The sequence below is a fragment of the Vanellus vanellus genome (genome assembly GCF_965231255.1).
Source record: "Vanellus vanellus genome assembly, chromosome: 17".
Lineage (NCBI taxonomy): Eukaryota > Metazoa > Chordata > Aves > Charadriiformes > Charadriidae > Vanellus > Vanellus vanellus.
The window spans coordinates 5,362,093-5,504,862 of NC_138922.1; the positions used below are offsets into that span (position 1 = coordinate 5,362,093).

General features: G+C 43.7%; 5 protein-coding genes across 8 annotated transcripts in view; 2 read left to right on the plus strand and 3 right to left on the minus strand.

Annotated features, from left to right (window-relative positions):
* NARF (nuclear prelamin A recognition factor) overlaps positions 1-9,987 on the minus strand; it is a 21,060-nt gene extending 11,073 nt beyond the window's left edge. Inside the window, exons 1-5 of the mRNA XM_082492364.1 lie at positions 9,419-9,987; positions 8,834-8,914; positions 7,674-7,817; positions 5,849-5,981; positions 4,436-4,570 (exon numbers count right to left, since the gene is read on the minus strand). Of these exons, the coding sequence (XP_082348490.1) occupies positions 4,436-4,570; positions 5,849-5,981; positions 7,674-7,817; positions 8,834-8,914; positions 9,419-9,445 (520 nt within the window). The 5' untranslated portion in view covers positions 9,446-9,987. The remainder of the gene's footprint in view (positions 1-4,435; positions 4,571-5,848; positions 5,982-7,673; positions 7,818-8,833; positions 8,915-9,418) is intronic.
* An 8,698-nt stretch (positions 9,988-18,685) lies between these two features.
* On the plus strand, positions 18,686-25,142 carry CYBC1 (cytochrome b-245 chaperone 1; the record flags this gene model as incomplete). Its single annotated transcript, XM_082492399.1, has 6 exons — positions 18,686-18,770; positions 19,963-20,004; positions 21,297-21,370; positions 22,418-22,514; positions 23,783-23,927; positions 24,497-25,142. 6 exons carry the CDS (start codon positions 18,686-18,688, stop codon positions 24,627-24,629), a joined length of 576 nt encoding a protein of 191 aa, XP_082348525.1. The 3' UTR covers positions 24,630-25,142.
* A 3,962-nt stretch (positions 25,143-29,104) lies between these two features.
* Positions 29,105-38,906, minus strand: HEXD (hexosaminidase D; the record flags this gene model as incomplete). The annotated part of the gene is given in 14 exon segments (XM_082492040.1): positions 29,105-30,746; positions 31,552-31,641; positions 32,182-32,283; positions 32,361-32,439; positions 33,064-33,146; positions 33,773-33,968; positions 34,756-34,827; positions 36,231-36,414; positions 37,528-37,692; positions 38,104-38,191; positions 38,265-38,374; positions 38,485-38,682; positions 38,686-38,825; positions 38,828-38,906. Coding segments are annotated over 14 exon segments (1,755 nt in total). The 3' UTR covers positions 29,105-30,577.
* Positions 38,907-38,927: 21 nt separating this feature from the next.
* OGFOD3 (2-oxoglutarate and iron dependent oxygenase domain containing 3) lies at positions 38,928-83,198 on the plus strand (the record flags this gene model as incomplete). The annotated part of the gene is made up of 9 exons (XM_082492048.1): positions 38,928-39,016; positions 39,355-39,572; positions 46,965-47,040; positions 48,006-48,048; positions 54,432-54,496; positions 55,067-55,123; positions 63,450-63,603; positions 70,802-70,925; positions 82,881-83,198. The coding sequence occupies 9 exons, from the start codon at positions 38,928-38,930 to the stop codon at positions 83,015-83,017; spliced, it is 963 nt and encodes a 320-aa protein (XP_082348174.1). The 3' UTR covers positions 83,018-83,198.
* On the minus strand, positions 83,021-107,686 carry LOC309678867 (urotensin-2 receptor-like; the record flags this gene model as incomplete). 4 transcript variants are annotated; one of them, XM_082492044.1, is made up of 3 exons in its annotated part: positions 105,539-105,832; positions 105,959-105,991; positions 106,520-107,686. In XM_082492044.1, one exon carries the CDS (start codon positions 107,684-107,686, stop codon positions 106,571-106,573), a length of 1,116 nt encoding a protein of 371 aa, XP_082348170.1. In that variant the 3' UTR covers positions 105,539-105,832; positions 105,959-105,991; positions 106,520-106,570. The 4 variants fall into 4 exon arrangements, with proteins under 4 accessions (XP_082348173.1, XP_082348170.1, XP_082348171.1 ...); XM_082492045.1 differs by having other exon boundaries at positions 105,959-105,994; XM_082492047.1 differs by lacking the exons at positions 105,539-105,832; positions 105,959-105,991 and adding an exon at positions 83,021-83,062.
* Between the last annotated feature and the right edge of the window lie 35,084 nt (positions 107,687-142,770).

Below are 142,770 nucleotides of genomic sequence, written 5' to 3' on the forward strand. Positions count from 1 at the left end.
TATTCCCTATTCATGTTAAAGTACAGACTTCAAGATTAACAGATTCTGGTCTCCATGGAAAATCTCAAAGGCACACATAATCTTCAACAAGCATTCATTTCTGTTGTAGAACAAGCTAGGGACTACAGATTTACACGTCAGGACTGTGCTGAATTGCTAGATGCTTAATAGGAAGTTTGTTTAATGTCCACCTTCAACTGGGACTTTAAGTCCAAGGCATTACCTGCAACCAAGGACTTAATTTATCGGTGCTTGGTACAAAGGCCGTATTAACATATTCTGCATGATATGTATATCCTATTTCTTAAATGGCTTTAGTCTCAAGTGCTGTCAAAATAGAACAAAAATAATTTCAAACAAAGTAAGGGCAGTTTTTAAAATCATTCTGCCTTGTACTTCAGCAGCATTTCTGGAAGGTCCTTCCCTTATACTGAAATTGTGATTACCATTATACACCACAGCACTCCTGCTATGAGGATAGTTTCCAGAATTGGAATGGTTTAGGTACTGTAATCATGAACTGTAAGGAAACTTCACTAAACCCCAAGAGACTTCTGGCAGGTATTGCCCAAAGCAATTGCTTTAATTGTTTCTTTCTTTGCAGTAGACGGAACAAGTGTCTAGGAGTTCCAGCACCACAATGACCATATCACAGAATCACAGAATCACAGAATTATCAGAGTTGGAAGGGACCTCTAGAGATCATCTAGTCCAACTCTCCTGCTAAAGCAGGATTGCCTAGAGCACATTTCTCAGGACTGCATCCAGGCGGGTCTTGAAAATCTCCAGGGAAGGGGACTCCACAACCTCCCTGGGCAGCCTGTTCCAGTGCTCTGTCACCCGAACCGTAAAGAACTGTTTCCGTGTATTTGAACGGAACTTCCTGTGTTCTAACTTGTGCCCATTGCCCCTCGTCCTGTCACTTGGAACCAATGAAAAGAGCCTGGCTCCATCCTTCTTCAACCCACCCTTTAGATACTTGTATGCCATAATCAGGTCTCCCCTCAGCCTTCTCTTCTCCAGGCTAAAGAGTCCCAGCTCTCTCAGCCTTTCCTCATAAGGGAGGTGCTCCAAGCCCTTAATCATCTTAGTTGCCCTTCGCTGGACTCGCTCCAGCAGTTCCCTGTCCCTCTTGAACTGGGGAGCCCAAAACTGGACACAGTATTCCAGTTGTGGCCTCACCAGTGCCGAGTAGAGGGGGAGAATGACCTCCCTCGACCTACTGGCCACACTCTTCCCTATGCAGCCCAGGATTCCATTGGCCTTTTTGGCGACAAGGGCACATTGCTGGGCCATGGATAATTTACTGTCTACCACAACCCCCAGATCCTTCTCCTCCAAGCTATCTCCCAGCAGGTAAGCCCCTAACCTGTACAGGTGCCTAGCATTCTTCCTCCCCAGGTGCAGGACCCTTGCACTTGGTTTTGTTGAACCTCATTAGGTTCTTCTCTGCCCAGCTCTCCAGCCTGTCCAGGTCACGCTGGATGGCAGCACAGCCCTCTGGGGTGTCAGCCACCCCACCCATTAGTCACTGTTTAATTATATAAGCAGCCTTGGTGAATGAGCAACGCGAGGCATTTATCTGCCCTTCACATACGCACTAGCTGTTTCTGCCCACTCATCGACAGGGCTGATTTCCAGCACAGCAGTTACAGGAAGCCTAAGATACCCAGCTCTTATATCAATGTACATCTGTACCCATACAGACCTACAGCCTTCATAAATTCATTCAGATTCTCAGCCGTTTGTTGGCTTGCGTTGGCATCAAAGAACAACAAGAAACCCCTACAAATCACTCTATAAATTCTTACAGATGTACTTCAGAACATGTTATTTTTAGTGGTTTATTGCGAGTAGATCAAAGATGCATGCTATAAATAGCTATGCATCTGTACAAAGTGCAGAAAAACTAAGAAAACTTCCACTACTGTGAAACCCCACTCCTGTAAATTACTTTAGTTGACCAGGACAAAAGTATTTGAATCCTCAATAGTTATGCTCTTCCTACTAATGGTGTAAGCCTGCCCTGTTGACCTGTTCCAGGAGTTCACAGAGGCCGGCAATGCATTAAAAATGCTGGCTGTTTCCCAGAGCAAGTGCTTCATGTTCCTTACCAGTTTGGTAAATTAAGGAAGAGAACTTATTACTTCTGAAGTATTACATATACAATCAGCAGTTACACTGTTGTACTTTCGACAGGAAACAAACCCCCCCAAATTAGCTCACTTTCTTTTAAGAGAGCAGCAGGAAGAGGCAAGAAGAATCAAGACACAGACAATAAAATGCCCTTTTATCAGGTTCTGGGCCTATAGGGGCTCTACTCCTTCACTCATGGCAGATTTTACACCACAGACTACTGCAGAGGGTGGTATTTCTGTGGAAAGTTCACTCAAAGATAAGTAAAAGTGAAGCAGTTATACTTGAGTTCACATTGACCTTGTATCTATGGAGCTATATAAAAAACATACCCAGTAAACATTTCTGGGACAAATTTATGTAATCTAGGGGTAGAGAGAGGAAGGAGAATGAGGAACAGAAAATGCACCCAGACAATTAAAGTCAGGAAACACAGCAAACAACCTTACTTTAAAAACAACTGATCATGATTTTTTTTTTTCTGTAATTGCTGTGAATGGGAATGAAATACCACATGCTTTCAGAATGGGTTCAGAGTGATATTTCAGTTCAGTTTTCTGGAAGTGGAAAGCACCCGTGCTGCTGCTAACATCTATACCACAGCAGATAGCCAACACCATAACTAGCACCGAAAACAGAAACAATCTTTTGTAGAACAGACAAAGACAAGAAAAGCGCTCCATTAACTATTTAAAAATATTTCCAATGACAGCAGCAAATAATCTGAGCTCTGATTCAAGATGAAGAAAATTAAAATTATTTCAGAAGTTCTAAAAGAAATCCTCAGGTTTCAAATTTTAAATAACCTACATACAAGAAGACAAAGCAAAGTAACTTGGGGTTGTTTCAACTCCACAGGTTTAAAAAAAAAAAAAAAAGCAACACATAATATGTCTGCTCATGAAGATAGGGGCAACACCAAGATAACAGCAACAGGAAAGGAGAAAAAAAAAAGAAAAAGAGGACTTTTAATACATATGCATAGTTCCTAAAGCGTAACTCAAATACTTCCACTACAGAATATGCAGAACAAAAGTACAATTCAAATAGCAGTATTTAAACTTTAAACCAATGACAACAGCATATTCTGGGGATCACCAAATGCAACTCTTGTCACTGTAACATTTCTTGAAAGAATGCAGTCTACTTAAGTTATTTCAAAGCTAGAAAGAAATATTTTAATATTTTTATTAGCTATTTGGAAAGGAATACCATGAGCTTTAAGGTGAAGCTGCGTGGGATGTTAGGCAAAGAAGTTACTTCTACCTCCTTTTTGATACTTTTTTAGGAATGTGATTTATCATACTTAAACTGAAATGACAGTGTACTAACAAATGGGAAAAGTAAACAATGAGCAAATGTTCTACATCTTTCCAGTTGCGATAAGTGCAGGTTCTGTTCATAAAAGAGCAAGTTCTCCAGTGCAAAATCCTCAGAAGTGAGACATTTAGTGAGTCAAGTCTGCGACATTTCAAGTGAGAATTATTTTGTAAGCGTTAGACATAACCATCTCACAGCCATTAAGAGTAATGTCACTTGCTACTTTCCCCTAGGCTTAAGTGGCAAGTTCAAAACTTTGCTTAAGATAACAGAGGTTGTAGTTTAATTATATCAGCGAGCAAAGTTCCTTAAAGATTATTTTCAACAAGGAAACACCATGTTAAACTTTGTGGTCTGGACACACAAGCAGCAGCCACCAGCTCCTCAATTCCAGTTCTGATTAATTTCTCAGACTAATAAATACCGCATATAAACACTAGCACAGGAAATCAGTAGTTCAGCTTCTTTGTGTTATCAGCAGCTGTGGACTACAGCAAGGTTATTTTTGTTTGTTGTTGAGCAACAACAAAATTTATACTCCTCACCTTCTACAGATCTCCAACAGAAGACAACTGTAAGATGCAGATAGGGAATTTACTGCAACCTTTCTATCTGACTGTGGAAAGCCCTATGCTGAATTAGCACATGCCTTATCCTGCATGATCACACCCATTCTTTGTCTGCATGGTTCACATTTATGGTTGTAGCACTTCACATATGGGAAAGCTGATGATGCTTCTTGGAAATAAACTCTGCTCTCCCTACAGCACATGAAAAACAGGCCCATCTAGCAAAGCACTGAAATGCACTAAGGACAATCAACGCTACTGGTAGCAAGTACCATGTGTGATATTTGGTATCTCTCAAAAGCAAAGCCAAAATGCCGTAAGTTATGCAAGGCTCCCACATGAAACCATCCTTTCCATAGTTCCAACGAAACTAGGCTGAAGTGCAGGAGCTTGGAGAAATGAGTTCTCACCAGGGCAAGCAGAGGCAAACATTGGTAAGGCATGCTCCTCCTGGTTCCTCCGTTGATACCGCTGCACAAATTCCCTCTGGCTCTCCAGGATACTGAAATCAGCAGCTATAGTGGTGTCAAATACATAATGCACCCCTATAAAGAGAAAGCAGTAAGGAAAAGTGAATTACTAGAATGTTTTCCATCTCGCTGGCTTCTTTCCAAGTTCCAGGTCTACAGAAAGTCTTGGAGGATCAGCAGGCATTTCTTTCCCCTCTACAAATTTTCACAATTTTCACAAACAGCACAGCCATACTAAGCCATATATTGGAAAGCCATCTTCTATGTCCTGACTTTAAAAGGGCCACCAACGTGCTGATGCTGACTAGCAACACTTCAAATAGTGTCTGTTTCCTTATGAGAAGCTTGTCATTCATTTGCTTTTTGTTTAATTGAATGGGATCTCACGACTCCAGGGCTATATGGAGCAACTCCTGAAAAGGAGCATTACTTTACAGGACACGCTGAAGTTGCATATCATTATCCACAGAAAATATATCCAGCTAAGAGGCATATCTTCCATTGCTGGAGTTGTCTGCAAAGGTACACAAGCATATCACCAACACAGCAGAGACCTTCTGTCTGCCTATTTAGCAACATACTCCCTGTACGCCTACGTAATATTGAGCACGTCCCTGCAGCAAGTGAGGCATAGATAATTAACGCATTCTAAGAAAACTAGGGCCGACTAGAACTTGGCACTCCTTTTAGATGAAGAAAATATACTGGGTACTGAGATGCATAAAAACTATGAAAAATGAAAAAAATGTATAAGGGAGGAGACAGTTTATAGGTTTATTACTGTCCTTTTCCATCCTCTCCAAATGTATAGGCAAAATGCGTTTTTTTTTAAAAAACTTTGTATACATATCATATAAAGAACAAAGGAAATATAGCTTGAACATAAAATAGGCAGATACAACAGTTCTTGCATGCAATTTCAAGTTACAGAAAAAAAAACAGAACTAAATCTTCTAGAGATATGTGTCAAAAGGACTGGAAGGCATTTAGGATAAGAATCTCCTCCTCCCTCAAGTTACAAAACAAGGGGAAATCTTGTTGAAGCTCATGACCAAACCCTCCTCGATTTCTGGGTAGTGAAGGTTTTGAAGACAGCTCTACAATGTCCTTCTATTCTGTGACATTTACTATCAACAGGGTAATGCCTCCAATCCATTTCTGAAACTGGTATACGTCATACTGGTTCACTGCCACCAATATCACAGAGCGCATATTTCAAACTCTAAACTAGATTGTGCAATGGCTGCACAATGATGTGCTTTATGACTGCATAACAAAGAATTCTGCTGCGGAAGCAAAGCCCTAAAATAATCTCCCCTTTCTGCTCCACCACCATAAAAAACCCAAACTTACCGAGACTTTTGAGGAAACCACAGAGTCTCTTGGCTGCATCATTCACAGAGAGATTGAACTTAGCAGCAAAATAAGGCAATGACTGAGGGCATATAGACACTGCCAACACTTTGTGTTTTGAGGTATCGCATTTCTGGTAAACAAAACAAAAACAAAGGAAACAAGGTATGTAATTACAACAGGGTAAGGCTCCCTACTTTCCCTCCCTTTTCCACTCCTGCAGTTATTCCTCAGCGTCCCATGCTTCAGTGGGCCATATCATTAAAACCCCTATCAAACAACTAGCGAGTTTCCTGAGGGCAGGACAGGATGTTCCTCTGATCCTGTCATTGTTGGTCTCTAGTCATCTGTAGATGTTTCTTTATATAACTTGGGGAAATCCATCCCTCCTAAGACAATTCTGTAGTTGGTCTCCTAATGGCATAAGGAAAGTTAAGAGACCTTCAGCACCTATGATGTTCTAACAATACAAAAAATTCAAGTAAATATAAAAGCTGTATGTTTAAACATTAATAAATAGAAACTAATGTTTACAGAAGCATGGGCATCTGAAGTTACAAATCCAATCCAACAAATTACAGATCTGATCCTTTGTTAAGACTCCAGTGTCTCTGTCACTAAAGCTGTCGAGGGAAGCTGGTAGGATAGGACCCTCAAAAAAAACAGTGGTTGTGGGCACTGAAGAACTCTTTGGAAATAGCTAAGATGGTGTGCAACTGTAAAGCTCTGATGACTGTCACATTTACTTGAAGATGAATCTTGTGTTTTAGTTGGGACGGTTTCCACACCAGTGGAACCCTTGGAAGAAAAGCCAGGACTATGCCACAGACAAGTCTCACCCTAAAAATGTTAGGGACCATAGTTTGTACTTACACACCCTAAATGTTGTATAATGACCCTTCAAGTAGAGCTTGTGGCCACCTGGAAAGCATCTGCCTTGCTCACAGTCCTCTTTTGGACCCCGACATTCTGATCAAGGCACCCACCTACCTCCCCATTGTAGGTCAGGCTCTCTCTTATTAGGACCCATGTGATCCAAAAGACTTTTTTTTTTAATGTTTTTTTTTTAATTTCTCATTTTCTTCTCTTTATGTATGACAACCTCATACTGTATGGAAAGGTAAAGCAGTTCTACAAAAACTGAATCACTATGTAATGAATCCTTTTGTTTCTGACAGTTATGTACAGATTAAGAAAAAAGCATCAGTTCTAGTAGCTTTGGCATACCAAGTAAGAACACAGAAGAGCAGAACTAAAATAATTAAATCAGTATCAAGATCTAATGATCCAGGCACCATACATAGCAACTAGCTTCCAGGCAATCCAGATCTCAGCAGAAAATAAATGAGCAATAGAACACTGCTGGCTAAGAATTAGGACAAATTCTGTTCCAAGTGTAGTCAGCTATATAATAAAAACTATTCTACTTTCAAAAACTTGCCTAGATAACTTTGTATTATGTGGATACATTGCCACAAGAAACACCCAGAACAGTCCTAGTAACAAAGGTGTGAGTATTTATAAACACTAAACCACAGAGTAATTTGTTATTACAGTAATGAGATAGAATTTCTGGAAAACATAACTACTTCTGCAGGTGCAGCAACTTTCCTCTAGGATTTAGGTTACGTGCCATGATCTTGCATCTCTAGTGTGAAATTATTTTAAGTACTTTAATGTTCATCTTGCCTGAAGTTTTCACTTCCTCTTTGGACAAAGTATATCCCAACAAATCTTCACAGTATCTGCCTTGGGAAACTGAGCTGCTTAGTCATTCTGTAATTTCCTCGTCCTCACAGAAAACAGTGTGTTATTGTCACTTTACCTTATTAAGGTTAAGAATACGAAAGAGCTCCTTCTGATTCTGTTGGAAAACTCTGGCTCCTTCTTCTGATGTCATACAATTGTCACAAGCTAGGCAGTCGCTAAGGAGTATTTTAGCATTAGCCAATGTATGAAACTCATTTTTCTGGGGGAGGAAAAAAAAAAAAAAAAAAACAAAAACACACAAGTATTTAGTAACAACTGACCAATTTTCAAGAACTCTGCAATTAACCCAGCTGAAGAGCAAACATGCTGTCAGTGTTTTGTTTAAAACAAGACAATCCATGACACTTGCATAGCATCCAAGATTATTTAGAAGTAATCAAAACAATTTGTTCCATCCTTCTTCATGGCTCTGAAACTGCAAAAACATAGGTCTTCATTTAGCCCTCCAATCCATGTTGGAGTAACTTGATTTGCATTGCATTTCAGAGCTGACAGTTCCCATCAATTTACCAAGCAACTGAGAAAAGTTTTACTTCCACTATTAAACCTCTTTAATAGCCAAATGCCTCTGTAACAGCAGATGGCTTTGGCTTTTTACCAGGAGGTAAACCAAACAAAATGTAGTGCCACAATTACACTGAATGTATACTGTAAGATCAAAAGTTTCATGCTTCTGGCTACAATACCATTGGCAGCTCATCTGTGGGAAGAAGGAATACTTGGATAGAAGTGCAATATAACCAGACTACTTGCAAAAGAACTAAACAAAAATCAGTTAAGAACCCATTCCCAGGGATACACACTTATCTGTTGAAGAACAGTAGGTGATCTGTAAGTTTGCCTAATATAAAAAATAAGAAGACATTTTGTGCACTTGTACTGTTAACCTCCCTCTTTTCTCCTCACAAGCCCTGTCTCTCTTTTGAATATCTGATGTAAGATTCTTGACACTAAAAAAAAAAAATTTTTTTTTTTTAGAACTTCAATTTCTGTTTTGTGTTTGCATAGCAAGGTTTTTTTTATTTCATCTTTTTAAAAGAATCTTGATTCTCAGGTTATGAGATGCCTAGAAGTGCTCAGAACTGCTTACAACTTTGTTGATTAGTATTATATTTAGTACTTAAAAATTCTCAATTTAAAACCTCCTCTGGGGTTCACAACAACAAAAAAAAGACGACAAATAGAGTATATTACAACTTTTAGCAGGAATGTTACCTCTTCAAAACCATCATTCGAACTCAATGCATCAACAGATGTACTTTGCGTATCATCATTTTTCTGTTTTTTACTGCATTCCTGAAACAAAACATAAAATACATGTATTACACAAAACACGTTCAATGTTCAATAAAAACATCTTTGCAGCACTATTTGTATCATTCAAAGCTAACGTGGCTCTTTTACAGTCTTTGGCAGCGTTAAACCTACATCTTTACAGGCAATGCCTTGTTTTCAGAGTGCATTTGGTACGGTGAAAATAATTCCTCAGAAATTCACTTGGTTCGTCAATTTCACAGTTCTGAGGTGGTTTTGGTGGTTTGGTTTTGTTTTGGTTTTTTTTTTTTTTTTTTTTTTAATCCCAAAGGGAAGATTACACCGCGCGCAGCAGAAGCCCTGTGTGTAGGTCGCGACCGGGGCAATACGGTCCCGACGATACGGCCGCCCAGTGCCCCCCGGCGAGCCGCCGCCGGTGACCTTGGAGCCGGCTGCCGAGCGCCGCTCCGCCTCCCAGGGCAAACCGGGACAGGGGGGACGGGAACGACCTCCGCCGGCTGCCCCCCTACCCCCCGCCCCACTCACCTTTTTGGTGCAGTTCTCGCACTTCATTTGCGATCCCGCCGGCACGGCACGGCCCTGGCGCGGCTGCCGAGCGCTCCTCGCCGCCGGGGCTGCGGGACAGGAGCAGAGCTGGGCAGGCAGGTGAGCTCCCCCCCGCCGCACACAAGTACCGGCCGCTGCCGGCTCTCCTCCTTCCTTCCTTCCTTCCTTCCTTCTCTCCCTCCCGTCCCCGCTGCCCTTTGTTGCCGTATCCGCCTCCTGCCCCTCTTATCGCCCCCGCCGCCGAGGCCGCCCGCAGCCAATACGGCCCCCGGGGCGGGGGCGGCCCCGCCGCGCCCCTCACGTGCTCTGCAATTTACTACCCTGTAATTAACCAACGAACGCCGCCGTCCCTGCCCCGCGGGCCCCCATCGCCCCGGCCCGTTACGTGGAGCGAGCGGGGTGGGCACCGAGCGCTTCCCGCAGCGCTCCGGGGAGAAGAGGCGCGGGGTGAAAACCCGCTGGACGACAGAAACGTCCCCTTGCGGGAAAAGCACCCCCCCGGAGCGGCCCTGCTTCCGCGGGCACGGCGGGGCTCCCCCGCCTCGGCTCTCCACAGCCCCCCGACACCGAGCTGCAGCTCCGCGGGGTGGTGGTGGAACCCCAAAACAACCCAAAAAGAGGGGGGGGGGGGGGGAAGGAAGCGTAAGGACGCAGAACGAGGCACCGTACCTCGCCGCCGCGGTGAGTTGCGTCCCCGGCGGGCGGAGGCGGGCCGCCGCCGAGCTGGCCGCAGCGGCAGGCGGGGCAGGCCGCGCCTCACCCGCCGCCTCCCCGCCGGCAGGTTCCCGGCTGGGCCCGCCGCCTCCCCGCCCCCCCCCGCGCGGCGGCGGGGCTCATTGTGGACCTGAGCCTCGGCACGTAGCCGCCGCCGGCAGCGCGCCGCCGCGGGGCGGGGACGAGGGACACTCCCCCCCCCCCCCGGACCTTCCCGACCCTTAAGTCCCACCCGTGCGAGGCGGGGGCGGGCGGCCGCGGCCTGCCGAACACGGCCCTGCAGCCGATGGCGATGCTCGGCGGGCTGCGGCTGTGTCTCCCCTCGGAGGACAGCAAATAACGTGAGGGACGGCATTTACCAAAGGTCTGCGGCTTCCCGTGAGCTTCTTGGCAGACTTTTAAAAACATACTCTGCAGTTAGAGCATATAAAGATATTTTCCCCCGATTTTTGTTTTCTTTTAGTCCCTTTAAAATGAAATAAAACCCTGGAAGTTTCTAAGGACGTCATCATTTTATTTAACCAGTATGCTACGATCTCCCATTTCCATAACAAACACAGGTATCAGTGATGCTGTTCCCAGGCAGGTACCACAAATCCTTATTACAGCATTATTAAACATACATATCAGCTTTCCACAACCTCTCAGCCCCCAAAAGTATCAATTAAGATGCTTATGATCCATGTCAGAGCAGCTGTCCTTCTAAACCCCAGGTTGTAACATTTAAACAAAAGGTTCAATTTGCATTTTGCTCACTCATTTAACCCCCCCCGCCCATTTGGAGAGACATGTATAAGCATACACCTACAGCTGTGCTGAGAAGTTTTTCAAGTAGAAAATGACATTTTAGAAATTAAACCACAGAACTTCCAACAAAGATGCAATTTCCTGTCTAAACTGCAACCTTCCTTTATCAAGTGCCCCGGGTAAACCCCCGCCTGTTACAAGTAAGGCCTAACGCTTTAATCCACAGACCAGGGGTTGTTCAGTGCAAACAGCATCACTGTGCAGGAACCAGAGGCAGTCATAGCTGCAGAAGTTTGTCACACAAGGACATGACTCTAAATGCTTCTTCCACTGCAACTGTCTGTAAGAGACATCACAATTCAGAGAAGCAAATGTCTGTGGATTTGTCTGTTAAAGATTCCCCAATCAAATTAATTAGTGTTTCAAAGATAACCCCTGAGCAGAATGTAAAAATAACATTGGGTTTTCTTTTAATTTACAGACTAGAGGCGAGTTATCATTGAGGTCAAGGAAACCAAGAATTCCTTAGCTTTACCATATTGAAAGCACATAGAAACACTTTCTTACTGCCCATTTAAAAAAAATAAGCTGATACTGCTTTCCATATACCCAGGAAAAATACCACTAATCCTAGCTTGACATCAAAATTGTAATAGCTTTGGTAATAATTTTCTGTGCTTCCGCTATCTTTCTTTAAAATGCTTTCACAATTCACATTAGCACATTAGTGCAAGTCTTTTCTAAAAGCACTACAATCACTGTAGAGCAATTCCTGTGCAACTTCAGAATCTGGGTTGCCTACAGAATTGCAGGAATGCAGCATTAGCTGACATCGTTTCCTGTTCCTTTGGATGAATATTTTCATACTAAAAAGCTGTGCCAATCTCACAACATATTCCACAAAGATACAATAGCCATAGTTGCATTAACGAATACAGTGAGAGCACAGATGAGAGTTCTAAATTAGGAATGTGTCAAGATTTGCACTTAAAGGCATCACTAAAATCCTTCTGTTTCACACTTTGATGATTATGCTTTCATTTATTATCCAAACTTGATATAGTGATTCTTCAAAAGACACGACAGTTTTGGATATTTCTGTAACTCTGCACAGATCGTATTTAAAATATTTTTTATTTCCTCCCATATTTCTTTACATTTACAATGAAAAACAGATAACTACATGAAAATGGAAACATTTACAGAAACATTGGGGACATCTTAGGTACACAAATGTACCTACTTCATCCACTGGCTCAGGAATACCTGGACTGAATTAATTTCAATTTAAGAATACAAACAAAAAAAAAAAGGGGGGGCCAAAAACTTGTACAAACTGAAAAGCATGCAAGTAATCAATGTTTTGATGTATGGTATAAGATTATACTTGTGTAATCATTAGTTAATTAGATGTCCCATTTATCTTATTGCCAAGAGCAATTTCTGCTTTCCATTAGCTATTTATGCCACTTTCCCACAGAACATGAGATGAATTACCATCAGCACTGCGATGACTACAGGAGAGAAGGAAGCACCATCTTGTTTTAATCTGCCCCCGGGGAGGTAACAGTTAGTACCTTTGCAACACTGCAAAGGCTACTTCCAAAAAAACCCTCACAAAATAAAAGCCTTCCTATGTCAACAGTAGGTAGCACTTAAGAGCATTAATTGCTTTTATGGCCTCTCTTGATGTATTTGGCCTCTGTTGCTACATTTAACATTTATACCTGCACCTAAAGCAATTACACCAAGGATGAAACAGAAAACTAAGCATTTCTCTATGAAAACAGTATGCTGCAAACAACTTCAGCAAGCCTTAAAGGTTATGCATCAGTCCAGCATGACACTGCAAGCTGTAAATGCCTCCTCAAGTTAGTGACAGCATATGCCAGTCAGCAGCTGTCAGAATTAGGCAACAAATCTCAGTTACAGCTGGTAAACACGTATTCCATGAAATTTGTACTCCCCAGGCTTTATACACACTGTTTCCATAGAGGTCAGTGGGGCACCACACAGCTCCATGGGATGATCTCATTTATAACAGGGACACAGAGCTAATTTAGCCCAGCCCAAAACAACACTGGGTGATGGCTTCCAACCAACTGTTTAAAATCAAGCACACTGGGAATTTTATCCTGGCATGCTAATCAGATCACATGCTTATTGCACAGCTGAATCTTTAAGTTCAAGACCTCAGGGGAAAAGAAAAAAAGTAGCAGCAGCTAGATCAGAATATTTAGGAAAGTGGTCTGAAATTAGGAAAAAGGAGCAGAAATATTGGTAGTATCAAACTAATGCAAAATAAAGGCCAGTTCTGTTATATCTGCATGTTCTTATTTTTAGATCAATGACTGAAAAGTTACAGGTGTATTTCCTATACAATGCCTTACAAAAATCTATTTTTATATTATCAAGCAAGACATCTACAAATAATCAGTTACATATTTCTGAATGTTTCTTCTGGCAAATAGTTTTTGTTTCTGCAGCAACATGCTTTGGAATTTATGCTATTCATGAAGTCTAAGATCAGGCTTTTAAAGTGTGTTTCTTCTTTTATTTAATTGGTAGGCATAATGCCACTTACCTACTTCAAAGTGCGGGTGTTAAATCCCCAGATGATTGCAGGAAAAGTGTTGTAAGAATCATTAATCAATAGCAGAAGGTTACAAGGATCCTTGCCGTATTCCAGTTTGGACAAGTGCTTGATTGTCCGTGTGTATGGTATTTCCCATAGTTGAAATAATTTCTCTCTTATTTCATAATTAAGTCATATCAGGTTATCCTACTGTGGTCTTTGCAGAACTGGAGAACCATACAGTTGCTAATATTTTTGCAAATAGTAACATAAGAATAAAACAGTGATATGCTGTGTGGTTTATACCGAGTGGAGGGAACAGATGAGTTTCTTATTTCACTCTACTTTGGACACAAGAAGTCTTTTGTCTTGTATCACTCAAAATGGCTTAACATTTGGTTTCCAGAGAAACTGGTTGCTTATAAAAGCTGACAACTTCTTATACATAAATTTATTCCCAGAAGACTCAGTCAGGTGCTTGTTGGGGTTGAGAACACGTGATACTTATTACTTCCTATTTCTCATCCAAATCCAGCAGCTGGTACCTCATGACTCACAAGCATGCCAATTCATTCTTGCAGTTCCTCATAGCCCTTTCCCATTAAGACAGTTACACAGAAATTGCAGACCAGTTTATATTTTCTACTACTGAAGTCCATACTATGAAGTCTGAGGTCCCCCCCCATCTTCAAACAGTTCATTTTGGACTGTTATGAAAAACACTCTGTGACCAAAACCTCAGTTACTATTCACCAATAATGATGTTCAGGAGCAGCTGAAAAAGCTTGTACCATGTTATGGCCTTGAGCAAACACTCTGGAATATCTGGATTCATATTAGGAAAAAAGCCAAAAATTGCATATGTCATTCAGGAAGGACCACATTCCTGTGCAACTGAGAGAGGACCAAATATCATTTATAGATTAAGTTACACATTGGATTACATAAAGAGAATTTAAGCAGCTAAGCTAAACTACATTTTGGCCCAAAGATAACATGAACAGTTGCTCTAATGGATTGAACAGGAACAGTTTTCACATGTGAACAATGTTTACCTGAGCTAGAAACACAAAGGATTTTTCAAGTGTAATCTACTACCCACAACAGGAAAGTCGCTTGGTATTTAAAGTGAATTAAATCCTTTCTCCTCCAAACAACAGATTTTTCCAAACCCAAGCCTTCAGTTGACATACGATTCACTGAGAGTCACAAAATTAGTGTTAAACCCATAAGATTATCACCATTATTTTTGCTTTGCAATTCCCCCCCAGTTTTTGAACAATAGCATTAGGTTTTTTAGGATTCTGTTCACAGTAGTAACAGTTATAGTTGTAACAACATCAATTGGTAACACTGATCTTATTTACTACTGGCAAAAATAATAATAAAAAAAAACAACAAACAAACCACCCAGTAGCAAAGCTCTTCACAAGTATCAAATCATAATTGGAAGAATGGGAAACTTCAAAGGGAGGTCAGCTCTCGACTTGCATGTGTGTAGTTATTCACAGGGGCATGTACCCATAGAGATGCACGTACATGGTAACACACCCAGTACAAGGAGACGATGGCTTTTAGCTGCTGCAACAGGGAATCAAGGTCCCAGCAACAGGTCTTCTCTTGGCAGCCATTTTGAGACAACTTTGATGCTGAGAAGTCACATACAGAACTCCTCCTGCTGCAGTCCTCTGCCTGTACAACACAGATGCAAAATGCTTGTGAGTAATGGCTACCACACAGCATGAGCCAGTGACCCAAGTGTGAGGTATGCACCAGCTGCCACTGAGAGGCCAGAGGTGTAGTGGCCTCTACAGCAGCCATAGGGACCAGGGACAGCCAGGCAAGAGGGGCAGCCGGGAGAGGCTCCCCAGTACAGAGAGGGGCTCCTGTGCCTTCCTACCCCTCAGCCCAGAGCAGCAGCTGCCCCAAAACCTGAGAGGCTGAGCCCACCTCACTCAAAGCCAGTCTGGCAAACCACTACCACCAGTAAAGCTCTTCCAAACAGCCAACCTCATCCTACAGCATTTTATCTCCCTCCTCTGCCAACACGTAAGTTTTTCCTCATCTTTTACGATACAACTAAAATCATACAATCTAAGGAAATTTCGACTCTTACTTAGGCAGCATCCGCAGGCCTACCCACCATCTTGACTAGGGGCAGCACACCGCCATCTTGGCTGAGGCGCTTCCTTTCTAAAGCCCGCGGGGGCGGGGCTGGGGGGCGGGGCGGGTTATTTATCCGCTTCTCTGCCCTTACCCAAAATGGCTGCCGGCGCATCCTATCCTTCTCCAGCCGGGCGGTGCTCCGGCCCTCAGCGGCTGCTCTGGCCGCGCCCTATGGTGCGGGGCTGCGGGAAGCGGAGGTGCTGGGCCCTCCCGCCCCATTCACAGTGTCCGTACGGGTGTGCTGCTGCGCGCCCGGGCAGGTACTGCGGGGGGCGCTGGGGTGGGCTGAGGCGCAGCCCGCTGGCGGGGCGTGTGAGGGGGAAGGTGTGGCGGGGAGCCCACCGCGGGCGCAGCGAGCAGGAGCCGCTGTGGAGAGCCGCGCTCCTCCCTCAGGGAGCCGCTGGCGGCCCCTCCTCAGGCTTGAGGAGCTGGTGGCGGGCGGTGTGTCCGCCGAGGGTCGCTGCCCCGTCGGCCTGGCGGGGGCCGAGTCCCGGCTGAAGGACTGGTGTTATCCCCCGGGGTCGGGGGGGGGGGAGAAGCCCGAAGTTTATGGGGTGTTGGCAGTGCTGCAGCCCCGTTCCCCGTTGTGGGGGGACGCGCAGCAAGGGGAGAGCGGGGCGCGAAGCAAACGCATGCCGGTGCGCGGTCCCGCCTCGATAGGTGTCTGTGGTGAAGCTTTCAGGGTGGTGGTTTGGATGGCTTTTACTCACTCATCCTCAGTCGGGAGCTTGGAGGAAGTATATGGGCGTTTATTTCAGTGCTGGAGAGCAGTTTAATGTCAAACCCAACAAATTCAAGCAAAATTAACAGCCCAAAGGTGTCTCTCTGTGTAATTGTAAAACTGTCATAGTAAAACTTTGGTGTTCACATAAAGGAATGTTTATGACTTATTCTATTAAGTGTAACTTTTAAGAAGCTGCTTTGGTGCTTTTTATTCCCCGAGGAACTGATCTTGCAAGCAGCTGCCACTGATTTTGAGTGTCCATCGCTAAGCTGACACTGGCATTTGCATGATTGGACTTCACTGAATGAATATGGGGGGAGATATTGAAGTTCACATTAATGGATTTCACATTAATGGACATAACTGGTATATAAGTGAATTGTGTTTTAAGTAGGGTGTGTTTGTGAAATACAGTCGGGTTTCTGCAGTGGTCTTTATATATTTGATAACTTGTTGATATCTTTTTTAGGTTGCAGGCAGAAGAAGGCTTTGTATGTGTTGAAATATTTTCCAATATATTGAGAGCAACTCGCAGGAGTTGCTTGAAAATTAAAATTTCATGCTTGACATCCAGAGGAGATGGAGTGTGCCTTATGTATAAGTGGCTTTGTCTCTTCGTTTCAGATTCTCTCAGATATGTTGCTAAGAGATTAAAATCAAAGTCGTATGTGCTTTTTATTTCACTGAAAAGACTTGGCTAAATCTGCTTTATTAAATTAAAAAGAAATAAATCTCTGGAGCTTTGTGTCTAAACTAGCCAGTTGGTGCAGAATTGCAGGAGTGTTATGTAGCATCTAAGAACAGCAAGATGACTGAAGGAATTCTGTAATAACCTGGATGTGCTTGGGCCTGCTCCCTAAGTGTTTTTCATGGTTATTCAAAAACCTGTTGAATGTTGGCATTCTTCTGGAAGCCTGTTAATGTGGGCAGCTAACAACAGCTTAATGCCAGCCTCCTAGGAGCTGGCGCTGTGAGCAGAAGTGTTGGCTATTTAATGATTAAAGTACCGAGTCAGTAGAAGTTGATGTTCATTATATTTGACAGTAAACAAGCTGTTTAATGCTCCTGCAGTCCCTAAAATGCTTCACAGATATTGAGCTTCATTACACTGATTAGAAAAGTAGATGTCCTTTTTAGAAATCCCTTTTGAGGAAGTCTGTTTAAAACCCCCTACCTTAAGTGATACAAAGGTTGTAACACAGAAGAGCAAAATGGAAGATATCCTTGATTAAGGCCAAGGTATACCATGCTAACATTATGACACAATGCTTAGCCCATGCTTTCGTTTCCCATTTACTTTTACTGGATTGTGGTCTTCATAATAATGACTTGCATCTCTACCAATTAGTGCAAGAGAAGCGGTAAGCAGCCTGCCCTTTCTCTAGGGGCAATTCTGAAAGATCAGCTGGGTCCTTATTTTCCTCTTGCATCTCGTACAAGGCAGTATTTATGCTTCTGTTGAGAGTATTAGGATAGGATTGGTTTTTGCACTGGAGCTCACAGTCATGTCAGAAGTCAAACAATTTTATGCTGTAAATATTAAAAATGAAAATGCTGCCTAGGTTTGCTCAGCTCTTCCTGTTTTTAATTAGTACCTCTCTTTTTAATCTCTACCGTTATTTTCTGACTAGGTTGAAGGCACAGTCTTGTTGGCGAGAGACAAACATACTTATTGTTTGGAAGCTCCTGGTTTTATTCTTGAGTTGACTTGAAAGATTGGAATGCCATATACGGCATTATGTGACACTGGCACTGCTGGGCTGAGACTAACCCTTGCTGGTCTGTCGGGGATGAGAGACCTAAAGTCTGTGTTTCAGAAGGCTGCATTGTCCTGCTTCAGCTGCCAGGGTAGTACCTCATGGCAGTCTTGGCAGTTAGCAGGAAAAATGCTGTCAAAGAACTTTCTATTGCTCTTGCTGTTTTATTTGTTTGAAGTATGCATGAATTAGCAAAAACATTGTTCCAGGTTCTTGTTTTTCACATTTTCTTCTGGAATCTGGTTGTGATAAAGGAAGATACTTTTATCCCCAAACCAAGAAGTTTCTGGAAGAGTTCAGATTCCTGTTGTCGTTGTGCAAGTCTCCACATGACAGTTTTTCTTTGCAGTTTTTTTTACGTGTGTCTTCTGCTCTTCCTGTGGAAAAAAGCCTGTTCTTACCCTGAACATCTTTTAGAGTCTAGATGAAGACTTGATAACTCCTGACAAATGCTAGGAAGGGAGAGTGTTGGAGTCAGCAATGATTTTAAATATCTTCTTAATCATCTTTTTGTTGGTGAGGTTTCATGAGTCAGACTGGGCTGTTGGGAGTTTCTTCTGAAGATGTACATGTTGGTTGAAAACCGCTCAAGTTCCCATCTTCATCTGAAGAGGTCACCCGGCATCCGATCTTGGTCTCTCTTTGTTGGTAAGACCATAATATTCCTCAGTTTATTTCAGAGCTTGCTTTAAAGGAAGGGATTCACAGAATAAATTCCTGAAAGAGCCTCTAACAAGAAATGCCTGTCTTTTAGGCATTTTTCTTTGAAGAAGAAGAATCATCATGCTTTGAACTTCTCCTTTAGCATAGCCGCTAAATGAGTCTGAAGCCTCCTTCTCAGTGTGGTAGTTTCACTGTGAGACTGGTAATTTTTACAGTCTGTCATCTGCAGAACCTTAGAGGCTCGTGGACAGAATTTTGAGGGAGTCCTGAAAGATGAAGAAAAGAAAGTTTATTATACGTCATGTAGCAATGTAAATGTGAAGCTTCTGAAGGGAATGCATACTTACATTGGAAAACATCTAGGTTTTCAGAAATAGAAAAATGTGCAGTGGAGCGATGCTGGGGTTAGATTTTACACGTGGTTGGCAGTGAACTCTTAATGGCACTGTGCATATGAAATAGGAAGTGATAAAGGATGTTCTGAAAGGCATCTGGTTCTAAACACTACTCAATATGCAGAAAAAAAAAATATAGGGAGTAGTACTTCTCAGGACCACACTGAGAGAGCTACTGGGGAAAAATGTGGCATATTCTGCTTTCCAGCTGAGTTGATCCCTTTGCAGTAACACTATAACATTGTCATTGCTTTCAGTGATGTTGTGTTGTCAAACTCTCATTGAGACAAGATCTTTGCAGTTGCAGCAGCACTCTGGGGCAAGAGGCACTTTTCTACTGCTTCCTCCTCAAGGGGAGGACACAATTTTATTGCAGAAGTGTTCTTTTGGCTCCACAGAGCACTTAGAGGGGAAAAATAACCGTTGTAGTGTAATAACCGTTGTAGTGTTTAGCATGCTCAATGTTGTACTGTGCTTGAGAGGAAGTATGGTGTAATGGTTAGATTAAGAGTCCCTCTGAAGTTTTGTTCCCGATTCTGTCACGACCTTCTATTTCTGACTTCAGCCCCTGCGCTCTTTAGTATCTTTGCAGAACGAGAGGTTTTTTTACACTGAGTTCAGAGAAAAATAACTGACTGTTTCTTAAAGTGATCAATGTTGCAATCACACTTGTGCCTTTTTTGAAAATTGATGAACTTGTGAATACTCATATGTTTTTCATCAGGGAATTTTAGCTGGTTTGAGCTCCTGGTTTGTATTAATTCTCTTCCCTCTCATCCTAGGAATAGCCTCCATAGGTTTGGCTGCTGCTTATTATAGTGCAGGTAATGGTCTATAATTTTTTTTTTGTAAAATTATTTCCTGTTGATCTGTTCTTCATGCTGATGACTCCTCTCTGCAGCTTCTGTCTGGCCTTACAAAGGCAGTATAAGTACCTGTCACATTTTGTGGTGTGAATATTAAAATCCAATGATAATTGTTGCCTGTGTGTGACTTACTATGCTTTAATGCTCTATTTCTTACTCGGCCTCCCTTTCTGTTTGTAAGAGTATTTTTAATAATGATATTTAGTACTCTGTGGCATTTTGTACTTTCAGTGTGTTTTGTAAATGTGATTAGCTGGTCCTCAGACCTCCCCTGGGAAGACATATAATGATTGTTTGCCACCATAATGAAATGATTACCTTGCCTTTGATGGAAGTGCTCTGTTTCTCTGGAAACTGTTAAATCATCACTGGCAGAGATTACCCATAAAAGCACCTTTAGAGAACGGACAGCTACTGCTGCTTCCTGCCCCTCTGCAATAGAGTTGATGCACCAAGTGCCAGGTGTCCTTCCATCTATGGAATTGATCCTGCAGGCTGTCCTGTAAGTCTCTGGCTGCATCCTATTAACATCAAATTTTAAGACTTAATAGTGTGTAGGAATATACTACCAATATGCTCAATGTATTTTTATTTTAAGAGCAAAGTCCAGTGAAAGCTGCTTAAGACACCAGCTATATCAACCTTTTTTTCTTAAGACATTGCAACTAACTTTTCTGAAATGATACTGAGCACAGTTCTACTCTGGGTTTAGGAAAAGTCTGAGTAAGCAAATTGCTTAGGCAGCTACATGGAAACATTTCCAAGACATGAAATGCAAGTGTTTGTTTTTCAAGAGAGATGACTGCTTCCTTTTATGAAGAAACATGTTTGCTTCAGTGAATTTCTGTTGTCCCTTACCGTTACCCTCTGCAGCACAAATATTTCATGGTTGAGAGCAGGTTGAGAGTTTTGTTGATGCCTTTTAGGATGACTTTGCTTTTAGGGAAAAGAAAGATGTAGTGCTGTTACAACCTTGCCAGTAATACATATGCTTATAATTCTGCATAGTTTGGAGCCCAGTGTACATGGAGTCTTTGAAAAATATGCGAAGAGTTGCTGTATTTTTATCCTGGGAGAGAGCTGTAAAATAGCTTGCATTGCAATTAAAGGCAAAAATGTTGCATCAGAGAAACCTTTTTTCCTTTTGTTGCCTTTGAAGGGGGCATGTTGCTTTTAAAACCGTTTGAATACTAAAGAAGGGAAAAAACCCAAAACCAAACTAAATTTGTGCATTTTTTTGCATTGTTCAGACAGCTTGGCATGGAAACTCTTCTATATGGCCGGGTGTTTCTTTGTGGCAGCACAGAATCTGGACCAGTGGGAGGTAAGATGCTGAATTCAGGAAATGAGGTTGTGTGCGTTTAGAAACAGTTGGCAGATGCCGATTCCAGCAGCTGCATGCCCTTCAGCCCCATGCACTTGCTTAGTCCGAACAGACAAGTTATGTGTTTTGGTTTTGAGGAAACCCTTTGGGGTTGCTATACTAGGACTAGAATTAAGGCAATAATTCTTTCACTACACAAGCATGAAAATGTGAAGTTAAATATAAGAGTGTTTTTTAAGGGGAGTCTTGCCCCAAACTGTTTTGTGGCCTTTTGCTCTTTTATATGAGGGAAGAAGAATAGCACATTGAACTGCAACATGATTTTGTACTTACTGTGCCAGCTAATGACAGAACAACCATTAAATGGGGTATCTCTAACCTTCCAGGTTACTCGGCTGTTTTCCACTGGGAAAAGAGTGGTGTTTGTGAAGCTGGTTTATAATCTTGTGGATGTTGATTTGTTGGGAGTTGGACTGAGAGTAATAACCCGCTATATAGGCTTGTCACATTACTGACCTGTGTTATTAGAATAAGCAACCCACACATACGAGTCTCTTCATCAACTGTCAGGGATATTTTAAAGCTGGTGTAAGCCTGGCTCATATAGCACAACACTGGAATTTTGGTGGAGTTAGTGACTGTTAGTAAAAAATGTAACTAGAACTTATGTTCACTATATGATTATACTGCAGACCAAATGTATACACCAAAAGTGAAAATTAAAGAAGCTCCAAATTAGTGTTCAAATTTGATTTCAGGCAAAGTTTTTGTTACATAAGGAATGTGGCAAGAGGGGCAATGAAACCAGCTTTAACTTCCTTCTAGAAGTAACACAAGAGTTACAGTAAAATCTCTGTTAAAGCCAAGAGCAAGATTGTGATTTTCATGGTCTAATAATAATGTCTCTAAAATAGCTATATATTTTTCTGTGCTCCTAACATTATTTTCCCATATAACTTTTTTATTTTACTTTGATGCATAGCTACTGATGGTGTTTTTAAGAAAATGTTGATTTTTTTTTTTTTTTTTTATTTTTCAAATTTTCAGGAAGCTGTATTTGATAAGAGCAAGGGAACAATCTGCCTGAAAACATTCAATCTTTACAAAAAAATACTGACCTTCTCAAAAGGAGGCAATGAACAAGGTGAGAAAGTATTATCTGTGGTAGTAAATGTGGTAAGCAGACAGAAGTGCATACATGCCCATTTAATAGGTGTTTCTGGAGTTCTGTACTCAAGTTAGTCACATCTGTTTCCAGATCTCTCTTGTTCCCAAGCAGTGGATGTAATAATCTGCTTCTTGGGACCCAAATGCTTTTTCAGGTTAGGGTGCTGAATGCATCTTGTTAGTTATTTTAATTCAAGGTAACTAGGCTTACACATTGCTTTCTGTAATAGTCTTAGCCATTCCTTTGGGATGTTAACGTGCAGGTTTGTATTTCACTTGGCTAGCCTGCTTTGCAGGTGGGACAGGTGAAAACCTTAAGTTTTGGATACAGGAGTTGAGATTTCTATATTCTAGTCTGGTTTTGGTAGCAGGCAAATCTTTTGATATCATATGCTAGCAGGCATGTTATATCTTGCAGATATATAATATGCATTTAAACCAGCGTATTCAGTAGGCTCACCTTAATGCAGTATCTCATTTCTTTTGAGCTTCCTGTTGGAGTAACAGAAGTTGAGGTATAGTGTGTGACTTGGGTGAGTCACTGTGAGACAGGAGCTCCATTGTAAACTAAAGTAGGATCCTCTTCAATGTCAGGTTTTTTTATTCTGCTTGCTAGTCTAAATCAAACCAACTCTCAATATGCTTAGGAAACTGACAAAATTTGGAATTTCCTGAAGTTGAATTGTTTTTTAAACAGTTTGTTTTGGAGATGGAAGGTAAGAGATGTGGAGAAGAGTGTTTAATGCTTCTGAACTTTTCTTTAAGGTATGTTGATATGTTGGAGCTGAGCACATATCTTCCTGAGAGGTTATTTGGCAATATCTGTTTCAAGTACCGTTAACGTGGGGACCCAGAGATCTGCAGGTGCTCTGAACAGTTAAATCTTTCAGTATTTGTTCAATCACAGTAAACTTAACACCTATGTATTTACTCTGTACAGAAAAATATTTAAAACTGTCGTTAAAGTGGGAAACATAAGTAATAAACTAATGGTCCCCAGCTCCTGGGAGGCAGTGTATCTTGTTCATTAGGGCCTATACAGCTAGCGTGTGCCGTAGTCTCTCCTCGTTTGTTTTGCAGGAGTAGCTCAGCAAGTGTTTGCTATTGCAGGACTGCCCCAGTTGTATGGGGTCAGAGCAATAGTTCTCAGGAGCATAGAGCCCCAGTTGGGGAAGTCATTAATAGTAGTGCTGAGAGTTTACTGTAATGCTAACAGACTACTTTGTTTTCCACATCTGTTTACAGTAGTGGCTCTACTGAATGAGATCCGAGATGTGAACGTGGAAGAGGAGACTGTGCGATATTTTGGGAAGGGTTACTTGGTTGTGCTACGATTTGTCACTGGATTTTCACACCCACTGACTCAGAGTGCAGTGTTGGGCTGTAGAAGGTGCAGTGTGGACTTTTTTTAATTAGAATGTGTAAGGTGGGAAATACTAATCGTGGATCAGTAATTGTCAACTACTAAGACTCAGCTCCATTTTCATACTTGCTGATGTGACCTTGCGTTACTCATTTTAACTTTTTTAAACCCTTTAATGCTTTCAGTTGCAGACATTTGGATAACACCATCTCCCATCAGGAGGCGGATCATATTTAGATAATCTAAGCTCGATCCCTTTAGTGTTGCACGTCTGCTGTAGTTACCTTCACTAGCTCAGCTGTGCAATGGCAGAGGGGATTAATTCTATTTTGCAGTGTATTTATCACTTAACAGGATTTATTCTAAGAATTGATAGTAAGGAATCTTGCAGCAGGGACTGTGGGAGAAGGATTGATTTGTTCTGATGTGGGAGTAATGGCTTGGCGTGGTATGCCTTTGCAAGTGGGATGCTGTCAGTCATACTCTATGCCATATGTTGACTGGCCCTTCAAACAGTTATTCTCAAGAATTAGCGTGCCTGTCTTTGTCAACACCACGGTTCCACTAACTCTTACATTGTTTCTTCTTTTCCGCAGTGATGTGGAAGCAGTTGCCAAACTCATTACTAGTTTTCTGGAACTGGACAGAATAGAGAGCCAACAAGATCTCTCTCAGAGCAGTGAAACGGAGGCTAGTGATGCGGATGAACCACAGGATAAACATCAGTAGTCATTGTGAGCTGAAGAAAGCAGAGGCTTTCAAACATCTGGAAAAGATACTGATTGTTCTTCAGAAAAAGAAATCCCTTACAATCTTGACCTGGGCATTTTTCTACATGTGCATTTACAATGGGAGGAATGTGTCTTAGGGCACCTTTTTTAGTGCTAAACTGCTTCAAGGTCCACGCTCCCAGTATTGCCATTGTAGAGTCCAAAGCAAATTCTGGTTTATTTGCTCCTTTGCTTTAGCTCCTGCATGTGGACACTGCTGGTTTTTGAACTTTGTCAGCTCATCAAACTTGTCTAGGAATAGTTATTTATTAATGAATTGGTTTGAAATCACTTATTGCTTTCCCATTAATGAAGTGGAGATACAGATGTAAACTTCCACTTACTGCAAACATCTGCTGCAGGTACAGTGTATGAAACGCAGAAGACCTGAATTTGTAACTTATAACACAACGCTTTGAGGTTTTTCTTGAAATGTTATAAATGACTGAATATATTGCTAAATTGATTTTAAGTAGCTTAATGTATGCGATTAGGTGATGCAGGATAGTGGCACTTTTATGTTCTCTACTACTGACTTGCCATTAGATACCAGTGGAAATTAGTTGTAGTGACTGTCTTGGAATTGGAAAGACCAGGCTGATCAACTTGTTACACTGTCTGCTCTTGGACTTGCCAAGGAGCCATAAAGAGTAAACAAAAACTGATCACATTGATGATTCAACATCTTTGGGATGTTCTAGCTTAATCGTGTTCTGCTTAACTTGTGGGCATAGGCTACCCAGAGATAGAAGAACCTTTTTCTAGACCTCAACATTTACTATTTTAACTGTGCATTTAGAAAGGAAGAAAATCACATCTGTTGCTTTAGGTAGGGAGAAGACCGATGGCAGCTTAGATTTGTTTAGTATTTCCTTGCTTGAAATGACATTGAAGTGCTAAATAATAACTTTTTTTTAAGATAGCTGGGATAGATCCAATGTTTGGCTTGCACCCATGTTTTACTCCAGGTGTGTGTAGTGTCCTTTGTTCTGACCAACGGTTTCACAAATGGTTAAAATATGAATTTTCCAAGATATTTTTTGAAGTAAAAGCTACCTCTGTTAGCCAACATATTCTGTCTAGAACTAAAATGTCATCAGGCCTGTATCAACTTTTCAGTACAAGAAAAAACTGCTTGTATTAAAGTTCATGAGGTTTTATTTAGGAACTGTATGGTCTTAAGACCTGAATTAGAAAATATTTCCACAGTTACTTCTAGGAGATCTGAACAGGGTATGAGGTAACTGTGTGCTCTGCTTTCATATTTGGCCAGCAGCAAATGTCTTCTGGCAGCAGTTTCTTTAGGACTTAACCTGCATTCTTGTTTCAAAGCACTATACCTCTACAGAAGAGAACGCTAAGAAAATATTTCAGCAGAAGCTGTGTCCTGTTGTGTGTTCCAGCCATAACTGAAACTAAGCACGTACTTATCTGACCCAAGAACGGGTTGTACCAAGATTTCACTTCCAGCCATTTACACCCAGTGTGTGAGCTGTGAGACAAAAGTGCTCTTACTGTTGGTTTGAAAGGGCCATCAAACTGTAATAGGGAGGTAGCTGTTGATGCAGCAGCTCAGAAGTGGGTCTATTTCTGTTAAATAAGAAAAGAAACTTGTAATTACATCAGGTATCAAAGCAGACCTCTGCCAATAGACATGCTTGTGAAGTCCTCTCAGTTGGGGGGCTAATCATGTGGCTTTCAGTCTCCACCCCGCATCACTGGAATCGGGGAGCTGCTATGTGTGAATGTGGGAAAATTAGGTTGCAGGCAATTAGCTAAATTTGGCCTTCACTCTGAAGCACAGCTGTAAGCTAAGAAACCTGTTAAAAAAAAAAAAAGATATTGCAGGGTGTAACACTTTGGAGAGTTCTTTATTTAAATCCACTGTAATATATACCCTAGGTGGCACTCAGAGGAGAATGAGATTGGGAATTTGGAGAACTCTTTTTTTTTTTTTTTTTTTTTTTTTTTTTTTTTTTTTTTCTCTTCTTTTTTCTGCCCACTGTGTAAAATGAGAATGTCAGGTGTTCTAAGGACTTCCAGTAAGAAATACTGAAAGAGTGTTTAATAGGATAATGTAAGCAAAAGCTCAACCTGCAGATAGCTGCTGCTTTGTAGCAAGGCTGTTCAGTGGGAGTACGTGTATGGATGCGCGCTGTGCTTACATTCTGAGACCATGGATGAAACGGACAAAACTACCTGCATTCAGTCTTGGCTGTACTGGATTTCTTTTGTGTTTCCATGAGAGCTAAGGTTCTGTGGAAGATACCAACCATGCTGTGGTTTTCCAGTTGAAAATCTGCCTTAGAAAGTTATGACTATTGATCTAACCTTACACTGCATTGTGTGTCCTGCTTCTGTTGAGCTGTTCTGTGCCTTGAGCTTGCTGTACATTCATGATGTTGGTAATGTATATACTTATGGACTATGCAATATCATTATACAAAGACCAAAACAATGTAACGAAAATTCAGAATCCTTAGAAAGGGGAATGACCTGTAGTAAGATAGAACATGTCTTGAAGTACATTCTGTGGAATAAATTACATGTTGAGTTGATGTCCAATGATCACCCCTTTAAAGATGTTCTGTAGTGTCACCCTCACACCTCTGTAGCCCACTGTTGGTAGGCAGGAGAGGGGTGACTGCTGGCATGCATTGTGTGTCTAGGAGGAATATTTTGAATCCTCAGCCTTTCACTTGGAACAGCTGGTGTGCTCCTCTCTTGTGCCCTTTCCATTTTGCACTTGGCAGCTCTGTCGCCATACGAACTAGCACCGTTTCAAATGGGAGCCAGAGTTCTGTAGACTGAGCTAATGTGAAGATTGAGTGAGTAAATTCAAGTGCTGTGTTCTGCCTGTGGTCCATGTGTCGGGCACCGCTGGCCAATACATCAACTAGGAGCTGCTTGTGATACTGACCTTCAGTGCAGGCTAAGGGTGGCACAGCTGCGCACTTGGATGTCGTGCCTGAATGTGTATCATAGGTTGGTGTTCATTTCTCTTGATCCAGGTTTTGAGCTTCCCATCTTCAAAAACTGTTTGTGTTTTGTACTTGGCAGACGTAGCCAGATTTTCATGTTTTGCAGTAACTGTCTGCATGGAAAATTAAATTGCAAATCGCTGTTACCATGGATTTGGTTATGACAGTGTCTGCAGGCTCCTTAGGTGATGCAGCTTGAAGGGACTGTTTAGAACAGCAGGTTCCAACTCGGGACAGGTTCTGTTCTTCTTTCCACTAGTCCTTTCTCTGAACCTCTTTTGTTGTCACTTTTTACCATTTTGTGAAGGCTTTTTTGGATAGTTTTCCTCACTTCTCTTGGGCCTAACATATTGAAAGGCCCAGGAAGCATAGCCTTATTGTGCGCCTGATGTGCTTGTACTAAAAGGAATGATGTGACAGAGCAGTTTTGGTTAGCAAATTACACTCCTAGAAGAGTATTACAGATGTATTTGTTAAGGTTTTTGCATCGCAGCCTGTCTAGTAATTTGAGATGAAGCAGCTGTAGTTTGACTTACAAATGATTGGAAAACTTGTATAAAAGATCTTAAGTTAGATGTAACCCCCTGCTCCATAAAGCCAACACTTTTTATTAGGTCCTTTAATCTAATTGTATGATAAGTGCCATTTGGCAGCTGCTTCAGCTTAAACCTGAGTAGCACGGTTGAAGGTACTTGTGTGTATGTTGTTCGATGGGATGACGGCCTTGGCTGTCACACTGAACAAAAGCGGGGCTGCATGTTGTACAGAGGGAGAAAGTTGCATTATCTAAGCTTATAATCTAATATTCTCGTACTTCACAAAATGAGATATTCCAGTAACTAGAATCAATTGTACAAGTATCAAAGAAAATTGAAGTATTTATAGCTGAGATCTGACTCTTGTGCTGTATTTATGAAGTTACACAGATACCAAAACCTAAGCTGGCTTACACAGTAAAGAGTGGTAGTTCTGACGCTGTAGTGGGTTGCTGAGAGGCAAACATACTTCTGGAAAATGTTTAGAAATTGCTTTTCTACTTTTAAAATTGCAAGTAGAATTTCAGCAAGGGCTTGTATATCTCATCTTTTTTTTTTAAATGTCCATTGATAAAATCAACTTTGATAACTTGTTTTGTGTTACTGTAGTCTTTTATATTGCTTTTAATTAAAATTATTAAAATATGAATGGCTGTCTAATTTACTACTTGGGCACAGATGTATTGAAGGAGTTGTGGGGGGGACAATGGGATGGGACAGAGTAGAGGAAGCCCAAATACCTCGCTCATTACTGACCCTGCTTTTGCTCTTTTACAGCAGCTCAGCTTCCCGTTTCATGTAAGTGGATATATCCAACTCTCCACTGGTGAATATATTTGCATTTCCCCCCTCTAAACCAAACCAACATGCCACATGCAAAAAACCTCAACCAAACAACATTTCCACAAACATTTTGAGTATCAAAGGATTTATTAAAGTAAAATAAATTAAGATCTTGTTTAGTTCAAGGTATGTAACTTTTGTAATTAAAGTACCCACAGCAATTGGTTCTTCTTGGATAAAAATATGCATGTGGACCTAACTCCTGTAGCTCTCATTAAATAAGCTAAATATTTATCTTTTGCTGTACTTCTTGTACTTTCTGTATCTAGAGCTGTGCTTTTTATAAGAGATTGTTCTAATACCTGTGCTTCCAAAATAAGGCTTTCAAGAAAGCAATAAATGGAGCAAAGTAAGGAATATTTTTAATATTCATGGCAAAGTAGTTTACTTAACTACCAGACTTTTGAATTATTTTCCATTGTGATGATTATCTTAATGCTCCAGTGAAGTCCACAAAACATATTGCTACACATTATTAAAAGTTCAACATTAAAGCGGAATAAACCAGCATTTTTCCCTCACATTCAGTAGATTTTAGTCATGCTTCAAGTTTGGACAAACCTGCAGCCTCAGTCAGGTTTTACATAGTGCAGTAGATGCTGAGAAGTGACTGGGATGGTGCTTTTCTGTGGGGATGATACTAGGTTTAGCTTAGGTGCCGCTTTGATTAAAAAGTCAAGCAGCCCAATGTGTTAAGGTGGTTTTCCCTCCAAGTCCATGTATCACCTTCACTATGGGTAAGAAGCCCCTTTTCTGGACCTCCCTCTTGCTCTGTTCTGGCACGGTCCGTGTCCTCTTTCATGTACCTGCGGTAGCCCAGTGAGCATCCAGGCAGTGGGTCCTTGCTCAGGCTTCTCCAAAAAGCTGGATGTTAATTTCCCGATGTGAAACTAAGCAAAACTCGATTTCAGACGAATGGTTTTATCTATTTCTAAGACTGAAAAAGTCCAAAACAAAATTGAACAAGTCAAGTGCTGCGTGCTGCAGAAAGACTTGTCATGATGGAATAGTAGGACACATCTCTGAACGTACCTGAAAGAGGAAGGAGCCCCAGTACAGAACATGTTTAAGCAGAGCCTGTTTAATGTATCGTAAATCTATCTTTTTATGGAAATTGCAAAGGGAGGACACGTTGCCTACTGACCAGAGTAGAACTTGTGGAACTTTTCCAGGTCATTGTAATGTAAGAAATTCATTGTAATGAAGAAATCATTGTAATGTAAGAAATTTTATTGCTACAAATACTGAATTTGGAAGAAACTGGGTTTTTCTCCAGCATTGTAATACAGCTGAGTTGTGACTCACTCCTGCATCCTGTTATGCACGGGGAGCAAACCTGACTTACAGGGCAGGTGATTTAAGGCTCAGCAATGTGTTAAGACAGGAAAATTAAAACAGAGTTGAAGCCTATTACACTAATAAATTCCTTTATGCCTCCAGGTCACTTTTGTTTAATCATAGTTCTTGATTCAACTCTCAAGATGACAAACTGTTGCAGATTTCCAGTAGCTGTGTTTTCCCATGGAATAAGACTAATTGAAACGCCCCTAATTTTGTGCTTTTATTGCTTCATCTAAATCATCCACCACTTGCTGCAGCTTCTGAAGGCTGGGCTGGACATTCTCCTCCATCCACTCCTCTACAGTACAGTTGTGGAAAACTTGCTCCATGGCTGCTTGGAGGTCCTGCACCACGGCATTCCACTTGGAGAGAAGACTAAGCAGAAATCAGAAGGAAGAAACAGTCACATATGCAGCTGAGCTTTGTCTCAAGGGTGAGCTCTGTGATCATCTTACCGGGCCTTTTCAAGGGAGTACAGTCCTTAAAATGACTTTACAGGAAAAGCAGCGTCTATTCCAAAAGCTCAAAGGACCTGATTTTGTGCAGACAGCAAAAGGTTGATGCTGCTTGTGTTTAAGTACCATTAATCTCGGCACTTCTCTTAGGCAATGACTTTTACAGTATCGAAATGTGAGCTCAAAAAGCCACTATACACATTTTAAGCGTAACTGAAACCCCTTGTGAGACTTGCTGGGAATTTAATTCTGGTTTTTAATCAGGAAGAGTGGATGCAGTTGGATATTCACCTTGTCACAGAAAAAAAATGGATAAGTTAGCTATTTAGCCTGAATCAGCATGAATCTGAAAAGCACAGAGAGTGCCAGGGAGCAGGGGAAAGGGGACTGGTTTTATTCCAAGCCCTGCCTGGGACCTGGCCCACGGTGAGCTCCTGCGCTGAGGCCAACACCTGCTGCAAGAGGCAGCGGCTCCACGTACAAGGGAGAGCTTTTCAGAGACCAATTTTGTCCTTGTATTCTAAGAATTTGTTCAACAGGAGGCAGACTAAGATAAACATGTTCTTCTGTTTAAAACCATATTATAAATAGTTCATAATGTTTGATTTCCACTGATACTTCTGAAACAATTATAGAAAGAGGCAAGGACTCAAAACTATATCTACTTGAGTGTCCAAAATACGACCGACTTTCTTTCCCCTATAATGCAAAATAAGTGGCGGTACCTTACTGCATCTGGCTGAAAGTGATGCATTATTATCGGATGAATAATCTTCCTTTTTCTGTGGTAGGGGCTGAACCAGCCTGTGACATACCTGAAAACGGAGGTTAGTAAGAGCAGTTGGTGAAACAGCTGTGACGTGTTTGTAGGCTGACAGGGCGGTGATAGGGCTTTAGCTGAACTTCTGCACAGAGATAATGCTAAAGGAGTAAGTAAATTTAAGTCTATGTATCTTTGGAACTAGCTTGTAAAAAACTGTTCCTGGTGCATGAGAGTAACTGATCATCTGTTGCAATTAAAAGTTTCATTTCAAGCTCCTTTTTTTGTAACCACACCATTAAAAAATTTCATCTTAACTTTACATAACAGCAAGATTTAATTGAGGAAAGAACTTGATTCTTGAAATAAGGCAGCACATAGTGTTTAGGAAATCTGCTGAAATACTATAAATTTGCATCTACGTATTCCATTCTGCTGAGGTGTCAATCTATAGGGATGCGATGCCTGAAATGCAGAGCTTGATGTGTGAGTGACTAATCACCTTGCTAAAATTATTGAATGAATGCCCCATTTGGAGATGATACAGCCCCCACACCCCTGCAGACAGCCCCAGAATCAACGTATGCCTCCTCACCTGTTCCTTTCAAGAAGTTCATCCACTGATGACTTGAGGTAGAAACTAATTTGGGTCACAAGCGTAAGGATATTGCTCCCTGGAAAGGTCCCCACACTTGTGCTGTCCAAAGAGAATCCATTAGTTTCTGAACTTACCATGCAATGAGAAGCATCTGAGTCCCACTGCTGGAATTTTACCTCATGAAAGTTTCAGTTTCCAGGTTGGGCATTCCCAGGAGTTTTTCGACGTTTTCTTTAGCCTTTTCAGAATAGCCACCTGGCAGGAGACAGTGGAAATAAGTAAAAGGACCCTAAATAACCAACATGTTCAGAAAAGTGTTTTTTTTTCTAGAGTTCTCGGGATTGGCTTAGTAGTTTTCCTCGGATGAAGATTTTTTAAAAGGTAAAATGGAAATAGAACAAGGAGAAAAACTTGGAGTGGCGGAGTACATTGGCTTTCACACAATTGCCTTGTGCCAGGTAAAGCACTTCCTAGCGATGAGCTTTCCATTTTTAGTGCCTTAGTGCCCTACAACGAGTAGGTTGTGGGCTTTTTATTTTGAAAATAAGAAACACAGAAAAACAAAAATAAAAATTCTATTGGCAACTGCCTGTAAAGAAAGCAGAAACTACAGGAAGTATTTTACCAGACAGTGTACTACCTAGATCAGTTCTAAGAAAATTGATTAGTTAAAACTAATCGTTTACATGTAAATGAGATTAATCCCAATTCTGTATTGCCAACATGCAAGATGTATAATTTATTGCTCATAATTCAGACCATGATCAGATAGTCAAACCACCTCAAAATATAGGAGGCCTGTGCCAACCTTAGGGCAAGGTCACTTCACTCTTGTGCTAGTGCTAGGCATTAGCTGAAAGAATAAAGTTGTCACTATACCATTCTCTAGCGCCTGCAGACATACAGCCAGTGATGGAATTGCCACAGGGAGAAGCTCACACAAAACGGAGAAGTGATCATACCTAGATAAGAAAACATTCATTAGACATTTTACTGTTAGAACATATTAAACAAGTGGGAAGTTTTAATATTTCAATCACTAAAATTCAAAGAGCTTTAGAAGTATCAGTTTCTGTCTCTCTGAAACGCTAAGTATTCCTGTTTTACTAATAAGAAAAGATACAAACCAAATTACTTTCCCAAACCAAATTAGGGTCAGAAATTGGAATCCAGCTCTCTGGTATTCTCTTAGACCTCCTGACTGCTGCATAAAACCCTTTCACTCCTTCATTACATTAACAAGTTCTTCTGTCTTTCTATTTGAATTCACATTACACCATCCGTTACCTAGGCTGTCTATAAGCAGTTCAAGGCGGCACAAAGTACATTCAAGGCTTCAAACCCAACCTGCTACCATTGGCGTCTGCCAAAACAATTGTTCCTCCTGATCAGTGCCACAGCAGTTGACCCGAACTCTCAACTCCACCCTCCACAGTCAGCGGGTGAAGCCCAGCAGTGACCAGCAGGAAGGACTGCAGGGCTGCAAAGTTCACTTCCGAATCTCTGGCCTCCTTGTACCTCTTAAGGAGTTTTTGGCTGGAAGTTTGCTTCCATGATCCACGGAACCACTTAAAAAGATGTTCCTTACCTTTGCCAGCCAGTCAGGGCGATACCTTCAAGGACATCAGCGGGGCTATTGCTTGCCACTTTCAGCCACTGAAGATGGTTTTTTAAGTGGTGTCCAATAAGCGTTAGAGACTGATTCACTCCTGTAGCTCCTTTAAAAGCACTAGCAAACCACACCTTGGAGAAGCCACATCTACGATACTTCTCTATGAGATGCACTGCAATAAGACACAGAAGAACACTTACAGGACACGTTTTTCTCCATTTGCAGCCTTGACTGTAACACTCCAATCAACAGGAACCCAGGTCCAGTTACCACAGGCTGCTGAGCCTCGTCCCGTCAGGTTTTGAGCATCAGCAAGGACGGGAGATTTGACGTGCTCTCTGAGCAACCTGTTTCACTGGCTGCCCTCCTATTTCCATGTGCCCAGTTAGGACATTCCATTCCCTCGAATTGCTAAATTGTTTCAATGCTACAAACCATGGGCATGTAACGAGCATGCACAGCATCTGACAAACAATTCTTCTTTCAACAAAGAAATACTGGTATGCATGTTAGATGCCTGACTGGAACCCTTCAGAGTTTTTCCTTTGAATTCCATAGATGTCTGAAGCCTTAAAGCTTCTTTCGCAGAGCTGTTCAATATGGAGCTATCTGCTCCCACTGGTTTTAATACAAGGAGAGTTAATGTGACAGTGCTTCTGAAAAACCTCTCAATCTCCCATCAGTGATTCCATGGCCCACTTGAAAAGAATTAAGCAGCAGACAATGCAAGTCCTTCATAGGAGAAGCATAAATAGAAAAAGAAAATAAATAATAGCAACTATTATGTGCAATCAAACAAAGACTATGTTTATGCTACTAAAGCAATAAAAAGCAATTTAACAAAAATGTATTTTTTTGGTGTCCAACTAAGTTATGTTTTAATCATACTATTTTGGTTTGGCTATTTTGCTTAACAGGCTCTTTGCTTCTTATAAGCAGCTCAGCAGAGAAGTACAAACCTTTGCCCTCCACGTCAAGGTCTGCTGCATAGTCCCAGATCATTGGCTGCACGAGCTGTGGGACCCCAGACTCTGAAAGGAACAGAGTTCTTCTAAGTAATGGAAAACAGACGCTTAAAAGTGACAATTAAGTACATATTATTGGTGCAGTAGCACGTGACTAGAACTACAGCTTGCCACTTGAATTCTTCATTTACAGTCAAAGTGCCCCTGGGCATTTTCAGCCTGGCCAGGGCTTTGAACCCGCAGGTTCACATGCCAGTGGCCACTAAGTCCTTGGACATCTTGAAACCACTAATACAGATCAGCAGTGACACTTCATCGGAGAACCCATCCATCCCAAGCCCACCTCATTCTTAGTCCCCTAAAACTATTGGTATACCTGCTGGGTTGAACTGGTGGAGCTGGAAACTGTACACACAAAAATTTAGCTAAAATCAAAGGAAATATTCGCCCTTTAAGTTAGAGATTGTCTGAAGTGTGTTTGCACAGAACTTAGCTTTTCAAGATGTCTTTAAAGTACAAATGAAGATATAGGTTTAGCTTTAAATCCTTTTATAATCAACTCCCTGGCTAGTTTTAAACATGAGAAACTGACCCAGAAAGAAACTGAAGTTGTACAGAAACTCAGTATTTTAACAGCATCCCATTTTAATTTGTTTAGTCTGTTATTGCCTGGGGCAGTAGAGTGCACTTAGCTAGATGCTGTGCTGCTCTTGTGGAAACTGCGCGGGTCCCATTTGCTTTATTTTTTATGATTTCCCACTATTAAAGCCACGAATAGGGCAGTCGCTGCCGAAGGAGCTGGAAGAGCTACACAGCTCTTCATGGTATTGTCTAAATCTGTTTAGAGCAGACATGCAAGGTGGCTCTGAAAATGCTGGAACTCTGTCTATGCTATAACTACTCAAATTTTAGCAGTGGTTTCATATTTTTCAACAAACAAGATTTGTCACATTCAAGGCCTTGGAGCTACCCCTCAATTCAGTATCAGAGTTCCTCATGATGTGTGCTATGATCACATATACCGTCAAACATACTCACAGGGTCACAGCTTCTCTGTGGGAGTGTGCACCACTGGAACCAGATGCTGCACAGAGCAACAATGAACATTAGAAGGTGGTGAGAGGCATAGAAATTTAGACTGAGACCACAAATGCCAATAGCTGGGGTTTTTTTAAGGTGAAAAAAAAGTAGAATTGATGGCAACCACTGCATGATGACCGTTTTGGTTGTCATTGTGTATTACCAGATGGAAAACTCAAGTGTATGTGCTGAGACTTGCCCACAGAAAGTCTGTGACATAGCCAAGGACTAAATGTCTCTACTGTCTAGTCTAAAGGATCATGTCTCATATCATATTCTCAGATTTGTTGTTTTCATTATTTTCAGCTGCCAACAAATCTGTTTTAACTGGTCGTGTAAACTTTTTTGTACGCTACAAAATATGACTCACCCCATCACTGGTCACACACCTGCCAGTGTTTCCTCACTTATCCCTCTGAGCATATCATCCCACACGATGGGCGTCACAGTGGGGTAAGATGAGGCCAAACAACTTGCAACTGCTTTTATGTGGGATAAGCACAGCTTCTCTGGAGTGTTGCCTGGCTGCTGCAGCCACTGCTTTGACTCCTCTCCTTCGCCGAGGTAGTAGACCTGAAATATCAAGCAAATAATCCTGATTTCTTGTACAGGGAGAATAAGTTTGACACAGTGTCATAAAATTACATGATATTCAAAACCTATTGCATAGCTGTGACACACTGAGTGGATGTATTTAAAAGCACCTCTTGGTGTTGAAGACATTGCAAGCATTTCTACCAGTCTGTAGGAGACTGTGGCCGTGAATAAATGCCTCACGTAAAGGCATTCTCCTATAGAAACTGAAATATTTAAAGACTAATTAATGCACGCTGTATTTATCTTTGGAAGGTTTGTCCTTGGAAATAGCTCTCACCAGATTTACTCAGTTCAAATCTAGCAATCCATAAGGTCCTGAATTACATAAAATGAAGTTTCCATCTTGGGGAAGGAGATCATCTGTACGTGAATCTAGTAGTGACTTGGGGGCACATCCAAGAGTGGCCCCAGCATACTCGGTCCTATGCAGAGTGGATTTAGGCCTGTTAAGCTGGATATGCATTTAAAACTCTTTGCTCTTTTAGAGCAGGTTTTATCTAAACCACATTTATTCTACATAAAGAGTATATACATAAATAGCTTTATAAAACCTTGCCATTAGTTCCCACACAACAGGATACAAAATCCTAAACTAGTATCAGTACAGTTAGGGCGATCACAGAGAATTTCAGGGATCTGTGTGCCATAGGGATGGGTTTAAGAAACTCAAGGTTCTTCTCCTCAAGGAGACAAACTACCAAGAGAAAAAAAGACACCACTTCCCACCACAAAAGGGCTTACTTTGAATAAACTGGCCAAAACAACATCTTACATCCAAACTCACATGATTCTTAATGAATACCTCCAATTGATATCCCACTTCAAACACTCATTTGACCTAAACCCAAATGCGGAGTTAAGAAACTGCATTCAATACTTTTGATATTACACTCAGATCAATAGAAATGACATCCTGTGCTACTGGAATAATTTATTGTCAAAAAGACTTTTCTACACTGGTTTGAGTTGGTGTTTTCTGTCCCCCAAATCCTACCCAAACGTGGCCTGGGCACCAGTGAAATGCAGAAGCCTCGGCCCTTATCACCATTCCTCAAAAGAAAAAAATTCCTGACTCAAGAGGAGTCCCACCTCATCACATCCGATGTGAAACCATTTTATGTCTCCATGCAATGCCATGACTTGGTCAATCATGGCTTTGACCAGTGCCCGCGACTCCTCCTTGTGTGGATTGAGGGCGTTGGGAAACATCTTCACCTCCCGGAGATGAGCAAACTCTTTGTGCTTCAGCACAAACTGCAAGAGAAAGGAGAGCTCAGGAAACAGCTGCAAAATGAAGGGAACAGCGGTGTCCTCTTGTCACCAGGGCCCTGCTAACAGTTGTCCTGCTAAAACCTGGGTTTTGGCTGTGTGTGAGCACAGGGGATCACTCAAGGTCTCTTGCTGGGAGCTGTACGGGGGTGGTACAAGCAGGAGGGGCATGGCTGCTGCTCCATGGTGCCGTGGGGGCTCGGCAACAACGGAGCACCTCATGAGGTGAGGGAAACAGGGCGCTCAGTGCAGTGTCACCCTGCTGTCCGGAGCGTGGGGAGCTGGATAACGGCAGCACCGGCAATTACGATGGAGATTTCCCACCACAGCTATCCCCCACACCCCACCCAGCGCTCCCAGGCGTCGAAGGCGCGACGCCACCCGCCCGCTGCTCACCTCCATGTGCCCGAAGGTCTGCACCAGCGGCACCACCTCCAGCCCCTGCGCCCTGGCCTGGCTCAGCACCGCCCTCACCTCCCCGGGGCTGCGGGGGGAGAGCGAGACCTCAGGGCCCGGCCCGGCAGCGGGGACCCTCCCGGGCCCTCCCCGGGCGGTACCTGTAGGCGTGCGGAGCCCGCAGCGGCCCCAGCGGCCCCGCGTAGGGGAAGGTGTCCTCGTACTCCAGCAGCAGCCCGCCGGCGCCCAGGGCGCGGAGCAGCGGCAGCACCTGAGGGGCAGGAGGGGAGACGGGCGGTGGGGCCGGGCAACGGAGGGCTGGGGAGCCCCCGCCGCCCCCTCACACCCCCCTCACGCCCCCCTCACGCCCTCTCCCCTCACCTCCGCCATGTAGGCGGCGCGGGGCGGGGCTCCCTTCAGGTCCAGGTGCACCAGGCGCCGCCGCGGCCCGCCCGCCGCTGCCGCCGCCATGGCCGCCGCATGCCGCCGCTCCGGCCTCGATTGCTCAGGACTGCTCGCTCCAGGCTGGCCGCGGCACCGCCGGTCCGCCTCGATTGCTTTGGCCTGCCGCCGCGATACTTATGTGATATTTATGCCGCCGGCATAAAGCGCTCGACCGCGTCCCTCCGCACCGGCTTCGGCGTCTTGGCGCTGCCTGGTCGCTGTTCCCCTGCCCCGGTGCAGTCCCTCCGGTGCTCCCGCCTCGGCTCTGTGATGGATTGCCCCGCCTGTTTTTCTGAAGCGTCACGGCTCGGCGGTCGATTGCTTTCCCCTGGCAAGCGGGAGAGGCAGGCCGAGCGCATCGCTCTGTGTCGGCGGGCGGGATGGCTCCGCAGCGGCGGGCGGCTCTGCGTGGCCCCGAGAGCGGCGGAACGGTGGCCGGGCCGGGCCGCGGAGGCCGCCGTCACGGCAGGTACCCGGCGGGGTTGGGGGCAGTGGCTGGCACCTCTCGCTGGCAGCGGCGGCCGCTGTGCCCGGGGACTGGCGGTGCCCAGGCCCGGCGGGCTGAGGGCAGCGGCCTGCGGGAGCTCCTGTGGGAGGGCGGCCTGTAACCCCCGGGTGTGGAAGAGGGGTAAAAACGGTGTGTGTTTATAAATATGTACGTGTAGACTCAAAGCGAGGGGTCAGTCCGGGCACCGGCCCTGGGCCGTGACTGGTCTCCCCGGTGTCGGGCGGGGCGGAGGCCGAAGCGGCGCGGGAGCGGTGAAGGCCGTTCGCTTACGCGGGGCTGTGGCTGTGCTCCCTCCGCAGTGCCAAGAAGGGCAGAGGCCAGCAAGAGTCACGCTGGAAGTGGCTGAAGGCAGCGTTCCTCCTCTCCTCTGCCGCCGTCGGTGGTTTCCTGCTGTGGAGCTCCCTGAGCGCCGAGGAGGGGGTCACAGAGGTGCTGGCTCACCGCGGGGAGAGCCTGCAGGACAAGTTCGTTGAGGTCCCCTGCTCTGAGGACTACGACAGCCACAAAAGATTTGAAGGTATTTGGACAGGATTGTCTGAAGGGGGATGAAGCAGCCTTCAGGGGACTGCTAAGTCTGCTAAACCACACTTGTACTGCAAAACTTCTGTGTTTCTAGCAAACACCTGGGTGTATGGTTTAAATCCCCAAATGTTTGGGCCTCTTGGGCCAGCCCGGGAGTTGTTGCAGCAGAGAGGTTTTTCTGTCATTCCTGTATAATTCCCTTCTGAAACTGCTTTGCGCAGGCTATATGAAATAAACCTTTTGCTAAATCTGTTTCTAATGTTTTTTCATACTCTGATTCCTGTCATAGGCTTGTGGGTGAGTTTGTTACTGGTAAATACCATACAGGGTGTGAAACAGAACCAATTTAGGATATTGTCTACACTATTAGCATGTGGTAATTGCACACATGTCAGCTTTTGATACACTTGTTTTGAGATAGGCAGCTTTTGATGCAGCCTACAAAGTGTTTTTCTGACTTTGTCTTTCAGCTGAGCCTGTTTTCTGTCAAATTGGTATTTGTTTCCCCTGGCACTTATTTCTTTGGAGTGTTGATGCTGGATCTTCTAGAGAAATGGAAGACTCATTTTCTCTGATGAAGGGCAGCGACAGTCTAACTTGCAGTTTGTGTGGATGAACTATGCTGATGTTCTCTTTCAGATTTTGAGGTCCCTTACAACTTCTGGCTGTTCTAGAACTTTACGATTTCTAACTTTCTTCCAGTGCCAATGCTGGTAGAAAGTGCTCATCATACTGCAGCCTGTATGTGGCGCCCCAAAGATGTGGCGGTAACTTCCCCTGTCCTCTTCAGGTGGCTGGTCCTGGTGCTGTTGGTCAAAAGACTTGTAACATAAACCAAAAGCTTGAGTTGTCTGTGGTCAGATAGTTTTTCCTCAGTGCTGCTACTGGAGCATCTTTTTTGGAGGATGCATCCCAAATGTTATCGAGACCAAGAAAACTGCTGTCTGGAAGCTACCAGCAAGAAAACTTTCTCAGTAGGGAGACTTTTTGACCGAGCACATGAAAACGCATGTTCTATTTTAACTTTTCATAGTTATTACAAGGAGAAACTGCTTCTGGCTTTATTTGCGTGGTGCCAAGGCCAGAGAAAACTGTGCAGCCAGTGTTGCCACAGATTGGCAGTTATGACTGTACTCAGGCTAAAACTGCGTTCTGCTACTAGGGCTTTTGCTTATCAAAAGAACCCCCCGAAACCAACAAAACCTTATTTTTTCCCTTCCATTTGTGAGAGGAATTTTCTGAGCTATGGACTTGTTGTCTTGGCAACCCCATCAGTTATTCCTTCTATCATAAGGAAGGCAGGAACTTCAAGGATGTCTCTGCCGGGGAAGAGGAGTGAATGTGATGTCTGTTCTTGTGATGTCCTGGAGAGCAAACTGCAAATGCCAACTGCAGGGTGAAGTGTGACCTCTCTTGGCTTTGTATGAGAAAGATTGACATGGCTGGCATCAACCCAGGGGGAACAGAGGGGAGGCCTCGTCTGGGGGTGTGTATTCCTCTGTTCTGATTAAGTGTTTGCTTGCTGCTGTTTTCTTAACTCATGTGATTGATTTTGGGGTTTAGCAGGTGTTTTTACATGTGTTTCCCTGTACTACACTTTCTGAAAGAGATCAGTGGTATTAGAAATGTGTGAACATCTGTTTTGTTAAGTGGTTAATTGAAACCGTGCTGTGATAATGAACTTTGCTCTTGTTGTTTAACTCTTGTCTGCTGCTCGGTGCCCGCGAGAGGGTGGTGGTGAGCTGCTGAGCCTGGCTGTCCCGTCCAAGCTGAGCTCCTCGCTCCACGTGTGTGTTACTGATAGCTCAGCGAGGCAGTAAATGCGGATTATGATTCTCTGCCAAACTGGATTCAGCTCCGGAGCTTTAGTCACTTTGTTTGAAATAGCTTTCTATCACTCAATAGCTCTTCATTCTCTGTTTTTACTCTGGCTTGACACCCACAGCTGCTGGCTCTGTATCAGAAGGAGGCACATTCCTATCATCACTCGGTGTCTGATGCTCAGCTGTAAAGTTTCCACAGCTAAGATGAGCCTTTTATTTATGCACCTGTCCCTGCTTCAAACTGAGCTAGTGCAGCAGGGCTTCAAATGATAGGATGTCGCAGAGCAGTGGTCTTAATTTCCATAGCGCTGCTTGCCAGTAAACATGCTTCATACAGAAATAAAATGCATTATTTTTCAGAAGCCAAGAACTTAACTTACTATATTTGCAGAAGATAGGGTGTTCTGTGAGCACAGTCTCATCTGCATTCTGAACCTTGTGGCCAGATCTTGGCTATTTCTGCTGTCTTGAGACATGGTTAACTAATCATAACTACTGTGGCTACTAGTGTGTCTGATGAAACTCCTGCATAGTCTCTTGTGTGTGTTGACCTATTGTCTCAGTGTGCAAAGCATCCACGGTCACTGCCCAGGAGACAGCTTTAGGATGCTTTTCCAGAGATTAGATCAGTGGATATGGAAAGCAGAAAGGTCTGTGAGCAGTGGAGGCAAAGGTCGAGCACCTAGACTGCTGGTGGGAGAGTGGGGGTGGCATCCACTAAATATTTGCCTCCTCTTCTCCTGCTTTGAGATGGATTGTGTTAGGGGAGCATCGTGATGGGGCGCTTTTCTCACATGTATTGTCCCTGTCCGGGCAGTATATGGTTCTTGGCCAAGTGCCACTTTAAGTAGAAGACAAAGCTGCATTTTTTAGGCACTTGGACCTCTGTGTTACCATCTGTGTTCTGTGCACTGAATAGGAACAGGGGCCATAGGGGCCATAGTGTTTCTGCATGTTTTGGTATGCTCCTCCTTTACCCTGATTGAAAAAATACAGCTCTTGGATCCAAAGCCAAGTGCCTTATTAGAGAAGTGAATGGTTTTGTGTCTACTAGGCACAAATTTGTGGAAGCTACTGGGCACTTTGTAATACCAAACTGAATTTCTTTTGAGTGCAGATTTTCCAAGTATGCTTTTAACACTTCAGTGCTCCTGTGTACCGTGGTCTCTTAGGCAAAGATGACACATTGCTTAATGCTAAAATTGTTTTCAAACAAACACACTGTTCTGATTTTTCCTTAGCATTCATCCAGTGTTTGTGCCTTACTGTTGGTACCTGCCTGACTTTACACTGGACTATCTTCTTCTTGTTTTTCTCTTTAGTTTGAAAAGCTTCTGCTGTTGCCTTCAGAACCCCTCCTGCTTCCAGTGCTGTCTCTGCCAGTTCTTTGTGAGAGACCCTCGACATGTAACAATTGTCAGAGGCACTGCTCTAGTTTTGCCAAATCTGGACTCTGTAGGACCAACTTTTCCAAAAGGTTAAGATCTGTCCTGTTGTGTGTGCCTGGAAATAGCACAAATCTCTTCTGAAATCAGAAGTCTCTGCTCGTATCCTTTATCCAGAATCTTGTATGCAAAAACTATTTAGACAGGTTTGTCCTGTTGTATTGAAATTCTCCCTTGAATTTCTACTTTCCCACCTCTTCTCTCCTTGAACATCAGCTTTCCCTCATCTCTAAGACAATTTTCTTTTCCTTTCAAGCATTAAAGAGACCTTTTCAATGGCAGAAGGAAAGTCATTTCCCCTTTTCTTGTTTCTATTAGCCAAGACAGCTTCCTTGTTTTTCTGTATTCAGCTTTCTCCAGACTCCTTAAAACCTCATTTTTTTTTTTTTTCTATCAGCCTGTTACCTCAGTCTTTTTAATCCTGTATTTTTTTAACAGGACTATAAAAAAAAAAAAGTGCACTGCCGGTATCCAAATTTGTGCTTCATAACATAGTTGACATCTTTACACCCAAGGGAACATTGGGTACAGTGTGGAGTATATGTTATGTGATTTATTAGGGTTCAGCAAATCTTTGAGTGGATCTTATGGTTACTAACAAAATGTTTGGTACGCTTTTTTCAGTTCTGGGAACCCAAATTGGTTCCTTTTTGGCTGTTGGTTTCTTTTTTATATGTATCCGGGTTTAAAATTGGTTGCTGGAAGCTGTTATTGCCTCAGCCATCTGTCTCACTCTTTGGGTGAGTATTTGCTAGCCTGGAGGCAGAGATGTCTCATCCCTGTCAGTTGACTTCTGAGATGCTCTTCAGCCTGGCATTCAAAAGTGAATAACTGATTCTAATCTGCCGCTGCTGAATGCGTGATGGAGCCTTTAAGGCACAGCAGCATAAAATGGGTACGTTTGCAGTGGTTGATGGCTACTACTTGTTGCTTTTCAGAACCGCTGGGTCATAGGCTCCAAAGGAACACAGCATTCCCAATGCTTGCATTTTTATTGCAAGGTCTGCGGTGCTTCACTTGCAAATTGTTGGTTCCTGGAACTGAGATTGAAAAATGCAAGAATTTCCACAAAAAAATGTGCCTAGCTTTTTCTGGTTGCCGAGGGGATATTTACAGTGTGCCTGAAACACGGCACAGAAGCTCCCTCTCTCTTCACTCTTCTAAATTTGTAACTTAGGACAAGTTTCTGCCTGTAAAGCCCTCGTTGGTTTGAATTCTGTACCTTAGGGGCTGGTACTGTATTGCAAAGTGGTGTTTAATGTGCAAAGCACCCTTGGGTTGCTGCCAGAATTTGTAATTTTTATGGTTGTGTGTTTTTTTTTTTTTTATATCAAAGCACTATGGTTTCTGATGAATAGTATATTTTGATTCCGCTCGTTTCTTTAGGTCCCAGGATCAAGAGGAGAAAAGCGAGCTGCGGGAGCAGTGGTGCTGGGTTATTTGTGTCACGCTGCTGGGTTCTCCGCCGGCACTGATAAATGAATGCTGAAGAATGTAATCGCTAGCATTATTTTAGATTGCTAGTTTCCTAGGTCATGTTCAAATAACTTGGTGTGCGCTCCCTGGAATCTGAATCTTGAGCCAACTTCAGTGAATTGTTGCTGGGTAGTGAGAAAACGCAATGAATTATCTGGGTTGTAATCCAGTTGGTTTCCTGACCTTGATGTGTGTTTAAACATTCTGCTTGGTGTGGGTGTCTTTGATTTCAATTTAAACATATGTCAAACAAGGGATTTCTCTTTTCCCAAGCAAGTAAACAGTGCGTATAATTTGGTATGTTGTTGTCAGTACTCAGCCTATTCCCCCCCCACATCTTTCTCATTGCTTCTCGCTCTTCACTGGTGTAATAGGAGGACTGTATATATCCAGTAAGATGGAGTGGAAATTCCTACAAAGCGCTAATGCTGTGGCAAAATTTCTCTTCCTGTCAGTCTGTGGTCATTGTTAGCGTTAGTTGCTTTTGATCAGCCCAGACTGATGTTTTTGACTTACATGGGTGAACTGATTGATTTCTTTTCAGGAGTTTTTTCTCCCCCTCTCTTGTGTTCTGATGAGCAAATAATCCTTGAAGAGGAGCTCAGTTCAGCAACAGTGAGTGTATTGGCAGATGTCAGAAAATACACTCATCCCAACTTTTCTGTGGCTTTATATCTATATATGGATCTTCCCCAGTAAAGTGCCAAGTGTGACATCCCAAGGTCTCCGGTGGCTCTGAATTGATCTTCTTGCCTGAAGACTTTTGTGGACCAGACTTCTGATTTTATAAGAACTTTCATATATTCTTCACCTGGAACTCTTGCTGCTTCCTTTTTTCCATGAGCTTTTAAAATCTAATGTTAGATTTCTTAGCAGTGAATTTTAGGAGACTTTTTTTTTTTTATCACGTGTGTCCAAGCTGTGTGCTTCAAGACACTTTTGTGCAAAGTCTCATATAAATAGCTGCCCTTCAAGGTATATTTGTATAGACACCCCATACAGAATGTTATTTGCTTCCTTTGGACTGATGTGTTTGGGGGGAGAGAGGGGGGTGAGAAAATCTGAAATATGGCGTTCTTATTCTCCTGTCAGTACAGTTGGAATGTTGGAAATTCACTGCTTTTTTTTTTTTGTTACCATTGCTTTTCCCAGTGACTTCCAGTGGACAAATACAATGGTTCTTAGTGCTTGACTATAGGAATCTTTCTTAATAAACTACATGATTTAGGGTTGAATACCAAAATGTAAGTTAAATTCAGTTCTTTGTGTTGATACATGAACTAGCATGTATTGATGCTACATAAGGTTCCTATACCTATTCTGGAACCCTTGTTATTAGTAGTATCTTCTTCGTGGTTTGAACTGTGTTTGTGTTACAGCCAATTTCTTTTCAGTTTTTCTTTTACCAAGTAGTGATCTCACTCCTGTCTGAGTGGCATTCTCTCTTTTCTGTTATTAGCACGGTGGTGTTCTGGTGTTAGTCCACTGCGGTATGCATCTAAGTATGTCTTGGCTTCTGCATCTCATTTTTCTCCAGGATAATTGAGTTTCTTTGTCCTCTTGGGACTGTTTGGTTTTGGGACAGAACCCTTTCCTTGTTGCGTATTGTACTGGACCTTTGCCTGAGTTGAAGACTTACTTGGACTGTAATAGAAAACACTTTGTATATGGACCTGTGATATTAAGGGGGTTCAGTTGCTAGAGATCTTGGCTGATTTTGGAACTGTCAGGCTGAGATGGAAGGATCCATGTGGCACTGCTGAGCTTTCCAGTCCTTGCCCTGCCTGTGCAAAAGTTAGAATAGAGTATGTAAGATGAAATAATTTAAGATCATCCTCCTTTCAGAGTCCAGTTGTATAAACAGGAACTTTTGTTTTCACTACTGCACTTGGGAAGAAAGGAAAAAATCACTGGATCTGTGTGTCTTGCTGCATGTCCATTGAGATATCGGGTGCTTCAGATACCACTTGACTAAACAAAGGCCATCTTCTCTAGCCTGAAGTTGTAGATGTGCAAAGGAACATCAGTAACTCAATTATAATCCCAAAGTTTGTAACAAACTTAAGGTTTCTAAGAATTATTTTCAGATCAAGAGGAAAAGCATGTTTTGTTTGTGTGTGGTTTGTTGGTTTTTTTTTTTTTTTTTTTAAAGGCACAGTATTGCTGTGCATTTTGCTGATCCAAAGCACTGGAGGCTTTGGGTCGTGCATGACAGCCCCATCTCCAGTGGCTGTGCTGCTTTGGGTGTTGAGATTCATTCCTTTGAGATAATCTCCATTCTGTTGAATTGCATGATGGACGTAGCAGGAAATAATTTTCAGTTTAGCTGGTGTAATTCCCCTGGATTACAGCAACCAGCCATGGCAGGGAAAGCAATGTAGCTTAGATGAGTCCTGAGGACTTGAACCTGTGTGGAAGCAACAGTGACACAGGCTGGCTTGTCTTCTCTCTGATGAGGGCGGTGCAAAACACACCAAAATGGAGATGTAACTTTTGTGTAGTTGATCTAAAATATTCTGAGGTTGCCAATATCTCTTCTGAATGCTGTGAATCTGAAAGAGGAGTAGGAGAATATTAAGAGACTTTATTTGAACCTTGTTTGAAAGATGATATTTTTTTTTTTTTTCCTCCTTTGTGTTCCAGGCTGTACTCCTAGAAAGTGTGGAAGAGGTGTGACTGATGCAGTCATCACAAGGGAAGAAGCTGAAAGAATTCGCAGGTAATTTTTCTTTTAGCTCTTAAGTTCTACGAGCTTACTTTAATGACAGTGTGCTGGTGTTTAAGGTGTAGCACAAAGCTCACTAACTGAAGGAGGATGGGTTAAACTGCTTAAAACACTAAACTTTCTTTTTTTTAAAAGCCATTTTCCATTTTTGCTGTACTGGAGGCAGTTCTCTTTCATACAGAGTCTGCCTAGCTCTGTGGGGCATGGGTGTTGTAGAGAAAAAAAGGAAAACGAATGAAATAAGTTTTAAAGGATTTTCACTTGGCCTTCTACTCCATTCAGCCTTCAAAAACAGAACAAAACAACATCAGGCTCCTTTCAGCTGAGTATCTGGGTAATTATGAGCTAGTGCTGACCCTGTTGTCGTCTATGAACACCAAGTTGTGAGTTTTAATCAAGTAGTAGGGGACACTGTCAAATTCTGCAGTAAGAAAAGTTATCAGCCTCTTTGTGTGTGATTTGTACTTGATAATCATGTAAGTGGGGAATATCACTGTGATGCTGGAAGCGTTAAGCAGCTTGTATAAGTGCTTTTGTTCACTAGTGGGGTGGCCTCTCTGCAATTGCCAGTTCAGTTGGGCTCCTGATTTTGATAAACCGTTTCTGCATTGTACAGGTTTACTTGTACTGCCCCTAAGAATCAAGATCTGTTGGGTTTTTTTAATGTTCAATTTTATTTGGCCGGAATGTATTTGAAAGAAAATGTTTTTGGGGGTGTTTGGGGGGAGTTTATGGAAGGGCGCTACGAGCTCACAAGTGTTCTGCAACATAGGTACTTTATTTTCATGACAGGCTGCAAGATTCAGTTTCAAATAAATGGCAGCTTTCATTAACTCAATCAGGTTATATCTGATGCATCAAATACCACTTACTGAAGAGTTACGTGTTGTAAATAATGACATTAAAGGACAAAGTAATCAGACTTCAGTTCTCATCGGAGGTTATTGTTTTGCCTGCAGAATAGCAGAGAGGGGACTGTCCTTGGGAGGATCTGATGGAGGGGTGAGCAGTGTCCTGTTACTTTTTACATTCTTTTACAGCCAAGGCAAGGTTATAAATGCATTTTTGGGGCTTGAGGAGATGGAGAATTTTTCCTTCCAGTCAGGCTTGGAAAAAAATTTGTTTGGAAAGTTATTTTACCTCCCATTAATACTTCTGCTAGCAGTGTAATTCGTGACTTGTGCGATACAGTTGCCATTTCCTATTATGCAGTTTAGTTATTTCTAGCGCCTCTCTTGAACTGATTTCTGTCTTCTCCACCTGGAAACAGTTACTATAGCAGAACTGCACAAGTTTGACTTGTGAAACTAAATTACAGTGGTTCACAGCATCATATAAAGAATTTTTGGGTAGTGACAAAAAAAAAATGCCATGTAATGCCTTAAGCAGACCTTTGAATAATATTCTTTAAAAATGGAAACAAACCCACTTCTCTTCAACAAGCACGTTTATTTTAATTTCTTTCCCCCATCTTTGTTCTGAGAATGTTTTTGTGTGTGAACAGAAACTGTTTCTTGAGTATTTGTAAACACAGTCACTTCTTTAGGCCTCTGCTGAATTGGGAACTAGCAGAAAAGGAGAAAGGTTTCAATTAAAAAAAAGACTTTATTGTCCTTGTGCTCGCTGAGGAAGACCTGCAAAAAGTATAACCAGAGAAACTTAAGCAGTGCTGCCCATTTGAAACAATATATTTAAAAGACTTAACTTTCTTTGTTTGGTTCTGTCAGGTTCCCTTTTTTTTTTTTGGTTTTTTTTTTTTTTTTTTTTTTCCAGTTCTGTGGTTGCAGGGTTTGCCACTCTGCCTGCATTACTCTGCCTGTGGCGATCTCCGGCATAACTCCTGTCATTGGAGCTGTCAAGTGGGTCCCTATCCTGTTCTTTTGGGACCTATATGTGATTTTTCTTAGACTTCTCCAAGGAGGGATTAGAAGGGTGGTGTATAACACAGACAGCTGCATGGGTTTGGACCACAGAAAGCTGATGTCCAGTTGGGGGTCAGGGAACTGGGGAAACCGAGACAGAGAAGGTGTGGAAGAGACATGAGGGGAGGTAAACTTGCTGCTCAATGCACAGAGCTGGGATGAGGTCCTGAGCTGGCTTGATCGGACCACAAGCCGGAGTATCAGACAAATATAAATCCATCTACATAATTTTGGAAGCATCATTGTGATTTTTTTTTTTTTTTTTTAAGGGAAGGGAAATGGGGGAGGGCGGGGGGACATGATTCTATGGCTGCAATAAAGCAAGACTGTTAAGAAATCTGATGTCCATTGAGAGGTCTGGGCTCTGATCCAAGGTTTCTCACACTTCTTACAATCTGTAGACATGGGAAAGCTATTGCATGCTGTTACTCCTAAGGGAAAGGTGCAAGACAAAAGTTGTGTAGTACTGCATTGAGGCCTTACCCAAAATAGTGGGTAAACACTGAGAGACACTAAAAACAAGAGCTGACCAGTGTTTCTGGGAGATCACCTTTAGGAGAAGCCTTAAATGCAGTCTCTTTACCTGGCTTCTTTTATGCCTCGTTTCTTTTATGCCTTTCTTTTCCTCCTGTGTTCTCTGTTTTCCTCTTTCTTTTTCAATGTGCGTGCTTGTATTCCCCACGTCGTGGAGTGAATCTTTTCCCACTAGTGCTATCTTGGCTCCCAGATATCATTAAATGCTGATGATGTATAGATGAAACTGTCTTTCTTCATTTGAGCCTTTTATCTTTTCAAATCTCTTGCGTACATAGCATACAAAATGTTTCAAGTCTTCGTCTAGCTGCTTTGCCTGTATGCCTGTCGAGCTGCAACCCGTTGAATTAGGTCTGGCTTGTTGCTTCAAATTTCTTAGGCTTTAGAGTGTTTGGACAATTCTGTCCAATTATGTCTGTTGTTCTAAGACTAATTTTTTCCTTGGAAATTTCTTAAATAACTCCTTGTTTCTGTTTGATTCTTTTTAATTCTTTCTTTAGCCACTTTGATCTCTCTACTCTTCCAAGTAAAACTTCTTCAGATTTCAACTGGGGTGCAGACTGCATTTTCATTCGCTCTGATTTCCTCTTAACCCCTTTTTAAGCAGCATGTCTGGTTTGCTTTTTTTTTTTTTTTTTTTTGTCTGTCGTACTTATATTTTGAATTCACAAAGTGGATTTGTGTCTATGTGTCTGGATATAATTCACTAAAGACCTAAACTTGCAGTTTGTGACTCTGTCGATTCTCTCCTCCCTTTGTCTGCTGCCTTTTCTGCTTCCTGGAGAAGTGAAGAAGAGCACAAAAACTTGTTTCTCTTTCCATCCTTTTGTGTTGAGAAAGTCCTGGCAAACATCTGAATTATTGAAACCTCCCAGGAGCCATGCCCCAGTTGTCATGCTGAGCTTGCTTTCTTATCTTTCTTTGTAATTTTTCCTGGATTTATTTTTATTTATGCACACACACAGAGTGAGGCTAGAAGAGGCCATTGTAATCTTCTAGTTTGAGTTTGAACAGAACCCAAAGAGGAGTATCTTCTCCACCGGTACGCTGCCTTCCCTTGTGTGTCTCTGAAATAGTTTTATGCTCTGTTCCTCATTCAGAGAATGTGAATCGCATTAGTTCTCTTGATGTTTGCCTCAGCTTAACTTTTTTCATCTTCACAAAAATAATGACCTTTCCCTTTCTTCCCTACCTAATATTTTCTTTCACACTTCCCCTGCTTGTGTTACCACTTCAGTCATGACTCACTCATTCACGTCTCTGTAGGTGCTGCCGTCATAACGTCTCTTCAGAGCAAATGAGTCGTTTCATTTACTGTCAGATCTATTGGCATTTATTTAGAAGCCCCAGAAAAGAAATCCCTTGGTGCAGCCCGTCAGCTGCAGTCTGTCTCCTGGGTGGCAGCAGAACTGGCAGGAGCAGCCACCCGGACCTCCCTTTTGCAAGGGAAAATTACATTTCTTAATCAGGGGGAGAAGCAAACAACCTGTGTAAGCTGTGATGCCAAACGAGGGTTTCTGATGTGGGCGCGCTGACCTATGCATTGAACTGGGGTTCTGCAGAACACATCCCTTCTCCTTCTGCTTTCAGCCCTCCCAACCAAACTCTGAAGTCCTCAAAATGCTGTCAGCTCTGCGTTTTCCAGGGAGAAGATAAAGACTCTGCCTAATACTTGTCCTGTGTCATACCTCTACTACAGGCTGCATTGCTTTCTTCCTTCCTAATTAGCCTCCTGATAGCAATTAGGAAACACATACTCGTGAGGCACGTGTGGCAGTGTGCCTTTGGCTTTGCTTACAGCTGTGTGTCCGTGTGATTCACTGGAGGGAGCTGGAGGGGAACTGGTTGGGTCTAATCTGTATCTAGTGTAAACTTGCACTGGACTCCAGAGCCAAACGATGCATTTGATTTCCGCAGTAACAACCTGTGCCTCCAGCAATCTGAATGATGCATAAACTAGATAAGTTACACTTGTGTTCCGGAATTAATCGGTAACTTTTAAGAGGCATCACACTAAGAATGTAACCCTTGTCTGTCTGCTCAAGATTCGAGTTGGGAAGGGTATGCAAAGGTGGTATTGCTCCGAGAGTCTGTGTAGGACCGCGGGCAGTGACAGCCAGGTCGATGCTGCCCGGGGGTCGGTGGCCATGTGGAACCTCCGTTGCTCCTTCCTCTGCTCGGCTTGAGGGTGCGAGCACTGCTGTGGGAGGAGTGGGGATGGCTTTGAGTGCCACCAGCTCCTCTCTAGCCAAGTAGAAGTAAGTTTTTTGCATTTTTCCCTTTTAGGCAACATGCCTGCTGTTTCTTTTAAAAGCATCACTTAAAACTTTTTAAGAAGTGGAGGAATTGCTGTAGAGGTGAAGGTGTATTTAATGGTTGGCAGTCCCTTGTAGTGAGGGTCAAAGGCAGAGCCTTTGCTTTGCAAGATGGGGAAATGGATCCTTTTGGCCATATGCTGGGAAATGGGGGTTAGTTGTGTGTTCCTTTTGAATCCTTTTAGCAGTGAGAGGGTGGAGAATGTGGGACTAACAAGGCTGAAGGTCCGAAAGAAGATATATTTGTGCTTTTTTTTTTTAAAGGAAGTTCAATTTCCTTTCTATAGAAGTTGTGTAAACCAGGATGTTGGGGTAGTTCTGTTAAACAATCTGTCGGAAATAGGGGTGTGGGTATGTGTGTTTGCAGTGTTTTGCCATCTTTAGATAAACTCGGTAGAGCTTTCACCCTGGGAACGCTGACCTGAATGGCAGACTGACCCTTAATCAGATAGTTGAACTTGAAGTAATGGTGTTGACATGGGCTTCCACCAAGGTGTTCTTCTCAGTGTAGGAAACGATGCTGAAAATGTTTAATGTTCTGAAATGGCAGTGGCCAAAATAAATGTGTTTCAGCTTCTTTCCGAGGCAGCTGTTAAACAAATAGAAAAAATACTCTTTCGTTTTCAGATTCCCTTTTGAGTCTTCTTCATCTGGCTTTTCTAGGCTTTGTGTCATAGCTATTATCTTTTCAGCTATGAGTACCTACAGCTCTTGGGGGTGTCTTATCAATTCATTTGGTCACTTTGGATCTTCCCAACTGTAATCATCTGGTGCTCGAAGAGTGAGAAGAAATGTTTGTTTGGAAAGCATGTTGAGTGCATTTGGCAGGCAATTTGTTTTTTAAATTAAATTCATCTTTTCAGATATGTCCTGCTACTTCTCCTTATGATCTACTTCAACATGACCACAAGTTTTTTTTTTTTTTTTTTTTTGAAGCTTCACGGGAGCAGTTTTACTTCTTCTCGCTGTAGCTTAGATTATTGTACAGAACCATAAACCATTAAATGAAAACACTTTGCTTCTGAAGCTTGAGTAAAGGTTATTAGGAGAGCTGCTCTTGCATGAGTGTGAGATTGCTTGTTTCCTGAACAGTCCTCTGAAGCTTTTGGAGAACTTCTGTGGGATGAGGAGGTCTGAAAAGCTCATGCTATGTCCACTTGAATAGCTTTATATATTTTTAAAGCTTTGTTCAAGGGTAAATAAAATGATTTGGGTATGTTTCTTATAAGAAGGTTGTTACTATCCCTTTTAAAAGGAGACTTTAGTGGAGTTTTCCTGATTCAGCTCTGAAGCTCAGAGCAATTGAGCCTGCAGGAATTTTCTTTTGCTGAGAGACGGTCATGGGTGTATTCTTCCAACTTGATCCAGAGGAGGAGAGAGAAAAGTGCTTTGAGACCAGGGTGAACGTGAAGCTGTGTCACTAGCCTGGCGTCGCAGCTCTGACACGGCTGGGCGCCGAGGACGTGCTGCTGCTCCTTCCCCAGTCTGCCTTTGGGTAAAGGTACGCAGTGGCTTCCAACAGTGCTGTTCCAGCCATGCCCAGAAATTCTTCTTTGCTGGTAAGGTGGAAGTTACCATTCTTTCCAGGCAGCTCACCTAGTAGTATTATTGGTGTTTGGATTTTGTTAGAATAGTGTGAATGGTATGTGGTGCATCAAGAAATGCCAAATTCCAAGATGAAGGCTTTTGCCCGGATATTGCATATCAAAGATGTCATTACTTTGGTGCCCATCAGGTTAATTAAATGTTGCTAGTTGGTATTTCCAGTATAAAAAAAAAAAAAAAAAACAACAGTATTTTCAAATACTGTTTAACTGATGCAAAACAAACATGTATTTTGTGGACAGAGAGGGACATACAAAAGTGTACTTGATTCAATTTAGAGAAATAATTTAGAGTCCTGAGAGGTAGCTCTCCCTCCTGGCAAACCCAAATGCTAATCTCTTCAGCTTGGTCTGGAGCTCAGCAGAAGTGTTTGGCTTGAATCAGATGAAGAAATGGATTGAATTTTCATATGTAAAAACTATTCGCTCTGGTTTTCTTTTACAGTGGTTTAGAAATTGGGGAAAAGAAATTTTGGCTCTAGTAAACCTTAGAATTATAATTGTTCTTTTAAGCAGACTTTTATAGCCATATTAAATATGAGAAGTATACAGGAACTCATGGCGACGGAGAAGTTTTAATAACAAATGTTGGGCAAGATAAATATTAGTGCTGCTATTTGAGCATTCACAAACATTGGAAAATGAGTCATCTGTGTGTGGAAGGGAAATGTCTTCAAGAAGGGATCCAGGTACACAGTGTCTTACCCCCAGCCCACGGCGGCAAACTCTGACAATTCTCTGTCAGATTTGAATCTTGGGAATAGCAGTCCTGTGCTTTATTTGTAGTACCTTAATCTTTTGTGCATCTATAGAGCAAACTGAGGGAGGTCTGTAGTTGTAAAGTAAGTGTTAGTATTGTGAACCCAAATGCTAGAAACTAATATTTTCACTTGGGAGGCTGTGGAAAGTGAGAGCCAACTTGGGACAGTTATTAGAGGTCATAGTTAAATAATGATAAAACCTTTTCATGTTCTTTTTCCTACTTTTTTTTTTTTTGTTTCTTTTCCCAGGCATCAATTTTGGACTTGCACTCTGGAGCTCTTTCATTGGGGAAGCATTTTGTTAATCTGTACAGGTAAAATCGGACTGTGGCTTGCTGCCTCTCTTGTCATCCTACGCTTGAGGGCTCATTGCCTTTTCAAATTTCTCAAGCCCCGTGGGCTGGAGTTAGTAATGACAAACTGGAGGAGTTTAGATTCACTGCAGTTTCCATGACCAGTTAAAAAAACTGGTGGCATGAAAACCGATCTTTTGTTGAACTGGGCTCTTTGAAAGCTTCCATTACCTTTATTTTCAGAATTCTTATTACACCAGTAAATAATAGCATTTTTTCATGGTTACAGTCTAGTTTGTCAGCAGTGGGAGAAATAGAGTAGTCTGAACTCTTAAAAACTTGAATCCATGTGGTTATTTCATGATGTGGGAGGGGACTCTTTTCATGCCTGGGGAATTCCATTATTAGTTGCTGCATCTTGATCCTTTAATCTTTTAAGATTTAATCTTTGAGCAAAGCTTTGGGAACAACATGCTCAAAAGCATTTGTAGGATTTCTTTGTATTGTGTTTTCATTTATTGATTGTGGGTACAGCACAGATGGCAGTCTGACTCAGCAACTCCTCTTTCAAACTGTTATTTAATATTTCAGGTTCTTTGGGGACAAAATTCAAGACATCTTCACAGAAGAGGATTTTGCATTATATCGGTAAAGATATTCAATAATTGCTGAATGAACCACAAACCATAACTTTATGGGTGGGAGGTTTTTTTGTAGAGTGCAGGTTGAGAGAGAATTGTCCTTTGGATTCAGACACACAATAGAATTTGTGTCTCAAAAGTAATCTCTGTGAGAATTAAGTTGCCTTGAGGAAAGTAAGTAAAAGGACCTTTTGTTGAATACGTGATAAATAAAATAACATCTGCTGCTTTGAACTTAGATGTGGTGCCGATGTCGGGACAGTGGTGGTGGTGTAAATGTACCAGAATGATGGTAGCAGCACACATTTCCCTGTCTGCGTAAGGGGTTGGTGCCAGCCCTGCAAGCGATCAAAGCCGCTTCATCTGAGTTCTGTGCTTATTTGCTGGAATGTTATAGCTGGGATGTAAAATCCTTTAGCGCTAACGCCTATTTCACACATGTTATCCAAGAGGTGTTGTGTCAGATGATAATGACAATCCTATGCTATTATTACATTAGGAACTTGGGGTTTTTTGGGTGAAGTGCAGCGAAACATTAAAAATGGTGAAGCAGGAAGTGGAAGGACTTCAATTTACTAATGTTCTGGCTGGAGAAGCAGAGCATACTTTCCCCCGAAGAAGCCAGAATATGAAATAGCGCTATAATGTAATAGCTTTGGCATCTGATGCTTTTAGCTTTCCTGTAGACCTGCTCATATACTTAACGAAGACAACAAACGTAATGACTTCCATGTGGCTGTGAGGGTGTGTGGCCAAGGTTTAGGAACAAGAATTCTTTGTTGACTAGACACAATAAATCTTTAGTTATGCATTTCAGTTGCTTTCTCATAATTTAAAATGTACCTGGCTTGCACGTTTTAACTCTTTTTGTCTTTTTTTCTTGCCTTTGTGAAGGAATGTGACCTCCCTCTAGTGGTGGAAGTAATATTAAGTAGTCAAATAAGTTTATTCGTTTTATTAGTATAGTAATTTTATTTGTCTTAAAATATTAACCACTTGAAACTTATTTGTGTTCAACGACTGTTTTTAGATACTGCTGTCTTTATAGATGAACTTCTTGAAAGTGTGTTTAATTCTGCCCCGAAAATCACAAAAATGGGACGCTTCCTTGATTACTATTGAACTTTGACTGTATAAGGAAAATACATAGTTTCTGCCTCACCAAGACAGTAGAGAATATTTTGAAAATAGTCTGTTTTGCCTTCCATTCTGAAGATGAACAAAAAATCTGAAGAAATAACATGAGCGTATGGAGGGAGTGTCTTACTAAAGAATATTTGTTTCACGTGAAGAGAAACATTCAGTCTTTCAATAATTTTCATGAATTTCTGATCCTTACATTATTAGATGAGACAGCTGCTGGGCAGTATCAATATTCCATTGGTATTTCAGGCCAATATAGGGAATGTTTCAGTCTGCAGGATATAAATCTAGTACCAGATATATTATTAAATGCTTCTGTTCATATTAATGGCAGTGCTTTAACATGGGCTGTAGTACGTTTTGTCCTTAATGAATGATTTTATGCTATTCTTGGGAGCATTTATCTTCATTACTTTCACTTACCTACCAGGGTCAGTTTAAAAATAGGCTCTTGAGAGAAATAACTAAATGTAATTCATGTCTAAGTATTACTGATTGCAACAATAACAAATCTGAGTAGGCATTCTGAGCCAGGAGGCTGCTTTCTAAACTGTCTCTGTGAAAATTACGTTGCTTCAGAATCAATTACGGTTTCTAGGCTGATGCTTTAACCACCATCTGCCAAGCGTATTAACAGCAACTCTTCTTCTTTCACGTAATAGATGCATCTTTATCCAGAAGAGAGACCTTTTAAATCTGGATGCTTGGTTTAAGGGTTGTGACTTCAGCAGAAAATGGCACTATCAAAAGATTTATTCCAAAAGTCTTACAACTTACTAAGGTAGAGACATAAAGCAGAGGAAGAGCTGATAGTTTGCTTTCTCCCTTTATTCGTTCTGCGTGTGTGATTTCTGTTAAAACTCTGCGGCTGTTGAGGAGCGCTGCTGTGTCTGCTTCTCCTGCCGTTGGCGCTTTTCACTGGAACAGTGCGGAGATGCTGACAAGTGGGCTAGACAATTTGTGTCGTTTTGCAAAGCTTTGAGTGTTCCTGTCACCACACTTGAATCACGCTTTTCAAGTGACTCCTAACAGTGCATTTTTTTGCTGGTTTGGCGGAGTTTGTATCTTAAACTTTTCTGTGGCACTTTTAGTTCTTTTACTCAGTCCTTTATGCTGCTGCCGATACATTAAGCTGGCAACTTTACAATCTCGTGAACAGCCTTTCTCATAAGTTTTATCTTCCTTAGACTTCTAGATGCTTCGTTGGCTTTTTTCTTCATCACCCTGACTCCAAAACAGATTTTTTGGTAACCACTTCTGAAGGTGATGATATGCTCTTTTCAGGGAGTTCTGTTCTGCCTTCCCCTGAGTCTGGCCTGTGCATTTTGATGTTATCCGGTGATTCAGTGCAAATGTATAAGGTCTGCTGTTGACAAATTCTGGGAGGGATCCATTTGTTACTTACATTATTGACTGGGTGCTGTACTCATATATTTATTGCCATAGCAGAGCTCTGTTTAGGGCATCTGATCGGAGCCAGGGTACGCGCTAAGCAGTACGAATGATAGTTGCTGCATTTATGAAAATGAATGCTTAACATTCTCCGGCATAAAGAAGTATTTTCTTTGTAGCTATAGTACACCAGTACTCTCCCAACAGTTTTTGATATCTGGGGAACATGGAGGAAAAAGTATGAAGAATGAGTGGGCCAGGATCAAGAAGGGAGGAGAGGTTCCTGCCGCTTCTGGGTGCGTATCAGAAGTGGTTGAGGGAACAATGTGGCTCTTACTGTGCCAGATCCAAGGTAGCCAGAATTTCTGGGCTCATTCATTCCTTCCTTGATAGCACCTTCTAAGCTGGAATTTGGCTTATCTTGTCATGGGGTTTACACATGAAGTGCAACGTGTTTGCCTTTAGGTATATTACCAATAGTCTGTATAGACTGCATCAGAAGATAGCAGGGAAGGGAAAGAAAAGTTTGCAGTCGTGATATTGATAACCGTTGAAAGGGCCAAGTCAGTGGAAAGCAGCCTGTATGGAAAAGTGTTTAGAGGCTAAAAAGTGACATTATGCTATTCTGAAAACAGCTACATGCTGTATTTGGCATAGACTGGTCACAGAATGAGCTGAGGTACACAGATGCACATGTTGATATGTGTTCTATAGGATTCTAGGGAACACTTTGCTCTCCAAAAGAAGTCATGCCTTTGCTCCTCCTGCAAGGTAAACATTTGATTCCCACATATAGTGTTTAACTTGCTATTGCAAAGAGGATCATGAGATACCGTATGGAGTTCAAAGCAGAGTTCATGTTTGCACTAACAAGTTTATCAACCTGTTGGTGACTCCTGCAGTGGGGTAAATGTGACGATGTGGAATGAAGGGCAACCAAGATTATTGCAGAGCACTCTGCCAAACATACTTCCTGCAGCACGTGGTTATCTTTGCCTTTGGCACCAAACTTGTAAATGGATGTTTTTCACCCATTCTTACACATTGTCATTAGTTAAAATAGTGCAACGCAATGTTTTCTAGTAAGAGCAGTATTCTGCATCTTAATTCTCCCCCAGCCCCTACATTAAGCATTATTTTCTCTTATACTTTATGTGGCTTTCTCAAATGTATTTTGAACTGCAGCCACTCACGTATGACAAAATGAGAAGTCCTGGTTGTTATTCACGTGCATTAAGAAACAAGTCTTCCCTTGCATATTTCACATTTTCTTCTCTAGGTTATAGTGCCTACATATTTGACTTGACTGATACCGCATTATAAGAAAGGAGGTATTAAACACTATCTATGTGTAGAAATAATATCTATGTGCTGAATCAACTAAGAATTTCATGGAGTTTCTGAAGCTTTTGAACAGCATAGTACGTACTCAAGTAAGAAAAAGCATTTAGGCACTCAAAGGTACGGCTCTTTGGAGCTTATTTCCAGCAAATCTTTCCCATATGGGTTATTCATTCAAACAGCGGTGGAAATCTGCAGTTTATTCATGACTGATGTGCTGTTTTTCTTGTTGATTCTCTATAATTGGGTTATTTATTGCACTGCATTACAGTGCAATAAATGTTGTGCATATTTGTAGGCACATTTTTTCCGGTTTAATAGTTTGTATTAAATATAAACTGCTTGGGCATTTGTTGGAGGTGTATCAGATGACAGTCTATCAGGATATTATTTCATGCTTAAAAATTTAAGAGCATCCATGAGATGTAAAGAAATAGGGAGGCTGAGGTGGCCTGTCATTCTTGGCTCCATCATATGGTACTTAGGTTTCTGTTGTACCTCTTAAATTCAAGCCTGAACTCTGGGAATACCCAATTTTACATGTATTTCTTTGTCGCGTGCGCGCAACGGGGAAGAACAAAAACCCAGTCTTGAATATTTCCTTTCTGTCCCTGCCATTTCTCTTGAGAAAGGTCATCCTGTGAAGGGCGTTTCTTATGAGCAAAGCTTGCTGGAAAAGGGTCTTGTTTCCAGACCAGTACATGAGTTTGAGATACTTTGCTTGTTTTTATCATGTTAGATTTGGAGTTTGTTGAAATTAATAAATGACTTCCTACAGACTTCAACATGTACTGGATGAGGCCCTAAAAAAATAATTTGATTGTTCCCCAGTTCTTACAAATAGGTTTAAGAGAGCACTGAAGGCAAACTAGAAGATTAAGTGTTCCGCTCCCCCTGAGACTAAAGTTTTTTTCTGACTTTGCAGCCTTGCATATCAAGCAAAGTTATTTTTGCTTTATTATTTTCAACTTTTTATTATAGGCAAGTTAACCCCTCTGCTTCATTGAGCTTTGGTGTGAATAATCAGTATTGTTTTGCCTGTTGACGTCCTTCTTGAAGGAAGGCTTTTGCTATAAACTCGCTCCCTGGGCATGCGATAGCGTGGTGTGTCTGTATTATGTGTTAGCACAGCTGTAAATGCAAAGGATAAATACCTGTTTTTTGAAGCCCTGTCCAAGACGTTACAATCAGTGGGGCTTTTTAATAGCTTACCATTTGTTTTGTTGAACGGCAAATTGTTATGTGCATAACGTTCCCGTTAGGCTGCTACATGTGCCATGATTGTCTTGATTAAGTTTTTGAGCGAGGCTGTGATGTGTAGGGTGACAGCTCGCAGGGAAGCAAAAGGCAGGAGCACACAAGTCAACTGAAGAAACGCAAGGTTGGCACCTCTTGTCACCTGATGCGCTTGAAGAAACTACTGTGTTTAAATGTTATACTCGAAGCCAGTAGCACACAGGGAAACAAGGGGCCAGCGGTATGCTTACATGCCCAAAAACCAGCTACCTGGGTCAGCTGAAGGCAGCTGCTTCCATGAGACCAGGGTAGCACCTACAGTCACGCTTTTCGACCTCAACTGCTTCATTACTCTGTCTTCCTATTCAGGACTTCCCCTACCTACTTGATTTATAAACAGGAAAAATCAAACTTATCTTCTGAAAAATAGGCTTATTTTCTCTTTGCAGCATACTTAAACCAAGTTTATTTTCCTCTTCTTTTGACGACCCACTGGCTGGTCCAAACCAGGTAGACTTTTGGTTGCTGCTTTTGGCTATCGGGCTATCTAGTTGAGCAGAGCTTTGTTCCCGTGTGGTTTGCCAAACAGGCGGTCTTGCCCAAAGCCATTGCATGTAAGCCTTAAAGAGGAGTGAAACTTTAATGGAGCCTTATAAACACCAGACAGCAAATCTTAATAGAAGGCTTTTCAAAGTGGAAAAGGAATCGGTCTGAACGAGGAAGCAGTACCGCTTAGAGAGCGGTACAACTACTGGAGATTTAAAGCTGTGTCAAGGCTGTGGCATACAGATCTAGTCCAGCTGGCTGATGCAAGTGGTCGCCCGGTGTTGGAGCCAGGGAATATGCTGCTTTAGTAGTTGTGGGTTAGGCTATTAATTTCTTGTGTTGAGTTGTTCAGTGCCAGCTGCCCTCAATTCATCGTGAAGTGAAATGTGTAATTGCATTTAATGCTTTTTGGGAAATGTAAGGCAGCCTCTGCTGTAGTCCTCTTTCTTGGAAAGAAAACGGACAGAAAGATCAGGCTTCTACCGGTGTGAGAGGAAGGACCTGGAGATCCTTTCCTGATGGCAGTTTTGCAAACTCTACCACTATGTAGCTCTCAACTTGAAACCTCCGTTCATGCAGCCATATAAATACCTGAAGATCTCAGCTCTAAATTCATTTAATGGTTTTGATATTTCACATGTAAAATAGTTTGAATTGACTCCTAAAGCTCAGACCCCTAAAAATGTAAAGTTAGGTTAAAAATCAAACTTGTATGTTTGTGTGTGTGTTGTGTGTGTGTGTGTGTTGTGTTTTTTTTTTTTTTTTTAATTTTTGGTGAGGGGCGATATGTGAACAGAACAAATATTTAGGATTCTTTTAGTACTTGTGGAAATGGTTGTTAAAGTCACCTCTTAAAAACTTAACACTGTAGGTCTGGTTTTAGTTCTGTCACTTCTTTTTAGTCACTGTATAAGTTCCCTAGAGAAATACTTGGGGGGGAAAACTTTCTTGAAAATTATGCTGAAATTCAGTACTACCCAGTGGAGAAATGTCTGATGCAGAACTACTAATTTTATTCCATGTACAACTTCAGAAGTGAGTTTACTCAGTACCTTGTTTATGTGCTACTTTTTAAAGCACTTAAGAAGGAAGAAAAGGAAGACTAATACAATAGCTAAGAATGTGTTAAAATTGGGAGAAAACAATATAAAGATTTTAAGCGTGGAGGATCATGTCTTTTAAAAAAAAAAAGTCAATGTTTTCATTTAATCTTGTTGTGTTATTGCATTCTCTGCTGTTTTTTAAATTCCTTTGAAGTTAAATACTGGCTGTTTGTGTTTACTGGTGGGATTTGCCAGTGGTGTTCCTCATCAATCACAAATCTCTTTAAAAGTGCCGTTGACTGAATTAAGGCTGGCAGTTCTTGATGGCCCTGTTCTGACCCTATATGCAGCGATATTTGTCCTGAAAGATGGATGCTGCTGTATAAACAGTTCTGTATAGCAACACATGGGTGATTCTGTGATTATTAGTCGTCTTTTTTCATAATATTAAATAAAAATATCCTGTTCTCCTCTTCCTGTTTCCCAAGAAACCCCACCTTGAGTACTGTGTTCAGTTTTGGGCCCCTCACTACAAGAAGGACATTGAGGTGCTGGAGCATGTCCAGAAAAAGGCTACAAAGCCGGTGAGGGGTCTGGAGGACAAGTTCTATGAGGAAGGACTGAGGGAACTGTGGGTGTTCAGCCTGGAGAAGAGAAGGCTGAGGGGACACCTTATCACCCTCTACAACTACCTGAAAGGAGGGTGTAGCGAGGTGGGGGCTGACCTCTTCTCCCTGGTGACAAGAGAAAATGAGTTCAAGTTATGTCAGATGAGGTTTAGATTGGATATTAGGAAAAAGTTTTTCACTGAAAGGATTATTAAACATTGGAATAGGCTGTCAAGGGAGGTGATCGATTTGGCATCCCTGGAGGTTTTTAAAAAAAGGGCAGATGTGGTACTTGGGGATGTGGTTTAGAAGTGATTTTTGTCAGGGCTGGTTAATGGTTGGACTTGATGATCTTAAAGGTCCCTTCCAACCTCAGCGATTCTGTGATTCTAAACACAGGAATAGCCAAGGTAGAAATAGTTTGGTTGAATCTTTGAAAATAGTTGGGAAAGGCATCTTGCATTCATTTTTAAGAAAAATCTGGTTATAATACCTATGCATATGTTGACTGAGAACCCTGAGTTTCATAGAGCCAGGGCCTTCATGAGTTAGTTTGAAATTAGTGTAAAAATAGTTGAAGGTTCTTCAGAGGCAACTCTTCATGAAGATACAACTTTCCAGTTGTTGTATATTTTTAATCGAAAGCCATGTGAAAGACTTTAATCTCTTCAGTAGTTATAAACAGTGGGATATGCATGGAATTCTTCAGGAAAATGGACTGCTTAACAAAGAAATTTTAAAACCTAGGCCACAGGAGGCAAATAGCTTATTTTTCTTGATATTCTGAGACTTAAAAAAACACAAACAAAAAAAAAAAAACCCAAACCCCAAGCCAAAACACTGGGTGGTCTCTTTTTTTGATGTAGGTGATCTCCTTTATTTAGGGCAAAATAAGACACCCATACTTTGTCTAAGTTCCTCAGGATTTGAGGAATAAGCTTAGCTCTAAAGAAGTGAATGAAGGAGCCTACGGAAGAAGCGGGCGAGGTGTGTCACTCAGCACGCTGCGTTGTGTTCTTTGCAGTGATGTGAGACAGAGAATTCAAGAAAGGATCGCTCAGGCGTTTGGTATCAGCTCTGCTTCCATGTACCTGACTAAGCCAACGTTCTTCTCGAGGATAAACAACACAGAAGCCAAGACAACACACGACGAGTACTGGCACCCACACGTTGACAAGGTAAGTGGGAGGCTGAGATGGGATGCGAATGTTTCCTGTTGTTATTATTAGATCATTTGAAGCCATTTTAGATTAAACAATCAAACATGTTTGAAAACTGGTGCTTGTCAGAATCCTTTGGGGGATGAACCTAATGAAGGATAAGTGAGTCATAGAAACGTAGGCCATTGCATTCCTCTTCATTTTCTTTTCCCTGCTTTAGTTCCACTAGAATTAATAAAATGTGTGAATGAGTGCTCAGGAATCTCTTCTGTCAGAAGCTGATTAAATTAACCTGCACCTACAAAGTGTTTGTTTCATCAAACCTGCCTTCCAGTTAGGGTCTTGCTCTTTCAGCCAGGTCTACAGGAGCTATTTCAAAGCGGTCTGTTAGTTGATCTGAGCCTCTTCATAAATGCTTAACAATTTATATTTCATTTATATGTGAACTGAGGTGCTTTTACTGCGTGCTCTTTAGTGAGGATATGGTAACATCTTTCAATAATTCAACGTTTTGTTGGTTTTTAGAATGGAAGTATTGTGACTTTGTTTTAACTGCGTAGTCTTCTACCTGTAGGCTCATAGCTTAATACTTTGCATTTCTCAATGGACTTAAATGATTCGGGATTGGTATTGAATTTATTTCTGAATTTAACTGAGTTCAAAGGTTCTGTGCAGCACAGCAGAATGCAAGCTAACAATGGAAGAATCAAATAGAAAGGAGAAAAAAAAAAAAAAAAAAACAACAAGCAAACCAGAAAACCCTACACCGAAATATCCACATTTCATGTCTGCAGTATTTAAAAAAAAATTAGAATCACTGTAGAGTCACAGATGAACCAAGATGGAACCAAAGAAAACTTACCCCGTCAAAATCTAAGTTACGCCTCAGCACTAGAGTCTGTACGTGGGCAGTGTACCTTGAAGTCTGTGACCTGAAACATCTAAGATGAAAGAATCAAATGGAAAAATATTCCTTGCCTTGAAAATATTTCCTGGAAAAAGTCAGTCTGAGGGAAGTACAGTGTCTGGTTTTGCTCGTTACATTAGCGTAAGTTCCTGTGCCCTTTCTTGTCATGTAGGCAGGAGCAGCTGAAATCTAGAAAGCGTGGTGGCAGTGACCACTGATCCAGCTGCTCTTTGAAAGAAGAAAGTAACACAGGGTGGGATTTGCAGTCGGAAAGACAAGACCAGCTTTTGGATGCTTCTTGTTTAAAAAGCTGTGATTTAACCATTGAATAGGAGTGGACCTAGGACCAAAGGTGGTTTTGAGGTGCAGATTATTTTGACTAGTGCTGGTAGGAACTAGTTGTAGGGAGCAAATTGTGCTGGGTGGGGTTCATAAGAATCCATCACCTGTTGTGCTCATTTCCAAGAGATGCCAAATAAACTAATAATTCCAGTTGTGTGAAGCGCAATAAATTAATATGTTCCTCATAGTGTTTTCACACTTTCAGAGAATTGAACTTGACTGTCACAAGAGAAAAGAAAGCAGTAAATTTCAATAGCTGATGGCTATTTTCTTGACTCTTTTCTTTCAGCCTCAAAAAGCATGTTTCAGAATTTCAGACTGATTTATTACTGTAATGATATTTGTGTCTGCACAAGCATTAGGCTTGCCCATATTCTCTATTTTCTGCATGTGTTCTGCATTGGTTAATGAATAAGGTGCTTGGATAACCTTACGATTAAGTGTTTCCTACCTAAATTACCTAAATTTTTCCTATAATGCAAAAGTTATTTTGTCATTTAGAAGTTAATCTGTTTCCATGAAGATAACTTATTTCCTTTGTAGAAGCTGCTTCTCTGTTATAGCATCCTGACACTGCCTGTGCATGATGGACAGCAGGCTAGATGTTTTGCTCGTTTTTATCCATCTGTTTTGTCCACATTTTGTTTATCTCGGGCTGTCTGTTCAGGGAGCAGATAATCAACTGATTGGCCTTGGCTCTTTCTAACCCACCCCCAAGATAGCATACCTGCTGTAAAATATGAAAATGTGACTTATGGTAAATTTCAAGGTATTTTTTGAGTATTGTTTACATCACACTGGGAGTTAACTGAGGCTTGTCCTGTTTCTATAAATAGCTTGAACATTTTTCACTTCTGTAGCAGTTGACTTCTGCAGCGAGGTGTCTGTCTTGAGAAAGCTAAAGTGTTCAGACCATTGAAGTGCTCTTTGCCTGTGCCTTAAACTCATGTTTTAGGTTTGAATATATTTTAATGTGGTTATTTACATTTTTGTTCAAGAGCATTCTTGCAGTAAGGGTTGGACGTGAGTATGCCACAGTTGGGCCACCGTCAACATTGCATGCTGAGCTGGGAGCCTTGTGTGGGTCAGTTCCCTTTCATTTTTTTGGGGGGGAGCTCAGGGGAATGGAACTTCTGTGGCCCCCAGCCACGGTGAAGGGGCTTTGCGGGTGCTGTGGAATAGAGTCTGAGAGCAGACTTCTTGTAGGTGCTTCTTGAGCTCATGACTCGGAGGTCCATTTCTTACTCTTTGGTCTTCACATGGAGCAGATGCTGTGGCCAGTGCAGAGGGTGTTGGAGAGATACGGAGAAGCCGCTATGGGCTGGGATCATTCGTGTGGACACTGCCCCAGCTCACTGGTTCCTCCCTTCTCTGGGATAAAGGACTTTGGCTGTTGCCAGATAATACAGTTACTTCTAGGTTTTAAATGATAGCAGTTTGCAGTGCCTAATGGTGCCTTAAATAGGGTCTGGTAGAGATACATCCTTGATCTTCTTCGCTTCATGTCCATCATGAAAGTCCAGATTACATCATCCTATATCACGGGTACTGGACACTGGTTGCCTTCGCTTCTGGTACATCACTTACTTGAATTGGCATCAAAGGATTAATTTGAATCCTTTCCTTGCTGCATAAACAAGCATCTAATTCCTCTATCCTCTCTAACTTGTGTTTGTGTGTCAAAAGGTCTGGTATTATTTTCCCCTTAAGTGCAATAGGAACAGAGCTATCCGTGGATGTAGCATTCACGTATGTGTTTGCCAGATCATGGCTTACAGAAAATGTTACAGTATATGTAGAATACATCTGCATGTAATTTTAGTCTACTGTAGGTGTACATTATGCATATCTGTATCTATATTGTTATGTGTTTAGAAAGAGGTACAAAAGTATTTATAGTTGATCGGGCTATGCAGGAGACTGAATTCAAATAGAAGGTCAGTAGGCCAGAAAATATTTCCGAGAAGGCTAAATAGGATAGACAAGTTGTGTAGCTTCACAGGTTGTCTTCAGTGCAGTCAGCCTGCCTTGTATTTCAATTTCTCCAACAAATTAAGTTTCGCTTACCACTTCCAGACTGCCATTGAAAGCAAGGAAAAAAAATGCATTGCTATTGATTTGAGGTAGGAAATACTTCTCGAGTAAGAACAGTAGTATTACGTGGCCTCCAAATTAAGTGTGAAGACTAGGGAGTTGAAGAAAGAGCAATAAAACACAGCATGTTAAATTTTTTCCTGTTTGTTGGGTGCTTCTGTGTTTTATCATTATTTATGATTTTCCCCTTGGCATAGGACAAATCACTTCATGTATTTCTGCATAATAACTAAAAGGTGAAGGTTGTTCCTAGAAGACTTGGGGATTTATTTTTTCCTCTGGCTCTTTCCAAAAGAAGGGTAAAAATCAAGCCTTTGGAAAACTGACCTGAGACATTTTTTTTGTTTCAAAGCCTGACTCTGTTGGTTCAAAGATGTAGGCGGCTTGCAGCACGTGAATACCCCTCTTGCCTCTTTCCCTATATTGCCGAGTCTATTGCAATTACATTTTTCACTCTGGATATCCTTGGTTGGGAATATTTTAACTGCATAATGGAGTAGCGCAGATCTATTGTATCTGTCTGATGCTTAGGGTTTTTTTTCCTTAAAATTTATTTGGTTTTTATTACATAGGAATGGAAACCCTGAAATCGCCCCAATGACTCATTTAATCTTGTTGAATTTATAAGCATCTAAATCAAAGAGAGTGTTGGCTTAAGATGCGGAGTTTCATCTTGCATGGAATTTGTTTGGAACTGAGCCTTTCAAATGTCTGATTTATAATGGAATTGCTGTTGCACACTCAACTCTGACAGCAGTATAGTCTTATAACGTTTTCTAATAGGAATAATGCAGGACCTGAAGATTTCTGCAGTCCCTGTCTGGACAAGGATCCTGTTATCGTTCACAGAATGTCAGGCTCTGCCATAAGATCAGTTTTGGTTTCTTTTCCTTGAATTTCTTCTATATGAGCTATTCCAGGGCTTCAGTGCAAGTTTTCTTGAACTTATTTTTAGCCTAAACTCGTTCATGAACAGTTTATAGCTAACTTTCTCCCCCCATCCTCCCATCCCCATGTATTTACGAGTAGCAATCATATCCCTTTTCAGCCTTTCTTTAAGCTGAACAAGCCGCATCTTCAGGTCTCCTTACCTGCAATACGCTCGCTGTCTCCCTAACCCTCCTAGCAGCCCTCCCTTCTGCCTGTCGAGGCTATCGCTGATAGCCGCTGCTATCTGGTGTAGCAGACTTCTCGCTCTTCTTTTTCTTCCCTTCATGTTGTTAGACATTTAATGAAATACATCAAAAGACTTTACTTCTGCCTTAGGACAGCGTCATCTTTGAAATCCAAGGAAGTTCATTCCTGTTTGCTCAAACCTGTTACCTTAGCTCACCTAAAGCCCCTTGTAATTCAGAGATACGCTATTTGCTGTCTTACATTGTCTACTAAATGGATACTGCCAATATATAGAACATTGGAAGTAGCTATCAAGGCTATTTTTGTCATTATCTATACAAAGAGATAGGTAGAGGCTTACAGGAAAAGAGCAGTTTTGACTCTATTTCTACAAGATACCACGCTAGACCTATGCTGATTGGAAAGTGAATACATCTTTATTTTTTTCTGCAATGGAAAGCAGAGGATGCTGTCCTACATACCTTTCTCTGTAACCACAGGCCTATTCCTACAACTGTTTAGTTGCATATAAAGACGCGTCCCTCAAAAACCCAAGGGTGCCATACTGCAAAGTGTGGCTGGCTCATTCTGACAATGAGCTGCATTTATAATAGGCTTTAAAGAAATATCATAAAAATATCATTATGAGCACCTACCATTAAATATTAGCTGTGTTTGACTTATTTGGGTAAAGGGCGCTCAAAAAGAGCGTGCTAACCGTATGAAGTATCAGGCTGAATGGAAATGCTGCATTTTTTTTCTATGGAATTGCTCATAAGGAGCTATAGAAACTTGAGTTGCTGCGGTGTGCCTGTATGGCTTATTACCTGGGTTTCGTGACAGCTTTTCTCCTGCAGTTTGAACTTCTGGTTCAATTATTAACCTTTCCAGTATTGGAAATCGTTACCAGGGTAATAAATACATTTGATATACACGGGGGAACTGAGTATAATTTAGTGCCTCCTTTTCCTAGCATTACACTTCTCAGGCCTGGCTGCCTTCTGAGAGTTAGCAATGAACAAGAGGAGGAACAGAAAAGCCATTTTCCATTGCATACTTGGTTCCCCACATTAGTTATCTGTAGAAATCGGATGCGTTTGGTGAGGCTAAAATGGTTTGTATTCAGCTCTTGAAAGTTCGGAATTGGTAAAGCTGCCTTGGAGAGGATGGAGGGTGCAGTGATGGAGCAAAGGTTGCCACTCATAAAAACAATTCTAATGCATTTGACTTGCAAGCATGAGTTGAATGAACTTCTTCACTACGTGAATACCTTCACTGGTCAGAAGACTTCCTTAAAATGACTGGAAGTTTTGTTACCAAATCAGTGAAGGTGAAAATAGCTTTGCAAAGCTGATAGGAGGGCTGCAGAGTGGCTGTTTGGAGGTGCTGCAGTACCACGTGCTCATTAATTCCCATTTATTGCCTTGTATCGCTACTAAGGTTTGGGTAAATATGGGGAGAAGGGGATCGCCACAACATTTCTCTCATTCTTGTGATTCAGACTGTGTAGTGCAGCATATCACTGGATTTGGCTCTTTTTCCATTAAGCCCTTATGGTCAAAATAATAAAATGAATAAGAATGAAAATGTCTTCCTATTCCATCTGCCGCTGTGTTCTCTTCAATCGTTGCCCTACAGAATAATATGTACAACTGCTGTTGAGCCAAAATTTAACTGGCACTAGTGAATGTAACTTAGAACTGAAAATATTTAGAAAACTTCGAAGTTTGGAAGTAGCACCTACCTCTAAAAGTCAGCAGGTCAGTCAAAACACTTTGCAATGTTTTTATACAGTACTACTGTGCTGCACATTTCACCGTTCGGCGGTGAAATGCAGAACTTGATTGAGTTGTGATGTACTGTAAAGAAATTGGATGACACAGCCATTGATATTAAGTAATATTTTTAGATTTGGCGACATGTAGATATGAAAAGCAAATATTTTCAGGATCAGCTCAACTCAGTGTTAAATAGTTGGATAGTTTCACCCTGAGCACTAATATATAGTATTTCTTTTCTCTATCTCCAGCATATGTATCGGGCAAAAATAATACTTTAAAAGGAAGGAAAATCACATTGTTATACTTAAAAATGGGTTGTTTGGTTAGTAGGCTGAGAGGAAGCAAAGACTTTGAAAGTTGCATTTGAAGGTTTTCAAAGAAAACCTGTAGGGAGAAGAGTAGAAGTTCCTCCAACAAATGTATGTTTACTTGGAAGGTCTGATTCACTGTTACCATGAAGCTCCTGCATGGCAGCTGCTGAAAGAGTAAAAGGTAAGGTTTCCAGAAACGTCTATCCATGATTAGGTAATGGATGGAATTAATTAGTCAAAGGCTGTTCTTGGGTCTCATTAACCTTAAGGTGAAATTTTATCTTGAAATAGTATAAATAGATCTGAGCCTTTCTATATTTGTGATACAATGCGGAAGTGTAAATTCGGATGCTAGGTTGGGTTTTGCTAGCTGTTTAGTAGACTTAGAATGATAGAAATCAACAGGAGCACTTCTTTAATTATGGAAAGTGTAATAATAAATGTAACGTGCTAGTCTTGTATGTACTGTGTGTAAACATAATACAATAGCCTAATAAGTACGTATCACTTCTAGAAAGGAATGTTCTCAGCTTTCAGACACCCCTTTATTAAATACATGAGAACTGGAAAATTAGAAAAACCCATCAGATCCGCCTGCTTAATTATGTGTGCTCTGCAGAGATGAGAGTAGGAATTAGTAATTTTTGGTAATGTTTTACTCGTAGGTAACTTATGGCTCTTTTGACTACACTTCACTGCTCTACCTCTCGGACTACACTGAAGATTTTGGTGGTGGCCGGTTTGTGTTTATGGACACGGGTTCCAACAAGACAATAGAGCCTCGAGCAGGTAAGAGCGTTGGTTTGGCTGCATTGAGGGTGGCCAGATCGTGTCCTTTGTTAACTGGGTGGGCTGGCAGGTGTAGTGGGACTTTGGTTTATGTCAGCAGTAACTGTGGAATAATGTAGCATTTTGTCTTCAGATTGATTACATAAAAAGTAAAGATTAAAAAATGTTAAACTGGGGCCACAGTTTGAAAAATCTGGAGTTAAGCCACACAAAGTGACTTCCTTGAAAGCTGTAGGGCTGAGAACTGCAATCCAGTTATGACAGCTTAGCAGGTCCCAATGCGTCAAGAGCAAAGATAACTGTGACTACAGCAAATCCCAAATCGGGCAATTTACTTCAGACTGTCTGGCCTGAAATTCCTCTGCTGTTCAAGGTGGGGCTTAATACCCTGTAACTGTGGGCCGGGTGTGAAGATGACTGATTACCCCAGCTCTGCCAACCTGCAGGAACACGATGAACCACAGTAACTCGGTTATAAGTCCGTACCTGCTTTCAGTAGAGCTGACGGGGACGAGCATTCTGATGGCTGTCAGTTATACCTAAAAAAACCTTTCCTTAAGGCTGGTTTAAGATTTTTCTAATGTGGATTATTTTAAATTGGAATTACTTTGGGGCAATATGCTTAGGAAGAAAGAGCTCGGCTTCAACTCATCTGTCTGGCAGGTGAGTACTGAGCTTACAGCAGTGTAACTTCTTATAATGCAAGACCAGTCACACTTTGCAGGGGAAAAAAAAAATCAAGGACAACTTTATATTCCTACTGTGTTCCATCTCTTTTACAAGAGAGAAAAGATGGAAATTTACTCATTTAAAGACAGCATCAGTAATTGTCTGCTGACTGGCATTACCCCAAGCAGAACTGACTTCGGACTGCTTCTGCCTGCAAATGGGGGTGGGTGTGGGTTGGTTTTTGTGGGTTTTTTTTTGTTTGTTTTGGGTTTTGTTTTTTTTTTTTTTGACCCACTCACCAGCAGTAATGCTGGATTAGGTAAGATCTGAGATTATCTGCATTCTGGCTTTGGTATCAAGAATTGTATGTTTGCTTATTTTGGCTTTTGTGGTTGGAAATAAACTGAAAGTATCATCTTTTAGCAAAGTGCTGCCACCAGTATTTTGAAAGGGACCACATTAAACTATTTAATTTCCAGATGCAACTCTGATTAACATGTTTTTAGAGCTGTAGAAATCATAGTTGAATTGAAGGTAGCTGGGAGGACAGCTGGCTCCTCGCACAGTACGGGGGCACTCAGTCCAATGCTGTACGCAATGTGGCCCTGAGTTAATTTCAAAAAGTCTGCAACTGTGAAATTGCTTCCCTTCAGCCTCATCTGATTAATTTTCAAGCTCTGCTGCAAGGTAGTTCGCTCTCTGCCATTCTTGGGGAGGGAGGGGGAGCAGATAAAATAGAGAAAAGATTTTTAACAGCCCCTGGTTTTGGCCATTCCCTTTCACGGGTGGTTGTGTTGACAGTATGTGTGCCACAGAAGTGGTTAAACGCACCTTCTTCTACAACAAAACAATGCAAAGCTTGTAGGGAATGGCCTTTTTTGAAAGACCAAATGTGCTGCATGTACACAACAGCAAATTAAGTTTAATGCCACTTACACCTTTCTAACACACTCTGCTGTCTAAACACAGTTGTCGGGGATCCCATGATTGTGTCAGTACCTGGGGTGCAATCTAAATAACTACTAACATCCTGGGAGACGAGGAGGAAAGCTTTAGAGGTGAAGCTCAACATGAAGGCAATTGCACTTAGCTTTCCTCTTGCTGATAAAATGCAGCTTGCGAACACGGGAGCGACTCCAGGGTGTTCTGCTGTTGCTGGTACAAGTTGATGTATTTTTTCATGTTCAGAATGTTCCTCTGCAGTGTTTTTTCTCTCCTTCCTTCTTTGTGGTATGAGGTGTGGGTTTTTTTGTGTGTTCCCCCCCCCCCCCCCCGTTTGTTTTATGCTTCTTTTGATCTTTCGTACCTCACTTGTCACTCCAACCCACCTTTTAAAACCGTGCGTTGATAAGCTTTATGCTCCTCACTTAGGAGATCCAGGCTTTTTTAGAGATGTCTGTCCTAACGGCTGGTTCAGTTTTAGTGCGTGACAGCTAATTTACTTTCTCCGTATTGCTAATGCCATTTCAGTTCCAAAACCTGGCACTTCTTGCTGTCTCAAAGTTCGTCTGCATTTTGGGAGCCTGGCACCGTGTACCAAAATGAGCACATTCCTTTTTCTGTGAGCAGTAATTTATTAGTCAGGCTTTACAGCAGGGAACAGAAAGGTATTGTTGTTGAGGCAGCACAGCAGAAAAGCAGTAATTTGAAATAAAAAAAAAAAAGACAATTAGAAATAAAACATTGGGATTTCCTGTGTTTGGGAGTGCTGCCTAGGCAAGTCCCACTGCTGCTTCAAATGCTTTCGCAGCGCTTCGCACTTAAGGATCAGTCTTAGTCAGACAGTTGGGGAGAAGGAAAACTGTTTTGCTAGAAGTGGAGCCTAATTTTAAAACTCGTCGCTTCTCTAAGGATGTGTCGCTGGTGGATTGTGTAAGAAGTTTGCAAGTCTCAATTCTCACATATATGAGTGAAAGCCTCTCAATGTAATTTGTAGCATGGTCTATAAAATTGCCTAGTTCAATTATTAACAAATGCCTCTAGCTTTAAGAAGGAATTACAATTTATTAACCTAGAGGCTCTTGAGATTTTTTTTTTTTTCTTTAATGGATGTGAACAAGTCACCACTGTGATGCCAATTCACAGGTACAGACCTTTGGCTAATTCTTAACCAAATGTGGCATTAGGGAACACCTCTTTTTTTGTGCCATGATGGGCTTCAGAAGTATTTATGTGTCTTTTGACTTAAGTCAGGACCTCTATCTGCAGAGGAACTCGCTGTACCACGAGTAAGAGAATTCTTAGCGCCAAGTGAAATACTACTTTGAAAAGAAAACCTATTTTTGGACAAAGAAACAGTTCTAAAGTAGTATCTGTTGCTTTTAAATGTCTGCGTGAATTCTATTTCCAAAATTGTCATACTGGCATTTTTTTTCCTATCCTTTGCACCAGGCGTAGCTCTTTTCAAGGGACAAAAAGAAACAGAGCAACATTTAGAAGGAGGTCCTTCAAAACAAAACCCACAGCCCTTTCGAGATGAACTTTCCTTTGCTTGCCTGAGACCGTGTTTAGGAACCATCAATAGATATAGGAGGATTGAGAATAAATGGCAGACGTCAAGGCATTCCTTTTTCAGTGATAAAATTGGCATACGTTCTGCTGCTATGAAATTTGTCAGTGTAAACCGTATTTAAAATCTCATAATTTTGGAGAGTCTTGTGTGAATTTGGGGACTGGCAATATTAGACAGGTGACAGACTTCACTTTATGCTACAGTGTAGATGAAACCCTGCAGTTGGGCTGAAAGCTCAGTGCCAGTTGTGTGTTCCTTATTTGCATGTACATTTCTGTGTTTTGCATGTACGTTTCTTTGTTTTAAGGTCAGCTTTGCTGCACTTATTTTCAACTCACAAAGGAGTTTGTTCTTCATACAAGTTGTTTATTATATAAAGGTAGAAGGAAAGGTCGCAATCACTTCTGTGTGTTTGTGGAAGAAAATAATCTATGGTGCAAAATTAATTCCGTGCATTGGAGAGTGAAATGAGAGTCTTCCTTGAATATCAAACTTAACATATTTTCATAGCTGTCAGGAGCGTGTGTTTCTGAAAGTGTAAAAATATTAGAGATGAAGGTATGAGCTATTTGGGGACTTGAGAAGTTGGATTATCCTCCATTTAGAATGGGGGAAAAGTGCATGCTCAAAGCCTGAGCAATTAGTTTTTCTGCTCGGGTAAGGAAAAGCACACATTTAAGAATGCATACATAGCTTTCTCGTGGTGCAGGAATGGGTTTCGGGGTGTCTGTGTGTACATTCACCGAGATAAGTGTAGCTTTATTGCAGTGGTTAGGTATTGCATGACTGCCAGATCCTGCAATCATGAGAATAATTGCAGTACTCAAAGTTCAGTGGTGGGAATTCGTCATACCTTTATTGTGCTCTTTTTGGCAGAATTAGCTACTAAAGGCTGAGGGAATGCAGCAGTGGCAGAAAGTGCAATGATGTGAAAAGTAAGACTTCCAGATTCAGAAGTCCCACAACACAATTAACATGAGGTGTGAAACTGTGTTTAAAGCATATATTTAGTAATCCATCTTGTATCATGGAATAGTGGACTTTTTTTTTTTTTTCCCCACCGACTATCAGTAGTCTGATTTTTCTCTACGTTTAATCCACATCATCCAGTTTCAGTCTCGATCAAGATAATCTTCTGGCATTCCTAACTTTAGTTTGGCTCCAATCAGTAAAACTGGAGGACATCTTGATGTTGAATCACTAACAACTGAAAGTTGAGAATGATTAAAAAAAAAAAAAAATATCCGCAGAAGTAGCTTTCAGTCTGAGAGAAGAATAAATGGAGCTGGCGTTAGCAGCTGCAGTAATAACGAGCTATGCACAGTTCACGGGTTGTGGGAGAGCAATTCTTACTGATTTGCAATACTAATCACAAACTGTACCTGGGACTGGTAAGATGATTGCAAAGAGAAGTGGTAGAAAAAGGATGACTTGTTGCAACTGTGACAAAAATATGTAGAAAAGAGCTCAACAGCTCCTCATTTCTTTGTAAAACTCCTGTAGGTTTTCTTTTGCTTTCTCTTTTGTCTTCTGTGGAAAGATATCTGTCTTCCAGGCTCTGGTTTTATATTCCAGCGGTGCTTGGTGATAGGTTTATGATGGCATTAAATGAAATAATCTCTTAACTGGGCCCGTAAAGCAGTAGGTAGCCGGGAGGTGCAGGTCAGACCTGCACTTTACATGATGCTTACGTGAATTTCCTCATACGAATTCACTGTCTTGTTGAGGACATCTGTTGCTGAGGATAGTAAGGGTTACTCTACGCTAGCTGGACCGCTGGAAGGATTGAGGAGTGCTGGGGGGGCAGGGGGAGCTGAACAGATGACCCGAGTCCCAGTGCTCCACAGAGCATGGTCAATATTGAGAATTGGTCTCTAGGACTTTTCCCTGCTATAAAATACCGAGTTATGAATGAACACACGTAGAACGCACCTTCTGTGCTTTTTATTGCTTGCTACACAGGACTCTGTTTTATGTAACGCATATGCAAGCCAATATTTCACAAATTTGATTGGATACTGCTGGACAAATACGCAGCAATGCTGAAGGCATCAAGAGGGAGCAGAGGAAAATCAGCTGCAACCCGTTCCTTGTTGAAATACAGGTAATGTAACAGATAAAGTAAAACAAAATACCAAATTAACTGCTCCTTCAGCTACGGCTCTTAGGCTGTATAGTTCAGTAATGATGTTTCGGTTCTTGGTTCCTAAGCTTTGTGAGTGTTAATGTCACACACCACAGGTGCTATCATGAAGTCTTTTTGGTTAAAGACCATTGGTTGGGTGAAGCTGAGACCGCAGGGCAGACCTGGAGGGCAGAGCAGAGGTGGTATCCCTGTCCTCCTCTTGGCTGTAGGGAGGAGAAATGGAGCCAAAAGGCCTTGGTGAGAGTCAGTAACTGTGATTTGGAGAGAGCACAGCTATGCAGTTTTCACTTCTAGATGCTTCACTCGGTTGTCACACCTTCGGGTATAATGTTCAGGGCAGAAACTCCTGTTATTTTGAGCAACCAGCTGTGCTGATAGGAGAGAAGCAGGCAGGGGTTCTGTTGAAGTCTATAAGTGCACATGTGCTTTTAGTAGGAAATAATTAAGTTCACTTATTTTCTTTAAAAACAGTGATTTGGAACTTTTCAGTCCAGGTGCTTCTGAATTTAAAATAGAAGCAGGTACTTTTAAAAGCATTAATAATACTCCTACAAATTACAAGTGAGCTGGGGGGGATTTTGCTGTGTGAATCAGTGGTTTTATTTATTTACTAGCCACAGTAATTACTTGCTGTTATAAATTTGGGACTTAGGCTTTCATTAGATACCCATTGCAGTAGTTTTGGCGTTTGGGTTTTTTTTTTTTTTTTTTTTTTTAGGCCATAGGCTTCTTTATGCTTCTGTGCTTGGCATGTGTGTGGCAAAATTCGTCATAGAAGCTTGTGCTCTCTTCTGGAGCCCTCTTTTCACCCCACATCAGAGCACTCGCAGATGCTGTCATTACGTGTTACTTTTGTGGGGTTTAGGTAAGGACTTGCTTAAAGCTCTCCCCATTCAACATTTATTAAAAAATAATTGAATAAGTATATCTGTTAAATATTTTCTGTAATCACACAATAAAACTTATTATCAGGTTATTTGCCTAATGATACCGTGCTCTTTCTTGGACACTTTATATTAGAATTAATTGCTAATTCATTCTCAACAGATGATAAGGGTGAGAACACAAATGTGTTTGTGCAGTCTCCCCAAGCAGCGCTTCTGTCTTGGTGCCACTCAGCAGACGAGATGCAGTTTTTCCTTCTTTCCCGAGTAACTTTTAGAGCTGATAAATGTTAAGCAGACAGTCAAAGCTGTCAGTGCATAAGACAAAAGATGTTGAATAGATCTGCAGTGCCAGATAAACTGTTCCTGCTTCCCTTTTAATCAGGCAGATGAGTTGCTTCATTTCCTTCTGAGCAGCAGCTCAGGTTTCCCAGTGTCCCCAGCCAGCTGCTGTGGACAGTGATGGAGGTGAGACCTCTTATGTTCCCCCAGCGCTGCTTTGCATCCCGTCCCTGTCCTGGCACCAGGCAGGGGTAGCCCCTGTCCTTCCCCGGTGTCCAGCCACAGTTTAAGCAGAGCAAGGGGACAGTTATCATTCCCTTGCTTGCTTACATGATTGAGTGTTGCTTGAGACAAACTAAAACATAAGCTGCGGTTTCTCCTTGATGTTCTCGTGACCCAAGGAGTTTACAAGGAAATTTGGCAGTGAATTAAACTTGAAGGGCCAGAAGTATGCTGCCAAGAAAGCAGAAGGAGTAGTCTCATGTGAAGAATGGAAGCACGAAGGGACTTGGGATCCAGTGGCAAAATAGGCATGCTGCAAACAGAAAGGGATTGCCAAAGTTGATATTAATGTGAATGGCCTGTTCCATGTGTAATTAGAACAACTGAGGTTGGAAGGGACCTCTGGAGGTCATCTACTCCATGCCCCCTGCTCAGAAATCAAGCACAGGAGATGTGAGGGTAGCAGAATATGTGTACGTGAGATGTACCTGGGAAACGTCAGTATCTGAATGCTGCGCTCATGTGCTGATGATCTGACCCTGGACAACCTGATGGACTCAGAAGTTGGACATAATTTAGAAGTTGGCCTTGATTTGAGAAAGGGAACTGGACTGGATGACCTCCCAAGGTCTCTTCTAACCTAAGTTATGCAATGAATTTATAATAGAGGCATAATAATCTCGTAGTATTTTTTCTTATGAGCATTGTGGTATGTTAATATTTTGTGTGGTTCTCAAAGTCTTTTCACATATGCCCTACATTGTGTTATCATTTAATCTGGCATGCCTTACTATTTTTTTCTCTTGCCAGAGTAAGAACAGCAGAGGATATTTTTTATAATGTAAAATGGAACATGTGCTAACTGCAAAGTATTGTAAAGGTGTTTACTAATTAATTTTCCCAGTAACCTTGTTCGAATGGGTCAGTACTAGCTTCATTTTAGAGACGAGGAAACAAATGAGAGAGTAAGTGGTTTTGTTGAAGGCACGGTTACATGTCAAGGGCATAGTTGTCATTGAAAGTTGCTTCCTTTGTATATTCCTCTAATCTACATTGCCTCCCAGTACAGAGGTTAGGTAGCAAATTGTAGGCAGCTTGTTTACGGAAGCGCAACTGAATATTAAAATTCAATACAGATAAAATCTCCTGAGAGCAAGCCTTATGGGAATACTTATGTTTTTACTGCCATATATAGCTGAATGCATAATTCTCTCACCTGTGTGCCGCTTCTTGCAGTAGTTATATTTTCTGAGTACATCTAAAAAGAATTCATTGCTAAGGGGTAAGTACGGATGTGATTTTAAACCTGGGAAAGCAAAAGCTCATAGTTAATATGTATATTCCTCTAGTGGTTTTGTTTGGGTAATTAAGTGGGACATAACTGCTTGTTAAGTATTATTCCTGAAAATAACCGTGTTGCTTCATCTAAATTAGGATCACATAAAATTCATAGCAGTGGAGGTTGTGACTGGCATTTGTATGTCTTCATAAATAATGATTCCTGTGGATGAGTGAAAAAATTTGATTCTCAAAAATCAAGAGAGTAAGTGCTTACCTCTAATGCGATTAAAGCTTCCTGGTTTTCACATCACAAGCTTTTCTCAGCCTGACAGCATTTAAGAGCTTGGCCTGTGTCCGTGACCCTGAAGACTGGGCTCAGTTTTGATGGATGCCGTGGTGCTGAGCTTGTTAGCAGTTCCTTGTCCTGAATCAGTCTGACAGAGTGGTTTATTTACATGAGTTTGCACCTAAGTTTTCCATGACTCTTCTGTACTTTGTAATTTACGCATCTAAAACTCTTCCCTGAGGCTGCAGTACTAGTTAAAGCATCAGGAAACTAAAGAAGCAATGGAGCTTTGGGCATCTTGCAGTGATTGGGGAAAATGAATCAAATGTTCACAATCAGGATGAAATACTTTTCAAACCAAAGATTTATTTAAGCGGCCAAATCCTTTGTTTTTCATCCTTGGCGTCACTTCTAAGCCCAGGACACCTCCATTCCAATCTTGATCCTTCAGAATGTAGCTCAGAGATTGGCCTCTTTCTGGCAGCTTGGAAGCATAGGCCTCCAAACAGGAGGTGATCTGCTGTTTCTTCCTCTCCAAAAGTTAATCTCTTAAAGATCAGGAATTAACCTCTTTTTAGGTTAGATGATATACTATAAGATTGTATTCAGTAGTAGCTTGTGATCTCAAAAAAGGTTCCACTTTTACCAGTAAGTGTTCATACGTCAACCTGAAATCACGTGCCAGGAGGTACTAGTAAACACTTCTTCAGTGGAGCACAAAAGCATGTTGGAAAAAAATCAGCGCAGGCAGGTCAGAGGAGGGGAAAAGAAAACTAAAAGACCAATTTGAGGCCACTGTCAAATAATAAAGAAAAGGACAAAGGAAATGGGATTAGAACTTTACACAATTTCTCCTGAGCTTCCGTAGCTCAAAAATGTTTCCTCAGGAAATTGTAAGTACATATGTACTTTTATCTGCAATGAACAGTTGCAGAGCCATTCTTTAGCATTTGTGGTGCAACACTAATCCCTTACAAAGCTCAGCATTCACTCTATCAATCTTTTGTAGCCTGGAGAGCTCAGTGAAACTGCCCTATGCATGTCTTCCTCACCACTCACGATGAGAGAAATCCTGTCACAGCCACATTAGTTGTGGCAGTGTGTAACACTTAAAGTGCATTTTGAACACTTTGAATGCAGTCTCGCAGCTAAAACCAGACCCATATTGCATATGATCCTACTAACTTGCTAATATGGTTTATAGTTTGGAACTTTGGGCTTTAAAATTTTAACTTAAAATTGATCAAAAAATGGCTAGAACAAGGACAGGTTGTAACCTAGGAGCAGGTGCACACTTTCTTAAGGAACTTGCTTAGTCCTGACCTGCTTGCTTTCTTGTAGTGATTTAATTTTTGAAGTTGTTTCCATGTTCTGTGTATTGAAGCAAGATTGTGAAGGGTCCGGTCTCGGTGTGCTTGAAAGTCCTACAAGTCATCCTGTCCAGCAATGGTACAGCTTTATTTTATCTTGTGTCTTTTCCCCAGGAGTCTCTAGCTAATGATACTGCCAAATATTCCTTGAAGGTTTTGTCAGATGGGATGGGAATTAACATTCTTTACCCTCTTTTTGGACATTTCTATCTTTTTGGACATTTCTACCAGTAAAAATAGTGTACCAGGGAGAGCTCTTGCTAAAAAACTTTGCGATGGAAGTCAGTTTAAAAGAAATTTTAAAAGGAATTCCCCATGAGGAAAAAGTATCTTTGAAAACTGACTGTAGGCTTGCTCAGTGACTCGGAGACCCCAGTTGACAGATATAGAACCAAAGGAACAAGGAGCTGTAAGATACCGTATATATGAAGACATATTTATTAAAGAAAGAAATGAAAAGACATTCTGTATAGCCAAAAAATCCAGTTTAACTGGCTTAAACAATACACTGAAACTTGTCTAACTCTGAATTACTACTGCTTCTAATAAGAGATCAAACAACAAAAGCTTGAAAATCAGTTTAAGGCAAAGCTTTGGGTGAGTAGATGAAAGACTGATAATAAAGTACTTGAATGATGTTGAAATAAGACTTAAAAGAAAAAAAAACTCATGGCAAAGGGACTTTGTGTGAAATCCTTGAGGGTAGTGCTGTTCACTGCAACGCTCACAGGATAGGAGGACACTGCCTTCGTTTAGTCTTTCATCCAGAAAAGCAGGACACCAAGGTGTAAATGAGCTGTGCATATAAATGAATCTATTTTTTATATGTATCTAGCGTTACCAATTACTGATGTGCAGCCACGGGTAGAGAAGAGTATTACATGATTTCTGCTTGGCAGTTACGAGAGACTATGTGAACTACGAAAGATTAAATGTGAACTGCAGCTGAACGTGCAAAGGACACAGGGGCTGCTCAGACTGCAGAGATTAGTGGGTAAACTGAGCTCTGTAAGGCTGGTCCAGTTGTGTTCAAATCTCCTGTGTGTGCTGCTTAGGAGGACGCAAGCGAAATAACTTCTGGATCTTTTGGATCACTTTTAGAAGAGAAAACCAGCTACGTGTCTGGTGCCTATATCTGCAGTGGAGATCGTGTCGTGGTTGGAATAGTTTATCTTATTGTTGTGCAAATTTTAAATAGGCATCTAAGTGGTTTGTTTTGCCTGACCGTGAATGAGTCCCAGGCAGAATTAGATTGTCAATATGAGATCCCTATTGTAATCTTCTTAACAAACTTTAATCTAATTCGAACAGTGGAGGGGGGGGGGGGGGGCTGAGTAGGAAAACCACATGCTATTGGGCTGAAACAGCTGCGCCTATGAGTATTACTGGTTTTCTCAGTACAGCGTGAGCAGTCCTACAGAGTTGTGTCAGTTTTGCCTTACTTGCGAAAAGTCAAACCTTCTACATTTTCAGAACAGTTTAATAATATCAAAGCGCAGAGGACTCCATTCTGCTGTTTCAAGTGGGATGCTAATGTACCTCCGCTGTCGTTATCAAAGGAATTGTGTTTCACCTTGATGCCATTTAAGGCCTGGAGACCCAGGCAGGGGGATGGCCAAAGTTTGGATGGGATGAAGCACAGGCGCAAGCACTTGCATCTATAAAACAATTTCCAAGCCAATGCATTGATGCAGTGGCTCTTTCTAAGGAAAACTAATTTGTATATGTCTAAAACATAACTTTCCAACCTGGCTGAACAGGGAGTGATCGGACTGCGCACAAAAAGCTATAGCGGATACTTGGTACAATGCTGATAAGCTGCCACAGCTGCTTGTAAACCTGCTGAGCATTTCTTCACTGAAGGCTTTTTGCCACCTTGGTGGTACTTTCTCCTTCTTTGGTCTAAAACTAGAGCCCAGACTAGAAGGGGAGCAGGGAGGAAATAGATACACTCTGCTGACAGTCACCAAAACGGCACTTTTTTTTTTTTTTTTTTTTAAATTGAGGCAACTAAGAACTGGCCTCAGATGTTCTTGGCTTCCTCCTGCCTTTTATAAACTATGAGATACGGTGGAATTATGTCTCCAGCTTTGTAGCACAAAGGAAAGGATTAACGTACGTTTTAAACAGTACATAAAGCTGTCAGAGTGCAGCAGAAGCTTATAACAGTTTGTCTCTGTGATGACCTGTGGGCTCTCAGGTAGCCTGGGAACAGTTGGACTGAGACAACAGCAACACTGCGCAGAGAGCTGATAGCTGAGTGGCAAACTCCGTGTCACCGATTAAATACTTTGTCTTTACAGGCCGGGTTTCCTTTTTCACCTCTGGATCGGAGAACCTTCATCGGGTGGAAAAGGTTCACTGGGGCACTCGCTATGCCATCACCATCTCCTTCACTTGCAACCCAGACCATGGCATTGGGGATCCAGTCTTGATGTAATTCCTCCGGGGACGGAATATGAGGTCAAATGGAATGAGAGAAGCCCTGCAAGAGGAGAGGAAAAAGGGAGATAACGTCTCTTGTAACCCCACATTCAATTACAATTTTCCAGCTCTATTAATATATTGTAATACACTTTGTTTTCACATGACCTTTTCCATAAATGTTGCAAAGAGTGCCTTAAAGACCATCTTAAATTTGGTGTATTCTGAAAATGGTTTGTATTCGTGTCCTAAAGGGATAGGCTACAAAGAAGAGTTCCAGAGTGGGTTCTTTTTTAATTGTTTTTATCTTTTAAATTGAAGAATTGAAAAAAATCTTTTGGACCATGTCTTGATACGACTCCCCATGTTGCTGTTACCTGTTCGTGTAGTCTGTTCAGTTACAAGATGAGTGGTGTTACTTTGAACATACCTTCTGTTGAGAGGAACGTATTCTCCTTAGCATGGGCGTTAGTGGGCAATACACCTCTGGTTTGACTACTGGGACTTACTTGAACTTTTTTTTTTATTGAATTAAGACAGATATTTTCTGCTACACAGAGGGACTAGTTAATACAAAGTCAGAAATAAGATCCTCTGGTTGGCCAGAAAGCCTATTGCTTTTGGATTATAAATGCTTTGTGCTAGGGAATGTCGCTGCGTTAGATCCCTTTGATCAGAACGCAGCGTTCCCAACTCACCTCGTTTTCTTTGGGTCTTAATGAAAATGATCATTCTCCTGGCTGGAAGCCCGGTGTCAGGGTTATTAAGAGCTCTTTATGGAGATGGCTTGACCACGTAATGCTGTACGCGAAGTAAATATTAAAAAGAAGAGCTGGGCAGAGGTAGTCAAGTCCTCCGGATTCGTGGATGCCTAACTGCCAGGTAGGGCTGTGGGGTTTGGGTGGGACACGGCTGAGAAAAAAGCTACTTTTCTTGTGGTTTTCCATCTGCCAGGTCTGACCACCTTAGACTCCATCCTGTAAACCCTGGCTTGCTGCTTGGAAGGCTGCATAACAAAACTCCACCTGGACCAGTAGACTGTGGCATGTGGGGTCTGAGGGGAAACTGGTGTCCGCCTATGCTTTAAACTGATATGGCCTCAAGCTGGAGCTTGATTGGAAAACACTTGAAAGCCTCTATTTATTGAGCCTAGATGTAATAAGTTGAAGGAAGGTTGGGGGTTTTTTTGTTATTGTTGACACAACTACAAATCTTCTGTTGTGAAATACTTTGTTTTATGTTGTCCAAAACAACGTTTTATCTCTGTCAGAAAGTCTCTCCATAGCTCTTTTTGGACTTCTGTTTTTCAGTTTAGGATGAAGACTTTTTTTTTTTTTTTTTTTTCCCCTATTAACTACGACCATTAGTCTGTGGTGTTCCTTGAATAAGGAATTGCAAAGACTTCAGAGAAGAGGGGATGATTGCTTTGCAGTACAGAAAGCAACAAACAAATGCGTAATCTTGCCAACCACCTTGCTTTCTTATTACAAGCAAAGATTTTTGCAGGTCAGCACATTGATAAGTAAGTGGTAGGAAAACTAATTTTTTTTTCTCAATCAAATTCTGAAGCAAACATGTTGGTTTGTATTAATGGTCTATATAATTTCTGTGAAACACCAAATCTGGAAATGTGCTTTGATTTTTTTGGTTTTGTTTTGTTTGTTTTTTAATTTTATGCATACAGTTTTCACTTTTGTTTCAATCTACACTTTTATGGAAATAATAAGTATTGGGGGAGGGGATTACACTGAAGTTCAATATAAAGAGGAATGATGACAGGACATTTGAACTTGTTCTGTTGTGAGTGTTCTCATTTGGCACACCGGCGAAGTTAATCTTCTGTAATTTCATTTCTTTGTTCTCAAACCTGAAAACCGCTTCCTTGTCTGTGCTAACGAGGGAGAAGTATTAAAATGGCTGGATGCTAGGAAATAATAAAGTCAGTTGGGTTCCATATCTAAAGACTTGTCTCAAAGCTTGTTAATTCTGAGAAATTTGCATTACACCCAAGTTAGAAGTCTATCTGAAGGCAGACCAAGATCATCAGCTTTACTGGCTTAAAACTTCATTCCTAACATTACCTTGTGATTTAAATGTAGGGCCTTTTCCACAAAAAAACCTGATAGCAGTGGAATCTAAATACGAATGGACCTGTGGGGATTTGGGTTGGGGTTCTCCAGGTTGAGGTCCTGGGTTCCAAAATTCTTAACTTCACCGTGAGTCCTATCACCGCTCTGCGGCACTGTCATCTAAGTTGTTTTGCTACTTTTAAAAGTGTTTGTTAGTCCCTTCTGTCTGTCACGCAGACTTTGAGTTGCACCAAATGAAAATGGTACTTTTGGAGCTGCCCTCTATAAACTCCTGCTCAACGGGATCGGGTTGGACCGTGGGGGAAGTCTCAGCTAATCTCCTCCTGAATTTTCATCTTTTGAAGTGCAACACACGGGATCTATCTCCCAAACACGGCACATCCCTCATGCGCCGAACTGACCATTGTTCAGAAATAAAATCCAATTAGTTTTTGTCTCTTGGAGTTTTTAAGCTTCAGTAATGTGTTCAATATGATGGCCAAACCTGTCAAACGTAATTTCTGGAAAAAAGTGTGCTGCACCTGGTAAGAAAATTCATCTTTTGAAAGAAGTATAATAATTCAATATGCCGTATGTTTCAGTCCCAACCAAGATTTTTCTATTTGAAGCTTCAATATCTGGACTGCTCCACGCACTCTCTAGATCTATGAAGAAATTAAATAGCAAATTAGGAAGTACAGTGCAATCGGAAAGATTCTGAACATAGCCTCCAGCAGGAAGACAGTAATTGCGGGAAGGCGGCTGTTCCTGGTGCAGAGTGGAATTTGCAGAATTCACTGATGATTAGAAATAAACCTGGCTTAATTTATTTTAATCCGCTTAAATACCCTGAATAACTTTTTATTAAGGGTATCTCTTCCCAGTTCTGGACAGAGAATTCTGAATTTGAAATACTTCCGTTTCTCCCTGTCCTCTTTCGGGTTCAGCCCGGCTGCTGTTACTGGGAAACGCAGCGCTCTCTTTCTTAGAACTCCGATTACGCCGAGGACAGGGTTTGTTCTGTTAAACCAGCACAAAGCTGACAACAAGCTGCTGCTGCCGACAAGTGCTCTTAACTGAAGACACGGTGACGCCAGAATTTGGCTTGATGTTTCCCAGTTGTGCCAGAGCCTTTGTAAAGAGCCCTCGTGGCTCAAACGAAGTAAAGAGCGGTCGGAACGTGTTCGGTGTGAATCGGGGCGAAGGCCGGACACCAAATTTACAGTCTTGTACCTGACAGCATGTTTGTTACAAGTATCTGGGAATGTTGATTAGGATTTTGAAAGAAAAAAATATTTGTGAGGGAAGGTAAAGCTTGTGTGCAAAGTCCCAGGGGGAAACGGAACATATGGCAGTTTGAAATCTCTGTGAAGAGATTGCGCGCAGCTTCCCGAGGGCTTCTGTGACATTGTGCTACTTTTAAAACTCTCTTTCCATTCAAAGGTTTTGGGAAATATCAGGAACGTTTGTAAAATTTAACAGGTATGTGATCAGATTATGTTTATAGTGTAAACCTGGCTTTCAGTCCTGTAGCATGCATTTTATTTTAACGATTTATCCCCTGTGCCGTGATTCTAGGAACTCCGAGTGGACTTCTTGGCATTTCTTGTGTATAAAATTTTCAGTGTGTAACCAGTTGTGGAGTCATTGTGGTTTTTAATTCCCCATAAATCAACTGAAGGGTTGGAAAGGCAGATTTACATTGAGATTTTCCTGAATGTGTATTGTCCACCTGAAATATTCTGAGCTCCAGCTAATGAATTTCACATCCAGAAATGTTTACCAGGATACTCTATTTACAACAAGATTTTAATTTGGATTTATAGCAGAAATTTAGCCTCATGTCTTATTTATTTTTATTTATAAGGTCGGCATCTCAACAGGGTACTTTTCAAGGCTGTAGCACGTAATGATGTGCACATTAAAATAAAAGTGTAGCTGAAATCGCATTGATAACAACTATGCTGTCAAGAAAACGTGGTTTTGTTTCTTCTTCAGTTGCAATTCCTAGTCCGTTTGAATTTCTCCTTTATAGTTTTCCTTTCCCCAGTAAATAAAGAATACTTTTTAATATAGAGTTCCTCACATTCCTTCTACATCCAAATATCCTTACGCGGTGTTTGCATGTGAATTGGATCTCTCTAACAGACTCACGCGTACCTTTGTGCAATATTTTTGTCCTGTCTAAATTCTAGGAATAAAACCAGGAAATGCTGCAGGAGGGCTTGTGGGGGGTGGAATACAACCACCCACCCTCCCCCTCTTTCCTCCCCCAAGGGAAAAAAAAACCCAACCCAACAACTCCGGTCTTTCCTTTTTGAGTCTCTTGTGGGGAAATCCAACCAAATGTTTCAGGAGCAGCAGAAGAGTTGTGTCTCTCGTGAACCGCAGATGGCTCTGGTATGCACTGATCGTCTTGGCCTCGTTCGGAAAGGCAGTCTCCTCGGGAGATGCGGCTAAGGCAGCCGTCCTAAAGCAGTGGGTAATTCTCTGGTGGGTGTATGTCACTCCCCGTAAAATACCATGGAAAACTATAGCACGCTCTGCCTTATCTTCGTTTTTGTAAACCTTCGTAGGAAGCTGAAAGCTAATTTTACGTCGTGTTTGCTGAGACCTGCCAGTCAACTCTCTTTTAATGATCATCAGTTTATCCCAAATGTATCCGTGTAGGCATTTTTTAACTTCCATGTGAGTGCTGACGACTTGTACTAAAGCTTTTCAGGACAGACTGTCCAAAGAAAATAACTGTCCTATTTCCAAACTGCGCAATCTCTCTTTGTGTCCACCATCTCCCCTCAAATCACTTCTCTCTCAATTCTGTCCCAGCGTACTTAAGCGTTTACCTGTAGCATATATTGAATAGGGTATATAAGCTCCGTCTGTTATTTGTTCATAGGCTGCCTTGCTAGAACTGAAAAGGAGCGAGCTTTTTCCTGTAACTCTTTTAGCCCATGTGCTGTATTAATCTTTAAGAAGAATTTCTATCAGAGGCGGAGCTGCCGAGTGTTGCTCAGTTTTTGAGATTTTTCATTTTCCAGCGTTCATTTTTTCCAAATGCTCTCTTATTTTTCTTCCATTACAGGCGCTGTCCATATTTGAAACAACACCCTTTATTTCAGACATATTTATTTCTATCTTGCCTGTTTTCTTGTATAGCTGACGTGATGACAAGGTGGGGGATCAGTGTTGCCTGCTGTTGAGCGTTCTTGTCTTTCATGCTAACTTGTAGACAGCGAGTACTGAATTTTCAAAACAGGTGCTAGAGGAACTTATTTTTTCTTTTTGCCGTTCCTCATCAGTGACTGTTTTGCATGGAGGAACTGCTGGTAGAGCTGCTCCTCTGTGAACTCTCATTGACTTTATCGGGATGCTACGTGTGCACATCAGACCGCGGGATCACAACAAGAAACGCCTGCTTGGATAGTTCTTCCTGTAAAATCAATAAAGCAGCCTGGAAATACCATTTTCTTTTATTTTTGTAACCCTTAGATGCACGCAAACAAAGCAAAAACCTCAAAATATCAAGGTTTACTGCTGGATAATTCCGAGGCTGCCCAAGGAGTCTGGATGGGTTGAATCTGTGAGCTGCCAGGTAAGATATATTGAGACCTTCACCCGAGACTTCAAGCTGAAGACTCAGTGGTGTAGAAATAGAGAAGGAGCACGTGCCTGAAACCATAGCACCTCTTTTTGAAGGAAATATTTTATTTATAGAGAGAAGCTGAGATTTGCGGAGCGTTCATGTTACTTGTTTCTGGCAATTTCTTGTAAGAGGCCTTCAGTGTTCAAAAAGCTAATTTTAGAAGTGGATACCCTTTCCTATTCTTTTGTTAACAATCAAAAAAAAAAAAAACCAGCTGGGTTGGCATGATTTTTCTGGACAGACATCTTGAGAATTTGTCTCCTCGTTCCTCAGTTTATGCAATTATATTAAGCTGTTTATGTAGATGCCTGGACGTTTTGCTGCTGACTCCACAGAAAAAAAATCTCAATGTTTTCTTTTGAGACTGCTTTTCAGTGCCAGGGTAATGTCTCTGGGTGGATTCACACCTTGGAGATGACCTCCTCAGCATATTAACTTGCCAGCCAGACCATTAAATCTGGGGGGAATAAACAAGGGCAGGTCCTAATGGAGCAATTCTGCGTGTCTTGGCTCTGGGGGGTAGTTTCTTGCATTCCCTCTAGCAGGCAAACGTTTGTATTTCTGATTTATGTTACTGAAGAGGAGACGTGTTCTGGGTGTCCTCTCTGCATATTAGGGCTTTAAATGTGATTCACTGAATAACCCCGTAAAAAGAAGGCCATGTTTTACCAGGTGATTCAAAACTGAAAAGGCTGCCGTGCAACCAGACAAACTCTAAGCCCATTTAGTCCTCACACTTCTCAACACAAAAGTGACAAAAATGATCTTGCACTTGGATTACTTCTACTTCACTGTGAAAGTTCTGTGGGCCGTAAATGTGGTTTGTTTGGGTTTTTTTTCCCTCATTTGTTTCTTTATTTTAAAGGGTGATAAAAATTAATTAGGAAGGTATTCCTTTGCACAGGGGGGAATATTATCAAAATAAACTGTTGTTCACTAGTATGAAAAAAGAATCGCAACAAAAGTGAGTCAAGCAGAGGGGTAAGTTAAATTTAATATGGTGTTAGGCAGAGAGCAGCTACGGGAGATTTCTCCCACACTGAAATGTCCATATTAACGTTGAACTGATGCTTCTCCCCAACTTCAGTCTGTTTTATTGTTTCAATAGCAAATCAGACAAAGAACTGGAAGCTGCGAGCTTTCAGGCAGCAAAGCTCTGGCTGTTAAAACCCTTCACAAAACTTTCAACGGGACCTCTTCCTCACTACCATTTACTTAAGCTGTTTATCCTGTCCAGATTCTGTTCGAATTAATAGTGAATGTTGAGTACGCTGAAGTAAGTTAAGTCATGCTGCATCCATCTACTTAAAAAAATAATGAATTAAGCTTTTTCCTGCATGTATGTTGTGTATCAACTGGGACTTTTTTAGGTGATGGTGTCCTCCATGTGTTGCATCTGTCTATTGAACCTTTTCTGGCACTAGGCAGAATTTAGACCTGTAAATAAGAAAACGATCCAAGAAGAAATTAAGACTGAATTCATAAATATACAGAAGTATGCAGAAATTTTCCCCCTGGGAAAAAAAAAAAAAAGAGAAACTATTTGAAAAATTTGGGGGTTTTAGAACCATAAGAAAGGCCACAGTTTTACTCATTTTTGTAATGCTTTAGTTGAGGTGTAGGGGATGTGCACCTGCTCCTCGGTACTCTCCACTGAGGTTCTACTCTGCTTTCTCATGCTTGCACAGCATCTGGAAATCTAGTCCCTCCCTGCTCACTTTCCCTCTGGAGTTATACACGTATGTTGGAGATCTCCGGCCGTTCAGACCATGCGTGGGCTGGAAGAATCGCGTTCCTCTGCCTCAGCACAGGCACCAAATAAACACCCGTGGATGTCTCGGGAAGGCTGTCCTCCTCTCCAGCAGCGCCCAGCTAAAGCACGCGGCTCGGGAGGTGATGAAGGCGCTCCCTCATGTCGCGTTTGTTAGTGCCAGGAGCCTTGAAATCTTCCGTCTTCACAGCTGCCTCTTAGCCTCGGTGTTTTCATCTCAACCTCTGGAACTCGAGACCTCCTGACTTTGTTTTCTAAATGCTTTTAGCACCTCAGATGGCTTGTGAGTCAGGGAATTCCAGCACGCTGCAAAAAATATCACTTCTGATGCAAGTTAAGCACGTTTTGACTCTACCTAAGACTTTTATTTGGGCTTTGGCGTAGGCCATTAAAACTTGTCCTCTTCCTAATCGCTCTCCTTAAATTAAATCCTTCAGCCATAAAGCATGCACAGACGGGCAGTAATGAAAAGCCTTTCCATAGCTGAGCTGTACAGGGAGGTACTCTTGAGACGTTCACGTCTAAATTAATTACTCTGTCTTCTGGTCAGGCCGACGTTGTGACTTTGTGAAGGCGTTCGACAGCAGCTGTGCTGCTCACCCGACTCCCTGGAGCGGGAGCTGAAACAGTGCTGGAATTGTGTGTGCGCTTCTAAGGGCTTGTATATTAAAGTTACAAACACGGCAAGCGTCATAAGGAAGAGCAATATCCTCTTATTAGACCATTTGACAGAACTAGAAAAAAAAAAAAAAGCAAGCTTTGAGCCTTAAAGCCTTGTTTTTAACAAATAAAATGGAGTGAATGAGTACGTGGATCAATTAACTTAAAAAGTAGGTGTCATTGTCCGCCTCTCCCCTGCCCATCAGCTGAACAGGGTTACTGAACCTTAATTTTTCTTTCGTTCTAGTTGTGGACGGACACGTGGGGAATGGACGTGCAGCAGGGGAGAAGGTTATTTACCTGTCTCCGAATGCTGCAGCCGCTGCTTGCTCTGGACACCCGCAGCCACTGCCGAAGCGCTGGGGAGGGCTTGTTTGGGGTACGGAGAAGATAAAGGTTGGCACAGGACTAGGACATTGCGAAATCTTTTGAAATTAGTAAGACTGTAGTTCTCTAATAGCGATGGCATGCTTGCTGAAAGCATCCTGAGTAGTCCAGCTGCACCACTCGGGAGACAAGTATCTTCCCGTTGTGTCCAAGGCCCCGACAGGTGGGGACAGCGTGTGTACATCTGAGCCAGCTTTGGTCATGGAGCGTGCCAGCGGTTCGGGTTCGTATCACTGCAACAAGTGAAAATCTGTCTCTAAGTTAGCTGCCTTGAAATTGAGAAATATTCTTTAGTTGGGAAGAATGCAGGTGTGGAAAGAACGCTTCATGGGCTTATCTAATCCCAGTCTCCTTCAAAAGTACCAGCCTCACCATAAATATTAAAGTAAATTCTTTTTAGAGATAATAGCCAAGAAGGCTTCCTAACCACATGAGGATTTACCCTTCCTAAACAGCTAAAAAGCTGAAAGTAAGCTGAAATATGAAAATTCCATAAACCTGAGCATTTTGCAGCATTGGTGTATTGTAACTAAACGCCCCCCTTGGTGTTTGGTATTTGGTATTTAACCAGCCCTGGGCAGGAACGTTCACAGGGGACTCAGGTGAAGATTTCTGGTCCTGTACTTCTGCCAAGTACGTTTAAGATTGTTATTATGGTACTGGAGTTCGCTGCAGACTTTTTCTAGTCTTGATCCTCCTTCGGGACTGCTCCCGTTTGTGTCTGATAGCCGGGGAAGGTTTCCGCTGGGGTAGTGCCCCCAGCCTGCAGCCGCCTCCCGCGCTCCGGCGCAGCTCCGCTCTCGGCTCCCGGCGCAATTCTCCCTCCAGGAGACGGTTACTCTAAACAGTAGAGATGGTGTTTATCCTCGGGGCCCGGACTCCGTCAATTTGTCCAGTTTATGCCAGGAAGAAGCAGTAAAACTGATGCAAGAATTCTGACTGCACGTGCTCCCGCCGAGGAAGCCAAGAAAGCCCTTGTGTCCCTCGGCCCCTCACCAGGTGGGCGGTAGAGACCACCCCAGCAGAGGGTTTAGGGTACAGCGGGGGCTGGACGGGGTGTTCTGGCTGTCAAGCCCAAAATGAAGTCAGCAGCAGGGATGGGGGGGACACATCTGCCAGCTCTGGAGACTCTAAGGAGGTGGTGGCAGCAGAAAAGACTCTCTGGGAGAATGGGAGATAATATTTGGGCTCTTTTGTGGGACTGGGCAAGACATTACAGGTGATGGGAAGGGTGAGACCTCCTGCTGCTGAAGAGGTGCTGAGAAGAAGCACATGCTAAATCCAGGTCACGGCGAGTGCTGACCAGTGAGGTCCAACATCCCAAACGGCACGAGATGGGGACCGGTATCCCACGGTTACACGTGATGGGGAAAGGTAAAACTAACTGCTGGCCCCAGCAGAGTGTGGGAGCCCTTCACAAGAAGAGGCTGAAATAGTTTTTAGAGATGTTTCACTTAGTATTGAGACTCGAGATCAGCTGGCAGCACCTCTCCAGCCATCCTTTGCTGACAGGACTCTCTAGCTGTCGACTTTTCGTAGCTTCTCGGGTACCAGGAAGGAAAGGAGGCTGACAGGAGAGGCAGAAAATTCATGCTACCCTGGTGTGCTGCAGAAAGACGCTTTGACAGGGGCGCTTCGCAGGAAGAAAAGATGGTGAGAGCATTGCTGCCGTCCTCTTCCCAGCACAGAACCTCCAAAATCCAGCAGAAGACTTAGGGGAAGGGAGTCAGCGTGTGGCTGCCTCAGGGGCACACCCGCGCAGAACCCTGAGAGATGCTCAGCAGGAAGGGTCGGAAAGCACAAAGGCAAGACTGAATGGCTAAAACAGACTTTGTTTGTTTGTTTGTTTGTTTTTTAAATTTAAAGCTCCCCCGGAACTCGATAAGCTTGTTGGCAGAAATGTTTTGCCTAAAGCCTTACTTTAAATCAGGACATTTCAGGACGAGTAGTTAGAAAAACTTCAGTTAAGGAACCACTTTGATGAAATACCACCTCCTTGGCCCGACAGGTAAGAGGATCGGATCGGTGACTGTCTGGCAGTGGGGGTGAAGCCGCGGTGTCCCCGGGCTGAGCGCTCGCGTGGGGCGGCAGCAGGAGCCGGCCCCGCTGCCTGGGGGGCACCTGCTCCGCTGTGCCGTGGTCTCCCTAAAAATCACAGCCCTGGGAGTGGAAGTGGCCCCGAATACACAAGCAGGAACCCTCCAGGGCATAAAGTATGTATTGCCCATGCAACTAAGGGGGGAATGAAGTGGAGTCACTTGCCTGGTTTAAGGCGGCTACTTTACTGATGTACTGTTTAATTGTTTTGCTAAATTAGATGTCTCAGCCTTATTAATATAGAAGAAATTACTAATTGAAGAGAAAACAGTAATTCTAGCCCATGTGTTAACTTGATTCTTTTTCCATGGGGGCAGGGAGAGAATATCCCATAACACTTCTCTCCTTGAAATCACGGGATCTCTTGAAGAGCTGCCTTATGCCTTGCCCTCATTTAAAAAATAAATAAATAATAATAATCAACTAGATCCCACCAGGAGCTTCCTCATCTCCTCAGCAGCCCAGATGAGCTGGAGAGAATGGATGAGCTCCATTAATTTGGAGCAGTTTGGCAAAATATTCAATTACGGACCCAGTGGAGTACTCGACTAGTTACCGTTCCAGATCATTTGTTCTGCATCTTTGAGAGTTACAACCCTCGACAGGTTTGGTTTCCGTTTCATTCAACGATTTTGTAACCACGGGTAACTGCAGAAGTGACGTGGCTTCGTGCTGCTGCAAGGAGGCTGTCAAGGTTGTCAGGTTTTAAAATCAACCTGCTTTGACGGCTCTTCTGTTTTTGCAGAATTTACCTTGCAGAGTTTGCCCTGGAAAACCTTTTTAAAAACAATTTTCCTTTTTTGCAGCATTTAAACTAAAAGCAAAATACCAGAAGTTCATGGATGCCTTTGTAAAAGACTGGTACGTCTCCAGACGTACAAGATCTGGCTTATTCTAATGTCTTCTCCCTAACAGCAAAAATGAGTTTACTTTGGTCTGAAGCACATTGTGAAGGATGAGGGTCACTATGGACTCTTCCTCCTCCTTATTTTGTGCGTACTGCAGACAGGATCGGAGGAGCCGCTAGCTCTTGGAGGCTCTAAACGTTTTTCCCTTTGGAAGCGCAAAGGGGATAAATCTGCCTGTGGTCGGCAAAGGTTTCAAGGCTTTGCTTTTTCTTTTTTCCTCCTTTCTGAACATCTGTGGTTGAGGTTGATTTCCCGGCTGGGAGGAGGGGACCCTTTTCACCAGCGGGCGCCAGCGGACAGCCAAATCCCGTGGGTGTATCTGCGGTGGTAGTCACACCCGGCTGGCACTGTGCATGAAAGATATCATGTGTAAAATTAATCTAGGACAAAGGATAAAAGCCCAAAGCAAATTAATTATTCAAAATCTGTTCACTAATTGTTTAAAATTAAGTTGTGCTCATCTTGAATCAAATGCTGCTTCCCTTTTAAGTCCTTCCCTCAAAGCTCTCCCCAAAACTCCTCAAAATCCTTTCAGTTACAAGCCTGCCTGAATTCTCATACAGACACTCGATGTTCTTGGTGCAACAGTAAAGACGTGACAATAAGCTGTAAATGCTTATTTTTGTCTTGAGCCCTGCCTCGCAGACTCCCCAGAGCCCCTGGAAGTTAGTCCAGGCTCCAGAAAGCATCCTCTGGGTGATAAACTTGCTTCCTGAGCCTTAAATTATCAAAAAACTCAAACAGAAGAAACATGTGCCCAGTGACTGCGTTAGATCAGCAGCGACGGAGAAGGGACAAGGGCTCGAAAGCCGTTCTCCTGCTTGTACTTACGGGGCTCTATTAGATGCTTATATTTTGCTACACTTTTTTTCATCGGATGAGAATTTGTGCCTGAGTGTTTACGGGTGAGCTGTTCCTAATTAAACATCTCGCTGGAGCCTGATGGCAGCTTCAGAGAGATCTTGATGCCCGGGAAGGCAAAGGCGGGAGGGTCGGAGCTTGCGGGGAGTAAGGACCAAAGCCATGCCACCGCGGGGCCAAGAGCACCTGCCACCTTGATGGCTGAAGTCGAAGAAGTCCTGTGTCCCCCCCCCCCCGTCCCCCCCCGGCACTGTGGGGAAGCAAAGGTTTTCAAATCCGGGGAAGGTGAGCACTGTTTTGGAAGGCTAAATTTAGCAGGGATTAAACGAGCTCTTAATTAACCAAATATTCCCCCTGCTTGCCTTTCCAAATTATTCAATAACTGAACAATTATAATGAGCTCAGCGAGTAATTACTATCCATTCCAGGCACTGCCCTCGCCAACTGCAGCCGTCGCAACCACCAGCTGTTAATGTGCCGGGAAATGAAGTCCATGAAGTGTGAGTCAAATAATTGAAAACTGAACAGGAAAAAACCCACAGAGGCGCAGAGGCCACCTAAGGAAAACTGCTGCCCCGCGCTGAGGCCTTAAGGGTGTAGTCCCTTCCGGGCTGAAGATCCACCATCAAAATTAGCAGTGTGGATTGAAACTGCAGTAGTATGTTCTCATGGGCGCTCTGGCAAAGATATAAAGGTTCCCGCTGGTTATTCTGCCTCGCAAGCTTTACAGAACCTCCCTGGGGGTGAATGCGCATCTCTGGAGCGGGAAGCTGCTGCCTCACTCACTGACCGGAAAGGACAAAACAGAAGGTAAAGCCCAAATCCTCTGAGTACTCGAGTCCTATAGATATTTCTAGTTGCAGGGGGTTAAAAGTTGTTGGATTGGGAATCCAGCCATTTGCTGGTCTGAGCGACATTTTAAATAAGAACGAGCTCAAGTGCATTGAAGCTTTTCACCCAAGTCCTGATTTATAAAACGCATTTGAAGATTTCACAACTATTTCTTTTCACGGCCTATCAGTTGCATTGGTTTAGCTGCCTGGAGGTGGGCAGTGAAGAAATAATTATTTTTGGCTGGACTGGGAAAAAAACCCAACCAAAACACCAATCCGATAAAGTAAAACAGCTTAATCCTTTAAAACCACACGGCTGCAAAAACAGATGTACCAGCCTAAATGAGGTGACAGGGGGTTGAAGCTGGAGCAACAGTAAAGGAAAAGCTTGTCAAATTCTACTCCTAGCTATATAAACATAACTTCTCTAATGTAGTTGAAGGATTTGCTTAGAGCAGTCGCACTTGCAGAAACATGCCCGCTTTCTGATTAGGTTGTGCAAATCAATGGAGACTTCTGCCTTCTCTGCGGGCAACCTCAAACGGCAGATCTGAAACCCAAGAGGTATGAAATTTCCCCAAAGCCTCGAAACTCTCTCTGGGGTAACACCGGGTCTGACGGGTGATGGGTTTCGCTTTGGAGCAAAGCGAGGGTGGAAGCGGAGTCCCTGGGAGAGGCTGCAACTTGTTGCTGAGGAGGAAACGTAACGCAAAGAAAGGACAGAACATGTGGAGACAGGAAAAAAAAAAAAAATCATGACGTTAAAGTAAGAACGCCAAAGACAGCAACGTGCTAAAAACAAGCACATATTTCTACTGAACAAATAACCTAAACAGTCATGTTGATCCATGATGTTTCTCTTAAAGCTTTCTTTGAGGTGGGCAGGAGATTCCGTCTATGGAGAAGGATGGGAACGCGCAGTCGTTAAGGCAGGTCCTGGGGTGAAGTCTGTAATTACAGACAGACCCTCCACAGACCGCGCCTGAAACGCGCGCCTCAGAGCTCTGCAAGATAAACATTTACTGAAGAATGTGACAGAAGACAAAAATGCTTATTAAGATGCTGCTTTGATGCCTTTCTTGAGATCTAAGCTCAGGGGCTTGGGCCAATGAGCGTCTCCGTTTCTCTCTCTGCCCCGACACCGCGGGAGCGGAGCGTGGGGCGCGCAGCCGGAGTCCCCCGCACCGCCTGTGCTCGGCAGCACAGCAAACGGGGCACGAAGGGAGGGGGATTTGCGCGGAAGTCAAGCTGGGACTCGGCTGCGTCTCCAACGGGGCGCGTGGCTGTCGGATCAAGCGCTGGTTCTGCACCGAGATCCTGACGGGGGGCGGGGGGGAGACTTTGAGAAAGCGTCGGTCTCCGGCAGCCGCCACTGCCCGTGGGCTCCTCCGGAGCCCCTCGGGGTGTCCATTGCACACCAGGTGTAAAGGCTGATCATCAGAGGGGGCACGAAGCTGATGTGGTATTGCCTTCCCATGCCTCCTCTCAGCCTAAAGCAATTTCTCTGTGCTCACGTTAAGGAGTAATTAATTCAGTGTGACACGTTAACTATTTCACTTTGGCATTTTGCAGGTAGCGTAGTTGCCGAAGCCTTTTTCCCCACGCCCGAGCCCCGTCTCGTCCCTCTGGGGCTGCAAATACAAGGACTCGAGTTGGGGGACATACAAACAGTTTCCCGAGGCTGTGAAGTTATAAAGTTTTTTCTTGTCTTTTATTGGACTAAACCCAAGATGTCTTAATTTATTTTTTTTTCTCTGAATAACAGAGGTAGGTACTGAATACCCAGGGCACACAACGCCTGGTGGAGAAAATACTCGCTTATATCAATGAAGGTAAAAGACCAAGTGATGCTCCAGCTCTTTCCCCATCCCTCCACTGTGGTCCCCCCCATTTAAACCAGCTCTGCAATGAGCTTTTCCCCTAACGCCGGGCACCGTCGGCTGTGGAGCTTCACTTTCTCATCCTGCCTAAGCCAAGCTGCTGCAAAAACAGAGGCAGCCCTTTGAAGTTTGAGAGATGTTTGCCATAATAAACTCGCCTTTGTATTAAAACAAACAAACAAATGAAAACAGCCAAGCGAAGTTCCTGGGTTGCTATTTCCTCTGCTTCTGTTGTTGGGAATTACTCGTGCTGTGCCTCAGGCAGGCGGAGGTTCCTCGACAGATTTAATCATTCTAAAAAGATGCTAATGACAAAATGACAGGGAAGCTCCGCTGCCTTTAGCAATCGGTGATGAGCACTGGGATAATTCTTTCTGTTCAGCCTCCCCTGCACCAAGATCCTGCCCTTAGAGCAGGCTGCGGCATGGGCTCTGCCGGGGAGGGATGCCCTGCCGGGGAGGGATGCCCTGCCGGGGAGGGATGCCCTGCCGTCACCTCCACTGCCCGCAGTGCTCCCAACCCACGGCGTGGGGAAGAAGAGGCTCCCAGGAAGTAAAGAAGAAAGATTTTGCTTCTCTACTGTATCTCCTGCTATTGTTTCTCACCCGAGGAGGGGCTTTAGAGAGGGTATTGATGCGCTGAAATGATGATGCCTTCATCAGGAGACTCATTTCAGCCGTGTTCCCAGCGAAGCCGGCTGAGCACCGCTGTGGGCTACTTGATCACTTTCGCTGACTCGTTGCCATTAATCAAAACCAGAGGAGTTTTGGTACACAAACATTTCCTCTGTTCAACTATTAATAGCTAACCCAAACCCTAAGTTTTCCCTACAAGTACAGCTTTTCCCTTCTGTAGGTTGCACCTCTCATCCAAGGATCCCAAAACATTTCATGCGCGTCAGTGACGTCTTAAAACCCTTGTGCAGACGACGGAAATAGCGTCGCTGCTTGCGAGGCAGTTAATGACCAGCAGCACAAGAATAAGCGACTTCCCCGAGGTCCCAGTGCAAGTCAGCGGTGATTTCGTACGAGACGCCAGGACTTCTGCCCTCCCCCCCATTTCAGATCGTCTCCCTCTGCAGCTCCGACGGCGAGTGCTGCCTCGACAGGAGCCTCCAACATCGAAACCCTTGTAAATCTCTTCTGGATTTTATTAGCTATCTTGCTCTAAGCCTGCCTGGGTTACTTATCAACAGCACTAGTGCTTTGGGGATGAATGGCCTGTGAGTCCCCACCAGCAGGTGATGCGAAGGAAGATAAATATATGCACTTGAGTGGGATCAGATAAGCGCTGGTACCGCGAGGCACGAGGCAGGCGGCTGCTGCAGACTCCCCATCTCGTCCTGCTGCCGCTCCTTAATCCGAACACTGCCCGGGGACAGAACGCTGCTTTCAAAAAGTGGCGGCTCGAGGTAACTAGGGCTCCAGCTGATTTGATAATAACGCCCGTCCTGTAAGATATTCCCTTCTACAGTGTTAAATAAAAGAAAAAAAAAAAAAAACTGTTAAAAAAAAAAAAAAACTGTTACAAAAAAAAAGCAGAATCTCAATTTACATCAGAGAAGTCCCTGGGATTCTGAGCAGTGCGCTGGTGGGAGGTGGCTGTCAGCCCGCGCTGCCCAAAGCGAGGATGCTGCAGGAGCTCAGCACAGGAGCCGGTACTGCCTACTGCCGCGCTCCGCTTGTCTGCTGGGACCCCCATGTCCCTGAAGGTTTAAGTGTCCTCTCCCCACGTGTGACCTCGAGAGCGCCGCTGCCTCTCCCCTTTTAGCATTACTTAACCTCCTCCATCCTTCCAGCCTTTCAAAAGAGAAGTTCAGCGTTGCCTGAGAAGCAATTGCTACGCAGTGCCTTTTCCTGGGAGGCTTCTCGCAAGAGCCAGCCTTGTGGTTCTCAAATGTCAAGTTGATATTTAAAAAACATAAAAGGCCTTAGAAGCACTGTGAATTTGATGGATGTCCCATCAAATGGTGAGGTTTGCAGGAGCGCGTATATGAAGCGGTAACCGTCTCCAAAAGGCGGTGTTTATGGACACACCACATTTAGCTTCAGGCATCTCCTTTGCTTTGTTTGGATGAAATCATGTTTGGTTTTAGTTAAGAATTCAGGAGCTGAATTCAAGATCCTAACAGGAATGCAGGAGGAAAGGCTAGCGACAGCTCAGAGAGACACTGGCCTAAACAAGCTGAAACAAACTTAGCAGATTTTAGTTCTCCAGCATTAGCACCGCTATGGTTTTAGAGCGGTACCCTCCGCCAAGCACGGTTGTCCATTGTTGCTGGATGGTTTGATTTTGCACAAACTCATTTACTACTTTCCCTCCGGATATCTCGATGGAGGGGTTTGGGTGGGATTTTCCACAATTCAGTTCAGCCTTCTCTAATAAATTCAGTGAATGCTTTTTAACTCTTTACCTTGTTTCTCACTGTAGAAGCGTTTCGAGCGTTTACAAAAATGTTTCATTTAAATTAAAAATTAAATTATAAATGGAGAGAACCAGAAAAGTAGAGCCTAAATGCCAGAAGAATTCTTCAGGATTAATTTCTCCCTTTCCTCTTTTAATTGTCCCTTTCATGGGTGGGGAAAAAAAGGAGACCATTGCAGCCATTTTGCTTTGGTATATCCCATTGGGAACCTTTTCTGTGGGGACAGGAAAGCTGTAGTTGGGAGTGCGGATCACCCGGCTCAGCTGTGGTTGAGCTAGGATGCAGTTAGTCTCCCCCAAGGGTGATACACAGCGCGCTAAAAACTCGCTGTGGGCAGAAAGCTGGATTCCCGAGCAGAGATATTAATAATTTTTAATAACTTTTAATGTTTGTCCTATTTAGGGTTTTAATACACCTCCGTAACTTCTTTCAATGTTGGGTGTCTGACCGAGTGAGGCAGCAGCGATCTCCTCCCTTTGCTTTCACAAAACTCCACCGGGGCCATCCCCCCCCCCCCCCCCCCCCCCGGCTCTTTGCTGCCAACTGAGCACATCCTTTCTCTCTGCTGTGTTTTAGATACGTTGCATAAAAAGGGCAAAAAAGCTTGTATAATGATAATAACAATTATTTTAAAGGGTACTTATAAGGCTGCTGCTACAATTTTGAAGACAAAGCAACGTATTAGAAACCACAGCAATTAACTCCACGTCTCTCCAATTCCCCAGAAAAACTTGAAACTAACAGTAACAACCAACATTATAAGGCAAAAAAAAACCCAAACAACAACCCAGCGGGGCTAAACTGTAGTTAGTCGCCGGCTCTGGGTGTTTCCGTGGGTGCTGGCAGCGTCCCGCTGGGCAAAATGACAGGAACACAGTTACTCTGCGTTCGGCGTAGAAAGAAACGTGGGAGAGGAAAGTTAGCGCTTGGAGGTAGGATTTCTCTTCACAACAGACTTTTCCCCTTCAGACGTTGTAGTAATTACACTTTAAAGATATTAATGCTGTTATGTCGTTAGGTTGTGCCCGGATTGCGTGCCACCGCTACGTTTAAAAACCTAAACTAAGAAGCAAATTTTCTTCCCGAGACCTCCGGCTGGAAGATTGCTGCTGCCACCAGAGGGACTCAGAAATACGACGGTAAGAGCCGAGCGTCCTCCCCGCAACCCGCCAAACTTCCCGGCGAAGACGTCTGAATTTCTGGGGCTGCCTTGAGGATTTCTCAGGTGCTGCGTTATCCGCCCCCGTGGCTTGAGGAGCTGGGCTCGGGTGGGAGGGTTACGCACTTTCTCCTCTCGCCGTGCTGATGGGGGGAACAGGTGACGAACGTAGTCATCCTGCCTCTTCTCCTCGCTTAATGCAACCGGGCAGCGAGCCGAGCGGTTTGTGCCGTGCAAGGAACAGAGCGGTCATGAAACCACCTCTGTTTCACTGGCTGCCCTGCTACTCAATCGCACGCTGAGCACCAAAAATGACTGCTAAACCAGGAGTTAAAACATTAACCATTTGCTCGCACCCACGATGAAATCGTAATGCGGGCCTTTTTGAGCGTTCATGGCAGGTTTGGTTTTAAAACGTGAGGAGGAAGATGATCAACAATGTGTGAGCGAAGGTAAAGTCTTCAAAAATTCAGTAAGGTTCAAATGGATTCTCCCGTGTCTGGGGAAAACAACCGGTCTCACTCGTCCCACAAAAAACAGCGTTTTTCTCCTATCAGGTGAAAGCAGAAAAATTGCCATTGCTGCAGCAGACACTGCCTTAGATTAAAGGAAGGAAAGAGCACTCAGGATGGAACTGCATTTCTTTCACAGTCCGGGTTGTTTATGGGTTGGTGGGTATTTTTGGTCATAAACCCCTAAACCCTAAGGGGTGTTGGAAAAGATTTTCTAGTGATTAAACTATTTTAGTCCTTGTAAAGCACATACGGAGTTTTACAGTGACAACCTCTGCCCCAACAACAAAACGCTGTTGCCTCCCCTAAAATTACCATTTCTCCCGTTGCTGGAGAACTCTCCGTGTCACTAAACCTGCAGCGAAATTTCATTTATAATAAAAAAAACCCCACATTAGAAACCACAGGATTACAATGATTTAAGTCTGATAAACGATCCCAGGGTACGCATCGCTCGCCTTCTTGGAATGCAGGAGAATAGCCTCAGTAAAATTGTTTTCAAGGAAATCACCCCGTTTTGCTCAGTTAGAGCCCGACTGACTTTCCCGTTGTTACTTCAGCCCTGGCCTGAGACGCTGCAGATTTACCATAAGTGACAAGAGACGCAGAGTTTGCGAAGTCCCATCATCTGGATCCTGGTTATGTGTCCATCTCGATTTTCAGACCCTTTTGCAGCCTCTGTGGTTATGGAGAAAAGGTGTGGGTTTAACCTCATGGTTTTGGGAGTCCTGAGTCATCCCTTTTAGTGTTGAGGGCAGTAATACCTCTCCCTCACGGAGAAAATAGCCCGAGGTGCTCTACAGCAGTTTTGCGTGGGCTGCACGCAGGGAAATGTGCTTTGGAATACCGAGATCCTACCAAACCCAACCCAACGCCCTCCCCAAAATACTCTGGGTCAGCTACTGGCAAAGCTTCCGGGTGACTTAAAGGCTGTGTCAGCCCCGGACAGGACTCTGTGCTGTAGACAGGCAGCAGCAAACCCCTCCCGAAGCTAACTGCCAGATTAATTTGCTTTTCTTGTTAAAGGGAGAGCCATGAAGACTCTCTTCTCATTTCCAAGACAGGAGCACACCCAGAAGAGACAAGGCTTGCCCAACCGCAGACAGGAGGAACTCAGTTAAAACATCTGCTCTTGCGGGATGTTTATGAAGCGGGTCGAACCTACTGACTTTTGGCAGTTTGACTGCTCTGATGGGAGAATAAGAGGGACGTTGTTTATGTAATTCATCTTTTAAATTGAGCTCCGGCCCCCGGGAGTACGAGCGGCTCCCGAGGAGCCGTGTTTGCGAAGGTCTGCACCGCGTCGTGCCTCCTGCGCTGCTGAAGAGCCGTCATTCATCACGCGCAGCAGCACCTTCTCATGGCTGGCCGGTTTTGCGTGTTAAACAGGCTCTCCTCCACCCCAATGACATGCTTTGTGGGGGTCATCAAATTTACTGGTTCCCTCACTAGAGTAACCTCGTACTGGTTGATCAGAGCCTGATGGGAGAGAGGAGCAGCGCTGGGATGGGACCAGGCTGGAGCACATACTGGTTGAAAAACCCCATGAGTGACAAATATCCAATGTTTCACCTCTCATCTGGGTGCTCCTCCATCAACCCTTTGATGTTTAATGCTCTGACCATGTGGCACAGAAAGCACATCCCCTACACACCGTTTGTGACGCTGAGCGGAGCAGCGGAATCCCTTCTGGGGACTGATGGGACGTCTTGGGAAACGTACCCCAAATCAAACCCTTCTGTTTGCTTATCCCCACATTAGGTTAGAGTGTAGCTCTCATCTGCTCTGCATTTTCATCCCATTTTTTCTAGGCAGGACTCCTTCTCAGCTTCCCTTTCTTATTAATAGCTATGTTTTTAGACTGGCTTTAGATGTTTTAATGTGTGGTTTTGTTTTTTTTTTTAAAGCAGAAAGTGTATTCCCTGATACTCTTTTTGATACCTCTACAGCTGTTCCATCACCTGCGTCCCCTTACGTACCTGTTGATAGGTATATACTACGCCTTGCAACTATTTCATACATGGTAATCCTCCATCCTATAGCAGCCTGGAAACACTGTGGTGGGTGAGTGGCCTTCCAAGGACCTTCTCCTCAGGCCAAGAAATGGAAATCAAGACACATCAGTACGGTGTCAGGTCAGGATCCAAATCGGGGTGGGTTTTTCTTTCTCTAGCCATAAGGAAATACTATTTATTTTTTTTTTCTCAGAGGTGGCAAATGGCCCATGCAACACCTGGAAGGGATGCAGCCATGCTGGGCTCTGCCAGGATGTCTGTCCGGCCGCACCGTTACGCTCCCCGAGAGCAGGACGGCACAGCACACCCCTCCGATGACGCACATACTCCAACCTTCCCACACCGCCTTTTGAGTTCAATCTTATCTTTGCTATTCTTATAGGGGAGTGACTTCCAGCCTCGGAAATGGGATGCAAAGGAAAAGTAACAATGACTTCAGAATGAATAATTAAAAAATGAATTAGTTCCTGAAAAGTTGTTCCTAAAAACTGTCAAAGCCCACTCTCCCTGCCAATTCCCAACGTGAACTGTGTGCTAGTCACCCTGTTCCGTAAGGAAACGGGCACTGTTAGGTCTATTTATACCACCCGGCTTGGTAGTCTACACAATACTGGGTCATGACAAAGCGGTCACCAGTGTTTCGAAGGCAGCCCTGTGGGTAAAAGCAGTACAAGCGCTTCTAAGGCGAGTTACTTATTTTCCCCTCCCTGAACGTCACCCCAACAACTGCATCTATAAGAAGAATGCCCGACTCCCGGCACAGCAGCCTGCTTCCCTGGTCTTCACCCAACACGCGCCCTGAGGGGTGTATGTTTCTGCTGTTTAGTTGAGAGCATAAACCCCAGCGGGTACTGCGCTGCGTTCTCTGCTCCCAGCCCTTGGCTGCGGTGTCGGCACTTCGCGGCTCTGCTTTAGCACAAACGTGTCCTAAAGTTTGGCGTGTGACACGAGAGGATCACCCGAGGACACAGGAACCCAGTAACACTGCAGGGCTGGAGCGGGACGTCTCTCAAGCAGACGGGGGTCGGGGTATGCCGTAAGAAAAGTGGAAATGAGTATTCCTTAAGCAACTGCCTGCTGTTTCAGTGGTCCCTGGCCATCACTAGCTGCTGGCAATAGTTTATGCACCTCGTACCGCGCTTTACTTATCCCCGGAGTCTGTCCCAGAGAAGGAAAGAGGAATATTGAACCCAACTTCATCCCCACATACATGAGCTCTTCAGAGAACAGCTGAATGCAGCAGCCTCTCCCCTGGTAAATACACCCCCCCTGCGCGGGGTGAAGAGACCACGCGAGGGCAAACCTGAGGACGGTCCACTTTTTAATCAGCATTTATTTTATAAACGGAGGTTTTTACAATTGTTTAGATGCTTACAGGCATCTCTAGTATCTGTGGTGAAGGTTCACTGTGAGACGCTAAGTGGGAAGAAAATGAGCAAATACATTGAGGCAAAATGCTTTTGAGGAAATGTCATGAATAAATTTGTCCCTTTTATGATGAGTCTCATGATATAGGATTCAGTCACTTTTCTTACAGCCTCAGGTCTTTGAGTGATAGGATTATAAGACATTTTTCTTTCTTCCCGGGGTAAATTTTCAGTTTTTCAAGCCCTGTTGAGAAAGGGACCAACTTTAAAAAAAAAAAAAAAATCAGTGGCAAATTCAAATCACTTAGGTAGAAACCTTAAAAAATTACAAGGCTTTTTTTAGGTAATCCTGTGGTTTCTGACAGCTTACCTTGTGGTTTTTGAATGCTTGGAGTTCGAAGTGCTGCTGCAATGAATTTTAAAATAGAGACTTTAAGCTTGATGGAACTGTAGTGCACGATAATGTAACAGGAAGTAGGAAAAGGGGCTTAAAGGTCTCTTTACACACTCCTGAAACAGACAACGGTAATGTAAAGGGCAAACCTGAGGCTTGCAGCTAAATTAAGCAATACCAGGACAATTTCAGAGTTTTGTGGATCTGACCCAGCTGCAGCCTGAGGATAGCACTGAGAAACCACACAGGAGAAACGGTGCAGAGCTGGAGCTGGGCAAAACTCAGCAAAGCGTGAAAAGAGTTGGCAGCAGAAAGGAATAAAGTATCCACCTCACCTTCTGCACCCAAAACCCAGAAGAATTTGTCCTGGCTGGCTGCTGGCTCCCGGCAGCACCCCCAGTGACAGCCCTAAGCCAGGTGGAAATTTAAACGCATCTCACAAGACGTGGGTTCACGCAACTTCTTGTCCCTAACTAGAGTGACCACCAGAATTGAGTTTTTAGGACCCTGCAGGGCTAAGGGGTCCCAAAGCCCTACCTTGGCCAGATGCTCTGCTGGTCCTGGTGTCTCCGGAGCGCCTCCTCTTCCTCACTTGTCCTTCAGCGTGGCCATGCCCAGGGCCTCCGAGCTGTAGTCGTACTGGTTGCTGGAGGACATGGACCGTCCCCAGGAGCACTGCAGGTTGGAGCCCCTCTTGCGAAAGGAAGATGTGAACCTGTAGAAGTTGCGGTGCCTGTTGCGCAGGTATTCCCGGTAGTTTTTGGTGAGCAGGGTGTAGAGGAAGGGGTTGATGCAGCTGTTGCTGTAGGTCAGGCAGGTCACCAGGTAGTTAATGCACTTTTGGGTTTGGGTGGTGAGCTGCAGGGAGCTGCTGTAGAGTCGCACCAGCTGCCAGATCCAAAACGGCAGGAAGCAGGCCCAGAAGACCAGCACGATGCTGAAGATCATGATGAGGACCTTCTGCCGGGGGGATCTCTTGCTCTTTTCCTTGTGGGGAGGGTTCCTCTGGGACTCCAGGTAGGTCCTGGCCAGGCGCGTGTAGAGGAAGCCAATGATGATTCCCGGGGCCATGATGCTGGTGCTGAAGAGCACCGTCAGGTAGGTCCGGTAGGCGTCCACGCTCCAGGTGGGCGCACACATCCTCTTCACCTTGCCCTCCGCCTTACCCCCCTCGGTCAGGGTGACCATCAGCATCATGGGCAGAGTGAGGAGCAGCGAGACCGACCAGACGGCCCCCGCCGTGACCTTCCGGTAGCCGCGGGACCGCTTCAGGGTGTCCAGGGGCCGGGTGACAGCCAGGTAGCGCTCGGTGCACATGAGGGTGAGGGTGAAGATGCTGGCGTGCATGGTGAGCAGGTCCAGGCTGAGCAGGATGCGGCACCCCAGATCCCCGAAGTACCAGTCCTGGGCCAGGTAGGTGCAGACGATGAAGGGGATGGTGGAGAGGTAGAGGAGGTCGGCCAGGGCCAGGCTGACGATGGAGCTGTACATGGGGGCGGCGCAGCGCGCCGAGTGGCACATCACCACCAGCGTGTAGACGTTGCCCGCCACCCCGGCCACGTACATCACCGACAGCACCGTCCCGAAGGCCGAGGGGATGAGCAGCGGGCCGCCCCCGGGGGCACCGCCGCCGCCGCCGCCCTCCGCCGCCGCCGCCGCCGCCGAAGCGTTGCCCCCCGCCGCCGCCGTCCCGTTGGGCTCCATGGGCGGCGGCGGCGGCCCCGCAGCCTCGCACCGGCCCCGCAGCTCCCGGCCCCGCCGGCGGCCGCTCCGCCCCCCGCGGGAGGCAGGGCGGTGCCCTCGGGGGAAGGGCTGCCGCCGCCCCCCGCCCCGCCGGGGCTCCCCCCGCCGCGGCCGGAGAGAGAAAGGGGACACCCCTCCTCCCCTCTACCCCCCCCCCGTCCGCCACCGCGGCGGAGCGGGCGGGCAGGGGGCGGCCCCGAGGAGGACTCCCCCCCCCCGCCCCGCCGCGGCAGCCGGAGGGGTCCGGAGCGGGGCGGAGAAGGGGGGGACACAACACCCCGGTGGGGACCCGGCGGAGATGGGGTCCCCGAGCTGGGGGCCAACTCGGGGCGCTCCCTACCCCCCCCGCGAAACGAAACCCGCCAAGGCAGATGCGGGCGCTGGGAGCTTCCCAAAAAGTTTTCCCGGCCCCTCCGCTGTCATTTGGCTTTTCCCGTTGGCGACGGGAATTCGTTGCTTTGCTCCGAATCGTCGGGCAAAGGGATCCCGGTGGGCGGTAGGGAGAGCCGGAGGCGGCCCTGGTGCTGCTCCGGTAGACGGCACATCGTGTTTGAGGTGTGTGCGGAGATAGGTGGAGGTGGCTACAAACCCGGGGCTGAAATAGCCTCTTTTCTTCGTGGAAATAGCTTTGTGTTTTGAATAGCATGGCGACGTGGCGGTCATATTTAAATTTGAGCTTTAGTGACAGCTGATTGACCTGGAGAGGGTGAGGAGCGGTGGGTGATGAATGAGGTTTACACAGACAACTTTTCCAAACAGTTATATATAGGAAATCTGGCGACAGTTGCAAAATCAATGAGCGCCTTACATTTCGTCTGATTTTAGAGAAAGCAGAGATTAGGGCAATCCATAGTGAAAGGACAGCTTTCCAGGGGTACAAGAGTGCTGTATTTCCTCAGCTCCCATTGATTTCCAATAGGAATTAACTGGCTTTTATGCCTTCAAACATTTCCCCTTAACCCAGAGTGCTAAAATGACTGCTACGTGTTTATTTGCTTGTTTTAATCCCTCCTCAAAGTGCTTTTGTGCAAACTGTCATCTAATTCTCTGTGGCATGCTACAAAGTGGTGAAACTTGTTGACTGGTAGGAGCAGGATTCAGCCCTATAAAAACATTGTATTGACTGCCTGGTTGTAATTTGCTGCGCAGTTAATACGTACCCGTGTAACTCTGCTTTCCTACCCAGTACTGCTCATGAATGTACGTGTCTCTGTCCAAAGCTCTCCAAAAGCTTAAAGCTATATTCAATAAAGTAGCTGGTTCAAACACGATTCGAATGCTGGTGAGGGAGGAGAATCTAAATTGAATTATTGTCAGGCAGGGATTTGCTTTATCAGATTCAGCCATCGCCCTGCAAAGTTTAGATCCAGGCGTTGAGATGGAGATTTTTTTTTTTTTTTTTTCGCTTGGAGTTCGGACTCCGTCCCGTGCCAGCGCCCTCGGCAGCCCTGCATTCCTCCGCGGCAGCTGGGCCCGGCAGCTGGGAATGCAGGCGGATGCTTTACCGGGGCCAAATCCTGCCTGCATGGCAGTCACGGGGATTGACTGCCACAGACTCCGAGTGAGATACGGATTTGGCATAAATAGATCATCTCTGAGAATTAGGTTGCACGCAACTTTTGCAGTCCCGTCTCCTTTTTGTTTTGAAGCTGTTCTCTGCGCTCTTTTGGGTTTTGGCCAGAACAGAGGGCCAAAAGAGAACAGGATAGATATTTTGTTGTCTGCCATGTTACCTGATTTGTTTTGGGTGATCACACGAGATGGCAGAGATAAGCAGAGCGATGCCTTCTTCTAAACAGAGAAATACTTAATCTGTTTAGTAACTACTTAATTTCAACTTCCCCTTTTTCCTTGCAGTACAAGAATATCTAATTGAGCAACGCTGAGCATTGGCGAGTCCGTGAGACGCTTGTTTTCTTAAACATGTAGGATACTCACATGTATCCATGGGAACTCGCTCCTATTAAACTCTTAAGAAGTAGTTTGCTGCCTGAAGTCGTTCTGCGGCAGAGCAAAGCCTGTTCTCTGAGCAAGAGGCACTTGTCCCCGCTGGTGCTCTGCTCTTGCAACGCACCGAGTCTCTCCGGCACACCCGCAAGACTTGACATAGCACTCGATGCCTGGTGGAATTGGGTCTGGAGCGTGTGACAACCGTGATCAATCAGAATTAGAAAAAGGACAACGCGGGAGTCTGGAATACTGATGTTTGCTGTTCGTCTGTGTACTCAAGATACACATTTTTCAGCAGTGTGGGTGACAAAGCTACCAGAAGAAGTGGTGAATTTTCCATTTCTCCAGATGTCTAAGTAAAGATTGCAAGTGCCTTTCTCGAAGATGTATTTTAATCAAATAGAAATATGGAGCTCAGTGCAGAATTACTGTCAGAATAAGCCCTCAGGGACATACTGCACACAAAGCCAAGTCATCAAGGATCAAATTGGCTTTTATGAACCTCAAAATCTGTTAATCCCCATGGGTTTTTTCTTGTAATATCTAAAAAGTATTGATACGAAAATGATTAATAATGTACTTCGCGTGCAAAATTTCCCCTCTGGAGGCATTTGTGCTAATGCACAAAACCAGACCCAGCCATCTTAAAACATAGCTCCATTTTGCATTTTATTGTCTGTTTTGAATAGGATTTTTTTTTTTTTTTTTTCAGGTGCTCGGTGCCTAATTTTAGAATTTCCTAACAAAATTGTCAGCTCATTTGGAAGTAGATAATAGCAGTCTGGATGATGAGGGCTGTTTGAGTAGCCATGTCCAACGTCTTTTTAATAAACCCCTGGGTTTACTCAGTGGAGAGCTGGTACTGCTTTGTCTGGGGATGAAGGTCAAAGTGGATGTGGTGGGCAGCTGAAAGATGTAGTCTTGGCAAATTGAAAGGCGGCTCTTATTGCTCCATTCAGCTGTGACAGGCGTCAAAACTAAGTGCCGGCCGAGCAAAAGGGAGGCAGCGAGTGTTTGGAAGCAGAGGCTCCCCGTCGGGGACTGTCACTGTAAGTCCTCATCCTCTTGGTGTCCTTCCACGCCTTCCGGGTGGAATTTTATTGTTGAGAGTGAATTTTGCAGTTCAGGGTAGGGAACACGTGAAATGTCGTCTTCGCCCCCTTCTTGGCATACGTCAGCTCTGCGTGTAGCGATGCTGTGGTGCGCAGGTCCAGCCTTCCGATGAGATTGCTTTTCGTTGTGCTAATTCTGCCTGGCCAGACGAGCACCGCTGTTTCTTCCGATGTTCTCGTGCCCTGTCACCACATGGCCACTGCCCTTCCCGTCGGATTCCTGCTCAGCAGGAAGTGAAAAGACTTAACTGATCACTTGGCACAGCATCAGGAAAGTATTTAGCTTTTGCCAAGTTCAGAGAGGTCCTGATACAGCATCCACGTAAGAAAGGCAGAGATGGGGGCGGCTCTGGAGAAGCCCGAGGGTGAGGTTTGTTAGATCCCAAACACGTGCTGTCAGATGAGATCCATACATTCATTTCTTAATCCTAAGCTTGGAGGCTCAAAGTTATCATCTGTTAGTTTAGAGCCTGTAAATGGAATGTGATGTTGTAGTGGAAGTGGATGACAAAGAGGTATCGAAAGCGACTGCAGCATAATATCCCACGGGATACCCGGAGACTGCTTTGGCTGCATTGCCTAACTCAATAGCGTCCGCCGTGCAGAACCTTCTCTCCAGTTACTCACACACTAGTATATAATCCCTGCTGCTTGGCATTTGAATCTCATTGGAACGACGTTTACGCTCTGCAATAATATGCACAGGTCTTCATCTGTCTTTGAAATTGAAATCATCGCTCAGGTGCAAAGGGTTATTTAAAACCGTCGACTGTGCACAGCATCACCCACTGATCTCAGTGGAGTCACTTCTGATCTGCAAAGCTATAAGCAAATTTGATCCACCACTTCTGAGAGCGTGTCGTTAACACGTACGTTTACATCTGTCTTACACAGTTGAACATGCCCTTAAATTTAAATTTACAGGTATAATTTAATTTAAAGTCAGAGCTCGCTCTCTCCACTCAGATGTTTAAGAGGCAGATGTCCTAGCGGTGGAGGAGCCTCTGGAGGGAACCTGAACCCTCTCCAAGATCTCTGAAGAAGACTGCGTAACAGGTTTCAGGCAGCATTATTTCAGAAAAGTAATTGAGTGGGTTTTTAATTGAGCTCTCCCAGAACAGAGGAGGGACTTGCTTTTGTACCTCTTAACCACAACGCTCCTGAGCAAGTGCGTTGCGCTCTCGTCGCCGCTGCCATGCGTGAAGAGTCGCATCACCGGCAGCGTAAGGTCTGAGACGCCGCAGGGATTTGCTCCCATGAAGAATGTGGCCGGCGGTGCTGGCTACCCCTGGGGGCACGCTGCGGGCTTTCTATGGGGAAGCACAATCAGGGTTGCTGGGTCCAAGTTCATATCATTGCAAGCGACCGCCTAATAGATCCGAGTCCAGAAAACCGGCTCCTCACCTCTCGGCCATCCAAAGCCCTCAAAGCTTCCTCAGAGCGCTGCAACAAGCCCGAGATCTTCAGTACTGAAGATTATACCTGGCAGAGACTACAGCGGGCCACGAGAAAAGATGGGAGATCAAAGGCTTTGTCCTTGGTTTTTGCAGCAGAGTATAAATTCTGTGCTGTTATAGGGCCTTGGAGCAGTAAGGACTCTGGCAGGATTTTTGGGATCTTCTCCTTGTGTCAGAGCATTTGAGAAGAGATCATTTTAGAACGGAAAAAATACATGTTAATATCCCCAAGTAATTTCCTATGGAAACACAAACCACCGTTACCCTTAGGTTTGAACTCTTTCTCCACCACCTTAAAGACAGAAGTGTACACTGAAAGAAAAAAAAAATAAAAAGCATCCTTCTTCGCCATGCATGCGAGTACGAAGGAGACAGTACTGGCTCCCGGAGGGGTTTTTTGTCATGATACAACGCAGCATCTGCACAGCCCTGTGCGCGGCAGTGGCGGTGCCAAACAGCTGGCAGAGACGTGACCCGGAGAGCGCGGGGGCATCGCCGGGGACAGCAGCGGGTTGGATTTGGCACTCTGAGTTCCCTTTTATGTAGCAGAAGCAGCTCTGGAAGTCGCATGCTCAGTGCGGCGTTGCTCTTGGTACTTGATTAGTTTTCGTTCAAGGTAGGAAGGCTTTCAGTCACATTAAGCACCCCGTTCTACTGATGGAAAAATTATAGCGTTTGGAGCTGCGAATTTCTCCCCCAAAGAAAGATCATCTCTTTCTACAGTCTAAACTCCGCTCGAAGGGGTATGCAAAACCTTCGGCATGCTTTCATCGCCGCAACTCAGCCTCTTGTTAATAAAGGGCTTCGGAGACTGGAAACTCTCTTTTATTTCCTGGCTTCTGTAGTATTTCTCTGTCCCCGCAGAGGAATTACCTTCAGGTGAATAGTCTGCATTTCGTAAGAGCAGCGGCAGGAGGAGCTGATGGGGAGCAGGCGGCTGCTGCGAGGACGGTGCACCCTGCACGGCTGAGAGGGAAACTCCCGCTCGGTTTTGGAGGAACGGTTAATGGGAAAGCGGATGTTTTTTCACCTTGGTTTTATAAGAATTATATAAAAACTCTTGACAGATGCGAGAAAAGGGTGGAAGCCCAAGGAATCGCCTTTTGCCAGGGAAACGGTTCCCAGTCAAGCCTCGTGCTCGGTGTCTGGGTCAGAGCTCACTTGAGTCAGCGGGAGCTTTTCCCCGGATTTCAGTGGGCTTTGGAGGAAGCCGGTGATTAAAATCCAAACAAGAACTCGTATCCCCTCATCTGAACACAGGTTCAGACTGGAGCTGGGTCCGGCTTTGGGGATGTTTGAACTGATCAGTGATTCTGCCTTGGAGGTCGGTAGCGCAGCATCCTTTTCAGGGTGGGTTATTTAAACCTTTTCCAGCAGTAACCCCGCTCGGAGCATCGCACAGCAGCCCCGAGAGCTCTCAGCTCGCGCTTTGACTGCTGGCACAGCTCTGGGGGTGAGGGTGATAGCTGTGTGTGTGACTCAAACCCGCTCGCCTCCGCTTACTCATTTCTCTCCTCGTTATCTCCCTCCTCCTATAGATTTCTCCCTCCCGAGCCCCTCAGAGGGATGCTCTGTGCAGGGGTGTGTGTTACGCAGGAAAGGAGACGGTGCAGCAGCCGGGCAGCACCAGGCGGGCGCTCTTATTGCTGCCAGTTTTATCCGTAAGCTGACTTTCGCCTCCAGATTTTAGTGCCTCTGGGGAAGCTGAGAATCGTTTGTTATGTTTATATTCTAATCATTCTCTGGGTTAATTATTTGAGGGTACGTGTCAGAGTCTATCACTGTCAGATGTTGCTGCTGAAAGGGGATTTCAGGCAGTGAAAACTCCAGCTGGGTGGGTAGGCTTTACTGAGAGCAATGAAGTCCTCTTTGTTCCAATTTTTCCGTTGCCTTTGGACCAGACTTTGTCTCTCTTTAGGTTTGCATTACACTTGATTTTAAAAGCCCTGACCGAACAGAGCGGAGGATTTACCCCGTGTGCTCTACTTCCACTCCTGAAATTTTCTTGAAAGCAGCATCGCCCCAGTCAGTTTTCCACCCAGGGCTGCTGCAGTGCTGTGCTGTCTGAGCTCCCCGGGGGCTGCCAGCCCCGCTCCCCGGGCAGAGGGGTTTGTTCAGACTGTGCCCGGAGAAGCTGCACGATGCCATGGCCGTGTGCCACCGGCTGCTGCCGGCTCCTCGGTCACAGTGACCCGCAGAGGTTTGTTCCCCAGGGACCCTCTCCTGCGCGTCACCGTGCCGGCGGGTGGATGCTGAGGATAAGCAGGAGCACCGGAGAGGAACAGTGATAAAGGAACCACAGGGACCTGTTTGTTTGTTTATTGGAGGGGTGTGTGTGTGTGTGTGTGTGTGGACCCATTCTTGAATTTCATGGCAGCTTGTAGACAATCAGAAAATCAGTGTTCGGAAACTCAAAGACTTAAGAACTAAGGGGCATAGCTTTTTCCCTGCAGGCTGCGGATAGCCAGGTACATTTACAATTCTTTACTAATCAGCCTGGAACTAGACCAGCATATTTATGTAAAAACACTAATACTTTTATTACTGAAGACAGCCCAGAGCTCAGGCCCCTACAGTTTGTCTAGAAAATGGAATATTTAATTTTCCCCCAGTAATAGTATGTTTTTCTTGTCTCCTGGCAGTTTGCACAAAAGCTCTGAAGTACGTGACATATGGCAAAGAGAACATCAAAATCTGCTGTGCCGTATGATCGGCTCACATTGCAGCGGGCATGTTCCTGGCTCCGCAACGCTTCACAGCCATAAAACCATTTCTTGCTTCCTGATGGGAATTTGTGCCTTTGCTTTAACTGTCTGCAATAATTCGTATGTATTTGCTCTCAAAACATGCAATGTTAATGCTTCCTTTAAATATAAAATGTACCTAGGATTGGTAAAGGGGAGGTTGGTAGCCCTGGCCACTGCTGTTGTCTCGGCATGTCCAGAAGAGACACTTTGTTGAGGCACGCTGCCCCAGGCGGTGGGATTGACGTGGAGAAGATATCTCCAAGGGCAAGTCGGTGTTTGCAGAGTCAGTGCACGCGTGCAGCCGTGCCAGAATAGGGTGAAACCTCTTTTTTTCCCATTTGGGTGACTGGTACGGTACGATAAAGAGCTCTCCTACCTTCTGTCATCCTTCCCTCGATACATTTGCTACTGCTTCTGATGGTCCGGCATTTATTTGGTAATGACCGCCAGGAGGACTGCGGCAGTGATGATGCAGAGATGTGTGGCTGCACTGAAGAAGCACAATCAAATGGTTCTTTTGAGCAATAACTGACAGAAGCCACTTCAGTAACCTCTACGAGTTAAAGAGCGAGACATGACAAAAAGACCAGACAATACAAGCACAATTGTTGATAAACCAAAGGCTTTATTATTCGCCATGAGTGATCGGCAAATCTTCCATTGAAAACCGCTTCCATTAAAATTTAACTTTTAAAAAAGAGGGGATTTATCTTCGGTAGGATTTTCCTGCGCTGGGCTCAACAGGAGAAATGAAAGATAAACATCTGACAGGCAGAGTCTGGGGAGGGAAAGCCTGGTCAGTGCAGCTGAATGGCTTCGGGCTGTTTGTTCCTGTTGGTGGGAAGCGGAGAGATCTGGCTCAGGGGCTGCGGGAGCGTTGCTCGGGGGAGAGGGAGCGCTGCGTCGGGAGTCCCCGAACTCGGAGAAAATGCCGCATCTTGGGGTTGGTTTTGTCAGACGGACAAATGCAGCCTTTTGGCTCCCATTAATTGCCGCTGGAGGATGCTCTGGGGTGCAGCGAGGCCAGGGGCTCCGGTACCCTCTGCCTCCCGCCCAGCTGCAAGCTCACACCTGACAGCGGGGAGGTTGAAAGGAGGTTGTGTGGGTGTCTTTGGGCTAAGGTACAGAAATTTGGGTTTGTAGGCTTCTCATTAGAGACACAGAGAGCGTATTCATCTTCTTAAGTGACGTACCTGGAAGCAGGGCTGTTGATTAGTTCTATAAAGTGTTGCAGGAGAGTTCCTGTACTGTGAGCTATAGGTAGGTATAGAAATATCTCTTAAGTTGGCAAAAACGGGACCAGAAACACACGTATGCGAGGTGTGGGACTTTGGAAAGAAAGGATGGGAGGTGGTGTTGGAGTAAAGAATTGAACCTGATGGGTTTTCTTCACAGCCACCAATTAGGGGGCGGATTTTTTTGCTAAAGTGCAGAAAGGGCGTTGGGATTTCTCTGCCTTCCTCAGTGCTGAGAGGGAGGACGCGCAGTCTTACCTGTCAGCATCAGGGGAGATTTGGCTGCTGAAAAAGAGCCTTACATTGTACCCCGAATAGCTGGGATGAGGGATAGGTAAAAGATAGGTATTCTCTGCTACGGGGAATAATCAACTTTTCTCTTTCAGGGTCCACACTGGTGAGCTGTGGAGCACCTTCCCTAAGTGGGAGAAATAGCAGAAGACGAGTCGTTCACTTCCCCAAGAGCTCTCTGCTTCCCCCTGCTCCTTCCTAACCTGTTCAGAAACATCTCCCTGTTGGCAGCATGGAGTTGAAAGAAGGTAGGAGAGTGTCTGACAGAACCGCTGGGATTTGGGGTGGGTTTTAGAGACTTTTCTTAGATATTGGTAGAATGATGAATGCAAGCCCTGAGTGTTATTGCTCGATTCGCCCAGTCTTCATGCTGCCAGCGGCTCAGGGTTGTTCTCTGCGCTGCCACTTTGAATTAGCACACCACCAAAGGGAAGGAGGCTGTATGAACCTTTGTCTCCCGGAGATGTGCTGAGACGTCGGCTCATGTTTGGCAGTTGTCCCGGCACATTGTTTGAAGGGGCCACCTCTGCCAAGTCCTTGAGGTGTCACCGCACTGCTACTCGGCTGAGATTCAAACACACATCTCCAGAACCTCACGTATTGACGTGGCATTTGAAAGAAGCAGCTGCTTTAACAACTAGTGTAACAAAGGTATATCTTAGCAAAGCGAAGAGCCTCTTTCCATCCCTGTGATGGTCCTCAGACAGGCAATTTTGTCACTCCTAGAAAGGGTGCCAATGTAAAGGTCTTTCCAAGCTGCCTAATGTGCTTTTAGAAGACTAGATCTTTTTTTTTTTTAAAGGACTTAGAGATATAGGATCGTACATTTGATTGGAAATCACTGGGATTTAGGTACTGGAAGAGTTTTGAGGCTCCAAGCTGTGAAACAAATGCCGAGTGCAATCCTCCAGCGTCCCTGTGCAGCTCTCAGCTCCTTGTTCAGCGCTCAGGCTCATTAGACGACCGCCACATGGGTGGAGGTTTATGTATATATTGCAGAAAGTGGCTGAAAAAGGAGCTGCTGATGACAGGCAAGGAAAGGGGTTGAACATTATCGTAGTCATCTTGTCAGCGACAAGTCCTGACCTGTGGTAGTTCCCTCTGCTCAGGTTAGTCAGCTGTGAAACCCCTTGTTATTTGCTGTCAAAGCTAGACCTGCCGCAGGGATCCCACGGCGTCGTTTCCCGTTGCTGTTCGGAGGACCCAGAGGGGAGCGAGCAGAATGGCAAACCGCCTAAGGAAGCGTTTGAGCCGGGTGGGATGGATGGGCTGAGCCGCCCTGGGCTGCACGCGCTCACCTGGACACCGCCGACAGGAGTGCTTGGAATCCCACCTTGGATCCTCATGGCATCAGCTGGAGGTACGGCACCGACCAACCCCTTAGCTGTCCTCTGGTCTCATGTGGCTTTGCATGTGCCAACCAGCAGGGACACAAACGCCCGTGGGGTTGTGTAGCTGGGCTTGAGAAGGGCAGCGGCACATACATTTTGCACTCGACCGCTCGAAAGCCCGAGATTTCTTGATTTAGACCCAAGTCCATTTTGAAAAGACACTTTAGGCATTTTTAAAATGTTACTCTGTATGTGTTATGTGCTATTTTTCTCTGGCAAGGGGAGCTCTCTGCGCTGCATTATGTATTAGGCTCTTGAAAGCATAACTAGTTATGTAATTATTAGAATTATATTCGCATTCACAACTAGGATGTCTATAACTAGTATGGTAATGCATGCTAATTAAATACCAATTAATCATTTTTAAAAATGAGGTTTGAATCTATACAGCCATCACAGATGTAGTAAATACTCATTGCTTATGAAGAATAAATCAGGTGTGTTTTAATATGCAACTCCAGTCCTATATAAACACATAGTGCCAATTACTTCGAACAGATTTAATGTGTTTCTTATTCATATTACGCAGCTACTGCTGGCTGAGTGACAGTCATTGTAATGTATTTGCCTACCTTTACATTATTACGCATTAATGCTTCCAGCTGTTCGCACTGGGCTGGCTCCTGTTTCAACCTTCAGAAAACACACAAATTCATTAAGTTTTACCCTGCGAGGTAGCAGGGGTTTACTCATGCTTAATCCAGCCGGGCAATCCAGATAGGCTGCTGAAAACCAGTCGTCTTTCTTTGTATGGTTTGAAGCTTTATGGCTCTGGCAGGATATCTTACAGCGCTTTATCTGCGGGCTTCAGAAACTCCGTGGAAGAAAATCAAAGTCCACGTAGAGCTGAGAGCATCTGATGCGTCTGATTTGAGAAACATTCAAAGATGCTGCTGCCAGAGAGAGAAGCAGGCTTTCGCGCGCTCGGCCTCCAGTGTGAGTTTCTGCTGCAAGTTGAGAGTTGTGTCATAGGCCTGGGGGGGGGATGCGAGTCCAAGCTAAATTAGCCGAACACGCTGGCTGCAGCCTACCGTGAAATGAGAATGAGCAAACGGAAGGGCTTGTAGCGCGCGGCCGAGCAGGGCGCCGAAGCGAAGGCGTCCCTGGTCACCCCTACAGCAGGCGGGCTCGCACAGCACCGGCTGCGCTCGCTGGGGACAGCACGCGTGTCCTCCTGTGCCTGACGATGCCCGGGGTGGCGGAGGGCAGCGGCATGGCGGGGTCGTGGGAGTGAAGAAGCAGAGAGGAGTGTGGCTGCAGGTGGAGGTGGGATGGTTGAGACCGTTCAGCACTTCCCACCAGTTGTGGGTTTTGGCTTGTGGGGGTCTTTTCCAGACTTTTGCCGGACTGAGTATTTGCTTTTCATTGTGTTTTGCCCTGGAAGCTGTTTCCTCCATGAAGAAACAGGCTGATCGAAGAGTGGTTTAGGGCAGCCAGTGTTCGGCCAGGACACGCTGCGGTGCAGGAGGTGCCTCCCTGTTCCTGTGCCCGCTCCCTCGTGCTGGGCTCCACCGCACACCTCCCTCATCCACACCAGGAAGGTTTTGCCTGCAGCCAGGCCAGGCCAGGAGGAGGGCTGAGGCACCCGCCCAGGAATTTCCCCAAATCACCCCACCTGGCTCCCCGGGAGCGTCCGCAGCGTGGGGCTCTGGGTGCTCCTCTGCCGTCCCCAGCAGAAAGGAGGGTGAACCAGCTGAGGTGCTGGGGACCAGGGCACAAGGAGGCAGAGCAGGAGGGATGAGGCAGGTAATTAAGAACTGGCGTGCTGTGCGGTTAGGAATGGGGTAACGAGGTCTGGGGTAGCCTGGGGTAACATTAGAGCCTACCCCAGCAGCTCCCAAAAAGTGTCTGCGGCTCCTGAGGCGCGTTCGCCCCTGGTGTCTGGCTCCTAATCAGGACTCCCGAATCCCTGCCTTTGGCATTTGTCCGCAAACGGCTGCAAAACCCTCTGGAGAGGAGCATCCCCGTTGCCCTCGGCTGGCTGCCGCGGGCGAGGATGACAGCTGGTGACTGCGGGCAGAGATGTGACCAGCCCCAGGCTCCCTGGGCTCCGGCCAGCGCTTCCCTGGCTTGGGATGGCGGGGGCTGGGTCCTGCAGGCAGCCAGAAGGGGGTCGGAGGGGTGGATTGCCTAATTATTCTCCCCTCCAGTTTTTCTTTTCTTTTTTTTTTGTTCCTTTTTAAAGTTAAGAAATAATTTTGCAAAAATCGGTTTTGCATGAATTCTATGAGTTCCCAAGTAAAAAGTTCGGTAGTGACTGAATTAAGGGTTTTCCCGCAGCCTCGGTTGTGTATATGGACATTTCTTCAATACTTCTTTCATGTAGTCTCAGTAGTTACTAAGCCCCGATGCATTTGCTCTCGCTAGAAATGTCCCCAAACTCCATACATCAGAGAATTGGGCTGAAACTTATTAGGAATATGTACATTTGGGCTTTGCAAAACCAACACCTTTTTAAAGTGCCTATAACTTCTCTAGTTACTTGTTGCACCGTGTACAGGTTTCAGCATCGGGGTAATTAGAGTTGTACATCCCACTCTCCTGCTTATTTTGTTCATCCTCACTTTTAGGAATCGGGCTCACTGATTTTCAAGGTCTTCACCTTTAATTTCTGAGGCTGGCGATACCTTAAATGGATGATTTCAGCTCATTTGCTTTCATTCAGAAACCAATCAACCTAAATCATCTTCATCGGTAAGTAATGAAACTAAGTTCAAGCACTTCTCAAAGTGTTTTCCTAAGGTGCTTCTCTGAGCTCAAGCCGTGCTGCATTTATCGGACAATTTAGGTCTGAAGCTCACTTGAGACTTCATCAACGAGGTAAGACAGTGCTAGTAATTATTCTAATTTTTCAAGTCAAGACATTTGTTTGGCAGAATGGCTCTGTGCGTTCTTTAAAGTTACTACATCTCTTTTTCTTTTTTTTTCCCCTAATAACTAGCAATAAGGAGGTTAGATATTCAGTTTGGTGTTATTTGCTCTCCCGATCATGTTATTTCTCACCGGAGAAATACAAATTTGCTGTTCCAAACAGCAAGATTTATTGCTGTATATTAACAAGAAAAAAAATGCCATTTTACTAAAAGTTCAATTTAGCTAGCCCTGAAAAGAAACCAGTTTGGATGGTGGATTCAGGAGCAGCAACAAGTGTAATGTTCACCTAAGTAATACAAATGTAAAAATGATGGGGGCCTTAAAAGAGTTGACCGCTGTGGAAGCCGTAGTTCTGCGTCCTCAGTAGGTTTTTGGCTTAGAGATGCTGAGCTGGCTGTTTACGTTCTGCCAGGCTCAGAAAACGACGCGGTGATGTGGGAAAAGAGTTATATTTTCCGATGTGTCAGGCCGGCAGGTCTCTCCCTGACAGCAGTGTCCTCTCTCCTATTGAAGCATAATTCCAGCGTGTGCCCCTATCGGGTTCTGCCAGCTCCTAACATCTATTAATCACCGCAAATGACTTCAAGGCAGTCTCGGTGTGGATGTATCGGGAGAATTGATGTGGGGCCTTTAACCTTTGACTCACTTGTTCGTTTGTGAACCCAGCTGATGCGAACCCTGAGTTAATTACTGTCCCATGGCTCTCAGGTGCAAGCCGTCAGGGGACCTCAAACCCGCTCGCAGACAACAACCGAGCACGGTATAAAACCAGCAGAGTCACGGGTAACGGAGCTGGCCTGGGGTTAAATTCATCCTGGAGGACAAACTTGAAGCAAATTCATAAGTGAGTATGGGGACTGTACTTATGCTGTTTCTTTTTCAAAAGATAAATGGAGTATTTTATAAGTGTCATCACAGATTTCTCTCATGAGGCTAAATTCACTTGAGAGTGCTTTTCTATTCAGAAGAACATCATGTGGAATAGAAAGTGCCCAGCCATGAAGCGAGCTACAAAAAAAAGTTAATGACTTTAAGGCAAAGTTAGATATAAGCACTGATAATGTTACAAGTTGTGTTATTCTGTTTTCTGTGGTAATGCACATCTGTTTCTTTAATTTCAATGCGAGTTTTTGTCTCATAAAAGAGCTCTGAATTTGGGAGCGGAGTACTTGACTGTACTTTTCTGCTGGACGCTTTAAAGGCCTTCAGCCTGGTACCAGCACGTCGGTATTTAAGCTTTTGCCTTTTAGCTTTGTTTTGGGAATAATGAGCAACTTCACTGATTCCTAGGTGGAATTAGTGCGCACTTCTCGCAAATTAAAAACAAACAAATCCCTTTCAGGGGTCCGGGTTCGAAACTTCTCCCACTGCCTTTTTAGTCGCTATATCTCAAGGGAGAGGATGATAACTTGGACAAGGAGATGAGCAGGTTGTTACAGCAGTCTCCAGGTTTGATGAGCTGAGGGGAGGGGGGGGGAAAAAAAGAGAAGAAACTCTGTATTAATTCTGTCCAGCAGTTTCTTTCATAAGGTTTTTTTTATTATGTGTGGTTTGTATTGAGGGAACTGAGGCAGAAGGACACGTGACTTTGTCACAATTGTAAAGAAACCCAAGTTTGGGCTGGAGATCAGCCTCTAAACGCAGCTCCTGTCACTCCGTCTGAAGCGAGTCCTGCGCTGAGCGTTTTTCATGCTGCCCGTTGAGATGAGTTATTTCAGGATAGGTGGTTCTATCAACAGGACTTCTGAGGCTTGTTTGAGACTCCCGACAAAAGACGGTGCGGTGGAGCTGTGGAGTTGGGTGATGGATGAGCTGGGGCTGCTCCGGTGTCGGCGGCTTTATCCGGAGTAGGGAGCGCTGTGAGCAGGAAGGAAGAGTTTGCGGAGAATAAATTCGATGCAGTGGAACAAAGTGTTCCCTTTAAATGTGTTCTACAGCCAGAATAGCGGCAGCGTTTCTGCCAAGTAAGGGGCCTGCTGCAGGAACAGTTTGGCAAGGGAAAAAATATAGCCAAATTTGAGCGAAGCAGCCTGATGGTGGGTGGCTGAATTATGCGATCTTACTGATATTCAGAATTCATTATCTCTTGCAAAGTGTCTCTGAATGAAATGGCATGGTGCAGCAGATAATTCTTTTTATTTTGTTTTCTTCCCCTCCACCCCCTTACGAAGTTGTGAGTTTAAACACCTCCATTCAAATTCTTGAAACTTGAGAAGTAAGACCGGGAGGACAGAGCTTGTAATGAAACCCTCATCAGGAACCTGAGGGCAGGGCTAGAAAATGAGCTATTGCCATGTCAGAAATTCTTGGATTTGCTGAAACTTGGCTGTGGAAGGGATGAGCCAGGAAGGAATCGTAAGCAAAAGAGGAAAAATATGATATCCTTTCACTTCAGCGTGCTCTTGTGTAAGTATAGTCATTTCTGGGAGGAGTATCAAGATTTACAGCTATTCTCACTGCTGCCTCGTGGGATGAATGAGCTCTTATGAATGGAAGAATCATCATCATGTAGCAATCGGTGTGGTTTTGCCTTGGAAAGAGTCATCATAGTTTAACAGTTGTGCTCAACTGCTTCTACTGATTCGCTGTGTACAAACAAGAGTCGTCTTCTAATTGCCTGGCTTGAAAATTAAGGAAATCTGGCTGATTAAGTCTCACTGGGAGTAACTCTGACCTCACAAGGTTGAATTTTAACGTTAGTTAAGGTGTATTTAAGAACACACCTGTCTTGTCCCTCTTGTGGCCTTATTCTAGGAACAAGGGAGGAGCGAGCTTGGGTTATGGATGCCACAAAGGTGTCAGAGCTGAAAGACAAAGGTTGTTGCTTGTAATGCTCTCTCTTGTGGATTTAGCCAGTATGTTCTGGAGCCCATGAGAGATGATAAACAAAGGCAGCCCGTGGAGATGTTTTGTGTTCTGGTGTTCTTCAGAGGACATCCCTACTTTGAAGCAGACTGTTCCCATGAACAATCTTAGAAATGCAGCCCAGCGTGGAGCCAAAGGTTGGCCTCTTCTTTAACCAAGCTCAGTAATGATATCCAGCATAAAGAAATGAGTAAGAAGAAATTATAGCCCAGGTCTGGATACTTTCTGTATTGCTACCTCTGAGTATTAAGGCGTCTATGTGGACTAAAGGCTGCTATCGGTGCTCTTTGACCCACTGCCTTCCATTTTTGGGGTTTAAAACCATCTTGAAATTACTCCCCCAACTTGCACAAGTGAATGAGCGTTTACAGCTGGGGGAACGGGTGCGATACCACTATTACAACAGAGTCTGTGACTACAAGTTTTGATGTGAAACAGTCCTGCACAGAGTAAGAGACACCACTCTTGGCTCCAGACCTTTGCTGCTCCGAAGCCGGTTCCTTCTGGTGGCCTGTGCCAGAGGAGGGGACCCTTCCCCGGTTTCGATCCTCCGACTTTGTAAGCTTGGACCAACTGCTTCCACTGTCTGCGCTTCCCAGAGCAGTTCCTAAACAAAAGCACGCTTGCTATAAATTCCCAGTGCTGCTTTGGCAATGCAAGTATTGAGTTTTCCATTTTCCTTCTCTGGATTTTGTTTCCCTTCACCTTTTAAGTTTCTTCCCTTTTCCCCAAGGGAGTGCTTATGTTCTCAGATTAAAAACAGAGAGTCGTTCAGTTTTCCATGAAGGTTAATTTATTAAAAAAATACAGTTTTAGTATCCTTTCAAATGGTATTTTCCATATAAAAATATTTATTTTACTAAAACCACATCTTTCTGATGGAAAAATGTCTGGGCATTAAAAAAGTCAACCACTGTCTCGTAGCTTCAGTATATAAATATGTCTGTGGTACAACTGTGATTTTTATGGAGTAAAGCAATTAGAGATTACTGGTTAAGTTCTCCACTTATAATTAATTTAGTTAAGGATTATTTTTAGCTAAGGTAAGAAAGTTTCATGCACTAGAGCCTTACTGTGACCTTCCAAATCCTAGAAATGTTAATGTTTAAACCATAAAACGAATGTGTTCAATTTTTTTTATCTATGCAGCGAGGGAGCAGTGGAAGCTAGGTAAAAGCCCGCTTAGGTTTTGCGGGAAACTGCCCCTAGACGGCTAAAGTGCAGTTCGTAGTTGCTTGTTATTAGATAATGCAGCTCTGTGATGTTCTGAACTGGAGAGTTTTAGACCTCGGGTCTCGGGAGCCGATCTCTCCATCACCGCAGGCTTCCAGAGCGCTGGCTGCGAAAGGGCATAAAAAGCCTGGAGTAAAAGCTCAGAAACCAGGCTCTTGGGTTGTGATGGCCTTTGGCGCCCAAAATGCTTTGAGAAAGAACTTTGTTCTGGAAGGAAAGGAGGGAGGGGAAAAAAAAATATTTTGAAACAACTTTGTTGTTTTGTGTTGAAGACAAAGAGAGGGAGATGTGTTGAGGAGGTGCAAAGTCTCACCTCTCTTGGAGTACGTGCTAAAGAGCAGATCCCATCTGAGCTGATAGCAGGTTGTTTTTTATTACAGGACTAGCAGTGTTTTAACCTCCCTCTCCTGGAAGAGCATTTGGAAATTGCCCCTTGTCTGTTAAATCAGGCTGTTAAATCCCATAGTTCTCTCCAACAAGGCTCCATGTTTCGGGGATCTATTGGCAAGAGCCAGATAACCCAGTAAAAGCCAAAATATTTTTGGGAGAGAAGGATTAGAGAGTAAAAGAAGTGACAACCATAAGTCTTAAGGAAACGCCTCTTCTCTCTTGGCGGTCTGGATATGGCTTGTTTCCTCCAGCACTCTCTGCGTCTTCCTCTTCCTCCCTGGAATGACTGTCACCCCTCCGGGGCACAAAATCCTTTAAGTTACAGGAGTCTCGTGGTCCCTCGCGCGCCTGGCTCCTTACAACGCTACTGTGGCCACGAAGGGGTACCCACTTCATCTTTTGCTCCTGTTTTTATTTTTTTTTTTTTTTTTTTTTTTTTTTTTTCCCCCTGTACAGCCATCGCTGAACACAAATAACGTTCTTACGTGACACGCTGCCCGGTGACCTGCATGCGGGCTGCTCCTATGCGGGTGCGGATCTGCTGCGGCGCTGTGTCAAACCCTCGGGTGGCCGTGACGTGCGGAGGGGTGGTGGGATCCTTCAGAAGGTGGGAAATGACTCTGGAGCTGATTTGGCGAAATGACACTTAAGTGCTGTGTCCTTTGCGTTTTTAAACAGCAGAACAGGCCAATAAACCAACGCAGTACAGCTGATCACGAAATAACTGGATTCTTCAAGGTATGTAAAAAAGCATCATCCATATTGCTCCTCAGACGCCGTGGCTGGTCTCTGGCAGCTTTGCGTTCCCGTCAAAACAAGTACGAGTCCGCAGTCTGCAGACCTTTCAAAGCGGTGTTATTCTGTCCCTGTGCGCTGCGTTAAGTAACTGAAGGAGAAAGCGGTTTTAATTAGACTGCATACAGATCGCCAATGAAATAGATTTTGATTTTTTGAAAATCAATGGGTAGAATCAGTCTGCAGTAAAGATAAAGTCTTTTACCGATTAAATATCAAGTCATCCTTCTTTGAGGGCAAAATGTTTACCTCTTTAACTGCTTGAACTCTTCGAGAGACTTCCGGGGCAAAGAAACAAGGGTGAAGAAAATCTTCATTTTCATGGTATTTGAAGGGGTACTCCTATCTCTTGGCTCTCCGGTGTGTATTCTGATTAAAAAGGTCAACCTTCCAGATCTTTCCAGATTTGTCTAGATCATTGGGAAGAACATTAAGTGATGCTTTTATTTTTTTTTATTATTTTTTTTTTTTATGCTTTCTGGGTTGCTGGAGCGATGTTTCCAGGCAGCTGTAGGCACAGAGGAGTTGTGGGTTGCAAGGCAGTGTGAAAAGTCCTTCATCTTAATGCACTGCCTCTTGATATACGAGCATGAATATTGCCTCTTCTGCAGTGACGTTATTTGTTTTGCAGAAAACAATACTGAGAGAGAGGAAAATAGGAGGTTTTCTCCCAGGGCTGTGCCACCAAAGGCCAAACTAGAGCTTGAAGCGTGGTTATGAAGCTATCAGCCTGTCTTTAACCTCTTGTCCCTGCCCCACTGTACAATTTGGACACCTTGTCACAAACAAGGACTGGAAAATGTTACGTGATGTACAAAGCTAGAACCAAAGAGCCCCTTTTGCACAGACCTTGCATTCCCTCCCGTAAGCCATGCCTAGCGATGTAAAAGCAAGAACAGCCTCCTAGCAGCACCGGGAGGGAAATACCTGCCTTAGCACAGCAGCAAGCTTTCCTGGGGGGCTGGTTACAAACTTCAAACTTCTAGGTGGTACAAAAAGCTTCACGCCAACCCATTTTTAATTGCAGCCAGTGAGGAGTCTCCCAAAACTCCGGGTAGGTCTCGAGCCAGATGCCGTCCCACTGGCTGGCACTGGGCTGGTGATGCTGGAGGAAGGACAGCAGAGGAAGGACAACTTCTCGGTGGACACAGCCCACCAAGCAGCAGCCACTGGTGAGTGAAAGCTGCTCCCGACCCCCTCTCCTTGCAGAGGGCACCTGACTGTCAGGGGAAATGCAGCAGGCAATTTCTGGAAGTATAAAAGCAAATAGAGCATCTGGCGGAGGCGGAAACCTGGTCCCTCCTTTCTCTTCAGCAGGAGGTGATCTTGTCCACCCTGACCTTCTCCCCGCTCTCCGTCTGTGCTAATTAGAGCAGGCTTTGAAGTATCAGGCCTTTCTGTTGGTGATGTTAGCATATAATTTCTAGTAATTTAGCCAATTGGTTTAAAAATTAACCTTTAGCACTGTGAGCTCCTCTTATGGAGAAAGGGCGTCGATTCCTGATTGGTGCAGTGCAAAGGTGCTGGCAGCCGTCGCTGCAAGTTAGTTCTACTGGGCTGGTGAATTTAGGGTGTGTGTTTTTTTTGTTTTTTTTTTTTTTTCCTGTTGCAATTAAAATCAGGACCTGCAGTACTGTTGCACAAGTGGCAGCAACATGTAAATAAACCTGTTGATAGAGCAGCTTTGCAAGCATCCCAAACGTCTCCTGGATTCACGTTTCCTCTGCCCGTGATATATCTTAAAAAGAGAACGATAAAATGGGATTTGTAAAATCACCATTTTGGATTTTTACCTTAGCTTTCAGTGTGATAAAACTAAAAACTTAGCTTGGGGGTATTGCATTGTTCATGGCTCTTGAAAGCAGACAATCTGGACTATTTATTTAATTGAAATGTAAACTTATGACACTCCACGTGTTATGCCGGTAGACAAATTGTGGGCTTGGAACGATGCCAGGTGTTTGCACTAGCAGGGAATTAAAACTGCCAACGCCAGGCTGATCCTATGTGCTGGTGAGTCAAACTGTGATGACAATAGAAGCCGTGTTTCAGAAACAAAATGTTAGTGCTGATCATGTTTTTCCCTGTCAGCAAAAGAGGGTGCCAGTTGCTGAGAAATGCGATCCATTTTAGGTTATAGCTCCTTATGATTCTTGTTTCTTAAAAAAAAAAAAAAAAAAAAAAAAAAAAAAAAAAGGCACATTTTCATGGATAAAAGCCCACGTTAATTACTTTGAAGATCTACACTATCATTGCACAGTGGTGGACATAGATAGATGAGCTGGTACCCGACGTGGTCACCACCACTGATACATCTGAAAGTGTCATGATCTTTAATTTGCTTAACTTTTTTTTTTTTCTATTCTCTGTCCTTGACATCTGTGTGCAACTGTATGTGTGCTGTGCTTGGAATTTAAAAAGATACTTTGAAAGTGGATGTTTGGTGTTACATTTCTAGACATTGGTGTCAAGAAAATGATCATCAAAGTGGGGATTTTTTTGGGAGGAGGAGGATGTATTGTGATGGAACAAGAATACTTGTTTTTGTTCTTTCCGCTCTAGCAGTTATCACAGTAATTGGGGGAAAAACAACAAAGAATTGCTTAATTTCTCATCGCCCCTTCTTCTCTCTTTATCATTGTGGAGCAATGAGAGAAACTGCCAGAGAAAGGTCACTCTCAGCAGTGCGTCTATAGCAACCTGGAGATGGGATTCTCTCTGGCTTTATCGAGGGCCAGAAGGGTTCAAGATGGATGTGCTGACGGTGGGGTTGCTCTGGTAGGAAATCTTGAAGGGGAGATGGAGGGGAGGGTAAAGTCGTGCCAGGAGTGTGTTGACTTTACTAGGAGTAAAGTTTGCTGGCGTAAGTATGTGTGTGAGGAGCTGGAAGAGCAGCGGGCTCCGTACCAGCTCCTCCCCGTGCCTCTGGCTGCAGCCGCAAAGATGATGTTGTGAGCCTGACGGATTTGGTTTGGCACCCCGGTATAAGTCATCGCTTACTGCCATATGCTGTCTCTGCAGGAAGAGAGATTGCTGTGTATTTAAAGCGGCAGTAGGAAAGCTTTTCTAATGCAGATGAGCCCAAAAATGAAATTTCGGGCTTTGGGCTGGATTGGGCCAGGTGCTTGGCTCTCCTGAGGACGTACACTGGGCTTGGGGCAGCGTGGCACTGCTGTGGAGATGGTGGTTGGTTGTGGTCCCTCACTGCTCCTTCACTAAGATGTGCTATGGAGCAACTTTGCTCAGCGTGGAATTCACTGTAGGAATGATTGATGTGACACGTGTGATTCTCACTATTAATTTCTTTAAAGTACTGCTTATTGGAGTGGGAATACTACAAGCATGAAAAGCATAATACGCCAATACTCTGATAATCTCTTAAATCTAATTCTCTCTCTGACCTAATGGACCATTTTTGATGGACATGTTCTTTTTTTAACAGCTGAAAGAATCAAAATGACCTCGTGTGTTCCCATTCCGGGCAGCAAGATTCCTGGGACATGTGTTAAATTGTCTCTTTACCGATCAGATAAGGAGGGTGAACGAAGACAGTAATTACACTGCAGCATCTGAGTTTTAGTAAGTGGAGGAGCAGACTTAACAGTTTTGTTCTGTAAGAAAGTCTTACTCGGTTTACTTTTAATTCACACTTCAGACTTGCATGAATTATTCTTTTCACTATACAGCAGCTTTTAATATAGTGACAGGATCAATATGGGAAGGAAGCTTGTGTGCATCAATGCCCAAATAATGTGTGGAAAAAAAAAACAAAACAAAACAAAAAACCAACCCCCCCCCCCCCCCCCAAACCAACAAACAAAAAAACAACAACAAAAAACCAAATGAAAAACCCCAACCAACCAACAAAAAAACAAAACCGAAAACTAGAGACTTTTCCTTTTCTTGTTTCTAGGTGGCAATTTGGAAGATCTTGAAAATCTGATTGAAAATTGTCTGAAGAAACTTTATTCTTTCAGGAAATGCTTGCTCAGAAAAAAATCCAAGTATTTTGCAGGAACACGAGTTTCCATCTGAGCATTCTGTGGGAGTATTTCGGAATAATTAGTTTAGGCAACATGATTTTGATCTGATGTGCTTGCAAGAAATATTGATATTAAGACCAAAATTTCAAAGTAAAACTTTCTTTAGGAAAGTTAAACTATTGCAGGAAATGGTAGCTTTATTTTGGTTTGTGTTTGGTGGTTTTTTGTTTTTTTTTTTTTCTTTTGCCACTTCAAGAGAAGGAATAGAAATTGACTAAGGCTCAAAGTCTGTATTTTGGCTAGTCCAAATTTAAAGGGGTATCACCAGAAAATGTGTGGCAGGGACATTTAGAAATTCATCATCAAAAACTGAAGGCATATAACCAGCTGTTTTCATTAACCACATCATTAGATTTTCACTTAAATATTAGCAGGTGGCCGTGTTGCACTTTGAGGAGCTCCTATAGGATACCATTAGGACAAGATGCTCTGTCCGGCCAGAGAAAGGAATTATAAATACCAAAGCCAATAAGCACATATTTTTGCCAAAACTCTGCTTTTCCGAATGCTTTGAGATTGGTGCAGAGAGCCCGTGGAAGGTGCCCCGGGCCGGCTCTGCTTTTCATACCTGAAGACACTGTGTTTGCCTTCATGTACCGCAGCCTGCGGAGCTGCCCGTTCCCTCATCCCTTCGTTCCTGTGGAGAATAGCATCTGTGCCTTAGGTTCTTTTTTATTTTTTTTTTTTTTAATTAATCTGCTTTAAAAATCATCTTTTAAAAATTTCTCTGCTGTGGAGGGATCTTACAGGGAAGGCAGCAGGAGTTACCCAGCTCAGCGCTTCTCTCCTGCGCTAAAAATTCACTCTGGAGCTGGAGGAAAAGTACTCCATCCCTTTTTCTGTGTGGAAAGCCCGGAATCTCATTGCGCCGTTGTGGTGCCAGTGCTTTTTTCCCTGGGAAACTTCAGTACAGAAACAAGACTAACTCAGCCTGCTTTGGGTAGGACAACCCGAGCAGGAGCGCTCGGGGGTGGGAATAACACCTGCCCGAGCGTGCAGAGTGCCCCGCAATCCCTGTGCATATTCCTCCTCTAATAAGACATCAGTTTTTGCAGAAATTGCTGATTTCCCCTTGACTCCCCCTGTTGCTACAGACACGCGCGTATCGTGGATGCTCATAAATGTTCATCTAGTCAGGATAACCGAGGCAACAAACTCCCACGTTTCCCTGGTGCCCGAGTTGCTTTTAGTATCATTTTTGTTCTTGTGATGTTTTTAGTACTGAAATATCTTGCTGAAGGGCATAGGGGAGGTGTCGGGAGGTATCAGTCTTTTTTTTTTTTTTTGGGGGGGGGGGGGGTGGGGGAATGTCTTTTCAGTTTGAGGATGATTCAGCACAGCCTGTGTTTCACTACTGCTGCCGGTCCCACTGTAACTGCAACCTCACATTTACAGCTGGAAGAGGGGTGGTGGTGTAAGATTTATTTATTTATTTTTCAGTGAGAAGTGGTGCAAAAATAGAGGTTTATGTATTCTGGAAGAAGTTTAGGGATTCTGATTCCTTTTTAAAAAAAAAATAAAAAAAAATAAAAATTTAAAACCCCTTTGCTGTGGCAGCAGATGCTCCCGGGCTGCTGGCGCAGGCGGGGGGCAGCGCACCCGGGACAGATTACTCGTTACCACAGTTCCTGCTTTCTCTGCCTGAAGCTATCCAGACTTGCAGCCCAGAAGGAAAAGAACCAGAACGTCGAGTATCAAAGCGGTCTGATCGTTAATTGTGCATCTCCTCCTTGAAATGACACATCCGCACAACTGCCAGAAAAATGGCACATTTTAGCCTCCTTTTTTTTTTTTTTTTTTTTGGGTAAGAAAACAAACTGCTCACGGTTCTATGCTCTGCGCACATCAGCCTTTCTGACAGTTCCCCCCAAAATTTTGGGTGTCTTGGCCAATTTCAGCTAAAGTGAACAAAAATTTCAGAAATGCAAGGTTTGTAAAATAACAGACCGCAGTTGAGGGAAACCCAATTAGGGGACCCCTGGTGGGGAAGAAGGTGGGAGCCCAGGATGTCACTAGGCTTGCAGGAAGCTACAAAGGATGGAGGTGTTATGAATCCCCCAGCTGCGGAAAAACGTCAGTAGGAGTTTGCTGCAGCAGAAGGCACAACACACTCTCTGGCACGAGGCAGGGACTCGGTCCGCTTTGGAGTCTGTGGTGTGCGGTGAGGAGGACCCTGACACAGCAGCTGCAGCATAATTCTGTATAAACCCTCTCAGAGATGACTCAGGTCCGTTGCAAATGAGGATTTATAACTTTTGGCAATATTGGAAATACTTGTTTACTCTAACAGCACAGGTCACTTATTCTCCAAACAATACTTTTTTTTTTTTTTTTTTAATTGGTCTGTTCTCCTGCATTTCGTCCTTAGCCCTTCACTCATGCTGTTCCCAGTGCCTGCCCAGCTCAGTAATTGCATTTCTTCCTGTGCTATTGCTTGGATCTTCTGTGTCAGGCTGAATCCAAGCTCCAGAAGTCTGAAATCAGAGAAGTGTAAGCATGTATGAGTGATTAAAGACTTACTCTAGCTCCTGATGATGTTCAAAATCGTTTGCCCATATGCATTCCTACAACTCGTAGGATGTGTGTCATAGTTACGCACAGGACAACTTGACAGCTTTTTTCTCTGTGATTATGTGACCTGATTTGAGCCGTATTATCTCTTGCTATAGTCTTCGGTTCTTACCCTGACTCTTGTGTGAGAGGAAAGAAAAATCACGAACGTGAAACAAATGAAGAATGAAAATTGGGAGATCTCATATTAATAAAGTTCATGCTGTTCCTGGATTTACTGCGCTAGGATCTTGAGGAAATCATGTCAAGCTGATAATAATCTCCTTGTATGCCTCTTCAGGCATAAGAGAGAAAAAAATCAGTGTACAGTGATCATCAGAAAGGGGGAGATGTGGATATGGGCAGTGTCGGCTCCATACTGGTGTTTGGCCACATTGTGCTGGGGCAGACCCTTCCCTGATTTACATAATTGTGGGTAGAGGGTATTTCCATGTCTTTGTTTAAAATCTGCTGCCTCGTAGTTTCACTTGATGTTCTCTAGCTCCTGAATCGCAGGGGATGGTGACTGGCTGGGCAAGGCAGTGCTTTGTGGAAAGCCACTTATCCCATTGACATGAAGTTACCCTATCTCTGTCCTTCACCTGTCAGCTTTAAAATGTGAGAGCACAGAAACCTTAATGGAAGAAGTGCTACTTGGTGTCTTTTTAGCTCAGAAACGAATGCAAGGTTCAGCTGATACTGGATATCTGACCACCAGCCTGTTCTCTGACAGTAATTTCCAGATTTGGGTAGCTTTGGCCTGCTGTCAGGCTGCAGAAAAGATTTGTCTCTCTTATCACCGACAGCATCTTCTTCCCTCCAGGTGCTGGGTGGGATGCGAGGGCGGCAGCGGCAGGATGCGGCTTCCTGGCACTTCTGCTCAGTGCCATGTAACAGGATTTTTGCATTCCGTTTCCTTTGCGTGCTGCTCTTTAGGGAGGGTTCTGCCTTCCCGCAGGCACGCGGGTTTGTGAGATGTGGTGAGGGATTATCTCTTCTCAGACGCTGCGTTTGCATTCCATAGAAACCATACTAGTATTCTCCTACTGCATTTGCAAAATACCTGCAAGTCATAAGAAACATGAATTTTATCCTAAATAGGACAGAGGAGATTAATAAAGTTCATACTGGTGCTGGTTCATAAGCGAGGAGCTCGGTTTGCTCAGCTGTTGAAGTACGGTGAAATTTCTGTGGTCTTCAGTGGAAAAATATGGGACATTGAAATGTTGTTGCGACCTCAAGTCATTGATTTTTTTTTTTTATTTTTTTTTTCTAATTGAGAACTTAATCAAAGAAAAATGAGGAAGCTTCAATTCACTTCTCGCCCTCGCAACGAATAAGGATGCTAACTGCCAGAAAAACGTTCTAATGATTGTGTCATGTTGGTCCTCTTAAAAGTGGCAAGTGCTTTAAATGTAATTATGATAATGTGATTATTGTCTGGGTTGGCTTAATGAGTTCAGCGGCTGTTGCAATATTAAATACTCTGCACTTAAGAAAAATACCTCCTGTTCTATTCCAAAAAGATCAGAAAAAAGCTGGTAGAGCTTTTGCTGTTGTGCTGGATACATCACATGTAGTTCTAATCGCTGCCAAAATAAGTGCTCGTTTGGACACTGCAGTCCTCTGTGGATTTGGCAGCTTTGGTGCTTCAACGTAAACACAAGAATAGGCTCTTGGAGGCTGTACTCAGAACTGATTAATAAATTATATGCAAGTTTGACATGTCAGGGAGGGTGGACAAGTGGTTGGAGTGTGCGCTACCTGCGTGTGTGTGTGTATAAAAAAGGTGAGGTGAGAGTGTCAGGAAAGACAGGGTTCTGTGTCAGTCTTGAATAATTAATGTAGGCGTTGGGGGGTGTTGCAAAGAGAAAAAGAAGGTGTAGGGAGGAAGCAAGGTGGCTCCATACGAGAACCCGTCCCGGGTCTGGTTCTGTTAAGCCATCTCCAGTCGCTGTGTTAGATGGCGGAGATGGCCCCAAGGACACGTCCATCAGCGGTGCTAGTTTGCCTCCTCTTGGCAGCGCTGCCCTGGGCATCGAGAGCTCTGGGAATATCTGTGTCTTGGCTGGTGTCCTGCGTAGGTCAGGGAAAGGCAAACGGCAGGTGGTGAAGGAGAACGCCTGCGTGGCTTTGCTGGAGGGCTCATCTTGGCCGGTCCCAGTCCAAGCATCACAGGATCTGCTGAAAATGCCAGGCAAAGGTCAGAAAACACAGGCGTGCAAGAAAGTCCAGTTTTAATGGAGCTTCGTGTTTGAAAACAAAATAATTACGTGCTTCAGACTGTGGAAAGACTCTTTCTTTTTGCCTTGAATAATTTTAGTTTAAAATTGCGAGGGCTCTCGGTTACATGGATCATTACTAACTCACCTCATTCTGCAGGATATCATGTGTTTATCTCCTGTTGTCGTACCCTGTTTTGGATGGGAGTGTTCAGTTCCTGTGCCTGATTGCTTGGGACTTCTCTTCGGCACCGATTTCCCTTTAAAAGTGCATAATGTAAATGTTCCCACCCTCTGTTGTTTCAGTGCAAAGGAGCCAGGTCAAAACTGAGAATGGCGTCTTTGGGAATTAACGTTTTTTGTATTGGAAATCTAAAATGATTTTCCAGGCTGTTGAAATTTAATTAGTTTTACTGCTTAATAACGATGCTTTGTATCTTCTGTTAATCCCTAGCAAAAATTAATTCAAACATCCGTGAATTCTGATGGCAGATGTGAGTAAATAAGAGCTACTGACAATTTCTGGGTATGGTGAGAGGAGCGATTGTTTTGTCCTCATCATTGGAAACTCATTCACGGTCTCTGAAAATTTTAAGAGACTTGCCTAGAGCATTAAAGATATTTGGAGTATTAATACAGTCATATGCTTCATGCTGTGGTTTGCATGAAAAAGGTATTAAAGGGTTAAGGCGTATGCAAGAAGTCGAAGATATGCAATAGATCATAATTCAGTTTGGAGAGTCCCACGAGTCGAGTGACAGCGGTCTGATTCACAGCATGTATCTGTCTAGACACGCACTCTTTTCTTCACGCCAGAAAAAAATGTCAGGTTTCATCGCTACCTGGGTAGAGATCCAGGCATAAAAACTGCAACTACTTTGTAGAGTTCTGGCACAAAGGATTTGTTGCTGTGTTCAGGTATTTACTCTTATCTTAATGTATAAGCTTGGAAATATGGCAGGAGTCACAGAAAATATATACTTATTTGTTATGTGGAGGAAATGTTCTGCTTTTTTCATTTAGTCAATTAAGACGTTGTTTGTAAGTACAAAATGTTTGTTCTAGACAAACTGATATATGAAGCTGAGCTGGGGCTGCATTTTCCAGGAACAAACAGTCCCGTGGAACGCGTACTCGCTGTTCGGAGCCGGGAGAAATGTCAAATGCAAGTAGATTTTTTTGTAAACTTTTTCCTGTTTCTCAGTGTGAATATCAATGATGGTGGTTTGTTTTTTTTCATGATAAACTCATTCAGCTATTAAATTACTGGAAAGAAATCCACCACTTCAACAAAGGTGCCCGAATGAGTCATGTGCATTTATAAATATAAAGGATGTCATTATGATTAGTTTCTGACCCTAAAAAAAAAAGGCCGCTTCACAATTGCCCTGTGGTTTTCCTTTAAAAACACACACCACTTTTTAAAATTCATAAATAAATAGCACTGGTATTAAAATTCTGCACATGCAACTCTGAACCTCTGTTGTTTGTCTTGGTATAAATGTCTACATTAACTTTTTTTGGTGGGCATTTTAGTGTTTTAGAGGTATTGAGGGGTGAGTGTACGTGTGTACATACGTGGGTAGCTGAACGTGACAGTCTGTACAAGTTAACTCTGCTTATACATACACAGTACTTCTTGTTTGCACCTGTACATAAAACTGTAGTAGCTAAATCCCATGTAGGTCCCAAAATTATGTAAAAGCCTAACAGGAATCCACCTATAAACCCATCTTATTGGTAAGACATCAGGGAAGAAAAAAAAAATAATCGGATGGCTTCTCAAAGCTGGTGTGATATATGAGGCTGAGAGAGAGAAATACTGAAGCTGGGAGAGAAATATTGTTTTCTTTTTTCTGGGTTGTCCTCCAGTGGCTGAAAACAGAGTGTCCCCTCACGTGATGGATTAAGGAAGGTCCACCTGGCTGGTTCCTGGTCCATTCCTGCTTACCCAGGCAGGCTGCAGGTTTCCTCCTTCAGATTCACAATTCCAATTAAAACCCTCTAACTGTGGAGGCGTATCGTAAAGCTGGAGGTGCTCTGGTGGCTCTCTAGCCAGGGCACGATTAAAGAAATCCTGACTCTTTCTCCTCTTTCCCATCAGCTTTTTGAAAATCAGTTTTAAGTGCTGCTTTTTGAAACTCTCCAGAGGCATTCAAAAAAGAATGCATAATCGGTATGAATAAAACAACCTTTTCCAAATGAAAGCAGTTTGGAAAAATGTGCTTTTCAGAGTAGCAAAGGGATGATTCCTGCCAATTTCAACCTAGAGTGACTCCTGGTGAGCTCCCTGGCTTGGGGGAGATGAGCACAACAGCCCCTCGTCCCTTATAATTGGTGAAGGCAGAAGCAGTTTTGGCCTTGTTAGGTGACATTTATAAAGCATGACACTATGTCATCTTGCCTGGAGGGAATTCAAGGGTGAGGTGTCTTGGCTTGAGTGAGACTGATTTGGTTTGGTTTTGGATGAATACCAAATAATTTTTCATCCTGACATTCAGCCTTTGGAGATCCTTTCCCAAATGACTGATGTAGGTTTGTAAACACAGAGCTGGTCTGGGCTTGCTGCTGCCACGGAGGTGCCGCTGAACCTGGCCCTTGGGCAGTCATGGTGGCAAAAGGCAGAGCAGGTGCCCCTTGCTCCTCCTCCTCACCGCCTGGTGGTCGAGACAACGGCTGCAGATCTGCATTATTTTTGTAATGTATCTCTATTGATGATCCGAGGGCTGGAGCACCTCTCCTATGAGGAGAGGCTGAAAGTTGAGGCTGTTCAGCCTGGAGAAGAGGAGGCTCTGGGGAGATCTTATTGTGGCCTTCCAGTACCTAAAGGGGCTACAGGAGAGCTGGGGAGGGACTTTGTACAAGGGCATGTAGTGATAGGATGAGGGGGAATGGCTTCAAACTGGAAGAGGGCAGGTTCAGATTAGATATCAGGAAGAAATTTTTCCCTCCGAGGGTGGTGAGCCCCTGGCGCAGGTTGCCCAGAGAAGCTGTGGCTGCCCCATCCCTGGAGGTGTTCAAGGCCAGCCTGGACAGGGCTTGGAGCAACCTGGGCTGGGGGGAGGTGTCCCTGCCCAGGGCAGGGGGGTGGGACTGGATGATCTTCAAGGTCCCTTCCAACCCAAACCATTCTATGATTCTATATAGCATGAGAGTTGTGGGATGAAGGGAGAAAACTGTGTGGAAAGACTAAACAGTTGCAAAGACCAAATACCCTAAAGGTTGACCCCATTGGTATTAATACTGAGGTTCTTGGCCAGTTTGACAGCTACAACTGCCCTAATTGTATAAGTCAGTTTTACTGGGGTACACTTCATAAGTCGTGAATTCATTTGAAAGCACGTTATTTCCAAATTCAGTCCATTGTTAACAACAGAAAGGCTTTGTGGGCTGTTTTGGTCAGATGCTCTGGGAGTGAGCGGTGATGTACCAGCAGCCAGGCGCAGTTTGCCCAGGAGGTGCTGCGGGTTTCGTCAGCCCGAGGTGCCGCACCAGCTCTGCCTTATCCTTTCTGCTTGTCTGAATAAACGAAATGACAAAACATCACAGGGCAGTGAGGGGACATCACGTGGCTGCATGGTTGGCCCTGCAGCAGGTGCCGGATTGCTGTTGGTTTTGGCTCTTAAAATTGTTTAACAAAATAAACTTCAAATATATGACAAAGGCGGTGAACAGGAACACGACACTTTATTTCTTTTTAATTTTGATAAAGCGATGAAGTCATGTGCCAACACGGCATGAAATTACATTTTGGGTTTCTTAAATAAGATGCAACATGCTAAATCCCAGGAAATCTTGCAGGTAATGAAGGGGGGGGGAGTGCAAATGCCAAGTGCTCCATAGCCTGGAAGTTTATGAGGCATTAAAGCAGCGCCTGGAGCCCTTTGGTGCTGTATAAGGTGTTGCATAAGCACGTCTTCTTATGGCTTCACTCCTGGATATAAATTCCCTCCAGGCTGATAACAGGACCCTGCCTCAGCCTAGAAATGTCTGCTATTTGTTTATTTTACAGGTTTTGGGGGCAGTGAGAAGGCTTAGCCCTGTTTAACTCTTCAAGTGCTTAATGGTTGCTCCGTAGCAAAAGTTGCCGTTGGATTGGCTGTAAAGCTGTGTTGATGTTTGCTTCCCTACTGAGCCTTTGCTCAAATAGTATTTATAGCCTCAGATTGCTGCAATCCCACAAAGGTTTCTTCTGCAAATTGTAGAAAATCTGGCACAATGGTCGTACGATATGGTAAGGACGTCCAGGAATGAGCCGTGTAGGTTTGGACCCGACAGAATCGTGGGGATGCTGCCAGTGCCTCTGGAGGGAGCAGAGCTGGGAAGGGTTGGTGGCTGCTGGCCGTGCTGCCAAATTTGGGTCAGCCTGGACCTCATCGTCGGTGTCCGGTCAGCCTCAGTGCCCGAGCGAAATAGTCATCTGGGCATTTGCTACAGCTGGAACCATTTGTGTGAACAGCTTTTTGCCCTGAATGGGTTTAAAACAGTTTAATCAATGTGATCCCGAGGAAAAAGTAAAGTGATACTTTACAGAGCTTCCTCTGGGCTTCTGGTACAGGCGTGAAAGCAGCCTGGGACGGTTCAGAAAGGTCTTGAAACAATCTTCATATCAAGCCAGTTTGCATATTCTGGCACGCTCTCTGGTGATGATGTTGGAGCAACTGAAGCTCAGTGATGCCCAAGAGATGAGTCACTTGTTTGTCGGAGTCTCAGTGTTTCTGACTCCTCGGTGACACTGGCTGGCAGGACACCACCGATGTGCCTCGGGGTTCTTAAGGCCACCAGTATTTTGGGTTGGCGTGAGTTCACGGCGCTCTGCACAGCACTGTGTTTGCACTGCAAAACAAAGAGCTTCTAATAGTTAGAGGGTCTTGTATACGTATATATTTTATTTTTTTAAAACATCCACATTGCTGCATGTTAACACTGAAGAAGAAAGACTGAAGAACTGATGGTTGCCTGTGGAGGAGAAGTTGGTGAAGTTTCTTTTTCCCCGTGCATGCTCTGGACCTCAGACAACTGCATGTCCTGCCTGGATGTGGGGTGACCCACTGTGAAGGCCATCTCCAGTCCATTTTTGTCCCACTTTCCTTCCTAGTACATCACTGTGGGGAGGCAGCATGTGGCACTTACTCACCTGAATTAGGGCTGTCAACACTTTCTGACAGAATGCTGTTTTTTTTTTATTTATTTTATTTTTTATTTTATTTTTTTAAAATAATCCTTATTCCCAAACCCTTCTAGCTCCTTCTCAGGCAACTGGGAGCAACCCATTCTTAGCAAAACATGAACTTTTGTAGAGTTTGGCTGAAAAGTGTCTATTTTCAATGCTTCATTTCCAAAGGTAACTTTGGCTGTTAGGAACCAGAGAGACAAGACTATTTTTTTTTTTTCTTTATCTATAGTGATCCCTCTTCTTGCTGTTGAAATTATTCATATGAATAGGATACCTGTTGGACCCAATGTGAACGCTTAGGAGTTAGAGCTTGGATAAATGCTTGCCCGGTTCTCTGTCTCAGCAGGGATGGCTTTGAGCGGTGTATTCGTTGTCTTGGTAGTATTATCGCTCAGGTCTGGCACAAAACTCTCAGGCCCAGTAAATTTTAAACGCTGGGAGTGTCAATGTCTGCGTCAGTGCGACTGTTCAGACAGCTTGCATGGAAAATGAGGGTGGCAAAAAGGTGCTCTCGGACTTGATTCATCTCATTCTGAATAGGTCTGATGAAGATGTACGTACAGCATTTATTTCAAGCTAGCAGAATTGAACGTCGTGCAGGGTAACCGAACAATACGAATCTCCCTTTTATTCCTCTTCGTTCCCCGTGTTTCAGTTTTTCCTTGTCACCTGTCAGTTATTTGGTGTCCTCGGATGACGCAGGCTTGGGGTGCAGCTCTAAAGCGGCTGCGGGGAGGTCGGTGCAATTCCTGATGCTGTTGCTGCTTTGCTGGATTCTGGGTGAATTCTTTGCCATGCCTCAGTCTTTCTGCTGCAGAAAGATTATAATGTTTACCACTGTTGTGAAGTGCTTTGGTTTCTAGAGGTAAAATGGTAGGAATAAATTCTTCTTATTGTGTTGTTACATGGCGTGCCTTTCTTACCTCTTCAGTCCCTGTAGTTCCTGTTTTGATGATCTCTTTATTTTCTGCTTGTCCTTTATTTTCACTTGGATGCAACTCAAGATTCCAAGGTGCAATTTTCCAGCAGAATTCAGAAGGGAAGGGGATAAATTGATGTATTTTCCAGAAATAAATTGGGCATCTGAAAGGTGGGGTGGGAAAGGAGAGAATTTGCACCCACATCCTGGGTGCACGACTCCACGGGGTGCCTGGGCTCTGCGGAATAACTCCGTCGTGCGTCAGGACTGGTGGGGGAAGAGATTGGGAGATTCGGGAGCACTCCTGCTTCTTTTGTTCAGAAAGCAACTCATTTTTGGTTGTAATCACCTGGCCAAGGTGTAGGAGCCCCGAGACCTGGCACTATGGGGTCTATCAACCAGCCGGGTGCTGTTATTACAAGCCACGATGGAGGTACCTGCCCTGGCAGCCTGCGGGTGAGGGCTTGTGGATATTTGACTATTTATTTATTATTTTTTTTTTTTAAGAAATGTTATGGGATACCTGCACAAGAGCCTTCCGAGCTTGAGCCAGCCATTTGCCGAGTTATCTCAGCTAAGCAAGGCCTGAGTGACAAGTTTTTAACCTCTGAAGGACCTTTGGTTGCTTTCCAACAGCCTCCCAGGTCTTGGTAAGTAAATACCATAAGCACTAATTTCCCCAGCAATATGCACATGTAGCTGCCATTAATATTAATAGCAGCTGTTATTTGCTAAACAGGCTTCTTGGTTAACCGTGTATTTACTGTAGGTTGTTTGAATAAAGTCAAAGTGTGATCGCTGTTATGTAGCAGCTGCGGGCTTGAGGGTGGGGGAAGGAGAAGAAATAATTAGTTGGCAGGTAGCCTGTAATTCCTGGATAGCGTGGTCCCGCTATGCAATTAAATGCTCAGCACTTGCCGTGTAAATAAAGTGACCTGCTTGGCTAATGTGTCCTATGTAACTGAGGCAGGAGGCTTACGTGCGGTGTGTTTGCATCGGCAAATCTTTGGAAAAAGCTCAGAAAGGAACTGAGCTTAATTCCAGACTGGTATAAATCCTACGTGAGTCTTACTGGGGAATCGGAGTAGTATGGGCAAAAGTCACACTTTGGGTCACTTTGCTGGCTCTCCTAGTTGATTAATCTGGCAGGGATTTATGTTAATGTGTTGGAGCTTTGCAAAATTGAGTTCTCTTATTTTGGCAGCTAGAGTCATTCTGAGTTGTAATTTAAATGTCTGTTTAATAATCGGAATTCTTTTTTTTTGTCAGTGAATCTGATTAATATTTTATGAGAGATAGAACGCCCCACTTCTCTCATGCTTCTTTACACCAGAGCATTTTCATTTACTTTTCCATCATTAGAATGGTAAATGGGGAGGAAGGGCGAGGATCAAGGATGCTGTTTTCTTGGCTGCTATTCATCTTAAAGAGATGGAGCTAATTATAAAATGCCTTTAGCTCCACGAAAGGCCCAAAGGCTGTGAGGGCATGCCATCTGCTTCTCCGTGCTGAACTGTGTTCCTTTATTCTGAGTGCGTGCAACCTAGATGAGACTTCTTCAACCTTGGCCATTAAGGCCTCTAAAATTCTGCCCTTCGCTGTTTTTGAGTGTTTTGTGGCTCTCGTCATGGGCTGGACAGCACCTGGGCCATCCCTGCAGGGTGACTCGAGGGTGTTTCATTGCAGGGTGCCAGTTCAGTTCCCCTCCAAATGATGCTGACTTCTGGTGTGATGCTGGGGAAGTTGTTTAAATGATGGCTTGTGCGAATGGCTTTCTGTGATATGTTCCTTATTT